This window comes from Falco punctatus (assembly GCF_963210335.1).
Source record: "Falco punctatus genome assembly, chromosome: 2".
Lineage (NCBI taxonomy): Eukaryota > Metazoa > Chordata > Aves > Falconiformes > Falconidae > Falco > Falco punctatus.
In genome coordinates this window covers 86,579,780-86,723,958 of record NC_137581.1, presented here as the reverse complement: position 1 = coordinate 86,723,958, position 144,179 = coordinate 86,579,780, and the positions used below count along the sequence as shown (strand labels likewise).

At 39.1% G+C, this 144,179-nt stretch overlaps 1 protein-coding gene and 1 long non-coding RNA gene across 3 annotated transcripts; one reads left to right on the top strand and one right to left on the bottom strand.

Moving 5' to 3' along the window:
- Positions 1 to 46,116: 46,116 nt before the first annotated feature.
- NR0B1 (nuclear receptor subfamily 0 group B member 1) lies at positions 46,117 to 75,033 on the bottom strand. 2 transcript variants are annotated; one of them, XM_080377632.1, is made up of 3 exons: positions 74,855 to 75,033; positions 73,965 to 74,758; positions 46,117 to 72,532 (listed from the first exon to the last, which is right to left on the bottom strand). In XM_080377632.1, the coding sequence occupies exons 2-3, from the start codon at positions 74,542 to 74,544 to the stop codon at positions 72,288 to 72,290; spliced, it is 825 nt and encodes a 274-aa protein (XP_080233758.1). In that variant the 5' UTR covers positions 74,545 to 74,758; positions 74,855 to 75,033; the 3' UTR covers positions 46,117 to 72,287. The 2 variants fall into 2 exon arrangements, with proteins under 2 accessions (XP_080233758.1, XP_080233759.1); XM_080377633.1 differs by having other exon boundaries at positions 72,394 to 72,873; positions 73,965 to 75,033.
- LOC308059769 lies at positions 72,867 to 116,807 on the top strand. Its single transcript, XR_013926396.1, has 2 exons — positions 72,867 to 73,392; positions 75,679 to 116,807. It is a non-coding gene; the product is annotated as an uncharacterized lncRNA (long non-coding RNA).
- The last annotated feature ends 27,372 nt before the right edge of the window (positions 116,808 to 144,179 follow it).

Genomic DNA, 144,179 nt, shown 5'->3' with positions numbered 1-144,179 from the left:
TTGCATATGCGTCTGCCTCTACATTGCAGTTTCTTCCTTACGTTAATGTAATAAAATTAAAAGAGAAAAGGGAATTGTTACCTAGCTGATACAGGTGCGTTTAGCAGTATCAGAATTACCTGTTAGCATGTCAAGCTCATATTCGTCATTCATGGTACCCTGGAAAAATTCTCTTTTTGCTGCTCTTTAACTTCCCTGAGGAACAGCAAAGAAAGAGTATCTCCTGGAAATACTGGACCAATAATGTAAATGTTATAGCTTGGAAACAAGATCATTTGCGAACTTATGATGTGATATACAATAATATCAAAAAACACATAATGATACGTGATTCAGAGAAAACTAACTAACAAAGCAAATGGTTGCTAGTCCAACACATGGTTTTCCTAGAGTTATATTTCCCTGCTTTCTTATTTTCAGTCCTGTTTTTGAGCTGGAGTAGACAGTTTCACAAATGTTTGTTTCAGGTCCCAATGAGTAATGTAATGGAACATAGTAAGATGATACCTACATTTATACATGTAGACTTCTATCAGAGGTGCTCATTGGATTTGAATTGGGTGTGATTACATTTTTGGGTTAGATACATGTTCTAATTTTTCTTTCTTTCCACAACTATACTAGTCTATAGGGAAAAAAAACCCAGAAGCCTCCATTCAGGTAAGAGTTTTGAAGGTTTCAGCAGAAAATTGATGCCTTGATTGACTATCTCCAGGCATTTCCTTTTTTTTTTTTTTTTTTTTTTTTGGCAACATTATATAAAATGTGACTATTTACATAAGAAGGCCTTCCCATTTTCCTTTGGAATAGCACTGCTGAGACTGCAACTGGGGCTATAGAAAACATTTCAAAAAGCTCAGAATACAGTCTAAAATATAGATATGTATGTCTTCTTTTTTTTTTTTTTCTTCTTTTATACAGTTAACATGATGACAACTTCAGCAATTCAAGATTTTTAAGACAGGTGATAACTGGTTTTGAACTAGATTTGTAGAAAAAATAAGAGGAAAATAAAAGATATTTTTAAGGTCTGAAATAGAAGTAGCAATTTCAAAGCAGTTCTAGACTGGAAATAACTGCACTGGGTTTAATTTAATTATGTTCAATTAGACAATCTGAGAGAAAAATGTGGATGGCACCAGTCATGAAAAATGGGATGCTAGAAAAGAGATGATAAGGTCATCATCTCCTGCGGGACAAAAAGAGAAATTAGTAATTATCACCTATGGAACACTGAGTTATCAGGAAATGGCTTGGGAACAACTGCAGCGTGCCATAAAACCAATATCTCAATTGACTCTATGGCTTTCAGTATTTTTGGAGGTCATTAGATTTTGAAAACTTTATTTTGTGAATTCCTGCTACAAGAGTGACATCAACAGTTCTACACCAAGTTTTATACAAAGATCCAGTCAAGGATGTTAAGTTTAGAAGACTTGATCTTATATCTAGTATCAATTGAAATCAATGGGAAGATTCTTAGTCGCCAAAAACAGAATGCTTCATCGTGATGATGGTTATTATTATTGCTGCTGTTATTGTTATTACTACTACTACTATTACTATTATTATTGTGGGGATCATAAGCTAACAATGAGAGAAGGTTCTATAACTATGATGGGGGCATTTATTTGGTTTAGAGCCTACACTAAAGTACTTGAAACCAGTGAAAGTAATACCAATTCTCTCAGTATGAATTTATTAATCAAAATATGCCTTACAATTATGAATTCAAACCCATGGTTACAATTGTTCACAAGTGCTCTCATTCCAGCTAAATAACACTGTTTAAAAATTAAAAAGGAAAATGGTTTTCAAACTTTAAGTAGGTCACGTCCCACAGTATCTCTAAAGTGCAGGTAAATTAGCACTCCTTTTTTTTTTTTTTCAAATGGCAAACTGAGGCACAAGGAGTCATTAAAACTTCTGATTCCACAGAGCTGCTGACTATTTCCACACATTCTGCTCTAGAGGGATCTTCCCTGGGAAGTATTATAATATTTTAGACTGCTTTCATACCTCTCCAGCACTGCAGACTATGAAAGGGACCAGAGCCCAAAGCACCAATCACGTCCGAGGTATTTTTGTTCCATGAGACTCTAGTTACCCAAACCTAACACAAAGTCCCTCTCAGAAATGCTTCTTGAAGAAAGGCAAATGCCACGCTGAGACATTCCCATATAACTGCTTTCCTCTCCTATCACACAACAGCAGTTCATGCAGGAACAATGGCAGCTGGAAGCCACCAAGGAGCACTTGAAACACAGCAAAACTGAGTCACTAAAAGTGAGTGGCTGACTTTTAGCCAGAAGTTAGATTAAAATGTACTGAAAACAGTGGGAGTTATTTTGAAGTGATTGCTTTCATGACAAGACTGAACTTTCTCAAGTTCAACCTTATGTGATGCTGTTTTCCTTTCATCGATTCACTCAGCTCCCAGGAAGTCACACAGATAAAACCAAAATTAGTCAAGTTACAGTTCTGTTGGTTAATCAGGGAATAAGGCAAAACGCAGGAATGTAGGCATCTAAAATGTTTTGAAGTTGAGGACTTCAGAAGCTAATTACCACAACATCTAGATGATCCTCGGCAAGATGAATCATCCAAGAGACTTCCTTTTCCAGATTTTGCTGATACTTCACATTTTGCTGGAGGTTAACTTGCACGGTTTTCACATAAATCCTCTGCTTTGTCACCACTGGCAACTCGCTCGTCTCCTGTAGTCACCCAGTGTCACAAAGTTGGTGCTGCTTTTTAAACTTCTCTCTTCATTTCTTTTCCTCTCAGTATTGCCATTAAATCCTGCTGCTATTTCTTATATATCTGAGAAATCCATTCATCCTTCTCTGTCCCTACAAGCAAAACATGTGTTCCCACAACATTTTGCTGCTTTGCTGCAGCAGAAATACTTCACTTCATAGTGTTGTTATTAAACCCAGCTCATACTCATTCCTCTCAGCAAAGGAATGTGATCCAAACTTTTCTTTTCTCTGCCTCCTTCTGCAACTCAGGCTCTGCTGCCTTTTCAGATGATGTCCATTGCTTTCCTCCCCACCCAAGGTAATCCTGCAGAACTTTTCCAGTTGTGGTTTTCATGTTTTCCCCAGTGTGGTCAGTTAGCTCTATCGTCTATTACTTTTTGGGGGGTGTCACCCTTTATGAAAGAAATAAAGTAGTTACAGAACAGGAAAAAAGAGGAAACTGTGATTATGAAGAGGTAGAGTCAATGGGAAGGGGAGGACAGAAATTTCATATACATATAAGAAAATACGTGTATATATATATATATATAAACATACAAAATATTAAAATATAGACATATAAACATATATATACAAATGCATCCATGAATCAGTGGGAGGGTTGTGCTGGGGTGCATTTTGAACTCCACCACTGAGTATCAGATATATCCTTTCACATTTTCCCTCTCCTACCCTTACAGTCTCCCCTTCTGTTTGGACCAGTGAGACTTGGAGCGCCCATACCATGACATATGCTATTCTCGACAGCAGCAGTAAAATGCCTTTCCTTCATCGTGCTGCAGTGCTGCATAGAAGGGTAATCATAAAAATAACATTTTCAGGCCCAGAGGCATGTCAGGGACTGATCTTTTATCCAGATTTGCTACAGGGAAGCAGCTTTAGCTGGCACATATTTCTCCTGTGCCCTCTGAGCATACCTTAGGAGTATTAAATGTCACGTACCCTGTTGATCAACGTACCAGATGAATTCTATAGAGTGAGACCCATTTTCAGTTCATCTTATCAGGGAGAGGAGACGGAAAGAGCCAAAAGGCAAAAACCTTAAAAGAGGTACAACTGTACGTTGTGATTCTTTGACTTCAGTGCTTCTTCAGAGATCTTTTTCTGACAGAAAGAGAAACCACTGTGAGTTGTTAATATAGATAGATTCTGTTTCCCAATTTCTGTGAGTTTTACAATTCCCAATAATAATATATATCAGGTTTAGAGTAGTTTTCATCTTCAAAATGTTGAATTAATTCTTTTTTATTTTCCTTAGGATCATTTTCTTGCCTTTCCCTCATCTTCAAGAAAACTTTCTATTTCTCTACTTTCCATTGAGTATTATCATATTCTCATCAAAGTAAATGGAAAAACAGTGCTTGTGTCACAAATGAAGGAACAGGCATTTGTATTTCTGCTTCTCCTCTGGGATTTTTTTACTTAATTGTTTCCTTTTTCTTTCATGTTTCAGTCATCTCTGTTCCCTTATCAGGTTTTTAACTCCTTTGCTTAGCTTGTTTCAGTAAATCACTTGTCCTCTCTCTATTCTGTTCATCCTGCACACCTTTATTTTCTTTAGATATTTTATTAATATACTTGTCTGAGTCTGTCCTGTCTCACTTCTCCTTTTGCTCATCCCTTTTTCCTCTGTTTCTCCATATATCTTCCGTTACAGCAGATATTATGGATTCTTGGCCACATATAGGAAAAGTGTAATTTTCTGGAGTTTTTTGGGTAAATACAGTCAGACACAGAAGGAATCTTCAGACATATGAATAAATCTGTTTTGCCTCCAAACTATTTTTATGAGATATTTTAAAACTATTTTTCTGAAAATATGGACCTTTGTGAAACACAGTGGTCCTAAGAATAAGCATCATGTAACAACAACAACAACAAAAAAAAAAAAAACAACACCCAAAAAACAAAATCCAACCAACATCTCTGAAAATTGCTGAGGGGAAAATAAGTACAATGCAGTGGTTTTGAGAATTACTGTGTTGTGTGGGCACTGTTCGTTTGGCAGGTCAGTTTTGTTTTCTTTAAAAAGCCTATTCTTACATTTTTGTTTTGGTGGCATTATTGCTCTGTGTTGGCAGCTGAATTAAAACTGAATCACATTTCTCACATAACAAAATAAGATGAAATCACTAGCAGCAATTCCTGAATAAAATGTCATCACCTCTTGTGCTGAGATGCACAGCCGAAAGAGTTTTTCCTGTTTTGCTTCCCACATTTCAAGTACATATGCAGTCAGAAGCTGATTTTAAACAACTGGAAGTGATGCTCAACTGCTGTACCAAAGGGCAGGATCAAGCCCTTGATATTTATCTCACATTTTCCATATTGCTGTTATGAATGTCACAGGTGGTTAAGTAAGATAACTGTGTGCCATGGTTTCAAAAGACTCTACAAATTCCTAGTATTTCCCCAGGAAATGCACAGAACAGCTCTTTCAGAAGTTGACACACCAAAGCATGTTTTTTTCTTTTTCTTCTGAATGTCTAAAAGCATCTGGGATTTTTCCTTTATCTACAGTAGTAGTTATGGTTATTTCTCTCTTTCTTTTGTATATATATATATATGTGTGTGTATATATATATGTGTGTGTGTGTGTGTATATATATATGTATATGTACATGTACATGTACATGTACATGTACATGTATACGTATACGTATACGTATACGTATATGTATATGTATATGTATATGTATATGTATATGTATATGTATATGTATATGTATATGTATATGTATATGTATATGTATGTATATATATTATTGTAACTGAAATATTACCTTAGAGCCAGGGACAGGTGAGAAATGAGCAAGGTGCCCTTCTACAGGCTTCTCCGACCCTGCGGTCTGTGATGCTGTTTGACAGAGGAAGAATAAGCCATGAATATAGGTAAGAGCTGCTGAAGCATAACAAGCTCCTTCCCAAAAGAAATGTGTGGACAGTTTCAAGCTAGCTCTAAGCAGGCTTCAGATGAAGAGGATGCAAGTTAGCACCATTCAGCCGTGTAGGTGTGAGGTTGTGCCCCCACTGGTTCGGTGGGGTCTGGAAATGGGGCTACCTCACTGCCCATGCTGCAGCAAAGCTGAGTCATCACTGTTGACACTGAACTGTATAAATAAATACATCTATGTTTCTCAAGCCCTACAGCTGCAAGAATTGGAGGCAATGATTTATAATGTTCTCTATAGGAAGGGTTGATGTTTTTGACTTCACTAAGGTGAGTGGGTGATAGACTTATCTAATAATTAGATGTGAAATCACCAGGAACTCTCAGCCATGGATGGACACCTTGTTAAACACTAGTTCCCAGTGACAGAATGAACCAGAAGAGTTCCATTTGTCTTCATTTTCTTAAAGATATAACAGTGGAGAATAAGAAGGGAGAAAAAACTCATATTCATAGGCAGCTCCATAAATTATGTTTTCCTGTTTGAAGAGTTTCTTCCCTCTGGAGAGTCATGAAGTACACATAACCAGTTTAGTTAAAAGCTAAATTAAATTGATTATGCAAGGAATGAATAAAAATTCCAAGCAGTATCAGAAGACTTTATCTGAATACACAAAGATAGGAATTTTAAGATATAACAACTTTCAAGTTCAATATTCGAAATAATGATCTAAAATTTTAGTAAATTGGTATAAATCAAATTGATATTTTGATTCTCAAATGTAATACCCATTCTACTTTAACTGCAACACTTTGAATTCACAACTGCATCTCATTAAAATTATTTTGCTACATATACAATATAAACAGAAACTTTATGTGCTGTGCAAACTTTTTATGTTTTTTTTATGTTAGGCTGAATTTGCCTCTTTTGGTCCTTCTTACAGTTGGGTAAATTGTCTAATGAGACTGGAGAGTGTGGAAAGCTCAAAATAGAGCTGAAGCCAAGAGATAAGTGGTGCTCTGCCTACCTTAAATCTGCAGATACACAATGTGTAAAGATTTGCAGAGGACTCACAGTCCTGACTGTGGACTGAGATCCCATTCTCATCTGCTTTGCATCCTTTTGTTTAGTTATGTACAGGGAACATTAAGTTCACCATTTCTCAGCAACTGCCTATTCAGTATCTAGCTCCTACCAGTCAGAGCAGAGCAAATGTGAAGTGCTAGCCTGTAGGGTACTTGCACATACATGAAGTGTTAGGCTGTCATGTAGTTGCAGATCTATGTGGCTTAGCATAAACTGTATACCAAGTTCCTGCACTACTGATATGGATACCATATGTTCACAAGAAAACATTTGGCTCACATGTAGCTTACTCTCTCAAAAACTAACCAGAAATTGTCCCTCTGCAAGATGGGATGCACCACAGAGACAAGGTCAAAGATGCTGAAAGGGAGGAGATGGCCCTTACAAGTCAATCTCTAAGGTATTAGTATCCTCAGAATTTATTTATATTAAAATGCACACCCAAAATGTGACAAGTTATATGTTTCCTTCCAGGAAGATGTCAGATTTGTACTTTATCTAGTAAAGTGCACAACAGGGATAGATTACCATTGTATCATCCATCTTGATCTGATGCACCTAAGGCTATGTTGCCAGCAGAGAAGAAAGGTAATTTTTCCTCTCCTCTCCTTCACCTTAGACTGAGTTTACATCTTTCCCTTTTTAGATGATTTTTTTCAGTATTATTCATAATTTCAGCTACTCTGATTGCCGATGAAGACAGCAGAGAGTACTGTCGCCACCAACAGAGTCATGCACTTCATTCGTAGGAGAGAAGCAACAATATATTTTATTGATGTAACAAAGTTCAATGGTAAATGCAACAGTGGTTTAACAAGATTTGATGGCAAGGTACATTTATTTACTGCATTGGGACAGGGTCAGACGAAGCTGTCAGGTAGACTCTCCCTTTAAGTCATGAGGTTCAGAAAGGGCCACCTTGCTTTCTAAACTCATGAGAAAGAAGTCTAGGTGCAGCTGAATCCACTCTGGTCAACAGTTTATGTCTAAAGGATTGCATATGCACAATCAATCCTTTATAGCACTTACCTAAGATTTCAAAGTTTAGCATGCTATTAATCACTCACTGACAATCTCCTGGGACAAAGAATCTCTCAGCCTCAAGCAGTAACCTTAAGATGTGTCCCTACCACTGCTGTGCAGCCTGCTTCCATGTAGGAGAGCTCAATGGGCCCTGAGATGTCCACTATTTATAAAGTAAGATGATTAACTTATAGTCATATTTGCATATAAGGAAGGTGGCTGGGTCACAGTTCCAGACAGCCTTTGGCTACCATGTAGCCATCCATTCCCCCAAAGTCCAGAGCAAGCTGGATGCCACCATCACAATACCCACTGGTGGTTACGGCTTAAGCGATGCGGGAGGGCACGCTGCCACAGCTGTGTACCAGAGCTACTGAAAGAAGTCCTGTGTCTACTCACCAGTGGCACATTTCCTGTTTGGAAGAAGGAACTCCTGTATTTCTCCTCTGTGCAAGAGCTCAGCAGGCCAAAGGAGTAAAAGAGTACAACCCCTGTGATCCCTTGTGTAGCCATGAAAGGATCAAAGCAGTCAACATCATCTAGGATCTAGCTCATCTAACTACTCATCTAGCATAGCTCATATCAAGAGTCACAGAGAAGGTTATTGTAACAACCTTGCACTCCATTTCAATTGAGTGGAGATGAGTCAGTTCAAAGGCAGGTCTTTGTGTTTCTTATACTATGCTGTGATAATTTTTCCAAAAACTTGTTTAAATGCATTATGCCATGGTCTCTAAAGCCCATTTACCTTTTTGCTTTGTTTTGGCAACTCAAAGGAATATAAAGAAGCACAAAGCATGCATGTGCCAAAGTATCTAGCAGGTCATTTCTGTAAGTGTAGAGCTGAAGAGCATAACTTATGCTGATGGTGAGCTGCAGTCAGAACACCTACAGTACCTAAAGTGCTCATCTCCTTTCATTTGCTGAAGAACTGCAGATCATATAACAGCAGAGGCTAGGTAGATACAGCATGACTGTCATTTATCTTTAAATGTCAATATAACGTTACCCTTGATGTCTACATTTTGACCCATCATGCCACATCTTTTTTTTTATGGTGGAACTGAAAGTAAATATGGATATTGAAAGAGAGGTCCTCTTCAGGAATACAGACATGTATGCAAAATGATGGTGGCAGTAATATAATCTCCCTATTCACTTCTTATGGACACTTCCAATACAGCACATTATGCCCAGACTTTTATTCCATTTCACCCTTCTTCCTTACACTTTACAGATATTTCCTTTTTCCCTTCTGCTGAGAACAGCACACTAACAGCACAACTTGTATCATGAGCAACTTGTTTCCTCCCTGCTTTCCCCCTTTAACACCATTTGGCTTAATAATTCCATACTTTATCTGCTTTACATCCTTCTATAATGAGCTAATTAAAAACAAGTGAGGTCTCTTTATTACAGTATATGGAGGCTGCTCTTTTTGCATTACTTTTCTGTTTCTGCTCTGAGTCAGACATTTCTTTCCTTCCACAGTCTCCTCTTAATGGGTTGTGGAGTGGGGTTTTTTTGAGGTGGGGGGCAGAGAAAGTTCCCACTTCTTTTCAGACACTGTACTACAAGGTATCCCAAGTTCCCTAGGGGATTTTTGCCTTCTTAAATAAAGTACACCAACAGCACTTCATTGCTTGGTTCATCAACCTTGCTTACAAAAAAAGAGAAAGCCTATGCTGGTCTGCTGCAGAGCATGAATCTGCTGTGTTTGATTTCAGGAAGAGTAGATAGGGATTTCAGCCTCCTCTGCAGCAACAAGCCCCAGTACCGCCCATTTATTCTTCCTGTGAAAGAGTATCACGAGTTCTGTAGCATGCTGCCTGTGGTATCTCTCATTCCCCTAACAAATCTCGCTGGTCAGCTCTGTATGTACAGAGTGGCAGATGTTTATGGCCAGACTTTTAACTTGAAAGCACTGGTGTTACCATGTAATATGCTCTGGTTTAGTTTGCAACTCTATTTCTTACATAGTATGTTTTAGCTTTGCAACTATATTGTTTGTTTCAGTGTAATCACGATGGAGAGATTGCTAACCAACCCTGGTTGTGTAATTTTATGCTTAGAGGGAAAGAGTCATTTAAAACATAAGATCTCTGAGGGGACCTTTGTATAGGTAATTAATGAACAAACTTGGACTCAACTTGGACTCTCCGTATAAGGGAAGTACGTTAAGGTTCAGTGATCGGTCAGCTGTAGCTATAGGGTTGACTATTGCTTGAGATCTCTTAGAAGACTCTGAGATACTCTAAGGAGCACACACAATGCTTAATTAACATATTACCACCTGTTGAATGAACATGTGGGTTTTTTTCCAAGAAATGTAACGCATAAACATAAGTGTAGACAACATAATTTTGTTTGAATGAATCATATGACATGCACCTTAGGTGGAATGATCCCCTGTGCATCCAGTGCTGCAATTAAGAATGTTTGCTTCTTGATGCTACATTGGTGTTAAGGAGTTTTCTTATTCCCAATTTCAGTAACACCAAGGGTTTGCATTCTACTGTTATATGAAATCACATTTCCCCCTGTATTTGATTAGCATAGTCTCCTAAGGTGAACTGAACAAGCTTGGGAATCCAGTTTTCTTGAAGCAGAGCAGCGTCCTGGTGGGATGCAAGGCAAGTTCAGATCTAGGATATGAACAGTATGATGGTGGGTGTCCTTCTTCGCATGTTTCTGGCAAAGAAAAGATTCAAAATTTGTAAAGTTCCATATTTCAATCCACAGTTTGCTTGAGACCAAGCCATGATCTTCACCTGGGCCTTTAATTCTTGTGGGTCCTGTCTGGCTCTGGAGATAATAGAATAGATCATGCAGCCAAGTTGTGCTAAGGTAGTTTGAAAATTATGTTAAAATCTGCCTGAGCAACATGATTTCCCCTGATGAGTTTCTAAAAAGATGAAGTTGGCAAAAGATGATACTAAATTAGTATTTTTCATTTCCATTTTGCCCTTCTGTTTTCATCAGCTATGTGCGTTTCATACTTCTAAGGCTAAAGTTGTAGGAGGGAGGAAGAGCTGAAGAGATTAGGTGGAAGAAGTTAAAATGGAAATGCTAGCAAGGGAAAACTAGGTCATTAAATCATCCAGACAATGGGGGAGTGAAGGAAGGAGACATGTATAATGGAAAAATCATTCACAACTGACACTGAATTTAGGAAAGGCTCATACCTGGGCTAGTGGCAGAGCCTTGGGAATCCTCGCTAGTGGAAGAGGCACATACCTGAAAGACAGACTGCAGAGAAAGGGAAGCAAACAAACCCACCATGTTACTATGCAGGTCACACTTCATCATTATACGTTCATTCTACCTTTTCCATTAATTGTTTCAAAGTGTATTTGTACAGGATGTGGTACAATACATCTCAGGTCAAAGCTACTACTGGAATGCACATGCTTAGTTGCAAAGTTCAGTCTCAGTGGAACTTAACTCTAAGATGTTGACAGGGCTGTAGGGATTCTTGAGAGATCAAAACCACACAGGAATTGTGGCCATGGATCAGCTATATGAATCTTTTTCCTATTGCTTTGAGAAGTTGTGTGTACTCCTTGTAATGAGAAAATTACATGTAGCAAGACCTATACTTTAATAAGCCTGGATAAATCAATGAATTTCTGCATAATTCTTGCACATCCACTCAAGAAGACTGAAATTTGTAACAAACAAAAAACTAGGGGAAAATGTAACACAATGCCACAGGTATTGGATACACTTAGAAAATTATATTTACTTCTAAAGAATTTCATTTTCTTTCCTTTTTTATTGTATTTAATTTATTTTTATGTTAGGTTTTAAATCCAATATTGGTTAACTGTTTATTAATGCACTAGCTAATATTCCATATTTATCACTGGTTCAAACTGAAGACTGATCAGGCAGTTTCAAACACCAATTTCACTCAAAATACCTGTTTGCAATGGCAATTGGTCAGTGTGCTCTTGAGATTGAGCTGTAAGTTGTCAATGCCTGGTTGTACAGTAATTAGTATTTCTGTCTCAAAAACGGAGTTCATTACCTGGTGTGCAAAAAGCCAATCTCACACACAGAGTCAAGATATCATTTATTGCATGTCTGCACAGAGATGGGTGCTAGATGGTAAATTCACAAAGCTAGCACACTTCTTAACTCATAGTAAAAAACTTTACACGCTTTGAACAGTTTACAATTACGTTTATTCACACTTGATTCTCATAGATTCTTACAAGCCTCATCTCCATTTAAAGGTACAGTGTTGGTTTTTTCACTGCCTTGTTCTGTGGGGAAGGGGCTTTGTTAGTAGGAGGCTTTCTTTGCTCCGGGGTGGATCTTTTAGTATACTAATTAGGATAGTTCACACATAGTTCAAGTCATTTTCTGTTTGGTCTCCTTAACCATTTGGTTCTCCTTGAGCTTATCTTGTTATGCCCCAGCTTTCCCTGTTTATGGTGTCTATCCCTTTCTTCCAAGGCCATATTCTACCAATTGTCTGCAACATCCTCTTTCAGACTCTTTCCTGTTCTTCACTATAGATATTCCAATATTTTGTCTAAATTTCAATTTGAATAACAGACTAGCCTTCTATGAATCACATATCTGCAAGCCACTTGACTGCATTATGGTAAGTAGAAGTACAGAGATACTGGTCAGCACATAGCTATGGAGATGCAGTGGCTTCTAGAGAATTCTTAAGGTGGGACATGCAACTTTCCTTCTGCAGACACACTGTCACTAAGACAGGACAAGTCAGGAAATTGGTAGCTAGCTATTCCCAGCTTGAATAACTCGATCTGCAATGTGGACGAGGAAGGCTCAGACACAACTTACATGACCGATGTGATCAAGTTAGTGCCACTTTATTAATAGACTCACAGCAATTTATACTCTACAGGTGCTATTAATAGACCCATACCAATTTATTCCCCCAGCTAAAAAAACACACGCTACACAGGCTTTGTTATGGAAAAGGTGACAGTTTAAAACTACTCATTCACACCCTTCAACCTCCCATGTGATTGGTCCCGGTGTGGTGCCCACACGCTGCTCCCCCCTTGTGCAGGCATCCTGGTTTTTCTCATCTTTCTGTCCAACTCTCTTATCTCTCTGTGAATACACGGTTTCTTTGTGTCTTTTGGCCTTGCATATGACCTTCACAACACCTGCAGCTTGGTACAGCCGCGGCCTGTTCGGCCTGCTATTACAACAGTTACTTGGTCTGGATTGCTCATAATATGTTCGTTGTCTTCCAGTCATTCCACACTGCAAAGACTGGGGAAGTAGTAGATTTTTCAGCTTTCTTTTCCTCCACCTGCCCTTGAAAGTGAAAAGTCCCCCAGTCAAACTTCCAAGTTGTTACTTTGAACACAACAACTTGGTAGAGCTATTTAGGAAAGAGCAGTTGTATTTGAACCAGTGTTTTGGTCAGCTTTTAACTTGTACGCCTCAGAGTCTTGTCTTTGTATCAACAGGAAGGTATTTTCACCCACGCACACATTTAGTGTGTGGTCATCAAACTAATCAGCCTATATCCAGTCTCTTGTAGTATAGCTACATAAAATCATTTTCTGTTCCATGTTTTCAGCATTTTAGTTGGAGCTAGAGCTACATTGATTGCAGCTATCCTAAAAGCATCTTCCCTATTCGTTCCTGGGACAGCTGTATAGATACATGTGTTCTGAATCCCTGGTGCATTTCATATCTTCTTTGCACGCCTGGAGAAGGAACCTTTATGCCCCAGTAGCCTGATTACTATAACAACTTTATATTCGTTGGTTCAATACCAAGAATTGTATTATGTACTGTATCAACGGTTCTGAGATGAGATAAGACAAGAAATGAGAAAACATGAAAAACAATAGAACTTGACATCTACTAATACTGCTTCCCCAGGTTACCTTAATTACATGTCATTACACATGGACAGCAGCATGGTAGCCAAAGGAGAATTGCCTAAAACCAGTAATTTCACTGGGGAAAGAAATCTTGTTTTTAAAACAGTTCTTCTGTCACAGATCAAAATCAGGGGATTTTAAAGCTCAGTAAGAGAAAAGTGACATTATAGGCTGTCATTATATATAGACATATGTAAGAGAAAAATGGCATTATAGGATACTACATTTATTTTCCTGCCATGATTTCCACACTGCATTTTTGTATTTCACAAGTCAAAAAAAATGAGAGTGTTTACTTGTATAAGACAGTACATTGAAGTCTATGAAAATGCCATATTCATGTTTGCTATATCTGAGTGGTAAATGAATTTAAGAGGATGTATGAAACTGATAGAAGATTTAAACTAATGTAACTTGATTAAATCTGGCATTTTGTGTATGGGATTGTGCTGAGAGGTAAGGTAGCAAGAAAATCAGTTTTTGATGTGGTGACTTGTACATTCCTATTGTTCATTTTTGTGCTGTTGCTTTATTTAATGACCATTCAGTTCTCAGACTGCAACAACTTACAGTACCTGTCTAGTTATGTTTATAGACATTATTATGTCTCTGACATTATGTACAAATCATGTGCAGGATCACCTACCTGTTAAAATTTTACTGCCAAAAAAAATGGGGCCAAATTAATAACCAAGACAAGAAACCTCCAGCTGGTTTCTGAAGCATCTTCAAGGATGCTGTTGCAGTGTTGTGGCAATTGGGACAGGGTGCCCATTAAGTTTTATTTTTCTTGGGTTAATGCATTAACCATCCATCAAAGGATAGAACTTTTCTATGCCTCACCCTCACCTAGAGACAGCTGAGCTAGTTATAAACACACCAGTATGAGTCATAAAATTAGTGTATCTTCAGCAACACACACCTTGAGAAAACCCCAAAGTGTGCTCGGTATCTTAGTACGAGATTGTTTCTGGTGCCTGAGCTAAATATAAAGCTGACTACTCTGAAACATACATATAACCTCTTAGTGCTTGTTGTTGTAATCATGCTTTCTGAGCTTCACAGGTGTCTTTTGAATGTTCTTGTGTTATCCTGGAGATTATTTAATGGCCTTTTTTCTGACCCTAAAATGAATGAAACATTAAAATTCCTGTTTAGGTAAAATAACTGACTCCAAGAAGTTGATTCTATTCTCACTTACACTATTGTATCTCCTCTTGTACATATATATGTTAATTTTTATATAGTTGATTGTTGACATATGTTGATATATATCTGTTTATATATTTTATATCTATAAATATGTATCTTTTATATAACTGTTACATTTATATAAATATTATATACTAAAAAAAAGACAACCAGATACACACCAGTGTCAGTTCAGGTTAGATCTTTTGGAGACAATGCATCCTTTTCTTGACAATTGTTTCTAGGATACAGTATGCCCAATTTCCTTACTGAAATGTTTGCTTCTGACATAGAGTGATAACACAGTTGTTCTGCAAATAGATGGTTTAGAAGTCTGGTCTGAAATGCAGAAAATAATATAGCTCCAGATAACCACTTTCTTGCTGACTCTAAGGAGTCATTTCAATGAGTGACAGCCCTTTTGATTCTGCCCCCACCTCAAAACTTCCCTGAAGAACTGGCTATAACTAAGCACATCATATAATAATGTAAATTATAATACTAATAATTCTCCAGCAAGGAAAAAAAAAAAAAGGAAGAATGTCCTGAAGAGCTCCTCTTTTAAAAAAATAGTCTTCTATGAGATTCAGACCAATAAACAGGGACCAAGGTTCCCAGGGTTTTGTTCCCTGACAATGACAATTTAGGGAAGAGAGAGGCATCTCACTAGATTATTGGTTTCAAACACCTGTTGTTGAAAAAAATTATTTTAAGCATGTAAAACATATGTTTTTACTTGTGCAAAAGAAATTGCATGGATGGTTGTCCACCCATGCATTGATACAATCACCGATGAAGGTGATGGGGGACCTCTTTTTTATTTGCTTTATTTGTGAAGACTTTGCATAAGTTGCTGTGTTCTGACTTTTATAATCTCCAGTATAGAAGGACATATCTTGTGAGGTGACGCATATTGTGGGTGAGTCACTGAACTGGGCCAGGAAACTACCAGAGAACCCTATGCGTAGGGAGGGGTGGGAGAAGCAATGGTCGGATAAGCAGAATGACAGAAATAGTTAACTGGTCTCTGAATGCAAAGTGCCTCAGGGAGGGTGTTCAGAGACCCCGACAGGGAAGGTGGTCTGAGCAGGGGGACAAATGAGACTGTAGGAGGGAGGGATTGCTGGGTGAGGGATCAAAGGCATTTGGGGTAGCACACAGCATCTGTCCACCCTTGCCAACTCCTAGCAAGTGAGTCTTTCAAACAGGGACTCCAGTGTTGGGTAAGCACATGTACCTACCCACTAACCACACACTAAAGAGCCCTTCTTCCTCCCTCTCCCAAAAGCTGCCTTGCTTTTGTGGCCTGCTGTGAGAAACAAGGCAGCGCAGGAAAAGGCTCTGCAGCACAGACCTGCAACCTGGCTCAGGGTCTACACTGCCCTATCTTCCAGGCTGTATTGTCCCTGCAAAAGGCTGCAGCCCTACTGCTGGGTTGCAGCAGCCCAAGTGTGGACTCAGGTCCTGATGATTTCCCTTCAGAGGTGATGATAGCATGTGTAGGGAACTGTGGTTGTGATCCCTGCTGTATGCATGTGTGTCCCATACATTTGCTGGGGGGGTGAGTCCCAGCACTGTGCAGTCTCTGGCTGGACTTTGAAGTGACACCATGCAGTGGATATCAGGCAGGCCAGGTATCTCTGAGTCCCTGCTAAAAGAGCCTGATGTCACCAGCTGCAAAGGGTAGAATTGACAGGGTAGCACAACCAAACCTGAGCTTTGCTGACCAGCTAGCTCAGTTACAGCGCATACATGACCAACATGCACATAACCTAAAAGTAACTCTCAGGCAATCCCCATTTTAACTTAAAAAAAAGACAAACAAAAACAAACAAACAAAAAAAAAAAACTGAACAGAGGACAAACAATAAAAAGAAGGGTTTTTAGTTTTTTCCTGAGGCAGAAACATTGAAATATCCCATCAAGTAGAAACCCTCAGTTTCACCTTAAAGGGTTTTTGTGTAACCCAGCTTTTTTCCCCACAGCTATAAAGAAAGACATCAAATTTGATTCATTTTCACATTAAGTTATGCTAGCATAATTGCATTTCTTCCACCAGATTTACATAAATGCAAATTAGACCCACTCTATCTTGCATGCAAGTAATGACATTTTTCAAGTTCTGTAAGGCATTCATCTCTACCTCTTTAATGAAGTAATTCCCTTCTCTTACTAATTTAGCTGTAAGTAGTAAGAATAAAGCAAGGTGAAATGTGGTAAGTAATCATTTAGAGTCTTGTTTCATTTTTCCACCTGTATTTATAATTCCTGAGGTTCATCTTAAGGATCAGAGAATACAAAATAAAGCTTAGGCAAGTTTTACTGTCTTTCACATTAGAATGGCAAAAACTGTGTCTTTTCAATGCTTTTGCTATAAATACCAATTCATGTCTTCTCAACAAAGACCCATTTTCACTCAAAAGGTTTTTGTGAATCTCAACAAAATGACTATAATGATTTCATTTGCAATGAAACCTAAGAAACAGGCATATTTCATGTCATTTAGAATATTACTGGGAACATTTTGCTAGGCTCTACTTGCAAGCCAAGCAATTAGCAACAGAAGCATGATACATTGTTAGTCCCAGAACTCTTTTGAAGAAGAATTTTGCTGGATCCTTCATATTTCCCCTTTATAAGTAATGTGGTGACTGAACCAGTCCTTTCATAAAACCCACTAATCTGACTTCTACAGGTACAAATCCAAGTATCCTAGGAAGATTTGAAATAAGCCCAAAGAATTTCAACCTACATATTACCCACAAGTTCAGAAATCCTGCTACACAGAGTCAACATCCCTCTTTTTTCCAGGGAGTTAAGTTCCTGAGTCTAGGACTGGCTTCAGCTGCTGCTAAGTGTTGGCAGTAATATTACCTTTTTTCTTGTGTCCTGAAATGAAAACTCAAATTCTCTTATTCAGTTTCTCTTGCAATCATGTAATCCATGCTATACATTTAATAACAAGTGTTTGTATTTAAAGTGAATATAACTTCTGATTTTTAGATAGGCAATTTCCACAATCCACTGCTAGAGAAGCTCAAGCCTTCATGCACTACAGCTGAGTTTAAAAAGAAGTGGATAATCTTATGAGCAACGTCTGCAGTTATGCATGATAAGCTGGGTAATCAAACTTTATGTCACAGGGGATAAAGTAAATCACATTGGGTTCAAGTAAGAATTTATAAGCCATGGACAGTATTGCAAAACGTGACCGGGTACATTGTATTACTTTAGATGTTGCCTTTGCTGAAATATTAGTCAGTGGTCATTGGCAGATGTTGAAACAGCATTCATCTGACCAAGCTTGACATTCTGCTCCAAGAACCAAGCTCTCAGCCAGCTTTAATTGCACCCTACTTTGGATAAATTCCAATGTCAGGGTCTAACAATGACAACAAAGGTATTTAGGAAAAGACACATAAGAGCAAACCGTTGCAAGGCATATGACTCCTCTAATCCATAGGCATTGTTAGTGTGGGCGACATTAAATAGCTTATCACAGTCAAAAACGTTCTATGCAAGCAGATGGTCAGCAATTGCATGATTTTATTTAGGTTTTGATTTACATAGTGGTCTGAAAAGATTTTATCCTATTTCACTTTACATGAAAATGAAAAATAGAGTTTGTTAGCTGCATTCTTGTATAGATCATATCGTATGCTGAATTATCTCAGCAGGATATGTTTTATTAATGCATATGTTTTGCTTTGAAAGTATTTCAATTTGCATTTGTGGCAAGAGGTTTCAGTCTTTCTTCTGCACTCTTCCTTTGCCTACCACCATCACTCTTGGTAGGAGACAAAAGGACATTTAGTCTGGTGCTGACTTTAATGAGTATTTCTGAACCAAGTTTACTGTCAGTGCTCTGAACTCACTAATTGGTCTTCATGGCCCCCACCAGCCCCACCACTGGCCTCCTCTCATGCACCTTCATCTCTCTGCCCAGGAGGTGCCTCTAAACTCAGGCCTTTCGCTGGTCCTGACCTGAGCTATGTCACTGCTAGCCCTCATCCAGCCCAGCTACTTGCTTGCCCCTGCCTCACTTGCCCTGGTCACCACCCTGGTCACAACTCTGACTGCTGCCTCCAGTGGGATGGGGCCACTGCAGGAAGTCCCTGCCCCCCTACCTTGCCACCGCCTGCCCCAGCCATTGCTGACCCTGATAGTCCCTTAAAACTTCCCATTAGAAAGTTACAGGTGTGATGAACGCTTGTCAAAAAAGCCTTCAGGCAGCTACAACCAGGCTGACAAGTGGCTCATTCATGTAAAAGACTGGGGCTGGGGCTGACCCCCTTTTTCTTGTCTGAAGTGCCAATCTGAACCCAGATCATCCACATCCAGGGGTTATTTTGTGTATCAGGATATGCAGTGAGTAAGTGACAGCTGCCCTCAAGCCAAAGAAATAAATATTTATGGAATGGATGGAAAAGTGCCAAAGGGACTTTACAGCCTTCCTGCACAGGGGATCTGAATAAGCACAAAATCCCAGACATGCCCCTCCAATCCCATAGACAGGACTGGGGTGATATTTGAGAGAGAGCTAACATCGTCTGATAGTACCAAGAATGGCACTTCAGCTGGAAGAAGGTTAGAGATCTCATGTCAACTCAGGATGGTGGCTTCCAAGCTGGAGTAAGTGCCCTCATTCTGAGAGCTCACACTTGGCCTTTCTGTAGAATCACACATCCTTTGCCTCCACACAGGCGCATGACGTCCTGAAGCAGTCCCTAAAGGGGATATCAAGAAATATTTCTCTTCAGAAATTTGGACAAAGCCTTCTCATTTCCAAAACTTAAGTAAGGAATAGAAGGCGTTCCTGGCCTTTACCTGGTAATACTGAACCATATCTGCAATTCAAGTATTAGAGTAAGATGGCCAGGTGTTCTGTTTAATGTGCTGATCTTTTTTTGCAGTCAGGTGTTCTGTTGTTTTGATAAGTGAAATACAGAATGCCATTTGTCTTGCATTGTGGCTTTAAGCTAAATATTTTAAATTGTCCATTTAATAATGCAGATGTGAGGTGTTCCTGATTACCATGAAGAAGCTTGCTGAACCATTTTCTTTTAATGTTACAAAAAAAAAAAAAAAAAAAAAAAAAAAAGAGCTGGCAATTATCTTGTTTATCTTGGCATTATACCAAAATCTACAGATTTAAAAAGCAGGATGATTGGGGTTTATGCTTGTATTCAGACTGGGAGTGTTGTAATGAAGGTTTTGCTTTGTTTCACTTGCTCTTTCTTCTGCAGCTCTTTGTAAGTGGTTTTGAGGGAGTGGGCCTTCCTTGGGCTCCTGGTTCTGTTTGTCAGTTTATTATCACTTTTTCAGTACAACACAAATAAACCCTAATGTGATAATTTACTGAAATCTTAATTGCTGAACTTTGTTTTGGTAGTTTTAGACTTAAATAAAATAGGAATATTTTTGTTTTTAATAGGGAAGTCGCTTGGATATGATGCAACATAAATAAACTCAGCAGTCACCATATAATTCATTTTATCCCAAAAATGTGATTGGGATGACTAGAGTCTGGATTGTTAGCTCTAGGTTCCCTTAAAAACAGCTGGTATAGCCTGGAGGGTAGATGAACTCACTCAGGAGAGAAAATGTTCTAGATGCTGCAGAGTGCAGCAGGAGAATAAAATTCTCAGCAAGGAGCAAACAAACCATGTGTCAAGGTGAAATTTCTCTAGGTGTGAGAGGAAGTTCAGCAAGGCAGTGAGCTGACTGAAAATAAGACTAGAAGCAAGGACATAATGGACAGATGTAGAATTGTGTTTAAAACATTTCTTACCAGTTTTCTTACTTTTAGTTTTCTTTGGCCAGAAAGCTGACCATTCCAGTTTAAGCATAAAGGAAAATACCATATTTTGCTAGAACATAAAACAGTGCTTTCTATGGGAAAGATCTACATGGGCTCACCTCAAAACTCTGGCATACTTTAGGTCCTAACACACAAAAAAAATTTTTAAAAAAAGTCGCCTGCATCAGAAGGATGATGAAAGACCTCAGTCTAAAACTGGAAGTGTAGATGTAAGCATACTGATTCTGTATGCTATGAAAGAAGTTTAGGATGATTTGGGTTATGAAATACACTCCACTCCTAGATGTTTCTTCAACTCATGTTTAGGTGTTTTTGTATCATCTTACCTGCCCAGGTGCTATACTTCTGGGAGAGAAGGACATTTGTTTGGTTTTTTTTATTTTTCAGGTCTAAACTGTGAGAATGCAGAAGATGATACGTTACAGAAACTTGGAAAGAAAGATATTTGAAAGATTTTATTGCTGCCTTTTAAGATGTCAGTCTCAACCCAGTTTTCCACAGGTCAAGAAGAACACAACAGTTATATTGGCAAAACTAAACAAGCGCTTGAAAATAAGTCTCCTGGTGTGCATCATTTTCTCATAACTGCCAGGAGAACCAGGACAACTTCGCCTTTCAGTCTAACAGCCCTCTGCCTGCTCTGGACTTGGTCAGTCCATTGCAAGCTGCTCCCCCCTGGCTGGTGGATGCTATAGGCAGAGTCACCTGCTGCATGCCCAGCCAACCACCCACAGCCTGACTAGCTATGCATCTAGCAACATTTGAACCAGCAGCATGGAGTTATGTGGCTTGTCTCACAAAGACTCAGACTCTCAGCTCAGAGGTAGTTATGAGGTTAACTCTTCTAAGGAAAAATTACTGTAATGGGTGTGCTGCCTGCTGTCAGACCATAAATGAATATGCTGGCTCATAATTCTGAATTCACAACCTTTGTGGAATCCAGCCATCAACATCATGCGAAATCCATGACCAGCATGGATGTATTACTTGGGAGATCATGTAACTAGTTTTGCTGTCATGCAGAAATAGTTTCTACCTTAATTATAACATGGGAAATACATCTCAGTCCATTCCCTGGCATGGTGCCGTGCCTCTTGCCACATCCAAGACACCCACAGGTAGGGTAAAAATTGTTTTGAAACTCGTAGTATGTAACAAAATACAGGAAGAGGTATTCCTTAGGAATCTCAGCATACAAGCTATTTTTGCTATAGTCACATATCCATGTGAGATCTATCCTGAGGCAAGCTTTAAGCAGGGTGTTTGGATTAAACAGCCTACAGATGTCCCTACGGCTTGAAAAATAAAAAAAAGGGATGGTTATCTCTGCAACTAAGAGTCAACAAACATGTTGATGTAAATTACTTTTTTTCTTCCTCACAGAATACGTGTCACAGATTTTTGAGTTGTTCAACAATCCTGCTGTGGTTGTACTTTACCTTTCTGAAGTGGATTGAAGATATTTTTCTCAATAATCACAAAAAAATAGAAGATAAAAATTTGGCTTATAAAGTGGAAGAAGAGTGTGATTTTCCTAATTACACAATGTAAAAGTAGGAATAATGAAAAATTTTAAATAATAATGATCAACTTTTTGCAAATGGATCTTGAATTTCTGCAGCAGCATTCAAACAAAAGCAATTCCTCTTCTGTGAATACTTCTGAATTAATTAAAATTTCACTTCTTGGCAAAAAGCTAAAGATGTTGTTAATTGCATTAATGAAGTTAACAATAATGTCCTTAAGCATATAGAAGAACCTAACCTTTTTTATCAGTTCCCTAATGTTTAAAATAAAAAAGGAGTGCCAGGTGAAGGATGAAAATAAATAAAAAGATAATATCAATGCAGATAAAAGATTAAGAAATATCTTCAAATATTTGGATACACAGCATGTACCTTGTAAAAACATGAAAGCACAAACTGGCAGGACTAAGAACTACTGCATAATCAACAAGGTTGCTTTGACCTATAAATTCTTTATGAAGACATGAAAAGATCTGGCTTAGTATTGGAATTATTAATATCGTTATCATAAACCAATATTTTTGAAGATTTTTTCCTACTGAATATTTTATCCTGCTTTTTCAAAATCTTAGAAGATTTTAAGAAGAGATACACTTTTCAAAGGATCATGAGAACTCAGAAGGCTCAGGCTCTCAGTTCTATAGCTGCAGAATATTTAGGTAATTGTAACATTCAGTAAGCAATTCCTTAATGTTACCTATTAAATTTAAGCAAAGAGCTTTCCAAAATATACCACCTGGCACCACTACTCATGTTGTTTCCAACAGTTACAGCTTTATTTATAGATAACTCAACTCTAATTAAGTAAAGGTAATTAGGTTAAAATATTTGAAATATTAACTCTATTTATTCACGATAAGTCATCAAGTTTGGCTAGTTAGAATATGAAGACGTGGGGAGCTGAACATTTAGGAATTCTTTGTATGAACTAGCTGAAAATAGTAGTTGTGTTCTGCAAAGGATAATATTATCTAATGCTGAATATTTAGAATTCTTAGTCATGTTGTCACATTAAAAGGGGGGGGGGGGGGGGTAGGGGTGGTCCTGGAACCCTTTATATTTGATCAGCCTGTCAGTTTCCCAAGAAAGACGAGACCCTTGCATCTGATCAGCCTGTCTGCTACCTGTGTTTTGACAGCCCCCTGTATCGGGGGGTGATTCAACTACCCTGTTCAGGGACCCCTGCTGAAAGCATCGCTGAGTCAAGTCCCTTAGAACGGCTACTGACATCTCCGGAGACTTACACAAAATGAACTTCAGCTGAAGATTTTTATTATACAAAATGCAAGTTTGTGACAGAATAAGGTTCAAAGATTGCCGGCGATAGCCCACTGACTGCAAAGCAAGCTTAAAACAATGCACCTAATAACAGCTAGCGTGAGTTAGTCATCAAATTAAATTAGTCATAGAATAAAGTTCTTACCCAATAGACATCACTATGGGGGAGAAGACAGGTTCAGCCCATTAGCTGATACCAGAAGTTATGACAGTCTTCTCTAAGTTCTCCTCTCCTTTGTTTACTTTTTATGCTTCATAGTACATTGCATATTCATTACCATACATAGAACTGGTTACAAGTTTCTCCCTTCTAATGCAAATTAGTATGCATCCTCCGATAGCACTACTGAAGTTTTCACTAATTATTCAAGCACTTCAAGCAGGGTTTTGCTCTCTTTCAGGGGAGGCTATTTGAGTCAGAGGTCACCATCTCCCACTACCACGGTTACCTTTGTCATACTTCAATGTATGGGGGGTTGAAACACTTAATCTCTTGTGGCTGGAACTTCCTCGCTTGAATGCTTCTTTCCCATCTTCTGTCCTTCCCAAGGCTGAATCCCTTGATTAGAATTCTTCTTGTTCATCAATCTTGACAGCTTTAAAGAGTGGGTCAGCTTGACCTAACCTTGTGATACTGAATCAGAGTGTGGTGATTCTGGAGTTCAGACAACAATTCCCCACCTTTGGACTTGTTTCAGCCCAGGACCAGTCCATTTTCTTTACTTTTAGGTGAAGCTTGAGTGACTCTAGTCATAACGTATTTTTGTTACTGATTGCTATCATGTGCCCAGTGAGGTGTAGTGGTACCTTGAAGATGGGTAAATTTGAGCTGGAGGTGTGCGTTGGTATTACAATGAGATTATTTCATCTGAGGAAAGTCATTTCACCCCAATGGTTGGCTCAGTAGCAGACATCCTCTCATACATTCTTCATGTGACAACTGCTGTGCAGCTTATCAGACCATCAAGTTCCCATTCCCGCAGGGAGCACAATAGAGCCTGGCCATGGTGTCTCCACTCCACCCTCCGTCACTCCTATCAGCATGTGCTGAGCTGGCAGGGCGTGTTGCTTAGGGAGCCCTGGTAGATTCCGAGCATGCCAACCATCCTGAAAGTGACAGATGTATTTTACCCTAAAAGAAGTTTTCTGTAATACTGTGCTTTGCTCAGAAAGAATTTGGAACATCCAAAAGGCGAGCACACTACTCTTTCCACTCAGAATGTTTCCTTGTGCCTTTTTTCTGATCCAGGAATATTTTTCACTCTGTCTTTCTTTTATTTTTCCCAGTGACACAGTCCTGCATTTTCAACAGCTCTAGTCATGAAAACCTCTTTTGTTGAGTTGTTTTGCTGTGTTTAGAATTATGATTTGACTCATTAAATTATCTTTAAAATGCAAACCATGACTATGAGACCTCTATAAAGTATCTTCATATTGAATTATACAACCTGTTGTAAGATAATAAGAAGCATACATAATACACAGATACACACATGCCAGCAAGATACAGATTTTGCTATAATAACATTTAATTTAATTTTATGTATGCTAAATAACACCTGTATTAACAAGTAAGGATCAACACTTGGCCAATCTATGAAAGCAAATCACATCACAATAAAAGCCAAACATCCCAGATTAGTGGGAACCTTGATAGTTATTTTCATAGAAACAAAATGTGCTTGGGAAATAGTTAAAGAATTAGAAGTAACTTATGGAAGATAAACATTTTACGGTGCAGTTTCTTCTCAGCTAGGGAATTCACCATGAAGTATTTATCAGACCTCTCACAAACAAGAAATGCTGAATTTGGGCCATGTCTTTGGGACCTGACACTACAGGGAACTAAACAGGAGGTAGCTTTTAGGGGCTGCTGGAGGCATCACAGGTGTGCAATTTTCATCTGAAAGAACCATGGACTGTTTTCTATGGAGAACCCTTTACATGGGGACCCCATAACATTTCCAGAGCTTCCATGCAAAGCTGACTCATCCTGGTAATTGTACCTGCCTACATCTGAGTGTACCAGAGCAAAGAGCAACCAAAACCGAGCTGCAGCCAGCAGAGCAACCCCCGTGACTGCAGCAAGCCCCTCTCTGTCCTGGGAACTGCTGACAGACACGATGTAGGGAAGACCCAGAATAATTGTTTTAGCAATGGCAGAGGCAGCTCCTTCATAGATTTTGTCTTTCCAAAGGCCCTTTAATCCTTTCTCCTTTTTGACTACCTGTCTGACATGTCATACAGTCAAGAGCCATCACAAGGCCCCCAGGAAAAATTAAAGACAGAGAATGAGATGTCACTGCCAGCAGAGTAGTTTGTCAAGTCTGCAGATGGTTTTTGAGGACCTCTTGGGAAAGATACTCAAGCAAGGAAAGAAGGTTATGAGCTGGATGAACTAAGCAGCAAAATCCACTCTAAAATGCCATTCCTTTGCCATAAATATCCACTAGCATCCATGCCCTCGATGCATTTCTCTTATTTCTGTGTGATATTTATGATCGCTGGCCTGCTTAGATCATCCTGTCACCACAAGAAGCAATTCTCAAAGGAAGGCTAAGACAAAGGAGGTCTATATGACTGTCCCGCAGGGTATCTTCTGATCACCTGTGAACAGAGCCTCATGGCCCATGAGCAGCAGAAAGCTACTCATGTCCATTCTAGATTCCCACCTGCAACCCATGAGGCTTCTGTCAGGGTGCAGCGTGGCCAGGGCAGGAAGCAGCTGGGGGCAGACGGAGGCAGGGACCTTCCCTGGCACCCTTGTCCCTCTGTGAGGAGCAGAGCTAGGCCAGAGATGGTGACAGGGCACACCAAGAGCTATTCCTATGTTTCAGTGCATACAGAAGTGAGTTCTTCCCAGGATTTTTCAAAAACCACTTTGGGAGTCAACGTAAATGACCGTTTACTGGTTGGAGAGTAGAAATGCATTTGGAAAGAAAAAAAGAAGCAGCAAGAAAGCCAAGCTCAGTAAACCTGAGTATCCTGCTCACTGCCCTCTCCCTGCATCCACGGCCTTGCAGCAGTGGGGGACGGTGTGCCGGAGGGCAGCGGGGAGGATGCTCTCGTGCTAAGCTGTACACTGCAACGGCACAGCCACATGAGCTCTGACAGGGCAGGGCTGCCCATATGCATTTCTAGGTGCTGGGTTGAGACGTCCAAAATGGGGTTATATGCAGTGATTTATAAACGGAACAGAGAAAGCCTGTGATAAAGACCCTGTTGCACGGTGAAGAAACACGAGACTGCTGTCAATGTTATGGTAGAGGAGTGATTCACCCAGCAATCATTCAGATATACTGTTGTTGGTTCTGCCTCCTAAGAAAGTTTTCTGTATTTCCTATTAGAACTAAGTGCTTGTGAATAGAAATGTGTTGCCTATTAAAAGGTACCCAACACATATAGTTTAGTCAATTCAGAACTGTTATGTGGAAGGACCAAGCAAGTTATATAGCTATGTTTAGTGTTTTAATAAGTATCCCAGCTATTTAAGCCCAAGTCATATTTCTGTCTACCATATCTCATAGCAAGCTTCTGGTAACATGTCCTGGTTTTGCTGAAAGCCCTCCACAACATCCAGAGAGGTACTGGTGCCACAGTCTGGTGAGCTGTATCTCCGTTATGTGTGGAAGGTAGAGGACTGTAGATAACTGGACTTTCTCAACACAGGGATCAGAAAGCACGTTCAGACCTCAGACACTAGCACATGGCTTCACAACAGGAGAAAGTTCAATAAATGTCACTGGCCAAGTCGTGGCACTGTGTCTCATCTCTCCTGCCTAAAGCATGGAAAGCAGGCAGAAGTTACAGCCACTGAATTAAGGGCAGCGATTTAGTTTTGGCACAGAATAGCTTCATTAGGTATATTTCACTCATGTTTCTGACATTGTTAATCTGTTTTACAGTGCTGTGAAATTTGAAGCCACACATAAAAATAAAATACTACAGAAAACGTGTCCATTAACACAGACCACAATGACACCTCTAAAGCTTTCGCATCATTTCAGCAGTACTGTTTATCACATATGCATACTTAGACAATTTATTTTGCAACCATAGATAGTTAACAGATAATAAAACAGGAATGCTCTTTATAAAGTAACCATCCAGTGCAGCACCCACAAGGTCCCGCGTCAGTTACTATTAGTATAATATTAGACAAATGTGAAATGGAACTAATTTTACCTTGCCTTGCTTTTTCCATGGTGCACAGCACTTCCTCATGCTGAGTTCAGATGCAGAGCTGAGAAGCTCAGAAAATACACAAGGGTCAAGCTTAAGAACAAAAGGGGTGGTATTGCTAATGTTTAATGTCTTCTAAATTGGGAGATGCAAAAAGAACTCCACATGTGTAGGCACTGAACAGTGAAGAGGAGGATAAAAGAACTGATTAAATTTTGGCAGAATAGCAGTAAACTTAAAAATGAAGGAAACTTAGGAACTGATTTTGACGATCTGGATGCAGCTGGTGAGCAGAATGAGATGTGTCAAAGACAGACTGTGAAGCAAGGCACACTGCATCTAAAAAGTTGTACAGAAGGAGTGGGAATACTTTCTCAGTTTCTACAGAAAATCTTCTTCTATTGCTGTGAAGCAGTGTATTTGATAGGCTAGATTAAGTAATAGCATGCCAAAAGTTGTAATTAGCATCTGTTGATGGCACTCCCTGGAGACAGTAACCATTTAAGAGTTTAACAAATGAGCAGAGGCTTTTAAGGTGCTTCAGAAGATCTGTTGGAAACAAGGGAAATGCTGGTCAGCAACCTCTGTTATTGCCTGACCTTCTCCATTACTCTGCTTCCCACATGTCTGGCTGACACTCCCAGGGGTGTATTCCCATCCAGACCTGAGCCTTTCAAGTAGAAAAGGGTGCTGCATAATAATGTGGCTCTCAGGACTTTCTGGCAGCATGGATTCAGAATAAATAACATATTATTTATTATCAAGGTATTATTAAATATAAACATAATTACAAAATTAATTAAATACAAATATATGTTATTAAACACCATAATAACCTGGGAGTGTTTTTGATGGTAAATGTTGCAGGTATCCATGATCTTTAGAATGGAAATTCAGGTTCAGTGGCAGTTATTCCAAGGCAATTACAGAAATTTTGCATCTTTATCTGCTGTATTTAGCTTAATCTCAGTAGATGGCAAGAGCTAGCATCTTAAAATAGAGAAGACACCACTGTTAGAATAGGAGAGCAGAATGTTTTATTTCTGTTATAACATGGATGGATCATCAACTCTTCAGCTGGACTGAAAATAAAGGAGTGTTTTAGAAATTTCCCTCCAGAGGGAGTGCTGTGCGTGTCATTAGTTTGAGCAACACACATGGTTCAGGGTCAAAGGCAGAAGACAGGAAGCTCACTAGCTTCAGGCATGAGAAGAAAAGAGGTCGTGGGCTGATGTCTGCAATACTTCAGCATTCAGCCAAGAAAAGCCAACAAGGTGACTATAGACACCTTGAGATTCAACACCATCAGTGGAGATTCTGCAGTCACAGAGGCAGGCTCCCAGAATTGCTAACAGGCTGCATAACTCCTTTCTGTGTCTCAAAATCTCCCATTGCCACTTCATTATTTTCCATCTTTTGTAACTTGTTCTTTCCACAGCTTCATTGCCTGGTGGTTTTTTTGGTTGGTTTATTTTTTTTTTTTGGTAGTGAATTTACTTTAACATTCCATCTGAGTTTGTCTGTTGTCTACAGTGGGGTTTTGCTTTAGAAAACAATGCATCTCCAGTAAAAGTTATTAATTCTCCATTTAGCCATACAGTTTTGCTCTCGCTTTTATGTTTTCCTGCTCATCGGTATGCACACCATCTGTGCCTCTACTACAATGTTCTTACATGGCCTCCAGACTTAGTTAGTGGTATTAAAGTTTTATTACTTTGCCCTTCAGTCTCATGTTAATCATTTTGCTCACTGTTTTTAAAATCTGCCTTTTCAAACTTTGCTGTTAGCATGTCAACCACAGAGAAATTCAGCCCCCTCACCCCAATACGATATCAAACATCATTGTATAGCGATGGCTGGTAATCAATGGCAATACTGTAATAACATGTACTAAACTCAGCTGTTATATTCCTTAGAATACAAAATTATTAATTACAAAAGAACGTGATAGCTTGCCAAGAACACAGGGAAAGAGCTAGATGAGTGAGTATAAACAAAGAAATGCTTTTAAAGATCAGTCACTTTTTCTAATTTAATGATTGAGAGATCTCAAGACAGTGCCTACAAGTAATGTTTATGATGGCAGCTGTAAATATGTTCTCACAGTTGTACTGAATCCCCTCAGTCTGTAATAATGTTTATTGTGAATTCTGCAAACCAGTCCTTAAATTTCAATTCTGTCCAGTTCAGCTAGGGAGATTTTGGGAACTCATGCAGACACATTGCATGGAACACTAGGGCTCAGAAGAGCTGGACAATACTATTTCCTCAAAAACAAATGTTTTGCAGCAAAGCTGGGTCACTTTCAGGCTGCAGGAGAAATGAAGGTTTTCTGATTAAAACACCGAACACCGAGATGAAAGCGTAAATCCCAGCTCTGCCAAAGGTTGCATGTATATCCCTCAGCAAGTCACATCACCTTTCAGTGATTCGTGTCTGTAGCTACAGAAAGTGAACCATTATTTTTCCTTCCTTAAGCATTTCTGAGTGAGAGCTCCTTTGGAGCTGGACTTTTTTGAACTGTATGTTTGTAGGGGACCTAACACAACAGCATTTTATCTAACTGAGATTTCCAGATGTTACTGGGGAATAGATCATTAAGGCTTCTACTTAATGTGGTATGAAAAAGAAAAACTGTAAATGATCTTTTAAATTTTTCTTCTGTAATGTAAGCTGGGAATAATATGCACTGGAATATCTGGATTTATAAATTTGTTGTTACAAAGGCACAAATGAGAGCACAATCATGACTTAATCATTCTGGAAGACTTTACTATCTAAATATGATTTTGTTTATGGCTGTTTTCAAGTTTGTAGAAAATGAAAAAGAAAACAAGAGATATTTCTTTCTGAGACTGATGAACACATTAACATTTATTGTGGAAATATCAACAAACTTTGCAAGAATACAGACTGCTTCTTTCATACCCTATCTGTATTCTTGAGTGAGAGTGGAGGACTTCCCTACAAAGTTGTTCTCAATGACAACTATGTTACTTCGCAATGCCTTATTCCATATTAAATATGATTAAATTTTATCTCCTGCAAAATCCTCTTCATTGTTTTCATTCAAAGAATAAACAACTATACTTTTTCCATGTAAAAGAAAAAACAAGTAATAAATATGATTAAACAGAATTTTATACCATTTTCATCCAATTCCATCTGTTCAATTTGCATTATCACAGTTCCAGTATATTACTAGCTCTTTTCCATCAGAAATAATGAAAACCTAAATTGAAGCAGTTGTTATTTATAAAAAAGGCATTTTCCAACCCAAGGCCTTCAGCGAGAATTATTTTCAACTCAAATTTGGTTACTTATCAGAACTACAGCAGTTGGCTACAAGGTAGATAAATATATACACAAAAATCTGGAAAAAATCAATTTCAATGTGGCTTTACTGATAGCACTGACAAGACAGCACCATATTTTCAAATATTCAAACACCAATTAGGATGAAGTTATATTTCCAAATATGATGTATTTTGGAAAAATTGTGGCACAATCAACAGTACATTAATTTTAAAATCTTTCCCAAATAAAAAAAAATGGCAATATGCTTAATGTATTTGAAATACATATGGGTCAATGTCATAGAAATTAAACAATGAAACACTGTTAAATATGTTGCTAGATCACAATGACAGAAGGAATTAACAGGAATAATTAGAGAAGTTTTGAGAATATTATCCATCAAGACCTAATTCCTTTCTTTTTCTTAATCCAGAAATTAATATCTGTTCTCTTATATAAAATTATTTACATCAATAATGACTCTACAAAGAAACTGTATTAAAAACTTCCTCATTAGTTAAGTTTGCTAAGCAGTTATCCAAATGAGTTATTTATAACAGAGGGGAGGCCAAGTATTGTCAGCATTTCTTGGTGAAACATGAACCATGTTCAGATCCTGTCCAGTAAGGATTTTTCCTCCAGACTCTTCCATGACATATGCTATCTTACTGACATACAGAGGTATATGTATATATTATTTTTTTTTCAAAACACTGTGATGACATAGTGATTTTGTTCTAGTTATACCTCCCGTTTCACCAGCTCTACTGAAACCTGACTTTAGTCTGGGTTAAAATTCCACTTATGCTATTTGCCGAATATTGGAATTCTTGTTGGTCTTTTTAAGCTTTTCCCTTTCAGACTAATTCAGAATGCTCACTTTGACTATCAGCTCTATGGCATGCTCTCAGGGCATTATTGTGACCTAAATTTCTGAGCCAAATCGGAAGGTTTTCCAATGGGCATGAAGAAATACATTATTTTTAAAATGGTATATGTGCAAAGAGAGTCAGACTGATGGTTATAGATAGAATTATCTTTTCTTGAAAGTGAACCTGGATCTGTTCAGGTGCGAAACCCGTCAGCTATTGCAGAATAACAGCCTGTATAACTCAGTTCTGCATTATAAGCAGCTCTCTCCAGATCCTAAATGACAGCAATCCATTTGCTGAGCTCTATCTGAATTATAGTTGCTTCCAAATGGACAATAATATTTGTTGATTTTTCATTTCTCTCAACTGTGTTTTCTGAAATGACTGCAAGCTGCCAGCATGGTACGCTGCCATTAATTTAGATGAAATGGTTTCCCTGCTTTTCTAAGGACCTGAATCTGGGAAAATTTCAGTCTGGTCCCCCACCCACACATTTTCATCCTGTTTCCCTCATCCACACAGCATATGCTTCAGGTCAGGCCTGCTCCAGTGAGCAGCCAAACAGGCATGTGTCTCCTGAATGAATTGCTTCAGCAGGAAGGAAATGGATCATGTGCTATAATGCCATGCATAGCATTTGCAAATACTATAGTTTAGATTCCAATAAAGAAATCACATATTGTCACATACAGTTGGCACCTTCCAAGGGTTGGGCAGTGTAACTAATACAGTATTAAATGGTCCTGAGATTAAAGCTACAATTTATTTTCTAATAAAGGTATGCAAATTCTTTGAGCTGCAAGACTGACCATGTAATTGCACTGTGCTATAAAAGGTGCCTATTTAAGTTATGTTGTTTAGGGCTTGACTCCAGTGAAAGAAAGACAACGTGGGAGTCTCCATGTGTATTAGCTAAAAAAAAAAAAAAAAAAACAACAAAAAACAAAAAGAACAAAAAAACCCCAACAAACAAAAACCCAAAATACCCAAAACAAAAGCTATTTCCACTGCAAAGATTTTTATGAAAACACAATCTATTTTTTTCAGAATGCAAATTCATAAAATTCAGTCTGACTTTAAGATGTCTTGCTGGTTTTGTTTCTTTAAAATACAAAACACAGTCATTCTTCTGATCAAAGCCATGCAATGAAGCATCCTGGAGCCTGTCACTAGAAGCAAGTTTGGGGCAAAGCTGTGATTAATTTTTCCTATCATTCTTGATCTTGAAATATAAGTAAAAGAAATCTCTGAAGTCTCTTTTACAGACTTCATTGTGATTTATATGAAGTGAAGTAGAATTTAACAAGTGCTCTTTGCAAGGGCATGGTGGCATTTCTGAACTGTCCTAGATGACAAGCCAGATCTCCTGCTATAGCTGAGCTCTGTTCTGCTCCAGCACCAGAATACTTTAAGTACACCAAGGCTCCTTTCTGGCAGTAGACACCAAGATTGTAAGTGGAAGAGGTGTGCACCCAATCTGTCTTTCCTTCTCTATCATAGAGACCTAACTCAGCATGCTCCAGAACCTGGGAACACAAAGTAGATGTAGCCAGTGGTTTCTCCAAATGTCCTCCTAAGCATTGTCCCTAGTCTTATATTTAGGTTATAAACTGTTCAGTGAAGAGAATGTCTTGATGTTGTGTCCAGCAATAACATTAAAGGGCTCCTAACTGTTGCAGCTTTCCTGATCAAACCTTCCCAAGTTCACTCTGGATTATATGAAACTGCTCAAGAAACATTGGAGACAATTGCCTGATCTCTGGAGCCTTCCTGCGTTGCTACGGGCCCTGTCTAAGCTGCTGATGTTCAGACACCTTGTTGGCTAGAGTTCTGGTGTGGTTTCAAAACACAACTACCAGTTTAAAAATATAAAGCAGCTTTCTGAAATTGCCTGCCCAAGGACAAAGTAAGGTCATACATAATGAGATATCAAAGCTTTACTTTTCTATAACTTTTGGGTTTTTTTTAATAGGGACTTATTTAACGTATGACTCCCTCTCAAAATGAAGCAGCATGAAAGATGCTTTCAACACAAACGAGAGCTTCTTCCTCACCGCTGCAGATGCAGTTATCTCTACTGGCACCAGCTGACCTTTCTCACCTGGGAATTTGCTGTCTTCATGTTGAATGTCATCTACAGCCTTCTTAATTCAGAATTTTTTCTTCTTTCCAAGACTATTTGTGTAGTTCAGAATAATTACAAATCCGGCAACGTTCAAGAGATTAAATTAGTTTTTGAATGATTTTGCCAGGACACCAAACAAAAACTTTGTATTAAATGATATATTTACTTTTAAGAAGGTTGTTTATTCAGACTGCTTATTAGATTCATTAACATAAGTTAATTATGCTGGCACAGAACACAGTGATTCAGTACTCATAAAAGTGACTAATTAGAGACATGGTACCTTGATAAACCTTCAAAACTCTTTCTTAAAATGGCTGATACAAAGTGAGCCTCCATGTTTACTTTTCCTTTATTTAGCAGGTTTTATTTTGGTTGTGTATGGTGGACTTCCTGACTATAAAAAGACAGGAATAAATTAAAGTGGCAAGGAATGTAGCAAAAAACAATAAATAGTTTAGCAGGCACAATCTACAAAATAACAGGAAAGAAATGTAACCTGAACAGCTGAAAGAAAAATGGCAAAGAGCAGATATGATAACTGTGTCTAACTACTTCAGGAGAAGTAACGTGAAATATGGGGAGGGATTACTTCAAGTGATTAAGAGCAATATAATGAGTAATAGACTGAAACTTGAAGAAAGAAAATTAATTTACATTAGACATAAGGAATAAAAATGCTAAAAGCAAGGACAATCAGACAATGGAGAGGTTTGCCGAGAGGGGTAATTGGAGGAACACCATTAGGAACACTCCAGAGTAGACTAGATAAAACATGCACAGGTTTAATACTGAGAGCAAATCCTGCCCTGCTGCAGAATGATAAACTAAATAACTCCTGGTAAGCTTTCCTAACCTATTATTTCAGTGATTTCCATGAAAAAGATGAGATATGGATGAACGTGATTTAGTTGAGCTCTGATTTAGCAAGTTTTAGAGAGTGATTTTCAGAGCTGAATTCCTCCCAGTGAGCCTTGGTAGGGAAATGAAGGCTGACAAAGCTAAGTATGGAAACTTGACAGCGAATGCCAGACAGAAATGAGAAGAAACAAAATCCAAAAGAAGCAAATATATCTTCCATAGCCATATGCTCCAGTCGTAGTCACTGCCTTAATCATCCTTCAGACGCAGTTTCACGCACAGACACCTGTCTGATCTTTGAGAGCACATACTGTGACATGTATGTGTATCCCAGTACACAGGCTGCCAGAACAACAGCCCAACAGCTTCACAAGTGTAACAAAACAAAGCCCTGAACAACCCTTCCAAATCTGCATTAATTACTGAATGTGTACTTAGCTAAGGCGAGCTGTAATTCCATCTAATTTTTTTATTATTTTTTTAGCCAAAATCACCCTGGCACTGAGCAGAATGTATTAAGTGCTTTTCTGGGGTGTGGAATATACAGTAGCTCTATTATGAGCCCATGATAATTCATAAGCACTTCTACCCCTCATCTTAATCTGTGATCTAATTTGGGATCTCATTTTCTTCCACCCTCATCCCATCTCCCCCTACATTATCCTCCAAATAAAATACGCTCACAGAATACCAGAATAGAAATAGAAGTCTATAAATCTTTCAGAAGCATTTATAGAGCTGCTTTGCACTGTGGCATGCATTCAACTGACAGCTGCTGCATGCCTTTGTGTTCTCATTCATTAGACATTGCTGTCTGGAATAACACCGGCATAGTGGAATTCTTTATATCCTAATTATCTTTGGCTGTTTCGCTGGCTTCACAAGGTAGATACTTTGTGTGTATATTAGTAAGAATGTCCAAGGTATTGTTCTGGTTGACCAGCAAACATCAAATGTTCTGGAGAACCTTCTCACAATTTAAAATAAATAAATCTGAGCAGTAAGTTGGAATGGGTCCATTTCTTTAGGTAAGGAACAGTAGGTATTCAAAGACACAATTAAGGTAAGTGGAATAATGGCCTTTCTCTGACCTGAAATATTTAAAGAATTTCAGGTCATTCCTAAAAATGAAAAAAGGAGCAAGGAAAACGGGGCAGCATAAAAGGGCTGTGGTTCCAAGACAACACAAGCTGGAGGAACAAATTCACAGAATCATAGAATCATAGAATTATTTAGGTTGGAAAAGACATTTGAGATGACATCAAGTCCACCTGTTAACCCAGGACTGACAGTCTATCACTAAACCATGTCCCTAAGCACCGCATCTACATGTTTTTTAAATACTTCCAGGGATGGTGATTCCACCACCTCCCTGGGCAGCCTGTTCCAATGCTTGACAACCTTTTCAGTGAAGAAAATTTTCTTAAGATCCAGTCTAAACCTCCCCTGATGTAACTTGAGGCCAATTCCTCTTGTCCTGTTGCTTTTTACTTGGGAGAAGAGACTGACATCCACCTCACTACAACCTCCTTTCAGGTAGTTGTAGAGAGCTACAAGGTCTCCCCTCAGCCTCCTCTTCCCCAGACTAAATAGTCCTGGTTCCCTCAGCTGCTGCTCTAGACCCTTCACCAGCTTCACTGCCCTTCTCTGGACACACTCCAGCACCTCAGTGTCCTTCTTGAAGTGAGGGCACCAAAAGTGATCACATTATTCAAGGTGTAGTCTCACCAGTCCCGAGTACAGGGGCACGATCACTTCCCTAGTCCTGCTGGCCACACTATTTCTGATACAAGCCAGGATGCTGTTGGCCTTCTTGGCCACCTGGGCACACTGCTGGCTCATGTTCAGCTGCCTGTCAACCAACACTGCCAGGTCCTTTTCCTCCAGGCACCTTTCCAGCGATAGTCCTCAAGCCTGTAGTGTTGGATTGAGTTGTTGTGACCCAAGTGCGGGACCTAGCCCTAAGCCTTGTTGAACCTCCTACAATTGTCCTCAGATCATTGGTCCAGTTTGTCCAGATCCCTCTGTAAAGCCTTCCTACCCTCAAACAGAGCCACACTGAACCATAACTTGGTGTTATCTGCAAACTTACTGAGGGTGCACTCAATCCCCTTGTCCAGATTGTCGATAAAGATATTAAACAGGACCGGCCCCAATACTGAGCCCTGGGGAACACCACCATTTGTGACTGTCCACCAGCCAGATGTAACTCCATTTATTACCACCCTTTGGGCTCGGCCACACAGCCATCTTTTTACCCAGCACAGAGTACACATGTGCAAGCCGTAAGCAGCCAGTTCCTCCAGGAGAATACCATGAGAGACGGTGTCAAAGGCTTTACTAAAGTCCAGGTAGACAACATCCACAGCCTTTTCCTCATCCACTAGTGGGTCATCTTGTCATAAATGGACATCATGTTTGTCAAGCAGGACCTGTCTGTCTTAAACTCCTGCTGGCTGAATCTAATCCCCCGGTTGTCCTGCACATGCCACATGATGGCACTCAGGTTGATCTGCTCCATAACCTTCCCCAGCAATGAGGTCAGGCTGACAAGCCTGTAGTTCCCCAAATCCTCCTTCTGGAATTTCTTGTAGATGGGTGTCAGACTGGCTAACCTCCAGTCTTCTGGGACCTCTTCATAAGGTAGCTCCACGTTAGCTCCATAAATAGCTTTGTTAGCTTAACAGTGCTGATCTGTCAGATATACCTCAAGTTTTAAAAGTATTGATGAGAATGTCATAGTTTTAAGAAGACCACGTCCATACAAACTTAAATGCTTTGCCTTGACCTAAATACCAAGGAAGTAACGATATCATTCCTGGTGAGGTGTCAGTCATCAAAAACGTCAGCTTCCAAACAATCGGATATGTCTGTGTTGGACAGCAATAGCTGGTGCGCTGCATTTTTAATTTCTCTAATTTCCTATTTAAAAATCCTTCTTAAACAAAATGTCAGTTAATGATATTGAAATAAGACAGAATTTCGCAAGTCATGCCATCTGATTTTTGTACTTGCAGGTCTACTCGGGATCTTAGCAACAATATATATTGTGTTTATTAGCAAATTTCTAATACAACATTTACATTAGCAGTCTTAAAGAGTTGTGACTTCTACAGAAAAGCAAGTAAAACAGTTGTTGCTCTTTGCTGCATGCTAATGGGCACCATTTCCAGCATTGCATATCTTCAGGGCCTGCTGGTCTGGAGGCTGTATCCATACCCTTGGGGAACATAAAACAGAGATGACACAGGGTATCTAATTGTGGCAGTGGACTCTCAAATGGAGGCACTGCAGTGATACAGTCCCTCAGTACATTATGTGAACACTAAAGTTGATGCTTGCAGTCTTTAAAGCAAAAATACAGCCTGACTCTCTTTTTTCAAAGTCTGCCATTTGCCTCAGTAAGGCTTGATTTAGATGCTTGAACTAATGTTTTATTTTAGAGAAAAGGTTTCTAAGATGTGACAGGGAAGGATGAGGCTGAGCTGAAGTTTTGAGTCAGCCATTCCTAAGCAATATGAGCTTAACGCTGTTGAACTTCGTATATGTCATTATATATACACTTAGGTTCATGCATTCCTGGACCAATTTTTTACAGGAGCAGGTGCTGAAGCACTAACAGTGACCACCTGTATCTCACAGTCCAAATCTAAGCTAGATGCACCTTTTATCTCACTTGTCAACAAACGTTAGCATTTTCTCAGCTTTCAATGCCTACAGATTAGGATGTCGCTCCATTACAACCACAAAGGCTGGAAGGCAAAGGCCAGTAGCAGCATAAAAGCCAAGACACTCATTTAATACAGTTGGTGAGCTATACAGACTGACAGCAATCCAGGGCACTTTACTTTCACAACTGTAATTTAACAGAGAACTGGCAAAAAGGAGATGAGACATACACATTAGATGGAAAAGTATTTAAGCCATGTATGCAGTTAACTACTTACAGCTGAGTGACAGAGAAGGGAAGGCACTGACCACAGCAGACTCTTCGGTCTGTACCAACACCGTAAGGATACCTGTAATGTCTTTTTTAAGACACAGAAAGAGTAGTGGTCAAAGGGGCTGGGCAGACGAGGAAATGACAAGTGTGTCATTTAGAGTGACATGGCATGCGCACGACCGAACACATGATATTAGTAGGACTGCATGCTAAGCAAATTACTGAGTAAATACATTGAGAAATACATGACCAATACTTGAGAGGAGGTGATAGCCGTGTACTGAATGCATGTCAGGATTAAATTGAAATAATCAGGTATGCTTCTGCATGCAAACAGAGTTTTTCATCCAAGTGACTGGTTCAGCTGTATATCTGTCTCTTTTTTGGTCACTGGAATGATAACCTCCCTACTCACCATGCTTCCTTCAATAAAACAAGCTTGAGCTTGAATGACACATGCAGTGCTGAGTAAAACTTTGTGGATGGGCATGACTGAACAGGTATGATCTATAGTATGTAGCGACCATGCTTACATTATCAGCTTGCTCAGCCCTACAAGAGCAGATCTAGTGAACAAAAGAGCAAAAACAGTTGGATGGCTAGCTCTACTCCAGCCCTGTGGAATAAATACCCTGTAATGGCTGGAGCACATTAGATGCACTTCTGGAGCACATCTGCCTGTTTAATTTCACCCCAGTGGAACCTAGTTCATGTGATGAGACAACCGCAACATGAACAAAAGCACACTGAGTGGGGATGATCACAATATTCAAGTCAAAAGCACAGTCCCAAACTAAAATTGAACTCCAGTGAGAAGCAACCATCAGTGATTTGAGATGCCTGTGGTGGTAATAGCACCCACTGAGATTCTCCAGCAGTTTCCCAGCACTATTCCTGTTAAGCCCTTTAAGATGTTCTGGCAAAACTTTAACCCCTCTACATGTTATGTACTTTTGTTCTGTTCCTTTGTATTGTGGTGACAAGAGATCCGAGTCACGACCCCACTGTATAGTCTTGTGCCATACTAATTCAATACATTAATTATACATAATATGTGTATATACACATGTATACATTACATATCATTGCACCAATGTACTTGTGGGTGGATTCATCTCACCAAACTTAACTCCTACAAAGTCAGGTAGCTAGACTGGTGAAGTGTCTAATCTCTCCATAACAGTGGAGAGGAAAAGAAGCACTGCCAGACTTCTGTTGAGTCCACTCTCAAATATATGGCAAAGACAGGTATATCGAAACACCCTCCAGAAATATTTTTTTTTCTATCATTAGCCATAGAGGCTAATGATCACTGTCTTCACTATATAAGTTTTCAAAGCTCCTGTATTTCAATTTTCTTGTTTCTAGAAGTACATGATATTTCAGTTCAGTGAAAACTGGTTTATCATTATTAAAAAACTATCACTCTCATAGTTGACTGTCACATGATGGGATTTGCCATAACATTGGGAACAGGCTTAACATTGTGTCAGAGCCTGAGGTTATATTGGACTCTACTAAGAAGTCTAGGTGGTTCTTTTTTACTATAGAAATGGAGAAGATATTATTAAAAACTAAAGTAGTGGGTTTTCTTTCTTTTACCATGATACTAAATCCACCAGGCTTTATAACAACTGAACTGGCTTCTCTTAAAACACACAGTTTCTGCAATGAAAATCGCCTATCTTCAGAATGTTAATATGTGCTTTAGTTGTAGATTATTTTAGCATTCCCCCTCACGCAGTTACCAAACCCTCTGGTCAAAAGCACTGACACATCAAAGGTCATTTGGGCCAATGATTACTTTTGTCAGCTGGATAGTTTCTTTCACTTGGCTAATTAATCATGCTCCGCATATTTCTCAGCCTCAGCCTGTCAAACAGTATGTGTCATTATTGGCACTGGGCTTATTAAAGGCACAGCAAAGAAAGTAATTTGCAGTTAATACAGAGATACAACTATAAAGGACAATATCACAGTATTGGACATTGTATAATTGAATAGACTATAGAAATGTCTTGCTTTTCTTGGAACTCAGATATTACCTAGTGCAGCACCAGAAGGACAGGTAGATAAACACAGAAATCCGGTAGTTTAAATCCTACAGTCTTGTCAGATTGTAATTTGATCATAATAATTTTGCAAAATTAACCTCTTAATTGGTATGCTGTACAGCTGGCTTTCATACTGTAATTTAAGACAGGAAAGCATGATATTTTGAAACATGGAAGAATGAAAGACCTAAGATACTGAGGACATAACTGCAAGCAGAATGTCTAAAATTGTGACAGCATTATGAAGATATACATATTTTTGTGAGAAAATATACATTCTCATTTTTAGGCAGATTTTATATAAGCATACATCAAACTGTCCATTTGCACGTACAAGTTGTCTATTGTTTATTTTGCAATAGTGGTCAGTCTAAGCTTAGCTTAGCATTTCTCTACTACTGTGAATGCAAAAGTAGCAGAGAATAAAACCAAATAAACAAATAAAAAAAATACAAAAAATTACTACTCCTGCTAAAAGCTTGCAAGTTAGATGTCTAAGTTCAAAAGGAGCCTAAAGGAACAAGGTGCCGAACATCTAACTATGGCTAGTAAGCTCAGTTTGCAATGACTTATCTTTTCTTTCCTTTATCAGTGGGGACCTTTATTTTAGAAGAATAGCATAGCCTGTAAATATTAGAATGTTTGTATTTTGGCAAATAAAGATTGCAAAGATTAGAGGACATCCTTAGGTTTATATTTGTGGGAGTTGCAAAAACTTAATTTCCTGGGCTCCTTTCTAGTTCTTTACCTACAAAGCTATCCTTTTCTTTCCGTGGGAGAGCCCCAGTAACTTTAAAGCTGTGCTTAGAAATATGTCTTCCAAATCCAAAGAAAATGTTAAAGGATATGCAGGTAAATATAATCAATATATATTGTAATTTAATTAACAAACATAAAAGAGGTGGAAACCTCTACTGTTTGACTCATCTTGTTTTTCCTATAACAAGGCCCTTTTTCAGGTGTTTGTAATATTCTTTCTAAACTTGATCTGTTCCCATATAGGGCAAATATATTATTTAGCACATGTTAAAAAACACAGAAATATTTTATTTGCAATTCTGTGGCTAAGCTGTGATTTCATATTTGGCAATATCAGGGGTGGCTTTGTGATTTGTATGAGCCTTCTGAACATATACTGACATCTGAACTAATATAAGCTTTTGAAAATATGAAGAATTACTCAGGTTGTTCAGCTGGGAATAACTTCGTCCCCTCTCAGCCCACACAGATGAGGAGGCAGTGAGTGCAGGAAGAGAAGCAGCTAGCAGCAACGGGCTGTGAGGATCTGAGGACGTCTTTCCTGCAGGGACTGTTCCCAGGTATACTGGAGGAAACTCCGGTAATGAAATTAAAGGTGGAAAACTTACCTTCTTGTCTTTCTCTCAAACTTTGTGAGAGTGATTTAAAAACCTGTACTTTCTTGCCCTAAACCTTCTCTTGCCTGACAAGGACTGTGGCAAACTCAAATGCAGAATGGTCTCATGCAGGAAGGAGGAAGCATTCCAGGGCTGGACCACAGGATGTGGGGCTGTGGGGAGCCCATGGCAGCAGGGGGAAGGTGAGCACTGCTTGGAAGAGGAGGCTGCGGCATGTCAGGAGACAGGACTGGGGGAGGAAAATTTTGAAGAAGGCAGAGGAGAGGCGATGATATTAGAGAAAAACAAGCAGAGGAACACATACCCAGCAGAACACATGCCCAGAGTTTGGAACAGAAAACAGGACTCCAGCTTTAGTTTTCTCTGGTATCAGCTGATAACTGTGAAACCCACTGCAAAACACCTTGCCCCTGAGTGCTGGTCTGCCGAGGAAGGGATAACTCTTCTATCCAAAATTCTGTCAGCTCAGAGGGCCTAGACTGCACTAGCCAGATGATTATTTTTCTTTCTTGTTTCTTTATTAAAAACAACAACTTCAACTCAGGAAACTGAAAAATCCAAAAGATCATTGTTAGTGATTGGGTAAGAATTGGGTGCCATGTATGATTTTAATTTGCTGCTGATAGTTGTGGATGTTGTAGATATGGTTATCTTTATTTACATGTTGCACACTATTTCTTTTTTCCCACAGGAATCCAGCTTCTCTTACAGCTATAGATGAGGCTTTAACTGAACCAACTATTTTATAGATGTATTTATGTATTTATTTATGTGTGCTGTGTGTGCATTTGTAGATATTAATACATTTATCTTTGCTGTTTAACAATGGCCCTGTGTCTTGTTTACTCTACGTTATTAAATCCTTGCTATGAAAATAAAGCATTATTAATTTCCTCACAGGGTTTTCTATAGCTATCTGCATTATAGTATCTCAGTGCTTGAGAGTTGTGTTCACATTATTGCGGTGGTGGCTGAGATGAGAAGGAACCAAACACCATTCTACAGAAAGCTCTGGACTTTAACATAAGAACCATTCATGCAAAAAATTACCAATAATTTCCATTGTGTCATTTAGACAGCCTTTGACTTGGTAGTTTTGATGATCTATTTCTATATAGAGTGCAATGCATTCACAGCAGTTGCAAAGATATAAATCCAGAGTCAAGTTGGATTGGTGGTCTGCTTCTGCAGGCAGTGGAGACAAGACAGGTTTGCTTTGCCATTGGCACAGAAGAAGCCAGAGGAAGGGGCAGAGCTATGAGGGTGATCTCAGAAAAAAACTTATTCCTTTGTGGAAGCATCAGATTTGAATGGGTCCAGGAGAACCAGGTTTGCTGCTCCTGCTGCAACCAGAAATAGGGCAGGAGAGATGGAATGAACTACTGATATCCAAGAGGAATTTTACTTCTTCACAGCCACACTTGCTGTCCTTCAACCCCCAAACTTTTCCACAGTCACAGAAGTCAGCTTGTCTTTGCAGGACCTTACCAAGGCAGAGTAGTCAGTGGGGCACGGCCACTTTGTAACTCTTTTTTTTTTTCCATGCTCCTATAGTGCTGACCCACTCTACTGCCTTTTTTCTGTATGCTTGAAGCCAACTCTAGATACAGCATTGACAAAACAATGTACATAGATCTGTGTGTGTCACAGTTTGACAAGTCATCTGTAAACTTTGTTTTGCTCAGTAGTAAAACCTCCTCATTTTAAAAGGCAATTAGCATTTACTTTTGTTAGTGCATCAGTAAGTTAAACTTTTCTCTTCCTTATTACTATTAGCTCATACAATAGTTGTTCCCAATACCTCAGTCCAATTGTTCCTTTTAAAAGACAACAGTCACTGTCAATCAGCTTTCATTACCTGAAGTGCTTACCTTCAGCCCTGACAAACATTTTCCTTCTCCTTCTTGTTTAAAAAGCTTGGTTTGGAACATCATATAAATTGGTTTGTTGTTTTTTCTGGTTTTGAATAATCCAGTTAAAAGCCATTTTGCCCAGAGATTAATGCTCTTCAGAACCACAGGGTGGCTATAAAAAAAGCTGCCAGAGGTACAAAGAAAACTGTTTGTGTACCATATATAAAGACATGAAATGGAAAAGTCAAGAGAGGGTGGTAAGGAAAGGTCAAGGAAACTTCAGAAGAGTCAGATTAAAATGAGCCATAGGGAGATGAAGTGGGGTGGGTGAGATTAGGACAGTTTTTCAAAGGAGAATGCATAGAGAATGTCTTCATACATCTAACAGACATATTTTTGTTCTTCCTCTTATGCGCATGGGGTACTGGCTTTTTCCAAGAGTGCCTCAAGCACAGGATATTAAAATCTTTTTCTTTCCAAAGTAACACATTTGGAACAGTGAATTCTGTAGAGACAATAGAACAAAGAATCATCATCTGAACCTCATTTTAGAGTATTTGTGTTTAAATCGGCAAGACTCACAGTTGGAGTAGATAGCAAAATAACACTTCTATCATCCTGGTGAATTTACACAGAGATAATTCAAATAAGAACATTAAAGAAAGTGGTAAGCTTGCTTGTTGTGGTGAGGAGGAAATGGCAGCCATCATTAAACAAACACAAGGAAAAAGGAAATCAAGCTGAGAGCAGCAAAAGAGTAGCAGGAGTGTGAGGAGAAAAGACAAAAGATGGAAATATTCAGCAGTCCCTCAGGAATGAATTTTGGATTCAATCTGCTTCCAGCTTCAGTCTGCTAGTTAACTTCAATGAAACCTGTGGCGAGCTAAGGTCTGGGCAAAGTAATCACTGGAGTTTCTGTCTTCAACGGGAGACACGCCCCACAATGTATCAGTGGTTTACAATTTACTGGACATGAAAGAAATTTGACAAACCAGGAATGTGGAGTCCCCCTTCTTCTTCTGGGTGTCTGAAGGAGCCGAAGTGGTGATGGATTTTCTTGGATGTGCCAAACTCCTCGTGATAAGTAGCATGGTAAAGTGGCTACAGCCGCAGCGCTGAGTACCATATATATGGGGACAAGAAAGAGTACAAATCTGTCCAGTTACGTCTCCTTATAAAATGGGTTATCTGTCACTGCCTTATTAGCAGCCTTTGAATGCAACTACTCACACCAAACCCTTGAGATCTGGATGTGGTGCAGAAATCCCCTGCTGGTATGCTGCCCCGTGCATGTTCACTTAAGGCAGGCAGAGTGTGCAGTTTTGTCCATGCAGCATGAGGAGCGGCCAGCTGCAGTCCTGGTTTCTAAGCTGTGCTCAAGACGAATGACCTACAGAGCCTGCTGTAGAGTTGAGTGCATGCTTAGAGCAAATTGAATGCTGCAAGATTTTTACAGCAAGTCTCTAAAGAGTTCTGTTAAGCATGTAAGAACACGGTTTTTGAAAGGCTTTATAAGCTGGTCAAATCAGTGTAAATAATCAAGCAAAAGTAATGGCCACTTTTATGACCTCAAGATTAGTCATCTGCCAAAATTGAAACCAGTGTCTAAAAAACAGAGACAATAGGGCTCTTTGAAGAAACAACTGGAGATGCTGTAACTTAGGTAAACCATCTCTTCATCTAATTTTAGTCTTGAAAATGCCAAGAAACATTAACTGCAAGCATTACTGCTGTCTCTGCTTAAAAGAAATAAGAGCATGCAACCACCAAATTGCTAGAGTATGCTGCTTCCCTTGCCACAGCCTGCTGTTAAATCCCACCCAGCATTGTTTACTAAGGTGTCACACTGCAGAGAACAGAGAAAACTCCTCCTTGTCCAATTCACTTGCTAGCTTTGCATCTCCAGTGAAAGCCCGATCAAACATATGCTGCTGCTTGAAGTAGGACACTTTTGTTTACTTTTCTTTCCTTTTTTGTATGTGTAAATGTATTCCTTCATTAATTCGTTTGTTCATCAATTGAAAGTTTATTTTTATTTTTCTTAAAGAAACAAGTTTTCATGTTACTGCTAGGTCTGTAAGTTTCTTAAGTGGGCTCCTGCAAGCCTTTTCTTTTTCTTTTTTTTTTCTTTTTTTTTCTTTTTTTTTGGTCTAGAAACAAAGGAATCCCACACTAAATTGAACAGAAAGCAAGAGCTTTAGTCCATTGAAGCAGGAAGAGCAATTTTATTAAAACTGTATGAGCAGTCTGATGCAAAAAGGTAAGTGAAACATGGCCCATACGGGTCTTTAAAGGTTTAACAGGATTTTCATTTCTAATATCACATTGAAGGAGAACTCATTTTTCTGTTTGTGGCTCAGGATGCACAAAGTAAACATGTCCCCAGGAGAAAAAAATAATGTCTTCAGTAGAGTCACGGCTCACTTGAAAGAGCAGTCGTGAGGGAGCAGTGCCATCTGCAGGCTGTGTCCCCGCATCCCTGCAGCGGGCTAGTGACCGTGGTCGTCTCCTTCAGGCAAATTCGTGTAGAACTAAAACAGTGCCTCAGCAGTCTGCAGTATGTATCTGAGCACCTGGTAGGGATGAACAGAATAAATTTTGTATTTTCCATTATTTCTTTTGGCCAGGGGCTCTTTCTAGCATGCCCAACAATTTGAGGGTTTCTCTGAAGAAGGAAGAGTATTTTATTTTGCATTTTAAAATTTAAATCTGAAAGGCTTCAGTGTCTTCAGAGCAAGTGTTTTCAATACTGAAAGCAAAATAATTCTTTCCATAACACAGATTTAAAAGAAAAAAAATATATCTCCCATGGTGAGGAGATGTCAAATCAATATCTGTGATTTCCTACCAGGAGACAGAACGTCCCTGGTAAGCACCAAGGCAATTATTATGAAGAATATTTAAACAACCAGTTTGATTTGCAGAACTTACTGCCAGAGGTTACTGTGGAGCCAGGGTTTCATGGGTTCAGAAAAGAGTTAGACCACTGCACAGATGGGAGCAGCTGGTCCTTGAATGCTATTAAAAACAGTACTTCGGGTACAATTTTTTTTCAGGGAAATCCTTACATTTCTGAGCACCTTTGTGAGTCCTTGTGCACTTTTGCTTCATTCTCTAGACACCTGCATTTGCTGCTAATAGGGACATGACAACCAAGTGCAGTGGTCTTTCTCCTGACTCGGTGCATTCATTACATTTGTTTGTAGGAAAAGCCAAACAGGCTTGCAGGAACTAATCCTAATACAATACTATAATCTCAAATTCAAAGGAATAGAAAAAGGCCAATAAAAGTCTAGTAAATCATAATTAATGTTAAGCAAAATAATGGGCTATGCATGGAACGTTCTCAACTGTAACATGCAGAAAGAATCAGCTGATCTTGCTGGTTGTTTCCTGAAAAAAAAACAAAAGACAGGCATGCAGGCTTGGAGGCTGAGAAGACTGCCACAGCAGAAGATATCAGAACATGAGTAAAGAAATTTTGTCCCTCTGCATTTATATGGCATAGTGATAAAAGGAACGAATAGAAGTAATTGCATCAATTAGTCTGTTACCTCTTTTTTCAGGAATCCAAATAGATGCTTTCCTCCATTTTCCCCAGCTCTTTATAAAGTTGTGACTAGTTTGTAATTGGCTTTATAAAAGACAGAAATGTAGCCACACCCTCTCATCAAAAGTTGTTGAGTAGGATTTATGTATTTTCTTTCACTTTGTTTTATGCCTAAAAGTGAGTTCTCATTGTTAACTCATGAAATATATCAGCACAACTAGACATAAAAGCAACTTTGTATTTCTCTGTTATTCAGTTCAGGATTCTTCCACATTCTGAGCAGACACAGGTTTGCTGCCTACCACCAGTGTTTTCCACTTTCTCTTGCTTCTTACTATCACATTTTCCTTTGGCCTTCAGAATGGCAGCAGCCCTGAAGTGGTTAGTGAACATCAGATAAGCAGCGTGAGGTTTGCTGGTACTAGTCTGAAGCTATTCTTTTTTCTGCCTTCAAAGGAACACGAGACCTGATAGCTTCCATTTAAAATGTGTTCATTTAAAGGCTAGCACATTCCCTTTGGACTTCTCATACACATCCCTTCTTCTCAGATATAATCAGAGGAGACTTCCAATGTTAATCTCAGTTCTCTTAATCAAAAGAATGCAAATTGTACTGCCCTATCTTAGTTTGACATCAGCAGGACTGATTACTACTTAGGGACAAGGGTTACGCTAAGCTTGTTCTTCCAAGGTAGAAATACTGCATGGCTTTATGCTGTTTATAAGATGCCACCTTATTTCCCTTCCTCATTATCATCATCACTGATGAAGTTCATGTTTGAGTCAACATTATCATTACATCACTCAGTTGTAGCACTGAATGACCATTTTTATTACAAAGACTATATATATCCTTCTCCCTAACTGTCCCTGCTACAAACTTTAGGAACAAATTGAAATTTAATGTTTTGTATTGTGAACTACATATATCTGGTCTGGAAGTGATAGTCAGTAAGGATGATGTGCCACACTGTTTGCTGTATATGAACTTGTTTGACTCTTGATGCGTGTTTCTGGTTACTTAAAAAATAACATTGCTTTTTGAGGAAGATGTTCTGCCTATATTCTGTTCAGGACCATTTCTGCATTTCCTGATCCTTAATATTGTTCACATATTCCCTAGCTGCTATGAATGAGAGCATGGCAACCATTCTGGATGGGAATACTAACAGCTAACACATGAAATACGCAAGAAAATCAACTAATCAGAAATCAGAAGGGGGGGGGGGGGGGGCAAAGTAGATGATTAATAGTCTACTAAATTTGACCACAGTAAAGCTCAGTGTTTTTCTTCAGTATTACTTCAACCCTTCCATGTTTGTAGTACCATTTGTACCACTATAAGTAATGAGTATTATGCCAAGGTAAATCCCTAATATTAGAAGATTTAAAATATTTTCCTATCAAATTAACTGTAATACTATTTTGCTTTATGTAAAATTTGCATGAGTGAACTGAGACACTGGAGTACAGCAGAAGAGAAAAATAATGGAGGAGAAAAAAAAAAAAAAAAAAGAAAATTTACAAAGTTTATATTCATCCTGCTGCACTTTTTAGACAAACTAACACTAGCCAAAATTACCCTACACATAAATATTTAAATTTATACTCTCTATGAGGCTACAGATAATCTCTGTATGTAACATATGCCTCAGAAAATATGAAAACTTAGAAGTTGATTCTGCCCCTTTTGAGCCTTAGCAGCACAAGGTGTCATTCAGGGAAGCCTGGATTGAACGAAAAAACAAGCATATGGAAGCTCCCTACAGTCAACTGAAAAAGCCTTGCACAGCCTTCTCTTGAACCTCCCTGGGAATGAGTGGAGGAGTGGGGGAAGAGTGAGAAGATTCACACCAAGTGTTGCAGGACAATCTAAGCTGTTTTGAGGCCTGATTTCTGTCCTGAAATACTTGCTTGGTGCTGTAATTTAGTCAGATGCTTTGTCAGAGCAAGAAGCAGAACCTGAAATCCATTAATTTTATATACTCTTTTATGCTGACAGATCCAGTATGAACTTTTTCAATAAAATATTTCTAAAAATGTACTTTTACATTATCGTAAACCATTATTTTTAGTCTTTCTGTCATTCCTCTTAATCTGGGCATGTTTATCAGCATCATTCCTCCTGGGCTGCCTCTGTAGGGATATAATGTATTCTGATCGCATGGTGTCTGTTCATCTATAATGCTGTTGAGTTAGCTGCAGACAAATTTGAACATTTGATAGTTTAACCTCGAAATAAATGGTATTTGAATAACTTTTCACCACACCCAAATATGTCCCTGACTAGGGGATCAATGTCTACTTCCATTCCCCTGTCATTATTATAATTCTATTTTTACAGCAGAAAATCTCCCTCTTTAAAATATTGTTCATTATCCAGAAATAAATGACACCACCATCATGCTTAATATACACTAGTTTATTGTGTAATTCACCCATTGTATGCATGGATGAATCCCTGTTCCTTCTGAAATTTTATCTCAAATTTAAGCTGAAAATCTGCACTTTGGTTCCAGTCAGGAATGCAGCTGCATTCCTAAGGGAAATAAGGAGCCTAACAGCTGGTCCTCTTGAAGCAATAGGAAAACAGCTATTTGGCTTCATCATTGTCAGGATTTTGCCCTCATCAGCAAAAAAATATTCCTTTATGGAAGCATAAAGTTATGAAAGACGGAACAAAGAACTATTTGCATTTTACAAGGCAAATTACCGTGCATTCTGGGTTATACAAGTTGATGTTATCCATCAGTAATTACCTACACCTAGTAGGAACTAGGTGCCATTTTTAGGAACAACATCTGGTATGAACTACCGGGGACTACAACTAGTACCAACCTGTTTTGGAACACGTTCAGAAACATATGATGACTATCCTTACCATCCTTTCTTCTCATATGGATGCAGCAGTGCATCATGTAACCCATGCCTGCACTAATAAAGTTCAGGAGAGGAGGTGGTTCAAAACATAGTTTTTAGGCAACACCTGAGCAATAGATATTTATTCTTTGGCATGTGTCTATACATCCCTTGAAAGTTGGAACTACGGAGGGGTTAAAGGGTGCAGTTTCATAAGCTAATTCACAGGCTAGAAGCTGACCACTCTGAATCAGGGAGTAATGTGAACCCTTACCAGCCCTGAAGAGGTTTTGAATGCGCTAAGGGGATGTGCATAAAGAATGACTGAAGATGAAATTTTAAAAGTACAGGGTCATAGAGAGAGCACTTCCCCTTATTATTGCATATCCTTATTTTTGCCTATCTTTATTTTTAAATTACATATTCCTACACAGCAATCTTTCTGGATAGCTTAGTAGGCTATAGTTTATATCTTTTTCAATTTATAATAGATTTGCATTGCTGATTTTTTATTTTATTGTATTTTTGTAATTTACTGTATGAGAAGACTTACCAATGAATCTTGTAAGCCTGTGTAATATGTCAACTGGCAAATAGAAGTCTTGTGATAATGATATATACTGTGCGGGCTGTTTATGTTTTTCTCCAGAAGATTAGGTATTCAATGGTAATTTGCCAAAATGTACTGGACCTATAAAACTGAAAAGCTATAGGGTCTATAGCTACCAAAAATCGGGAATTCATTATATATGTGGAGTAAAAGGTAACAAAAAACTTTTGTGCACTACAGTCTATAAAAACCATACAGTCATAATTACCAATACTGAAATATTCAGGAATAAAAGTTCAAAGTTCAGATGACGAAAGAAAATTTAATTTTGTTTACACTTCTGTTGTTACGGGGGAGAAAGTAAAATTGCTATGACAAGATTCAGTTTTATTTATCTTCCTTGTTTACTGTAATATTTCTTAAAATATGCTCCTAATTTTTTAGACTTATCTGTGTAGATTCCCAGGATCATGCCTACAATTGATGAAATCAGGTTTTTAAGTCTTAATCAAAGTAAACTGGGGGGGGGGGGAGGAGATAGATTATTTTTAATTATAAAATTTTAATTCATTAGAATGGTGTAAATTATTTTGTTAAGTTTTTTTAATAGCCTTTTAAGATTCTTGCAGAAACAAGAAAACAAATCCAATTTTATGATGTATTTGAGTAGATACATTATCTAAGTAAGTATTTTTATGCTATCTTACATTGTGGAGTTGGTAAGGACTTTAATATGTTCTGTGTTTGAATGAAAGTTTCATATACTAGAGCAAGAGGCTTACTATGCTACTAAATTTTAAGTACAAAAATGTTTTTTAAAATAATCTAGATTTTATTACCACACAAATATAATAGTACCTAGAAGCACAGTGACATAATCATCTCAATTTTTTCAGTTTGTCAGAATTAGATTGTCTCTGTCCCAGCAACATCTCTTTTCTTAGTTTTCCCTGTGGGTATCACTGAATGTTTCAGCATGGCTTTGTATTCTGACAGGGATTTTCCCAGCATGCTTTTCTCATTAGTGTCTTTAAATCTAGCAGCCAGCAAGATGATTACCTTGTGTGGTTGCTGTAGGTTGGGTTGTTTCTCTTTCCTTCTAAATGATAAACTATTTTTAAGTTTCTGTTACATTTTGACATTTTTCCTCACAGCTCTGAAGTGCTTGCTTACTGCATTCTGAAAATGTTCCTCCTATGTGCAAATTCTGGTGTTTTTTTTTTTTAAATAAAAAATGTTGACTTAGAAAGTAGATATGAAAACAATATTATCTCAGGCAAAGGAGGACTTACTAGTATAAACAGGGTGGCTTTGAGGTAAAGTAATAAAAGTATTCAGCTACCCTAAAAACATAATACAAGGAAGACAATAAAATAACCTGTAATAATTTGTAACAACTGTTTCTTAGAAAATCTGTAAACATATGAGAATAATTAACCAAATGGAAAAAAAATTAGGAAGCAATACAAGGCAAAAATTGTCCTGCCTACCCTACAAAACAGATTAACGGTAATGAGCACAAAATATGGAGAGTTACCTGTGAGGAGTCACATATTCTACTGATGCTTGACAAATAATAGCACCTGAATATTATTGTATATACTAAATAACATCCTTGAGATTGGGAAGTCAAAGAGACATTTTATATCCTTCTGAGCACACAAAACTCTTATTTATCACTGTGGTAAGCCATGTAAAATGTTGAGGAAGGTGAATAGGAGATGAGTTGATGGATAAACAATCCATTTAATCCCATTTACTGCTGCTGTTGTTCCCATGTGTCTGCAAAATTCTCATTTCCATATGCTAATGAGCATTTCTTGTCAGTCCCCAGTAAATTTCATGTTTCAGGATATGTTTGTTTGTTTGTTTGTTTATCTGAAAATTTTACTCACAGGGACTTCAAGTACAGTCACAAGTTGATACTGCAAATCTTGCCACTTCTTGCCCTGCATTCCAGTATTTTAGCAGCATGCCATTGGCACTTTCACCTGCTCAGTTTTCAAAGCTCTGCCTAAGGTACAAAACCTGCTTTTTACCAATTTCACATTTCATATCAGCCACACCAAAGCAGAAGAGAAGAAAACATGTTTAATTGTGGTTCCCAAAAGCAGTGATCTGTTCTCTCCCCTGCCACATTCTTGATGTATTTTTATTTTCTTTGCTACAAGTGCAGCAAAGATCATTGTACTTTCTCAGTAGGCTACATATAGCTTACAAGAAAATTAGTGTCTTAAATGTGGCTTAGTGGTATATTAGTGTTTGAAATCTGGCAAAAGGACAAGGCAATGAATTTAGATCTGGGACTTGAGAGCACAATGTCTCATAAGCAGGAAGGCTTTGGTAATGATAATAAATGCATGCCAAACAAGAGTGAGTCCTCAGACAATTTAGATGTAGATGTCAAAAGTACCCTCCAACCACCTCCTCTAACCCCTCCCCATGCATGCACACTGAAGTACCATGCCCCTCAGCAGCTTGTCTGCAGGGAGGTGCCATTTGACAGATCCTTGCTAGAACTAGGTAGTAAAATTGTGTTATAAAGCTGTGGTATTCTACACTTCGGGTAAACTTAAATAGCAAACACCTGTATACAGTCAGCTCACTTCTACGTTTTTGTGGGACTCAGAGGGTTGTGTAAGGTAATTCCTTTATTCAGAGCAAGACATGAATCAAAATTTCAGATGTGGGTGTACAAAATGTGGGGCTTCAGTTTGCCAAAGCAGCAGGTAAGGTTTGTTCAAGTTTTACTTGCAGCATAAGTGTTCGATGACATTATCCTGCATCACTGTTTCATGGAGCTAAAATATATATGATGCTCCAGTAAGAAATCAAAACCAAATTTACACTGCACCTAAAATAGAGGTTTCAGACCTTAAAGACACTGATTGGACAGGACCTGCCATATCCTCAGCAATTAAAAGAGGCATGTGGGATGTGCTGCAGCTATACTACTGCAAGGGACCAGACCTTCTCATCACAGGGCAGCAGCATGTGGTCAGGGTTGCAAAGGCGAAAACAAGAAGCTCAGCTATTTTACTTTTCCTGCCAGTTACTATTTATACAGCATCATGGTCCAAAACGAGTCTGGTATAAAAAGTAACTAAGAGAGTATCATGTAAATGTAAACTTATGCAAACATGTAACTTTATATAAATTTGTTTTAATACAGCTATATTTACATAAATGCATTATATATTTGTATTTATAAAAAGTAAATATAAGCATACAATATAAATGCTTATCTTGAAATAACTGATTGAAATTTCAGAGCTATGTTTTCCGAATACTTCAAAAAAACATACTCCATAGGACATTCATCCAATGAACTGTACTTGAGGTATTTCCCTGTATAAGAAGCAGCTATGACCAAACTATTTCAGGTTTGATCATATGGGCGATTTACAATAGGATACAGAATTAAAACTAAGTATTCCTACTTCAGGTATGTGGTTTGATTCACTGTGCTGCATGCTGTTCATGATTCCCATTTGCATTAACATTACTGGAATAAAAAGGAACATTTCAAGGAGATTTTTTTCTCACAACAGAAAATACAGACACTTTATTTCTTTACAAATTAAAAATAGAAGTTTTACTTAAAAAAATGGAAAGTGCTATATTTAAAAAAAATATATTGTGAGCTTTTTGGTTAGCTTATTTTTCTGAAACAGACTGTAATGCACATTGCTTAATATTTTAACTGGAAAGGAAAAGGCACACTTGCATGAAATCTAGTGTTTCACTGAAGTAAGGGGAAAAGCAGCCATGAAATACTGTTTGAGAAAACAAAATAAAAAGTTAAACTCCCTTGTGACAAATCATACTGCTTCAGGAGAAGCCATGTTCTTATTGGTTTAAACCCTGACAGTAAAATACCACAAATTTCCTCTGAGGGTAGTGATTATTTTTAACAAGATGTTCCTCATTTCTTCTGTATCTTTTCATGGCAGCAGCACATCTTCTTTCACCTACAGGAATATGCCTGATATTCTAAGAGAAGTATATGCAATACAGGGAACTGATCGTTTTATGCATAACTATCAAAACAAAGCAGTTTTCAAAAGGATATTTTGTTTGTTTGCTTGTTTACTTCTCCTAGGACCTTTAGCCTCAGTGTGCCGTACAGAAGTCATTTTCTGTTGGTCTGGGAGCTTGTGTGACCTTCAGCAGACCTCCTGGGGAGGGAACCACTGTGACCCAGCCATTCTGGCCAACGTGGAGTGACCTGCAGGTGACCACTGACCTGGTCCACATCCAGACCTGCCCTGTCACCCCCAGAACTGGTGGTGCTCAATTGCCAAGAGCTGTGTTCCCTTTCCTCCTTTCCCCAGGACATCTCAGCTTTCCAGGTTACATACCTTATTTATGTATTTTCCATGGCCGGTAGTTATCTCTCTTAATTTCTTATGGCAATCATGCAAATGTAGATGTCATCTCATTATGCAGACTTTATAATTGCATTTCCCTGTGGAAGTGTAGGTTTGTTAGTTGGAACTGTCAGTTTCCATCCATCAGGCTAAGGAGATGACAAACCAGAGGAGATCATACTCACATTAAAGAAGCAAATTTGCAAGTGCTTTGACCCAGTCTGTTTATAAAGCCAAACAGACCATAATGTCATGATGATTATTCAAGATATCAACTGCAAGGACTGTTCAGTACACGCCCTCCGAGAAGGCGATATGGAAAGACAGAGGCAAAGAGTGTCGTCACTGTCTCACAAAATGTGCATGGCAAAGATAAAAGGATCTTTCATTCTCCTTTTCCCTGGTATAGCATCAAAATCAGAGCTGAGAGAGGGAAATAATCTCTACGACCAATGAATACATGAAACCTTTGCTTTTCCAAAACAGATTCAGTCAAGCATTAACCTAACCAGTTATCTCCAGGTTTGGTTTTGTTTGGTTTTTTCTACCAGCTGTCTAGGATTATTGTTGGGGATGGCTCACAAGAGTGTGCCAGGAGAGAATAAAGGCTCCAGGACTGCATCAAAACTTGCTTGTGGTAGAAGCTAAGACAAGCAGGGCCAAAGACCAAGCCTGCACCAGAAGTAAAACAGCACAGGAAGACCTGTAGAATGAAACACTGTGCTGAAGACCTATTCTTCACACTATAGGTCTTAAGAATATTTTACTTTGAACTAACTCTAGCCTAGTCCCATGAACTGGATGCCGACAAGCAGCTGCAGCTCACCTCCCAGCTCAGTTTCGTCTGATGGGAACATAGCTCCTGTTCTTCAAGACCTATCCACAGTGTGAGCCAAGGCATGGTAAATGGGGGTGACTGGAAAATTCACTTCAACAGTACCAAGAAACTTTTAGATGCAAAGCAAAATTACCAGTTTCTTGCAATATCACTTTGAAAAATACAGATACTTTAAACTAGTCAGAGGGTGGATTGGGGGTGGATTTTGTTTCAGTAAGGTATGTCTATATATATGAATTCCAAATATCTAATTTAATTCTCCTTTAGGCCTAAAAAAAACAGGAGTTCTGAGTGAAATATTTATGTCATCTGTCTACGTGTTGCCTGGCTCAATCAATACTGCTGGTTCCCAACTTCCCCATTACCTCCCATGTTTAAAAAGAAATATTCAGAACATAATCTAAGAAGGAGATCCTTGATTTTTTCCATTGTTGATTTTTAAATTAATCTTTAAAAAATTGGAAGAGAAAAAAACCAACATGCCTGCATAATCACAAAAGTTACAGCACTGTAGTCATTATCTTCTTGTATTTAATTTTGTAGGAAATAAATTTTACACAGGTTACAGTGTCAAAGGGGAAAAGAATATGTGCATATAACAACAACTTTTATTTCTGTTGTGAAGTAATATACCTTAAGCAGCAGTAAACATTCTAATGAAATAGCAGTTGAAGCAGTAGAGCATAAAATTAATATGCATCAAATGACAAAAAGGAGATGATCAGTCGATAGGCTGTTCCATAAAGTTTGCATGCATAATTCAAATGATATTTAGCAATTCATGGATCTCAGTTATAGCCTTTTTTTATTGCCAAGTCACAAAGTGTATTTGTTCAAGTAATAATACCACTTTTTGTCATGGCAAAGTTTAAACAATTCAGATGTCAAGTCTTCGATCTGCCAATGAGAGCTTTACAAATGGGGGGCAAGGCTGGGAGGAAATGAATACAGCAAAAAATTAATGAACACAAGACAACAGAGCAACTTTTCACTGTTTGTTTGGCAATATAACTTCAGCATAACTTCAGCTCCTAGAGGAAGACTTACACTAAAACTGAGAAGTATTCTAGTTTTCAAGTTGATTACTTGAATATTATTGAGACATAAATGATTGCAATTTAATCTATGAAAAACAATACCATACAGATTGCCTATAGAGAAAGAGTTGGAAAGGGTTGAGATATGCAACAGTTTGTATATGACATAGAAAGATTTTATATTTAGTAATCAGGAAAGAGCCTGATGTATTTTGCTGTTTGCATTTGATATCCAGATAGGAGCCAAATGTTCTTCTTAATACGCAAAATCTTGAGCTTTAGTCCTTTCAGCCTAAGCATTATAATACATGCACAAAACAATTCTGGCCTTTGAGTCTTCAAGAAAAGCCAGCAATGAAAATGGCATGGAAATGTAATAGTGACAAAGTTATCAAGAAAGTAATATGTTCTTCTTATATGTCTGAGAATATGGATGGATTCCTAAAACAGGGGGATGAATGTAGCAAAGGAACAATGGTACAGCAGGTTATTACACAGCTGTGCAGTTCTCTGTGAGTCAGATATTTAGATAATTTAGATTTAACTAGCAATTTTTTTAATAAATCATATTATTAATTTGGGTTAATTTTAAATAATAATTTTTGAGTAACTAGAAAATAGCACAGTCAGATGTACTGTGAAGACACAGTATAAAGATGGCTATTATTATTTAAGTATTTGCGTGCCATCGGAAACCTTATCATCACAGATTTTAAACCACATGATTTCTCTTGCTGTGGGACTTTGAGAAGCCTCTTCCAAGATCAGAATGCCTGATAAAGGCCAAGTTAATGTAATATATTGGCTAACTGAAGAATATCATTAGCCAGGAAAGAAGATCCAATGAGAAATACTTTCCAAATGTGTCCAAACATTTCACCTGCCATTAGGGAAAGGGAAGTCTAATGATAAAGCTGTACAAAATACAGAAATTCTGTTTCACAGAGCATTTCAAAATTATCTTTGTTTTGAATTGAAATGAAACACATCAATTTTTTTTAGACAATCTACAAAAGAGCCTGTAGAAGGGGGAGAGGAAAAATGCTGTCTGTCAATCAAACCTACTTCTTCCTACTTCATATTGGTGTTCATCAAAGTTAAAATATAAAGACAAAACTAGACAAGTGATTCAAAAACAAAAATGGATCTCTTGTTTCAGTGATATTGAGAAGGATGTTTGACTATCAAAACAATCCACGGGTTTTCTTTTTTCAAATGAAATTACTGTCAAATGCACAAAATTCTTGAAGCTTTGATATTGATAGAACTGCACATTCTCAGAGGATTTAACTCTTCTGACTGAGAAGCTCCATCTTAAGAAATGTAGCCACTAGGGCCCAGATACTAGGAAAAAATAAAAGTATTGCTTGAGTCACAGGCCTGTGCCACCTATAGATGCAGAAGACATCATGCAGCCGGATTGCTGAATGGGCTCCCTAGAGACATTTTACTCTGCGTAGCCTTGAAGAATGCATTATATTTTTGAATTTATTCTCCCTCTCTAGAGGCAGGGTATGATTTACATAGTGTCCCAAGTTATGAGTAAGAAAATGTATTGAACATATCTGGGATTCTTTTTAGACACTTTTAGTCATGTCGGATGAAATCCTAGATATGCTGAATTTGCTGGGAGGCTCCGTCATGATTTCTTTCACCTGTTAGTGTCTATTTCAGCATTGCAAACTTGCATTTAGCTTTCTTAGTCATTCGATTCTCCCCCTACTGACTAGAAGAGAATGATTTAATGTCATAAGGATAAAAGTGAAAATCCCAAAGCATTGTATATATTTTTTCTTCAATTATGTGCTCTCATTTTGTTGCAATTTTATCCCTTTGTCCTCTCTTACTGGATTTTCTTGCTAAGCATCCATTGTAATAAAATGCCATGTTCAATGGAGTTGCAGTGAGCAATTTAAATAATAGCAGGTGTAGATGTGTAGGAATTTTGATTGTAATGCACTACTGTGAAGAACTCATGCATTTATAGTGCACTGTATTTCTGAAACCATTATGGCAATAAGCCAATCAGCTTGAGTGCGCCAGGGGCACTGCTGCAAATGTATAGAGTTGATGGAATTAATTTCAGTCACTTACTCTTGAGGTAGGATTAGAGGAAATTTTGATCAGTTCATGCATCTCTGATTTGGCCTGCAGCTTTGAGCTCTGGCTACAGCAGAGCTCTCAAGCTGAGCACAGATGGGGCTGGATGGTATCTGGGTGAGAAGCTTCCAAAAAAATCTAAATGTTGCAATGTGTAGGTGTTGGTAACTCACCAGGCCGTATGCTTCCCTCAGGCCTACTCCTTGCAACCCTGCCTTTCACCATAGCAGCAAACACCAGCTTGCTAGAGGTATTTCCTTTGAAGATAAGAGATAAGATCAAGTCCCTTATCAGTTGAAAATCCTATTATATGTTCTCCAGTACTGGCCTTGATATCATGTCTAGCTTCCAGCTCAAGCAATTCCATTACATTGTTTGCTTTTTCCCATTTCATTTTCAAAAAAGGCAAATCAGAACTGCTGTCAATATAAAACAGCTATGACTGCATTTTGCAGAGAATTAGTTGAAGCTGTCTGTATTGGAAGAGAGGGGATTCTGTTCTGGGTGCTAGTTACGACCAACTGCAAAAGCTCACTTTTATACATATCTGTTCAAGAAACCCTTAACTTTGGGACAGTCACTTTGTTACTACAATCTCTATAATATCTTCAAATTATCCCGAGTCTTGCAGTTCAAGTCAAGCTTTATTTTTCAAATGATGACCAGCTGTGCTAGAGGACCTTAATTACAAATGCAAGCTGCACTGCAGCTGGGAATGCTTCCAGCACGCTATGTAGGTAAATATACCATGACTTACAGCTTACTATTATATGAAGCATTTGCACACCCACTAGACACAACGCTGAACAAGAACTAATACGGACTGCTCTGGGGAAGAGTAGAAAAGGCCGTTTTTCAGGTGCTTGACGGCATGTCTTACCCATGGGTTTTAACACTACTTTGCATTCTGGGATAGTCGTCTCTCAGATCCATTTCTAACACAGTTGTCACTTCAGAAACTCTGTTCAACTTTTTAAACATGAAGGAGGTTTTTACTGAGTTATCTCACACCACAACTGTGCATGGAAGCTGGAAAGTGAGTTTGGTACTCAGACGCTATGCTGAAATACTGCTGGTGATGGAGGTGGGCGATGTGGCACCATGGTGGTGTGAAATGTCGGTCATGCTGTGGGCCAAGTTCTGCTCAAGTTACTTCTCTTGTCTGTGGAAAAATCAGTGGAGTTTCTTGAATGTATACTAACCGAGGGTGTCGTCTTAGCCTGAACTTGCCAACCTGCTTACATTGCCTTGATATTATACAGTGGTTCATTGACTTTTTTTTCTGCTTCACATTGTTTGCCAGTAAAATGAGTTGGGCAAAGTATAATGGAGGGGGCAAGAATGACACTGTGCAGTTACATGGAGGAACATTACTTTTATGAAATGCTTAGGAATCAAAAGCTGCCTTTGCACACATTGACACACCATCATCACATCTCCCCAGTAACTCGCCCCCAAAACTAACAAATGTAGACAGGATGATAACTGATGTAATTTCGGTGATGAAATTATCTATGATCTACCAAAATTTATTCAAAAGATGTTGTCATCCTGCGCTCTTTCAAAGAAATATAGAAAAAATATTTTCTGTAGTGATGGGAGTGCATTCCCTTTTGAAAGACAGGAGATAAAGCAGCCTAACATGTAAGTGGTATCTGTAATAGAATGGCTATAGCTACATATATCATTACAACAAAAGCACACAGGTTATCAAATTTGTCTCAGAAGGCAGGTTGTTAAGATGGGCTATCTCTTATTCTTTTGCAGCTGAGCTATTTTTTCAGTCTTACTGAATTTTTGGTCACTGCAGTTACAAGACAAAATTAATGTGTTAGGTTACCTGATAAAATCTCATCTGCACACCCACAAAGGGGCTCAGAGACACAATGTAAGGGAGACCCCAAATAATACCTTGCCCAGCCACTGCCAGGCCCATCCCAGGAGCCACAAGCCCATCAAAGCCCAGAGGAGCACAAGGACAAAACAGAGGGCAGGTGGGAACCCAAACTGAAGACTAGAAGGGAAGGACACCCTGCCTGGGCACCTCCCAGGGCTGCCCCAGCAGAGACTCAGCCCCAGTGTCCAAGTGTGAAACCTGTCACTGTGAGTCACTGGGAGCAGCTCTGTGCATCACCTTTTGGACTAAGGGTGGTTGCTGTCTAGGGGCCGGGCACATTATGGGATACAGGGGAAGATGATTTCAGGATTGCACAGGATTTATTATGGAATGTTTAAGAGAGGAATCAAAGGTCAGAAAAAGGAAGGGATTTAGGCAATTTTGGGAGGAGCAAATAGAGGGATAAGAGAGTAAAAGTGTTAATTTGCACATAAGCACGGGCTGGTCAGTGCCATTGTCTGGTGCTGTCCTGCACTTGATCATCACAGTCTGCCTGTAACTGTTTTCCAGTAGGACTTTTTACTCTGTGTGTGTCTTTACCGGTCTGTCGAACTGTGCTGCCAGTAACTGGAGTGGGGCTGCAGCCTTGGGAGCTCATATGTCCAGGTGCCATCAGCTGGGGTGACTGAGTAAGCCTAGTTGTTGGATGGATCTACCTTGTGTATATGTATATATACTGCCACTAACAGTCCTCTGACCTGTCCAGCCAGAAAGGGGAGCAGGACGAGGCCATTAGTGCTGTCCGCGTTTTGTGAATGCCATGGGTGTCTGTCTGCCTCTGATGTGCACAACCAGCCGTCTGTCTGTATATGTTTATGGCGGTGCATCATGTGCTCTGTGCGCGGGTGCCTGCTGGGAATACGTTTTCAGCCTCACTACCAGTTGGACCTGGGGTGACAGAGTACCAGCAGCCTTGCTTCCTTTAAGCTATCTGATCCAGCATGATTTACTTCATCACCATATTATTTTTTTAAAAAATTTCCAATTCCAAATTCCTCTAACAGAATTTTTTAACAAGTCTGAGCAGATTGCTGCTTAGCTTCCTGAATGCAGTTCTTTCCTTTGACAGGACCGATTTATTCCACTTGTCAGAAGTAATGTCTGCCCCAAGAGTCCACTGGTCACCATGATAGCCATGAGAACCTCAATCAGTGCCGGCAACCACAATGTGCAGATTTAAAATTCCCCATTAAAACTACCCAAATACAACAGTACATCTTAATACGTCCTGCCATTTAAGTGTTAGATGATGAAAGCTCAGACAAGAGCTGAGTTACAAATGGAGGAAGGTTCTTCAAGGGACAAAGACTGCCTTGTATGTCTAACTTTCAAAACTCCACGTGTAAGCAGTGATTGCTCATCTAATGAATAAATAGGCACATTAATGAGAACTTGCTTAGACTCACAAAATTTGAGTGATTTCATGCGTTTATTATAGTATTTGAAAATGTTACTCAACAGGAATCATTGTTATACCAATATTCACAGGCAAACTATTCTGAGGGAGAAACCGATTTAAACGAAGGAAAAAATAATACTTCAATACAGATTAAAAAAAAAGAATCAGATTTCAAGGAAAACTGAAGGATGTCACAGACCATAACTAAAAATGCTGACGTTCATGAAGCAGCACTGTAAGATATAGAAGATGATTAATATTCGCGCTGCAGATTACTGGAAAAATCCATGGATGTTTAAAAACCTTAATTGGCTATTCCAGTCTCAAGAGAGAGGGGAAATAAGCCTGTTATTGAAAATTACATGAGCAAGAAAGAAAGCTGTTGATAATGTCAGCATGGACCCAAATCCCTCTTTCACGGGTATAAGGTGAATATTGATTAGTGTAATTCCCTTGCCTTCTGGGCTGTGCTTTACATTTCTGTAAGTGCTGAAACAGGCTTCACTTGGGGTTTTTTCTTCTCATTTCTTTGGATGCATATGTACAGTATCTGCTTTCTTCCACAGCAATAACAATGATATGTTACTACTGCCTTAGTTTTAACCAGTTTAATGTGCAGAAAAGCACAGTGTCGCATGATGTCAGCAATTCTGCAGAGAAAAATGTTGATGGAAATGGCAGGCTGCTGTTAGAGGCAGTGTTAGGGCTATGGAAAGCCCACACTCTGTGAAGGGACTGGGTGAGGGTCTCTGGGAAAATATGGCGCAGCAACAATTGCATTTCACTGAGCTTTCACAAAAGAAAGCTTTCTGAATGCTTTTTATTACAGCCTTTTGATGAAACTGAGATAGCACCATTGAACGTTTCCAAGATTAGAAATGTTAGCGTTTCCTTCACCACATAGCTTTTGACAGAATATGGCATAACGGACACAGAGACCTGCTGTGTTGCAGATTTTGCCAGGCTCTATAGCAGCCGTTATATACTCCTTTAATCATTCTGCTTTCTTTTTATTTTATTTCTTTTTTCCTCTTCTCTAGCAAAATTTCTGATGTGTAAAAACCTGCGTTATTTATGAAGTAAAACGTCTGCAGTAATGATAGCATTTAACTTCTGACATAGAGCATTCTTTGAGCATGTTGCAAACAAGATTAGCTGTTTTCTTTTTGTATTCTCTGCATAATAATTCCAGCAGAACCACTATGTTAAGCAAGCACTTTGTTCCTTTTCTTCTTTTCTTTTGCTTCTATCGTTTAAGGCAATTTAAAGAAGTAAATTAAAATCCACTGTTATGCAGAACCTGTTTCTCTCAGGAAAACATAATAATGGTCATTGAGACAATGGCACATGCTGATAGTGTAATGAACTGGTGAAATGCACTGCATTTCATAGACTCAAGGCAATCAGGCACTGAAAATTACATATCCAGTGAGTTTACCCACCCACACTAACAGTTTAAGAACAGTCCCTCAAGGTTATTTCTAAGCATTTGGGCCAGTCTAGTTTTTTGATTTCACAAGTGTCAAGACCATCTTGAAAAAGGAAAATCCAAGAAATATTTCAAACATGTCTGCATTTAACATCACATACTAGAACCATGAGGTTAGAAAAGTGTTCTGATTTACCAAAATGTGATTTATATCTATGCAGAATGTTTAGAACTACAGATGGAAAATATGTTTTAACCATGGTCATTGACTTTCAGAAAGTGCTAGACTGATACAAAAGAAATACATATGAAATATTTCTATAAAGGATTCACTTTGCTCCTTAAGAAAAAATGAAAAATAGTGTAAATAGATTATAGGTTGTAGAGGACTATAATTAATAAGTTGGGGGCAGGGTGTGTGTGTATCACATTCCAATAGAAAATCTGGGAGCTGCAGTTCAGGAAAGATGTTGGCCAAGTGGGCGTCCAGAAGAGGTAAGACATCTAAGAAACATGGGTGCTTGAAAGAATCCAGGCAAGTAGTTTTCCACAAAACTTAAGATTAATAGCCTTCAAATATGCAAGGGTCTTCTGTCACAAAGTTTATCCATGTGGCTGGTGAGTAGATTAAAAAAACAGGGGATTGTGTTACAATACAGAAGGATCAGCTTAGATGCCAGGACAACTTCTGAATGTTAAGGGTAGTGACACAAAAATAGACTGAGTGGGGGTATCTTAGAGACCCCAACACTTAAACTTGTAAAGACAAGTTAGATAAGCTATTGTCAGGTATGACATGGTATATAATTCACCCTGTTAGGAGAGGAGGATGGATTAGATGATCACCCGAAATCCCTCCCAGTCATATGACTATTTAGGAGAACAGAATATACACCCACTATAATTTATAACCTGTTTCAACTTTACTGCTTCTCTTCATATTTTTTTTCTTGTCATCTTTACTGTTCTGTAATAAAATAACTGATGGAAAAAGGGCTTCTTTGTTGAATTACTCTATGGTTTACATTAAGGAAACATTGAGACCATAGCATGTCCAAGTGTACTGGATAGTTTGGGAGTCAGGCAAAACCAAGTAAGCAGCGCCTAGTTTGTGCTATCAGTTTACGTTTATAAAGGCTCCAGGTCTGTCCTATAAATAAGGTAGCAAATACTTTCAAAAGTTTTTCCCAGCTGCAAGGAAGTGACAAAAAGTGAAAGGTATGCATAACAGAAGTATTTATTGCTCAATACTGAGAAGAGCAGTCATCTGCCCCTTCCACAATGCATCTTGCGTAAGCAGGGCAGGCAGCACTGTGTCCCAAGGGTTTGGTTTCCTGGTTGTCCAGCTCAACAACCTAACTGGAAGGGGTCACATCCTACTTTCAGCCTACATATCTGATGTCCTTCCTCAAAAACCACAGGACTGTGAGGTAGGGAGGGAGAGAGCTGAGAGAGGAAACTGCTGGTACACACAGTGTAGTTTCACCCCAGAGCAGAGCTGGGCTATATCTAGGACGTGCAGTCAGGCACTGGAGGGCACAGTTCTTCTAACTGAGCTGGACTCTTAATGTCTGAGCTGTTTCTGAGCAGAATTTCTAGATAAAATAACGAGTTCCAACTGATTCCCATTAAATGTTCAGCTGTATGATCCACTTTCCTTAATGTAAAGAGTTACTGCATGTCAACTGAGCTGTGATATTTTGTCCATAGCAAATGTCAGTGAAAGTTCTCTATTCACAACAAATATCACAAAAGTGATAGAAATAAACTGTTGCAAATCAGTTTAGAAGTGGCAGTTTCTGGAGCTTTGGGACTTTTTTATCACCACTCAATCAACCATCATTCTTATATTCCTCATTTATGTGCAGTTTAGCTTGTTGAAATTAGATAGAAAAAACTTACAGGTCATAAATGCTTCCTTGTTCATTTCACCTTGTTTGGGAGCAGTTAATGTTCCCAGCTCAGATGCTCAGATGCCACCTGCAACAGGATTTTTCTCTCTTTACCTTATTTGAGAGTCACCTGATTTAGAACCAGGGCTTCCATCTAATCATTCCAGACATTAGAAATGCAACACTGCTCCTCAGCTTCCCAGAAGTTCTCCCTAAAGATCATCTCCAGCTCTGGTTCATCAGGTCACCAAAGTCCTTGACAAAGGAGTAGTAGCACACTGGATAACCGCTGCCTGCTAAGGTGCAACACTTTGAACAGAGCATCGTATCTATTCCTATGGGTTCCCAATTTGGTAAATATGGGAAAAGAAAAGAAAAGAAAAGAAAAGAAAAGAAAAGAAAAGAAAAGAAAAGAAAAGAAAAGAAAAGAAAAGAAAAGAAAAGAAAAGAAAAGAAAAGAAAAGAAAAGAAAAGAAAAGAAAAGAAAAGAGAAGAGAAGAGAAGAGAAGAGAAGAGAAGAGAAGAGAAGAGAAGAGAAGAGAAGAGAGGAGAGGAGAGGAGAGGAGAGGAGAGGAGAGAAGAGAAGAGAAGAGAAGAGAAGAGAAGAGAAAAGAAAAGAAAAGAAAAGAAAAGAAAAGAAAAGAAAAGAAAAGAAAAGAAAAGAAAAGAAAAGAAAAGAAAAGAAAAGAAAAGAAAAGAAAAGAAAAGAAAAGAAAAGAAAAGAAAAAAGAAAAGAAAAGAAAAGAAAAGGCATCCTCATTTCAGTGCTTATTATATTGACCATTTGGTCACTCAGTCTTAACCATTCATTTCACTTTCAAAAATAAGAAAAAGATCTGTCACCTGAGACAAAATAAACTGGATTTTCTCTTTCTTTGTGAAATGGATTAATTTTCTTTAGCTATTCTTATTTAAAGATGGCAGATATTAGTTGTGTACCTAAAACCTGGAGCAGCAGGCCTGCTAGCTCCTAGCATGAATGTTGTTACATTATACAAGTCTCCTTTCTAAATACCCTTCTTCGGCTACTGCAGGCTTTACTGACTTTTTTGCTATTTCTTTTAACCCAGCCCCACTAGAGAAAGAAGATATGAATTGTCCTGATATATTTCACTATCTATGTGTATGTGTGTATGGACACGTGTATATATGAGAAGCTGGACTACAGTCTCAGCTGAGAGAAGATGGCTAATGCTTTGCCAGAAGTGAGGGTGGCTCCAAAGGCTCCAATTTTCACAAGCTCGACTTTGCCAAACTGTACTGATTGACAGTTCAGTGTATAACCTGAATTTAGCCATATTTTGCAAAGTACAAGAAATAGGTATGCGGGGATCAAACACCATCTGGAGGGCTCAGTGCCTCTCCATCCACTCCAGGCAGAGCTAGATGCCCTGACTAGACTGGATGTCAAATTTTCAGACAGCTCAGTTTAAGCAAGGTGAAATTTATCCTATGTAACAAAATCGTGATTGGTTATATAAAATGAATGAACAAGTTCTTTTTCTGAATGTGAAACTAGTGTAATTTTCCTTATAGAAAATAAATGACATAAGTATACATAGAAGAAAAGGTGTCTGTATGTCATGTGTGCTTGTATAAACACTTGTGTGGTTACTTACCTACACCTGCCACGGTATGAAAGAAGCTGGGCCAGTTTCATTGCTGGCACAAGCAGTGAAATGACCACTGATTTATAGCAACAATGTGAACGATTTGTGGATTTGTATACAGTGCCAGCTAACAAGTTATAGCCCTGTGACCTCACAGCGCCTGCTGATTTAAGGACTTTTTGTCAAAGTTCCTCTGTCAGTCTCTACATTTTAGATACTGAATCTTACTTGTGTACATTTCAGATTTAAAATACTAGACATCCGTAATTTAAACAAATTTTAACAATGTTAAGGCAATATGTGTGTGCAGATCTCAAGCTGCATCTCAAAATTTCAAAATGTCTTGAGATAATATTTGCTTAAGCTATTCAGGACTTATTTTCAGTGAAGGAAAAACAGATCACCAGCTGGCTTTCTGAAATTTTATTTTATTTTATTTTATTTTATTTTTTGCCATATATGGCAATGCCCAGAAGGTCCACTAGAAGAATAAATTCTGTCTTTTGAAAAGAGATGAAAATGACTGACAGTATATTAGATTCAAGTCAGTATATGAGGACTATTCAAAACAAGAAAATTTAAGTTGCAGAACCCCACCTTTGGGAGCACAGTTACAGCTTATTAAGCATTAACAGCATTCATAGCCTACCCACAATAGCAAAAGGCTGCAAGATTTAAAGCAAACTATTAGAAAGACTACCATAACAACGATTACATACTAAACTTAGAAAAGCAAGATTATAAATAAATGTCATGGTTTTCCTTATCTAAAAGAAACACTCATAACTGTATTAACTAAAAATGCAAGTTGGTTTCTAAAGTATCCTCTCCCCGATCTGTTCAGAGAAAAGGCCATCACGCAGCAGTAACCCCTGCAGAATGGTGCTTTGTGATTAGAAGCCGGTGTCTGGACTGCTGGTGTCGCAGTCCTGACCACAAGCGATGGGCATCTAACTGAGGCGGGTGGGGATGGCTTTTTGTACAGCGCTGCTTCTATCTGAGACAGTCGCTGTGGGGACTGCAGGATTCAATTGCTTAGGAGGCTGCTCTTAGTTAAAACGCCTCTAACATCCTGGAGGGCTGAAAAAAATGTGCTCATGAGAAGATTCATGCCCAGAATGCCAGGGATAGAGAGCAGACAGATAAATTGTTTTAAAATCCTCAGAAATCATGTTGATATCTGAAGTGGAAAGCGGTCTTTACTGCTACATGTCAGAGCTCAAGGAGAAATGTTACGCTGCGTCTAACAGCGCAGAGCTCACAGCACAGCGCAGCACTGCTCAGCGGAAGACGGGGCTGGAGGCAGGCTCTCACCTCCGCAGGAGTCCCAGATAGCTGACAAGCAGAGGTCTTGTCCACTAGCCCTTTGGGCACCTGAAGCTGTGGGAGGGTCTTGACCCCCACCCCTTCTAGTAAAGGCGACAGTACCATGGCAGCACCCTTCTCCTATGCCCAGCCTTCCATTCTGCCCTACCTGCCTGAGGCCTCCAGCAGGCTGTCCTACCCCTGTTGCTAGGGTTATCCAGAGAGATCATCTCTTGTGTCACAGCCATGGCCACATAGACTATCCAATTCAGAGTTCACTCACCCTGCACAGGACAAAGTTGGGGCAGGAAAGGATCTAGCCCAGTCCTTCTACCCAGTAGAAAAACTGTGCTGTAGAGCACCCGAGGTCAAAGGTCTGGGGCAACAGAGCAGTTTGCTTATGTCTGCAAGCACCATATGCTCACAAAGGTTGAGCAGCTTGCGCTTCACACCTGCATAGCTGCCACTATGGCCTCTTCTTCAGCGGTGGCACCAGTGGAGAAGAGAACAGGCCACCCAGTCCCAGCAGACTGATGAGGATGCCTGTGTCGTCCTCTTGTGTGAGCTTCTGGGTTAGGTTCTTCCCTGCTCTGCAATATTTTCTGGACTTGACACAGAGTCCTCCCACAGGCACCCTTTTGTTCAAGTTCTGGCTTTCCTTGAGTTACAATGTCTCTCTACCTACTTCCAGTCAGCTCTTGGCACATTGTCCCCACACTAACATCATTACCCACTCTGATCCAGAACTATAGTCTCTTCTCTCCCATTCCTGCATGGTTCTCTAAGTCTTCAGCTTGATTCCTCCTACGAGTCTTTTTTTAATTTCTTGCTTCATCATTCCTGTTCCTCTGACCTGTGAAGAGACACATTCTGCCTGTTCTTTGCAGAAAGCCTTGATAAACTGTTTTTCCCATGCAGATTTCCTACTTACTGTTCCAGGTGCTTCCACTTGAATAGACAACACTGAAATGACTAACAGTATTGCTGATCCAAGAGAAATATGATAAAGTACAGTGAGTTCAAGGTGGATTAATTGTGCACAGAAGCAATATTTCTCCTGACAACTTCAGAAAATCGAGCAGAATACAGAATTTGTTCAGATACCAAACCTGGAGATGTAAGCAGGTCTACCCAAGTCGTTAAAACTTTTTGTATTTAGTGGCACAATAGATCCAAACTGTCTCAAGGTGACCGTTAGCTGAAAAATCCTTGCTGGTGACCAAGGTTCAGCTATTACAATTAATCCTTAGGAACACTGCCAACAAATCTCTTCTGCCACTCAGCAGAAAAATCTGAACACTAGTGTGTGCATTAACAAATTCTCAGTGTTAATGAAGTTGTTTTGATCTAAGGCTGTTGAAATTTTGAGTTCTTACCCAAGATTCATCATCTGCCACTAACCACTAATTAAATGTTTGATTATCACGCTTTGCATTTTTGTGGAAATTTCTTTGTCAGGCATCCTTGAAAGTTAACTATTGTAAGCTTATATGTTGTTTACAGAGAAAAAGGGAAACATACACATATATTTATGTTACAGAGTTGTTAGATGAGCTCAGCTGTTATCAACTCAAAGTACATTTATACATACACAGTAAATATTCTCCATATGCATATGTATATGTTTGTATTGCTATATATGTGTACATGCATGTGTGTACTTATAAAAGCATCAACTTAACACAAAGATGGTCTGCTCTATTATGGTCCGATCTGGTCTGAAGTCTGGACTGGTAGTGAAGAGTGTTTTATTTATACACCTTTTGCTCTTTGGAATTTTTGGGGAGCTCCTCAGGGCACACAACCCTACCTGGTTAAATAAGCACCAGAATAGTGTGTATTTAGGCTACACCATTGCTTTTCAGAATGGGGGCTGTGTTTCTTGCTTTGTTTTGTTTGTTCAGTGACAGTATCCTAGTCCATGATGCGATGGTTATTACCACAGCAATACAAACCTCAGTGATATCAGTTATGGGTGAACTTGTCCCCCTAGGAACCTTTGGCTACCTCTCCAACCATTTCCATTTTCTACAAGGTTTATCCACATAGGTACAAGACAACCAGAGACCCCCCTCCTCCTTACCTGAGTGTAGGGGCTGTGATTATCCTTTGCGCAAGGTGGCAGCAAAAGAAAGCTCTTCAAACTCGTTTCTTTCTCCCCTGCAGACCTCCTATTAAGGAGAGGAACTGCTTCAACTTTATTAATTGTGTTTTAAAAAACACCTCTTACTGGTAATCATCAATATATATGTGAATGACACATGGAGTTACTAATATCTTTTACTTTGGGAATGCATTCATACTTCTCTCTCCATTTTCTACCAGTATTCCCCACGAGAAAGGCTAGAAGGTTACATGCTGAGAAAGGAAAACCATGAAAAAATCCTCATTAAATCGTTGATTTTCCCTTTCTGATTTTTTTTTAAAGAATTTTTTTTTCAGCAAAAACGCAACTTGGATCAAGTCCAAGACAAAAAAATAAATATGTAAGCTCAATGTTTAATTAAGACATCTTCATGTCAGCTGACAAATTCTGGATGTACCAGTGGTATCCCACATTTCAGCATTGTATTTCTATAGGAATAAGTGGTCTGATGAATCTGGCTATGGAAATCCAACTAGCAATTACCTAGAGGAAAAGCAAAGAAAAGAGTGGAGTCTGCACCAGTAGTTGTCCTTCCCCTGTTCAGCATTTGCTGTTTGGATATTTTTAGAGGTGTTTTTGTTTGCTTGTTGTTTGGGGGAATAGAGTTAATTTTCTTCTCCTGGAGCGCAGCATGTGTTGAACTGAATGTATTACAGTAGATCAAGCTACTTTAAGGTTCATTAAGCCTCAAAATATCCCTTACACATCTTACCCATATGGTAGAAAACCGTAGGTCATTATTTTCTTTAATATTCTTTATAGATTTCAACTCTGTTAAAGTCAATAGAGGTAGTTCACTGAATGCAGTAACCTTTGATAGAGCGAGTATTTCAAGTATGAGCAGAATTGTGGCTACTGTACCCTATTCTAATATATCTGAAATATGCAAAATAAATAGCTTGCTCATTCCCCCTTTCTGTATGGCAGCTATGTTTAAAATGTAAACCTCGACTGCTGCTTATTTTGAAAAAGCAGGGAGTACTCACCTTGAAAGTACAACATAGCGTGATCTTTATTCAAAGACATGGTAAAAGAATAGCCAGTTGACTTTGAATATGAACATTCTCCACAACCTTAAAGCTTGTTTTGATGACTGTAATCTTATTCCAAACCCACTGTGTTTAATAAAAATTAATTTCAGAACTTGAAGAATATTTATTATGGAATACAAAAATACTATCTATGTAAAAACAATAAGTTAGTTTATTTACAGTACTTTACACTACTCTGCTCTAGGGCTTCCTTTGCATTGGACTTATTTTCATTATTTTACATGCCTTTATAATTTTGCACAAAGCATTTCCAAAAGCATGTCATCCATGTTCACTGCTCCAATGATGGGCTTAAAGAATAATTCAGCAATCACATTAGCATTAATAGATCTTAACAAGGATAGAACAACATTCAGCTTGGCAAATCTGGCTTCATCACCTCTGTGAATGAGTCTGACATGTTCATTTAAAGCTTGTTGTGCTTCCCTCTGCAGTCCTTCAATGTACTGTGTACACTGCAGTCCAGGTAGGTCTGAAAAGAAAAATAAATTATTTTGTTTATGTAGGTATTGATTATAAAACAATATTTTTCTTACAGAACAACTACTAACAGATTACAGGTTGTATTTATCACACAAGGAATGAAGCAAACAAAATTGCTAGAGGACTTCTCGCATGCAGAATCAACATGCCAAATTTTAAACTGCAGCTCAAAATCTCATCATGTTGGTGTTCTGGAAATTCAATACTCTTCTTCACTACACAGACTTGAAATACGTTTGCCAACATTCACTTCAGTGTTAAATAAATTAGCTGATAAAAACTTTGATTGAAGAATGCTCTCCAAAACACCTTTAAAGTGGCAAATGCAACCTGTAAACAGCGAGTAAGACAATAAAAATAACTCGTTAACTTGTTCGTTTCCACAAAATGTAGTATTCACATTTCAGGCATCTTTTGGCAACAGTTTCTGAGTAGCTCCAGATTACAAGTGGCAAGAAGCATGAACTCCAGAGTACAACACAAAAGTTTCCTGGTGAACCACCTAGAGAGGACACTGAAGGACAGCGAGCGCGGTTTCCCCTCGCCAGGCCAGCCGGCCGTTCGGCGGGGGGGGCGGGCCGGGCCGGGCCGGGCCGGGCCGGGCCGGGCCCCCCGGTCGCAGGGCAGCGCCGGGCGCCGTGTGCAGCCCACCCGCTGCCCCCGGGTGAGGCACGGGCGTGAGCACCACCCGCGGCACCTGCGGCTGCCTCGGCAACGCGAGGTGGCAAGTCAACCCCAGCAAACGCTACACGCACAGCCGAAACAGCACGTTGCTGCCGGAAGCCCTGAGCCCTCTCCTGCTTGCCTTCCACGGCGTGCAGACCCCCCGGGAAAGCGCACCTACACCCGGTAAGCACGCTTACCCCGCAGCGGCGGTGGGGGGTCCCCCCGCTCCAGCCGCCCCCCTCTGAGGAGGCGCTGCCAGGCGCCCCGCTCGGAAACCAGCAGGGAGGCGCTGCTGCCGCCCAGCTTCCCACAAGCGACTGCCTCGGGTTTGGTTTGTCGGCCGAAAGCCTCCGCGGAGGGCGGCCGCCGCCGGGGCCCCCGACCCAGCTGCAGCTGTACCGCCTCCAGCCGGCGACGGCTCCCGGCCCGCAGCCGGGGCCCCCGACCCAGCTGCAGCTGTACCGCCTCCAGCCGGCGACGGCTCCCGGCCCGCAGCCGGGGCCCCCGACCCAGCTGCAGCTGTACCGCCTCCAGCCGGCGACGGCTCCCGGCCCGCAGCCGGGGCCGTGAGGCGGGGACAGCGGGGTGAAACCTTGCGCTGCGTCCCCCTCCTCCACCACCTCTTTCCCCCTGAGGAAGAGCCCCGGGTCCGCCCCGCCTGGCCGGGGGTACGAGCAGGCTCCCCCCGTTAGCCCGCTGCCCGCCCGCCCGCGCCTCCCCGTGAGGCGGACCCCGCCGCCCCCCCGGGCACTCACCCGGGTTGAAGAGCACCGTCCCCTTGAGGTACGCGTACTCCTTGGTGCTGATATCCAGGCTCCAGCACTTGGCCAGGAAGCCCTTGATGGCCTGAATCTCGCCGGCCGAGGGCAGGTGCGGGCCGTCGGGGCCGCGGTGCGGCCGGCCCGGCGCCGGTCCCCGCGGCGGGGGCTGCTCGCCCTGCCGCCGGGTGGTGAGGATCCTCTGCAGCATGCTGGGCTCCGCGCACTCCACCGTCTCGAAGTGCACCCGGTCCTGCGCCAGCCCCAGCACCAGCAGGGGCGCCCAGCAGCTGCGGACCAGCAGGAGCTGCTCCTCCAGTGGCAGCTCCTGGAAGCAGGGCACGTTCTGGACGAAGCGCAGCGTCTTCACCAGCACGGCCGAGGCCGCCTTGCATGCCACCTGCGGGCTCCTCAGGGCCACCCGCCGCCTTGTCCCGCACGGGCAGCCGCGGGACGCCAGCCCCTGCCTCGGCCCCGCCGGCGACGCCTCCCGTTCCTCGCTCCGGAGGATGTTGTAGAGGATGCTGCTGTGCCGCCTGCTGTCCGCGCAGCAGCGGCAGCGCTCCAGGCACGCCATGGCGCCCGGGGGTACGGCGCCCCGGGGGTACGGCGCCCCGGGGGTACGGCGGGGCGGCAGCAGTGCCTGCAGCTGCGGGCCGCCGGGAGACGCGCACTACTCGCCCTCTGCCCGGCTCCTAAGTTATTTATAGCCGGCGGGCGAGTGTGTGCGTGTGCGTGTGTGCAGCCGCAGGCGCTGTACCAGCGGATCAAAGGGGCACACACTTCACTGGCTGGAAAAGAGAGAGAGGAGGGGGAAAAAAATCGAAAATACAGCCAGCCCTCCTCCCCCTCCCCTCCCCTCCCCTCCCCTCCTGAGACAGCGATACCTAGAGGGAGCCGGGGAGCGGGCCGCCCCCTACGTGGTTTGCGGCGCGGTGAGCGGCCGAGCGCCCGCCTCCTCCTCCGGTGCGGGGCCGCGGGGCGTCCCCTCGCTCCCCATCCTTCCGGGGCCCCGTCCCGGTGTCTGTTATCCATCCCAGGCTCCTCTGAGCGGGGCAGGGCGGGGAGAGGGGGGAAGGGGAAGGGGAAGGGGAAGGGGAAGGGGAAGGGGAAGGGGAAGGGGAAGGGGAAGGGGAAGGGGAAGGGGAAGGGAGCTCACACCGCTGTCGCTTTGCCCCCGCCACGCGCCGCCACCCTGCGGGGCAGCTCCCGCTGCCGCTGTCCCCGAGACCCCCGCGGGGTCTCACTGCTACGTGGCGATTTGGCGACCGTCCCAGCCGCCCTCCCAACATGCAGCCGAGCGGCCTGGAACAGGAGAAAGGTCGTATTCGGGGGGGAGGGGGGCACAACTGATCCTAATAATAATTCCTGCAGGAGGCGAAAAAGAAGATGCTACTAATGATACCAAGGGCTTTTGCATATGCCTGTCCTAAGGAGTGATGCCCCATGTGCCTAATTAACACCTTAGTGCTGCTCCGCAGGGAGGGAGAAGCAGACATGTTCCTGCTCAGGTGGCTCTGTGAGGTTGGGGTGCAAAGAAGGCTCCGTTATGGTGCCCTGGGGCTGGCACCCACTGCAGCATCTATGTTGATCCCCTGTGAAACAATCCTCCATTAATAATTCCCTTCCTCTGCTTTGCAATGCATGGCTTATCTTTCTGATCTCACCTTGTTCCATCCATCGATTTAAAACATTTCCATTTTCCTTTCAGGTTCCACTTGTCCTGAAATGAATCTTTCCTCCTAGACTTAGGTATCCATTTTCAGGGACCCATCTCCTTCAAGTGGCATATGGACTCCAAAGCAAGGAAACAACCCTTCCAGGCCTTGATATTTACACAACAGAGATAAGGGAATAGCAGTTGTCCAAATGTGGGTTTACTCTTGAGTGAAAAATAAGCACATTTACTTTCTCCGTAAAAGTGCATGCAACAGAGAGGGGTACTTAATCGCTACAGAAAGTAGGGTTACTTTTGTCTGCTGTATATGGACTACAATGGAAACATTTTATGTTTTGTGCAAACTGGAAGAACCTGGGCACAGATTTAGAAAAAGGAGCCAGTTGCAAGAAACCTGCTCCATCACTGCCTGCTACCAAGGGATGTCTAAATCACCCCTGGAAATCTGCATTTTCTTTCAATAAAAGTATACATGTTTTTTAAGCAAATACCGTTGAATGCTTTGGCTTTCTTAGAAACAGTATAATTTTAGGCTGGATCTCAGCAATTTCTTTTCACTGTAAAGTCAGTTCTACTCAATCCGCTTACATGGCTATACAGTCGTATAGTCATTTATAAGTACTTCACAACTCAGAAGCAATATTCTTTACAAATGACACAAAAGGCACTTTTATGTAAAGCTATATAAAGCACTGGTGGGTTATCTGCCTCAAGTAAATGCAGGTTGTCCAAAAATTAATTGCCTGTGATTTTACCTGTGGAATGCATTTTTTTTTCCACAGACCCAAGTATTGTAAAGCTTTTTTTTGGCTTTGCAGAAGTGAAGAACTGTTATATTGCACCAATGGCATGATGTCTACAGTTTGCAGACAGGTCAGTCGGTTCCCTGGAGTACAATGCCATTTCACCAAACATCCTTTCAGAAAAAAAAAAATTGCTTAGAATTCCAAAACAAATTTAATAATATCAAATGTTAACTATTTTTTTCATTTGAAAAGTATCACTGATAATAGGAAAACATTAATTTCTCTAGAACACTTTCTTGCCATGCTGAATTGTTTCTTCTTATATTCATCAGTATTTTCTCAACATGTCAGGATTTTAGAGGGTTTCTTTCTGCCTTTTTAGTCTGTTTTTGTTCTTATTTTTTTGGTAGGTTTGGTAGGATTTTTTGGGGGGAGGAGGGGTCCACAAACTTCAGAGATAAATCTTGCCAAGTTTTAGAAAATAAGCATCCCAAAGCTTTTAGTTGGCTTCAGTAGCACTTTTCCCATGAAGAACATATGACTGGACTGACTGGAATCTAACTGTGGTTTTTATGAGTTTGCAACTTGGAAAGTATCTATGGGAAAGCATGGTATAGTTGAGACACGGATCATTGGCTTTGCAGTTTTGAACTTGGACTCCAGTTGTGGGATCGTTCTGCTTCTTATGAGAGGATGCTACTGACATAGGGCCATAGAAAAAGGCAATATTTAACTTTTATACCAGGTCTACAATAATATTTTTTTTTCTGATGTAACAATACTGGTTGCAGGTATTTAATTTTTCAAGCCATTTCTTTTTCAACCACACCTCAAATGTAGATGCAGTTCTACTGTCATATGACTTTGCTGACACAGTTCATTTTCTAAACCAACTTCTACAGAAAGTCTTTATCTTTGATAACTATGTCAAAATGGGTATCCAGTACTGAAACAGAAATTATTTATTATGCAATGCCAAAAATTACATTACAGTAGTTATAAGTGTATCTCTTTCTCTCACAAGTGCATGTAAGCACTCATGTTCTCTCTTTCTAACTCTTAATGTTACCTAATGTACATGGCATTTTATTCAGGGTAGGTCACCTCTTTTCCAGCTAAAACACTAAGAATGTCCTAGAAATATTTATTAGTGTTTTTCAAGCTGATATTTAACAATTTGAACAGTCTTTACTTTCAAGTCTGAGTTCTGCCTCTCCATAGCATTCAAGCTAAATTAAAGGCAACAAAGCTTTCTGTTTCTAACCAAAAAGAAAACAAAATCCCTCACAGACAGGTAATTGTGCTTTGATGGAAAATGCATGAAAACACTTTTAGCAAAAAGTGGATGTGTTTGGTTTCTGCTGAAAGATATAATGTTACATGAGTATTACCAAGCTCCTTGTGGTACAGTCATGAATAGATTTACATGCTGTCAGACAAAGGATTACTTGTTTCTGGCTTTTTTGATTGTTTTTGTTTTGGGCTGGGTTTTTTTTTTTTGTGTTTTGCCATTTAGGTTTTTTTGTTTGGTTGTTTGTTTGGTTTTTTTTCTAACTCAGACAAAAGCCTTGGATATGAAGGTGATACAGTGCAGTCTTGGCAGTCTTACTCTTTCATGTTGCTTTTCAATGTCTCTGTATCACTCATCTGGTAGCACATTTGGTTCTTGGCCAGAGGGCAAGACTTTGGTTTCAGAACAAGACCAAACAAGCATTTGTTTTTATGCTGTCAGTGCTTTAGTGTACCATTAGCTTGAGAGAGACCTTTTCCAGTGGGGAATTGGATCCTGATATCCTCTAAATACCTACTATTCTTTCCACTATAAATGCTGAAAAATAAAATTTGATCTTAAGATCAGATGTAAAACTGAGGCTTGATTTGGTGATTAGGACAAAAGAAGTTAATTTTTTCTTTAAAAAAAAAGGTTGCATGTGGAATATTGTTATAAGGATATGAATAGCAAGATGCCTTTTGTAAAAGATAAATACTCTATTAAAACAAGGTTTTGGAATTAAAATATATTGTTGTTTTTATGCATTACTATTATGACTGTCCGTTTGTTAGATTGACCACCATTCATAGTTCTATTTTCCTGGGACGTTTACTTGAAAATAAGTGGGGATTAAGGAAAAAGTATCACCATGAGTAATTTTCTGCCCATATGCTGTACCATGTATTCCTGATGGCACTGTTGTCTCCTTCCTTGATGGGCAATGGATTCCCCAGGAGGACCATGTTGAGAGCCTGTTGGTGCTGCCTGAGCCAAAGACAGATGAAGTGTACCCGGTCAAGAGATGCCAACCTGAATTTACAGAACTTTTGCAGCTGCCCTAAGGCTGTGATTTGACTGTGTTACTGTATCCCACCACCAGCTCACCTAGCAGTATGTGTTCTGGATCAGGACGAGCATATAATGACATTTTTATGGAGTTTGCCAGAGCATATAAAAAAGAGTTTATACCAGATTTAGACCTTTCTGCCAGCTAATTGAAAGTAGGTGATCTAATCTGGTATAAACAGTAATGGTGCAAAGTCAACCCTTCAATATATCTTAAACAGACCTAAACATGCCAAAGGGTTGGTTTTTTGTTTGTTGGGTTTTTTTGTTGTTTTTTTTTTTTTTTTGGTTTGCTGGTTAGGGTTTTTTGTGTGTCAGATCAATGCTTTGCATCGTGTGGCAATGGCATTCACATATCCCAGACCTTTTTTGCTTGCACCCATATACTAATTCATCTGAGCTAATGCAACTAGGTTTCAGGGAAGAAAGATTAGGGGAAAAGAAGCAATACTTCAGTTTACAGGAAGGCACTCAGCTGCCTCCCATTTAAAAAAAAAAAAAAAAGATTAATTGATCTTTGGGCTCTGTAAAGATCTGTGGATCTCAGCAATTTAAAACTGTACCTTTAGGTATGTTGTTGGGGTCGGCCATTTCAGTTTATTTTTTTGTCCCAAGTGAGTTTGTACAGCTCCCAGACATCTGCCAGTGTGGCATGCTTAAAGGTCCAGTCCCATAAGGCCAGCTGAGCTAATCTAGTAGCTCATTGGAGCTGAAAAAGGTAACTCCCAAAGCCGTGCTTGCTGCCACTGCTTTCCTTGTGCCAGCTCTAGCACTCACCTGGATACCTAGGTGAGCCAAATACTTTTACTAAGCTGGCAGCATTTTTATAACAGTCATTACAAGAAAGGTAGCAGAGATATGAGATACCTTGAAATGTGCCCTCCTTTCTTTCTTTTCCCCAGTGATACTTTTGAAGTTTCTGCCCAACCTGGTAAGTTGTGCCACTCGTGTGATACAGCAGAATTCTGCTCGGCTGATTCAGCAAATACCTAACCTGTCAAGAAAAAACTTATAGTTTTCTGCCAGTTTACTGAACTCAGTCAGGTAGGGATGAGATGAGTGCCAGAGCACGTGGAAAGGAGTGGCCTGGCCTCCCTTCCAGGAGTGGGAGGAGAAAGGGGAAGGAGCAGGACCACTGCTGCAAGCCATTGATCCACTCAGCCACCGTGTGGAACTGCTCCCTCAGGGAGGTAAAACCCTAAAGCCTGAGAGAAACACTAGGGGTAGGAGAAAGGGCTTGTAGCAAGTTTTGTTTTTAAATTAGTCTTTTAAATACCATCTGAAATTGATCTGTACTCTTGCTAATGACACTTGGATAGGGGAATTTAGTTATAAAATATTAGTGTAGAAATAACTTTCAATTACTGAGCTTATTACATTTATTTGCCTTGAAGCATGCATTGCTGATACAGAACAACAGATGAACAACAGGCTAAAAGCTGGCAAATTAAGCTCTTTAATACACTGTTCAAGGCTGTGGTGTAAAGGATAAAGCACATTCTAGCACTACAGTGTCAATAGAACGCTATGTATCTATTACCCTGATTCTTAAGTTGAAATTTCTGTGTAAATACATATGTTATTGCAGCTGATTGTCTGAGACTGACAAGTTCACAAATACATTTGTGAGTAATATCAGAGGATATACTGCTAATAAAAAATTACATTCAAATAGGCTTATAAGTTAACACGCATTTTATGTGAAAATCAATGTGATGGCTTTTAAAATCCATACATCTTTCCATAGGTTTTCATTCAGACATATTTCACCCAAATTAGATATTTAAAAATACTGCCCTTCTGGTGAATTGGTGATACCATTTCCCATTAAATCTAGTTGATGTTATGGTGTTAGAAAATGTATTCATTTCCTTTTTAGTATTCTTCATACATGTGTTTGAAAGATGCATAGATGATTTATAGGTTCACCCTAAAATCTGTATCTCAAATATATATGATCTTTAAATAACTTCTGCAGTTCCTTGGCTACATTCTTTGCTTCAATCACAGTCCACCAGGTTTCTTAATCTACACACATTCTATAGCTAACAGGAAAATCATATGGCATTCTGCTCTGCTAGCAGATGAGATAGACTACCTCTTCAGTTTTGTCAAAATAATGAGGTTAGCTCACCCTCTTTAAAGAAGGGATTTTGCTAACCTAGATCAAATTGGATTAGTGAGTCACCCAGCAGTTATGTTGGTATCACTAGTGTTCTTGCAGTCATTGATAGCCCAAAGTATAGTGAGAAGTGCTAACATCTTAATCTATCTCAGCTGCAGCCAGACAACATCGCTGGCTGGTCTGGCATTTGGAGAATTTAAGGCTGACTGGAACCATCACCTCCCCTTGTTGGACTTCCTAAAGGCACTGTTAAACACCCGAGCTTTTGCTGACTGAAGTGCAATTTCTGCTGCTCTATGCCTCTGCAGGAAACCATTCAATCTCGATTTGGAAACTCAGTCCAAGAGATAAAAACCCACAGCTCTACTGGTTGTTTATTCAGGTTTTTATCAGTCTTACTACATAGCATTAACACTTGTGCTTCTACTTTCCAGATCTAGCTTGTAACTTCTAGGCTCCTGGTACATCTTTTCCTATCAATTTAAGAACACAGGAATTATCCCTGTCAATAGTAACTTTTTTTTTTTTTTTTTTTTAAATAAGTAAACCAGATTTCAGCTTATAGACAGAGCTTGCAAACTAACACTTTGGAGGGTTTTTTCTCTCCTCAGACCGCTTCCACTGATATAATTTGTGGCCATTGCAACACTTTTGCCAATTTCCAACACTCTTTCAAGTGTGGAAATCAGAATGGCATGGAGTAGTCCAATTATACTGTTCTCACCAGTGCTATATAGAGAGATATAGTAATTGCCCAACTCTCATTACTCTAAACCTCACACATTAAAGGATCATATTAGCCTTTTTGAGTCATTATTGCATATTACAATGGTGCCCAGGTTTCGGCTGTGATGGAGCTGATCACTGCTCGGGGACTGAGTGGGCATCAGTCAGCGGGTGGTGAGCAGTAGGATTCACCAAGCGGAAATCATGCCTGACTGACCCGACAGCCTTCTATGATGGAATGGCTGGCTGAGTAGGTGAGGGGAGAGTGGTGGATGTTGTCTGCTTGTACCTCAGCAAGGCTTTCAGCACTGTCTCCCATAACATCCTCACAGGTAAGCTCAGGGAGTGTGGGTTAGGTGAGGGGACAATGAGGTGGGTTGAGAGCTGGCTGAATGGCAGAGCTCAGAGGGCTGTGATCAGTGGCACAGAGTCCAGCTGGAGGCCTGTAGCTGACGGTGCTCCCCAGGGGTCCGTACTGCACCCAGACTTGTTCAACTTACTCATCAGTGACCTGGATGAAGGAACAGAGTGTACCCGCAGCAAGTTTGCTGATGATACCAAACTGGGAGGAGTGGTGGATTCACCAGGAGGCTGTGCTGCCATTCAGCGAGACCTGGACAGGCTGGAGATGTGGGCAGAGGGGAACCTCATGGAGTTCAACATAGGCAAGTGTGAGGTAAGAACAAGCCCCGATGCACCAGTACAGGCTGGGGTTTGACCTGCTGGATGGAAGGCAGATCTGCAAAGGACGTGGGAGTTCTGCTCAACACCAAGTTGCCCATGAGCCAGCAGTGTGCCCTGGTGGCCAAGGTGGCCAGTGGGATCCTGGGGTGCATTAGGAGGAGCACGGCCAGCAGGTCGAGGGAGATGATCCTGCCCCTCTGCTCTGCCCTGGTGAGGCCCCATCTGGAGTGCTGTGTCCAGTGCTGGGCTCCCCAGTTCAGGAGAGACAGGGAACTGCTGGAGGGTCCAGCAGAGAGCTACAAAGATGATGAGGGGCCTGAAGCATCTCCTTTATGAGGAAAGGCTGAGACAGCTGGGCCTGTTTAGCCTGGAGGAGACTGAGAGGGGATCTTATCAGTGTCTACAAATATCTTAAGGGCAAGTGTGTCACCGAGGATGGGACCAGGCTTTTTTCAGCTGGGCCCAGAGACATGACAAGGGGCAATGGGCACAAACCGCAACTCAGGCAGTTCTGTCTGAGTATGAGGAAGAACTTCTTTACTTTGGGGGTGACAGAAAAGTGGAACAGGCTGCCCAGAGTTGTGGAGTCTCCTCTGGAGGCTTTCAAAACCCACCTGGATGTGATTCCATGCAACCTGCTCCAGGTGAACTTGCTTTAGCAGGGGTTTAGACTAGATCTCCAGAGGTCCCTTCCTACCCTGACCATTCTGTGATACTGTGAATTGTGCTGTGCATCACTTGGGTTTTTTTTCCCTTGGGTTTTATTCCTTTCTTTCCATATCCTCTTCATTACAATTATTTGTTTTATTCCTTTCCCTATCCTCTTCATTACAGTTGTTATTTTTAGGTTAGGTATGTGTGTGTGTTTGTTGTTTTTTTTTTGTTTGTTTGTTTTGATTTGGGTTTTTTTTTCCCACTTTTTTTTCAGCTATTAAGCTATTATTATCTCAGGCCATGTGTTTTGCCTTTTTCTGATTCTCCTCCCCATCCCACTGGGAAGCAGGGGGGTAGTGAGCAAGCGGCTCCATGGTACTGAGTTGCTGTTTAGGATTAAACCATGACAACAGGGAACTCACTTTAGATTGTCTGCTGCAACTCCCTAAATAATTTTTTTATCTTCTTTCCACAACAGAGGTGTTTATTAACAGAGGTAGGATGCCTCCTATTTCAATTTTGCATTTGGCTGCATTGTAATGCATTACATATAAACAGGTTGAGCAACCCAAAGGAGGAGGAATTCTGGCCTAAGATTACTTCTCCTCATCACTACTGACCATTATCCAAGAATGCCTAGGTATCCTTTGAGTTAGAGATGGAAATATTCTTCTCAGTAAGTGTGTTTTGTTAATTTAATCTTTAAATTAAGTTCTTTATTGGTATTGCATAGTGGGGATGTTTTAAATGGCATGTCATGTGACTCGGGAAAATGCCCTACCAGAAATCTAAAGAATGTTTTATCTGAGTGGTTACTTTTGGCTGGACCTCGACAGAGTGGTGTATTATAGTGTATTGCACTTGTTCACATGGTCCAGATCAAGGACTTTGCCACAACACCCTGTTGTTTCAATCCATGCAGCCATGATGTCATGGCCCTAAGTGAGGTGCAGAGGTTCTGCAGCATCTTGTCCTCCACCCTTACGGTTTAGCTGGCTGTGCTCAAAGCCAGCTCTGATATGTGCAGTTGCGTAGCATTAGATCAGAGCTATGTGAGAAAAAGCTGTGAGAAGCTTTGCTGGAGGTCTCCCCCACTTTGTTCAGGAGTTGCTTTTATGCTCAGACCTTTGCTCTTGGTCCGAGCTATGTTGTAGATACGCCTGTGCCAGCTCTGCACCTTGTTGATCCTGACTTTGACCCCTCTGCCTTGACTTCCTGACTTGACCTTGCACCTGCTACAGGCTTTCCTGCTTACCACTGTGTTCTGTGCCTGACCCTGGTCATTTTCACTGGACTTGCTTCACTCTACTTGTGGAGCTACTGTGGAAATGCACACCTTGTCAATGAGGAAACAGCCCCTGTCTGTTTTGCTGTGATCCCCAGCCTCTGGCTCACCTTCTTTTGCAGAGAAAGCCACTCCTGCTGCTTCCTGAAACAAGGCTACTTCCCATGGACACCAAGGTGCAGCAATAAGAGGAAGAAGCGCTGCATGCTTGGGTTTCACCCAAATCAAGATCTGGACATTGTTGGTCAAAGAGCTCAGAAGTACTCCATGGCTTGGACAATTTAGATATTCTCAGAATCAGATAAACAAAGATGCAATTGGGTAGGTTTGCAGGTAGAGTGTAACTAAGCAATGAGGAGCAGAATTGCAAGCTTATAGTGAAGCACTTGAATTGTAAATCAGCCTTGACTGATAAAGAATGCAGGCAAAGCTAGCAAACTTCTTCCAACTTCATGCTGGGCATTAAGATGTGGATACTCAAGCCATTTCAGAACCTTAAAGCTGTAATCAACAGTTAAAAAGGCAGATAAGTATTAAGGTTCTGTGGCTAGCATTGCAAAACTATTGATATTGATTCAACACTTGCCAATTATTTTTTAAAATACCTTTATGGTGTTGCTAGGACACAGTGACTCACTACAGCAGTCAAATGTATGTCTTCTTTTACTGTAACTTTCATTATCTGAAATACTTTGTTTTGTACATTTTTTTTTTTTTTTTTTTTTAGCTATTACCACCACCTTCATAATACTTCTTGGCAATAACTCTAGATGTGCTTTTTCTCAGGTGCCCTCTTTCACTTTTCCAGCAGTACATTGATTTTAGTATAATTCCTCTTGCATCTCCAGAGCTGTTAAGATACATTGTATGTCTCTACTGTGCAGCTTCTAGTATGTGTGGTTGTAGATGTTATTACACCAGGCACTTTCATCTCAGATGTGCATCCCAAGCTTTGCACTGACACTACCTTGCAATGCTTACTCTGTGACCTTGCATCATTAGAGAATATCATAAGTAGTATTTCTGAGGAAAAAAATATTACCCAGCTCAGAAAGAGTCATATGGAAAGATAATTTCCCTTCTCATTATCCTTAGAAGCAAAAACAAGGCAGAAGAAAATGACAATACTTAGAAGTCTTTATTTATATTCTGTTTGCACATTGGACTGCATATACCCTCTTTACTGTTTGGTATTAATTAAACATTGGGAGTAATGCACTGATAGTTAAAAATCTTTTCATTTTGTTTTCTTTTTACTCTTTCAAAAGCTTTGCCATTTTTAAATATACTGCAGTATCTCCTTGAAGAATGGTAGATACATGAATAAGCTGTGGCTTGTTCATGATACTTTCTGTTAATTACAAGGATTACATTTTTGAGTGTTTGAGACTGGTTGTGGAGTACAGGGGAGAGATCTGTGCCTGGCTGTTACCTTGTAGCCTACTGAGTTCAGACTTCTTAAACAGTCAAAGAAGGGGGTGTGCTGAAGATACTTGATTCTATAAACAACTTCTGATGAAGGGTTAGTACTGAAGTATTGTACTTACGTAAGTGTGCATTTCTTTAGTGTATCTTTCCCTCATGTCAAGTCCCTGTTGGGTCTCTTTACCCACATAATTGACTTAGCTGAGCAATAAGTATGAACTCACCTAAACAGCCAGTGGTTTACACTTCTAGAAGACAGAGAAGTATAAACTGTCTCAGTTTATGAAGATGAAGATGAAAGCACAGCTGTTTAGCACTAATTCTGTAGTTCCTTCTGATAATGAGTTCAGCATGGCAAAGCAGAAAATGCTTTCATTATTTTTTTTGTAGCAAGGCAAATTTGTTCATTGTTGAATCTTTGCTACAAGTTCTCGTATCTGCCATCCCATCCTGCAAAAAAACATTCCAGTGGAGAGGGTTTACCCTCATTGTATCTCTATGCCATTGTTTTTACAGAAAGGTTGCAATTAATTTGCTGTAGAGGAAGAAAATTTATTTAAGCTCCTCATAACTGAAAAGTTTCAAGCAATGCATTGTGTTAGATGCGTACAGTACTATGCAAAAAACAAAACAACAGAAAAAATGGTGAATATTCTGATGTTTCAAATATCTACAGACTTGAGTGGATAGACTTGCATTTCTTAGGTCCACTTCTCAGAACATTCTGAAACTTCTAAATACTGGGATAGTGACACTGAAATCAATAGCATACATTTCACTTAACCCCCCCCCCCCCCCCCCCCCCCCCCCCCCACACACACACACACAAATCAAGGATCATATTCTATTTCAGAGTTAATTGTTCAATAAGGGTATAATAGGCAATTAATTTAATAACATTTATATTGTTCTGCTATGAATACTAACCAAGCAATAAGGGAACTTCATTTAGAATTAGAAATTAGTGTGTTTCCATGAGAGAATTCCACTTATGTTAACTTTTCGATAACGCATGTTATGTGTTATCTTTTTTGGATTCCCTTAGAAGCAAAAGTGAAAAAGAGCCTACAGCACTGAGGTATAGATATACCTTTCTCATTTCATTTTAGTTCAGGGAACTGGAATAAAAACCTAAAATGTTCTCATGATTTGATTATCTTTAAAATAATATTATTGGTTAGTGTTACACTCCTACATTTGGTAAATATGAAGGATTTGTCATTTTTTCAGTGACCATTAAAAGGGGAAGGTAGAGACACTGAATGCTGAATTAAAAAAGGGGGAAGTTTGTTTACCTTTACTGAATTGTCTGCTGAGGGTTTTCTTCTGGATATCCAGGAAAATGCAAAGCATTGAACAGAAAAGTTACTGAGCAAAAAATTTGCTAATCTCCAATGTCCATACTAGCGGCTTCAGTTCAGAGGGGCAAGGTACAGTGAAACACATTCATGTTGCTGTCTGAGTGACAGGCACCCACCATGGAGGAGAAATGTGTGAATGAGCGAAATAACAGGTCACTGCAAAGAAGAATGAAAGGCACTGCCACTGGATGGTGATAGAGTAGCCACAAGATGTACATGTGACATAGAAAATGAAGGATAGTAAGTGGCATATTGAGGAAAATTTTAATTTTGAAAACTGGAAGTGGAAAATTTTGAAGTGGTGAGAAATAGAGAAAGGCAAAGGAAAAAGAACTGAAAATACAGTGGAGCTTGCAAGAGGAGAGAGACCTTTCAAGGACAGACAGAATGAAGATAGTTGGCCTATAGAAACAGGAAAAATTGATAAATATATTGCCTTTTATTCTCCTTCTTGGTAACCTGTTGTTAAGGAGTTGGTTAGTTTGGGTTTGGAAACAGAATAGGGAGTTGGGTTTAGAGAAGGAAGGCATCCTCTTTTTCTCCTTCCAACATGCGGAAAACATACTTCACGTAGCTCTCTTTAGTGAAATTTCACTAGAAAGTGACTATTTTGCTATTTCACTGATTTCACTGTCATCTCAAGGCATTTCTTTCCAGGTTTTGGCTTTGAAAATGTGGTACCCTTAGAAAAGAAAGATTGGGAATTCCTTCTTTCACACTTTCATCATTTATTTTGCTTACCAGTATGCACCATGCAGAGGGTTTGTGCCAGAAAAAAAAATCGAAAAAAAAAATCAACAAACCACAACTAAAATGTCATCATTGACACTTCATTTTTTCTTTCTTGCATCCAGTAACATACTCAGTTTAAATCTTTCACTCTTTTCAAGGACAAGTTTTCTCTGTACGCCTGTAACACAATAAATCACATAATTACTTGAACTTTTAATTTCAGAACTTCAGGAGCATGGTCTGAGAATGAGGAATGACAGCATTGCTGATTGTAGATGTTAATATCTAAAACTTTTAGCAATTACATGAAGGATAGTTTGGAGTAAAACAGCCACATTTACTTTTGATTTGAAGTACTTTTAATTAGCTGTGTTCTGGTCTTACAATAATAGTTCTCACATAAAACATAGAAAAGTTAATCTGATATTTTGTAGCTTCTTTTTATGTCTCTTAAAGCAGACTTGACAAGGGTTAACCCTTTACACACACAAATCCCAGAAGTCCCTGGAGACCTCCTTTTCCTCTCAATAGTCTTCTTTTCTACCTCCAAATCCCATAACAGTTCAGTTATAAAAGTTTCTATGTCACAGCTAGTCTGAATCTTTGCCAGTCTTTCCTGGTAAGCAAAGAACAGTTCACTTTGAAGCAGGTTAGACTATAAAAAAAGTGGAAAGAGGAGACGGAAAAATTACCTTACTAGAACTAGGTGAGTGTTTGTTTGGTTTTTTCCGAGGTCTTGATTACCAAAGGATATGAAGAGTCTGATTCCATGTCGTGGTAGATGTTGAACTCCTCCCTGATTCACGGCATTCTTCTCTGATCACTGGAATTACACCAGTGTTAGGGCTGATGTAAAATTGCGGTGCCTTGAGCTGTTCAAAGGAAGTCCTCTGAGGTTTTACCCACCCCACAAAATTAAACAGGAATAGGGTTAGTAAGTCTAGAAGGAGTAGTGTTAGTAAGTCTAGAAGGAGTAGCAATGACATGATGGAAATGACAGTCACCGTCCAAGTCCTCCAGGCCGTCAGCTATATCACCTTCATTTCTATGGCTAAATTAAAGCTACAGTGGTTTTGCATTCTTCATTTTGATAAGTATACATACTCCTAATAACTTTGATTTGTTCCAAGTAATATCTATAGCTCCCTAATGTTATGAAGCAATATAAAAAGGAAATCCCATGTGTTCTTGGCATATGGTGTCTACACTGTGCTATGAGACTGTAATTTGGGAAGGATGATACACTGCTAAAAGAAAATTAACAGTGTTTTTCCAAAACATTTAAAAGCTGAGGTGATATTGCTGAAACACCATCATTTCATGTCTTTGTTGCTGACACAGCTTATGTTGAAACAGTTTCATTAAAGTCATTACAGGGTCAATGGAAAATCTCCGTGCGTATCTGAAGTATTTTGAGTGATTTATGTGAGTCCATGGATATTCATTATGATGATACTCTTTCATGTTTCCATTGACAGGCAGAACAATGTCACCTGTAATGTCCAAAATAAATTATATCATCGTAAAGCTGGACTTTAAATGCAACAAAATTAAATTTAAGATAACTCTTAAAGTTTGACAATTAAGGAAAGTTAAAGGACATTTTTCAAGTAGCACTTGTCACCCTAAATTGCCCTGCTCTGGGTAAGTGTTAGCATTCAATAGGCTTTGTGACACAGAAACAGACATATCAGCTGTAATCTGTGTTATAAGTGCAAGTAAAAGAATGTAGTGATAGAACCTATTCTAAATTCTCCCACCTTTTCTGGCTTATAGGTACTGTGTATCAATATACTCTTTTCAATGCCATGCATCTCAGATGCTGCGGTTTTCTCTATTATGTGTTTGCTGTTGTCTGTAGCTATCAAAAGCTCTTCAGTGAGGGTTCATGTGTAAGTACGGATCATTATCCCCAGTAATTCTGTAACCTGGCCCAGTGAAAATAGGGAGTGCTCGTGGAGCTCGTGGATTTCCTGTGATGGTCTGCCTTTATATTGTTATTTATGTAGGGTGATGATAACTGAAGACTGAGATAAAAGTGCCATTGTGCTTAGGAGCTCTGTAGCTGGTAATAAGAGACTGTCAACAGTTTAGCACAGGGACTATCACAATTGACTAAAGAGGTTCAAAGCCAGAGAGCACAATAAACAAAGATTAAATTATTTGCATGAGGTTATTTAGCAAATCAAAACCAGAATTGGAACTATGGCTTTGTTTCAATTTTCCCCTAGATTCAATGAGGCTAAGATTCATCCCACATATTATGGCTTTCATGCATTATTCCCCATTCCACATCAGGCCTAGCATACACCTTAATTTTAAAATATGGCAGGCCATATTCAATACAGTATGTTCATTTTGCTGAACATACAAAACCAAACTGGAAACTGATTTATTTGATCAACTGAAACAGAGGTCAGCCAATTTCCTCATCAATGAAGCACTGAGGATTGTGAGCAGTATTCACAAAGGTCTGAATCATGCTGGCTATTAAATGTTCTGGATCAAAGTGCCACTTTCAGAGAAATAGTGGAAGTTAACATTAATGGAGTAGTCAGCATTTCTAGTACTGTTGCTAACAACATTGGCCTATTTGTCCTTTGATGATGATGTGCCAGAGCCCTTTCCACCCAGTAATTACACCAGGGCAGATTAAATACTACAACATTTCCCCTTCTGCTTTTTTTAATCTTCTTTGTTTCTTGTATAATGTTTTCATGCAGCTGTTCGTTCTCTAAAGCCTGAGTTTTTCTCTGAAAATGCTTTTATATCCATTACACTGTCCCTAACTTCAGGATCCAGTCATACTATAGTAGTTTTCTCTAAAACATGAAAGATACTATCTCACATCTGCGTCACATTTCTTGAAAACATGCACTGTTCCTGGGGAAAAGAAAATATCGTTATAAAAGCTGGATGTTCTTTCATAATCATATAAAGCAATCAGAGTGGTATTTTAGTTCTTTGTGTTAAATTGGTCAGGTTAAACAAAAACAAACAGGAAGGAGATCAAGTGAAAGAGACAGATCTAACTAACTTCCCAATGTAGAAACCTAGTATAATGCTGAAATTAAGCATAAGCTTAATATCCTCAAGGACACTATCTGGGAAAAAAACATGACATTGTGAGAATCCAACTTAACACACATAATTTGCAGGCTGTTTTCTTAGATTTGACTGTTAAAAAAGAGTGAAAACTTCAGTAATTTTATTCAGTGATAAATAGTTAGTTAATGAAGAAAATATACTTTATTTTCCCAATTTAAAGCTGTACCTGCATGATAATCTTGTTGCATACCGCCTATCTACTGTCAGGGCATCTAACTCTGCTCAGGCCAGCAATTTTGGTCTGTGAAACAGTTCATCTTAACAGTCCCATAATGAACTGGTGAAAACAGGCATAAAAGTAATGAACCCTGGAGTTATGTGTAGAGAAAACATTGCGCTCTGCTTTAGCAACTTTACATTTGTTTAGCTTCTTCATTGCAGACCAAGAGCCACGCAGTAAGGAATGGAAACAAGATGGGTAGAATACATGCACAGAGCAAAATTTGTAAAGTCAAAGCATGTCTAAAGTTTCCCAGTAGCTAAGACTGCTGAATATCAGAAGATTTGGTACTTAATTGTAGAAGATTTGGTACTTAATTGTATGTAAGAGATATGTGATTTTTTTAAATTAAACAACAAATAGAAAAATGTATGTGATTTTTTATTTCCATTAAATTCACTTTAAATGAGTGATTCTGACTGAATGTTGTTGACTTTTTTCAGCAAATTGGTACACGTAAGCTCTGCTTCAAGTAGCTTTATTACCTTATGCTTAGCCCTTTTTTCCAGTGCTGAGAATTAAGTGTTTAACTCAGGGCAATGGAGAAAATCTAGTTCAAGAAGCAAAACAACTGTTTTAGTTTGAGGTTTTTGCTTGTTCCAAGAGAAGTAATTTCCATAAATTTCATATTTATATGCCAGGGATGCTATTAGATTTGCCTTAGAAATATGTATTCATACATATCACCATATGGATGTACTTTATCAATTCTGAAACAATCAGGAGTTTCTGAAGCAGTTCATGACTGGATTAATGAATTGACAAGTTCAAGATCTGATGAGTGCTGAAAAGTTGACTGCTTTCTTAAAACACACTAATCAATTAGAGGCAAGATCACAGAGCAATACAGAATCATTTGATTCACTATCAGATTTATAGATTTTCATAGAACCTTCTTTTCTTTGGTTTTCATTTTTATTTAGATTATACAAGTGTGTAACAAGAATACAGATCCATTTCCCAGTGGTTACAGGAGTAGTAATTTTTTTAAATGGATAGGTAAATGGTTTGAACCTGTAGCTGAATGTTCAATTTACCAGTCTGGGGATGCTCTAATTCTTTTGGTTAAAAAATAAGAACACAGAATCAAATCCACTCATTTGGAAATTAACTGGGGAAAGAAAAAGAAAAAAACCCACAAGGCCAAAACAAATGAATAAAAAAAACCAAAAAAACCCCAACCAACCCCCTTCACCTCACCACCCCCCATCCCACCCCCAAAAAGAAACCAACCCAAAGAAGCCCCCAGATTCTTTTAGGAAGTGATGGAAAAAACCGTAAAAACATCAGGATAACAAGAATAGCTGAAAAACAATTCACGACCTGTAGTGTGATTCAGACAAGTAATTATATCAGAAAGTTGTTCTGAGAAGTTGTGAACACCTTGATTTGCCTTCTAGCTCATTTTATTTTGACTCGCAGAGCAATTCCATTATCCATCCATCCATCCATGTGTCCATCTGTCCGTTCCTTTCCCTCAATAACTAGTAGTTTCTTCTACAGCTAATATTTTTGATGTCTTTGAATTAGTTTCTACTTAATCCTCTACTTGTGAGGTTTTTAGTCATTAACTCAGGGTCTGTGCAGTATAAAGAGGTCATAGATGAGCCAAGTCCTAAAAGGTACTCATCCAGTAATCAGGGGGAACAAAAACTTGACCAGTCTTCATATAAATTGCATCCTACCTTTCTGGCATCAAGTTAGTCCCTAGTTTTCCACTGCACACTCTATGTATTATCACGATTGTGAACTTCATTACTTAAGGCCTAAACCTGTGGAAAGTTCTGTCAGTGCTTAACTTTAGGCATATGACTTGAACAAATCTGGTCTGAGCATAATGTTTGCAAGCTTCAAAAGCTGGAGAATGTGCCTTTGTGACTCTTAATTGAATTAAATTAAACCTCTCCCTCTCAGTTAACCTCTTTATCACAGCTTTGCAATTTAGTCCTGTAACACCTAAGTTCAGACCAAATTAGTCAAATAGATTTGGATATTTGGCTTGGCTTAGTCTTAATTTCTTCACTGCACTTCTGCTATCAGCCATTTTCACCATAAAATAAAGAAAACCTTCCTGTCTTATTGGGCTCTTTCTGTCCTGACTTCATTCATTGGGTACAGGTGGAAATGACACAAATTGGACCTTAGAGCAAAAGAAGCTCTAGCAAAAGAATGCAAAAGATGCATTCTGCTTAGCTTGCATATTCATTACAGCATTGGACCTTTCTGTTACTTAGAATTCAGAACTGTAGAAACACTACTATATGTTATGTATGGAAAAAAATCAAAGATCACTAATAGATAAGCTAGAGACCTAATCAGTTTTGCTTCCTTTCCCACCCCCCACCCCATACCTCTGTGGCACTAGGCTGTGTCCAGCCAGGCCTAACACAACCTAACTCAAAACCATTTGTCTTACCACAATACAGAGAAGGGGTTTTATTCCTTCAAAAAATTTTCATCAGTAAACACAAATGCCTGAGCCATTTTTCAGTTAGTAGACAGTAATATGTTCCTGTCGTTACTGGATAGAAAGAAATGTGGGCTATATCATGCATCATGTTGAAGCGGGCTACAGTGTGTTTCACCTACCGTCTCAAACAACTTAGTGTTTGAGGTAAAGAGGTAAAGAATATCCACATGTTATTTCAGCAAGGCTTCTAGTGCCCATTTGTCGCTGACTTTTTTATTTTTATTATCCCCTTACTAAATAACAAGCAGGAGAGGCCTTTTCTCCAGAAAATGCGTGATAAGAGACAGTGCAGATGTGGCTTGAATGTGCCATTTTAAAATAAACAGGAGGCAATTTTTCCTGATCTACAGCAGCTGACTGATACCGGTTCTATTTGCTATCATTACTATTAGAAGAATGATCTGTTAGGACTTTACTTTCCCCCAGAGAAGCTTAAGTTAAAGCTCCAAGGACATTTCAAATAGATTGTAATAGTTCAGACATTCTTATCAGCAGCACGCTATGAAACTGTGCTGGCTTTCCCTTTCTTTTCCTACAAGCCTATGAGGCTTTTCTCATAACAAAGGAAGGGTAAAACCTACGCACCTAAGTGTAAAAGCAACACTATCAAACTGCAAGGTGCTAGCATATAAACAGCTGTAGATGACTTTGCACCTTTTCTGACTACGCAGCCTTCTATACCTGTTGTCTGTAAGGTACCTGTTGACATTCCATTTGCAGAGAAGAATTTGTCCATACTCCAATGAAAGCTGCAGCTGATTAATTAGAGAATATGCCCCCTAAAATGCAATGAGTAACTTTTGGTCTTAGCGATGAGGCTAGTAATATTAATAAAAAATAGTCGGCATAGCCAGTAGGGGGTAAATAGCTTAGTGTCTGCATAAGATACTTTATATATATATGCTTTTTTTATAAGATGAAATAAAATCAATCTGTCAAACCAACATATCCTGTAATTCTACCACCTCTGTTTTTCTGTTTGGTTTTGTTTGGTTGCTGTTGGGCAGGGGGTGGGGTGGGGGGGCGGTTCATTGTAAATCAGAGCCTCATTTTGCTAATTGCTCGTAATTCCTTATCTACTTGCTGTGAATTAGGGACAGACAAAGTCCTTGTCTTTATTGTTTAGAACAAATTACAGAAAGAGAAATAGGTATGTATGGTTTATCTACTTTTCCGAGCAAGTTAACAACAGAATTAAGGATACAGCAGTTTCATGCTTCTCAGTACATAAACACTCCAGATACTCACAAATACTGTTTTAGAGCAGATTATTAAAGTCTTAAGTATTCCAAATCCTGCACTGCTAAGACTATAGTCTCTTTGGGCTTTGGAAAATAAGATCAGATAGTTTAAACTGTATCTGCTATAGAATGGCATTAAAACCAAATTTATCCACCAGCTCAGGAATCAAAATTTAAGCCAAAAAAAAAAAAAAAAAAGGCAAGTAAACTCTTCTTACATGTTAGAGCTAATACGCCCATCAATACTGCATGACCTGTGATAAAATCACTGTTTTTTTCTGATTAGCTTGCACAACTCCTTGTAGATTAACATAAATGTCTATTGCAACACATCCATATTTTTTATGACACAGTACTTTGAATTTTTTATTTGTTTACTTGAAATTCCCCTTTTTGTGTACCTGCTTTTGTGATGACCATTGAACAACAGAATTATAGTGCTTGAGAACTGCACCACAGAGCGCAGAAGTGAAGGGACATGTGTTATAGCTCTAAATTACCTCAACAAGATAATGTTTCAGCACATTAACAATGGTATTTTTAGACTGCAGTTTATAGTATGCAGTTATTAGTCTAATGGTTTCAAGTATACCACACAGACACATATTGTCATATGCAATTATACTGTGATGTATCTCATATCCACTTCTTTTATTGTTCAGTTTCCTTGATTACCTTGACTTAGTGATTGTATTGAGGGTTTCAAGTTTATTTTTCTGAGATTCAAAATGATTATGATCAGCTGGAAAACATAAGCAGAACAGCTCTGCTTCTATCTCAGTGTCTATGCTTTGACGGCCTGGTAAACAAAAATTAAATCCAGAAATTTTTATGACTTTGTACACCTAAGTAAAGGGATTTTCTCTAAAGAAAAGTTTGTTTATTAAAAGTTTCATCTATGACCTTTAAAAACATGATGCACATTATTCAGAAAGCAAAGAACAGTGAAAGCCAAGTGTTCTTTTCACTAGAAACACTCTTCTAAAATGATTTCATAACAAAATCTGAAGAGATACCAAGGACAATAGAAATATAATGTTCCTTGGAGAGAAAAAAAAAGGTGTTGTTTAACAAAAATGCTGGCAGTGCATTGAAGGAACTCAATAAATCCACAATAATATAATAATGAATTAAATTTGCCTATTGTGCTTTCCTAACAGTGCCTTTATTTATTTCTATTTACTACCTGTTTCATCTTTCTGCTTGTCATTAGATGCTCTATTTTTTTCCCACGTGTTAATGGTTCTTTAGATAATTACCATCTTAAAGCATAAAATAAGAGAGTTTCTCTATTTTTGTTTCTTCATACAAAAAAAATGAAAAATATGGATATACAAACTGAAAGTGCTATAATGATTACCTTGATTATAAAGGTCTGTATAGTTGGCCTAATTATATGAATATGTTGCTATAAATTTCAGATTTTAGGTCTAACACATGCTATTGTGCTATAGGAATCATGAAGCCTGCGGTATTCTGTGATTTAACAGCAATGGAAGATGTGATGTTACAGAGCTCATACTAGAATTGCTAAGAACTGAAAAGAAATAAAGTGAAACACTGTTCCATTTCCATATTAGCACTTCATTTAAAAGTATAGTCTGGAGCACAACAAAATAAGATTATTCTCCTGGTGCTTTAAATATTAACTTTTATTAACTTTGTGTTGCTGTACCACTTAATCCTTGATACTGACCTACTTTTCTCTTTAATTATTTGAAAAAATTATTGTGTAGAGACTTATGTCCTTGTTTGGAGAAAAAAAACCAACATACTGTTGTGGGCTGTAATTAAAATAACTCACATTGACTGAAAGTTTTAGCTTTAACCTTGTTAACTCCTTACAAGTTCCCAGGGAGGCTTGCAAGCAGTTTATTTTAAGCTGATATAAAGTCTAAATTAAGATCATATTCAATTTAAACATAATGGTAGAATTAGATGGGATGTTGGCAGAGTACTGTTGTAGGACAGTGGAGATCTCTGTTCATTTCCCAGTTTGGACAGCAGATACTGTGACTGACCTTGGATAAAACAGTCTGTCTCAGACTCTAATTTCCCATCTGTGAAAGGGGACTAATATCTTCCTAGCGCAGATGCATGTTTTGAAAATAATGTCTATTCATGACAGTGAGACAATTACTCAGTGAGGTTTATAAAGCTACTTGATAGTTTTACCAGCTGTAATGCTAGGCGGTGACACGCGTTATGAACAGTGTGCCTAGAAAGGATATATTCAACCTACTAGAACCAGTTGCTCCTGTACAGCTCCTCAGAGTATGGCTAAATTCCAGCTTTATCATCTTTATATTCATACTTCCCCCGCCCCCCACCCCCCACCCCGTATCCACTGACTCTAGCACTTTCTGTTCCATGCATTTTGGTTGTATTTGAATTTACTCTTTCTGATAATTTTTTTTTAAGTCTACAAATTAAGACTAATTGTGACTGACTAACAAACCCCTACAATGGAAGAAGGCTCAGAGGACATGGGCAAGGAGATGTGCCCATGAAGCTCAGGGCATAATGCATGGTTGGACTGACCACAGTTGTTTCAACGAAGTTGATTTATCTCAACACCACGGGGACCAGAGCATGGCTTTTGTTTTAGGTAAGTAGCTATGAGTGCATCAAGTGGTAGTAGAAATGCTTCACCCTCAGCTCACTGGAAGAGTGTGAATGTCCTCCAAGGTAGCCAGACCAGCATAGGGGGAGAGAATACCTGGCTCAGCCCAACATGGAGCATAAAACCTGAACAACTAACAAAAGAATTTCAAAAAGAGCACTAGGCTTGAGCTGAATTCAACCAGTCTACACTTTCCTGTTGACTGGGGGTCATGATGGTATTACTAGAGACCAGTAATGAGAATCATATTGGTACTGTGATGGAACTGTGTATTGCAATTGCAATATATGCATTTTGCTAAGTGTAAATTACATTTGTAATGTGTTTTTTGTATCTATTTTGTATCACTCTGCTAAATAAGAAATCCCATGTAACATAATCTTTAAATAGGTAAATCTGATATTAAACATTATACCCTCTGTGTGTGGAATATCTAAAAGAACCCAGTCAGACAGTATTGGGCTTGGACGCTAATTCACACCCAGCTTCTGAAATATGTAAATGACATGGTGGCTGATGCAACTGACTAAAAATAAATCTTGAAGCAGGTATTCCTCTGCCTTTTAATAGGCATCAGTCAACAATTTTGATCTCTGAACACAACAGTTTCTTTAAAATGCAGGATTTCTCTTCTATTTGCAGAGCAGTTCTCTATGCATCCTGAAGTTTTAGCTGCTATGCAGGGTCCATCTTCAGGCCGCTCTATTTGCTTTCCTCATGTTTTGGGTAGCCAGCATCATGTAGAACAAGAGCTGCAAGAGGATAAGAGGTAATAAGCATGGTGTGGTGGTGTATAAAATGTAAATGGTATGAAATGGTCATGCTAATATAGGCCTCAGCTGGCACCACACCATCTTAAACAGATGTTCCATACAAAGACTAGTTATAAAAATTAATTTAAACCCAAATATTACCACACTGCAGAATTAGATTATACTTCAAAAGTTTATTTTCAGGCTGTGTTACTAGCTCCTGATGACCAAAATAATCTCAGATAGGGTAAGGATTTGCATTATGTTTTGAAGAACATAAAAGGGCAACTATTAACAGCCTCTTGTGATAACAATTCATAAATGGACTTCAAAATATAAAAATATGTTTTTGTAGAGTACATTCCAGTCAGGAACTACAAAGTGTTATACTTTGTGATTGTTTAAGGATTGCTGAAGAACAGTGCTGAAGAATCATTTCTTACTCCTAAAAGTACATGCTGGTCTGCCAGTATGAGTCAGAAATGACCTCCAGTGGAAAGAAGGCAGGAGAGAAGGAAGGAAATGCGTCTTTTTCAACATATTTTCCACTTTGTTGACATTATATATGAACAGTTACAGTCTTTTCTGTCAAATGTTTCAGACTAAGAAATAAAGTTTGTTTCCAGCTGAGACTGTGTGAAAACTAAAATTCACAGGTTTCATAATGGGTTTCTAACTGGAACTATGATTCCAAACTATGCACTACTAATCACTAAAGAAAAAGATACATTAATTATACAAAATTCAGTTACTGATTTCTACAAATCTTTGGTTTTCATTAACCTTTCTATTTAAGCATTATAAGCAAATCTAGATGGAGTTCATACCTTGTGATAGACAAAGGTAAAAGATAATGTGCCCATACACTTAAGATGGCTTCCAAACACAGCTGACAATAGATAACCTCACCAGATCTCTCTCTTCAATTTTTTATTATTGAAAATTTTTCTTCTACTTGTAAGACATAATTTTCTTTCATCTATAGCTAAGAGAAAGATGTCATGGGTCACTGTGATATCCGTGGTTTGTATTGCTCCTGAGCTGCCAGTAGGACATAGGAAGAGGTTGGACTGAAATATTTCAAGTGGTTGTGTTAAGAATTTCTGTTGTTTAGTATTTGCATACCATGACTGGACAGAACTTGTGGGTATTTTCCCCTTAGACTGTGTGCTTATAATGGGAAAAACATTCAGCAGACTTTCTGGAGGAGGCATTGTTCAAGGTGAAAGTCTACTATAAGGAAAGGCTACATTAAATGTAAGTGCACTCAGCTCAATTCTATGTGCTTTTAATCACAGCTGCAGAGCTGAGTACTAACCTTAATCCAGTGCTGCCTTTAGCTCCGCTAGTGCTTTCAGAATTGCATACTTGTCAGAGAATAAGAGATCTACTGCTATTTTAATAGCCCTAGGCATTCCCTTAATTCTTGCTATCAGTCTTATAATTCACACCTTTTGACTCTCATCAAAATATGTTAAAAGATGGCAGTATTTGCATAGCAAATTGTTATGTGGCAGTGTCAAAAATATTGTTTCATTTAAAAAAAGGTATAGATCTCAGTAAAAAAGAAAAAAAATATATATAAAAAAAGAAACAAAAAAAGATTAGCAGGGAGTACCAGGCTTTAAGCAAAATACAAAACAATTAAAAACAATGAAGTGAATAAGATTTTACTGAAAATCCAGATGAAGTCTCCCTGAATCCACCTTGGTTTCAGAATTCACTTTGGAAATTCCCCAGTACTGAATAAGATTTGAATCTGGGGTCCCAGCTACTTCCCATAATAGAGTTAAAGTTCTCAATGTGAAATAGTCTACTTAGCACAACTTAACACAGGCAGAGCTAGTCTGGGAACTGACTTGATTATCTCTGAGAGCACTACACTGAGCTGTATGATTGCATTGGTATGGGTCAGCCAAGCAGCAGATTGGAAAGGCACACTATCAAAACTATTAACAATTTCACTGTATAAAGTAGTTCATTTAAAGTTATTTGGGGTATATCTCCACACAGCATTTCATTCTACTGCGCCCTAGCACTTGTAAAGAATTTGACCACATTTTTCCTCAAAATACAAGGACATATAGATTAAGGTCTGCACTAGTGAAAATGTCTAAAAACTGCTGAGGGAAATTCTTTTTAGTTGATTAAATTAGTAAATAGTCCAAGTCTTCTGTAAATAAGGAGCTGTGTTTTCCAATTTATTTTTTTTTTTTTTTTTTTTTTTTTTTTTTGGTTCTGGTTAGTTCAATTCTCTCTATTTCAAAAGTAAATACAATGAAAGATTAGGAATATGAAATCTTAGATTAGGGAATTTACAGAGCAAACTGACATACACAGAAAGAACTTGACATTATTTGGGCCAAATGCATTCGTAGGATTTTTTGGTTTTAACTATGAAATTTTATGCAGACAAAAAAAAATCATTACAGGGAGGCCTAGGTCTTGGAATTACACAGCCAGTTTCCTAGCAGTCAATATTATTTTTTTTTTCCCCAAGAACTGTTACTATGTTTGCTTCACAAAGATACTATAATAGCATGCCTGTCCAACCTTCATTTGGCTGTAGATGAGTGAAAACTGCTAGATAATTGCTTCTTTCTGTCAAAGCCAGGAAAATCTTAATTTGGATCCATCAGGGGGAAAAATTTTTTCAACCAGCAGACTCAACCTATTAGAGTAATCTTAGCCTTACATGACTGAGAGCTTTCAATAGCACACAAGGGCAAGCTGACCTCATCTTTCTTATGAAAACTGGTTGCCAATTTTTACTTTTTATTTGAGAAGTGCATATGTACTGATTAATTGTGAATCTGATTTTGCTTTTTTTCCAATGTCCGTGTTTTGAATCTCTAATTCCTTAGCACAACCTGTCATTAGTGTGCTGATCTCAGGCTATATATATGCACACAAAAAAGCACAGCAGTAAACATGCATGTGCAGCTTCATTAAAGCTTTTCATTAAAGGTTTTCAAAATTTTGAAATCTGAATTATCTTTTACATGTTTAAACTATGATACCATGTGATTTTTATATTCCAAACTTTTGCTTGGAAATTGTGGATTTTTTATGGATTTTAAAAAGGAAAGGTAAAAGGTGGGCAGAAAAATCAAAAGGGAAGTATCAAATCTTCTGAACTGTGAAGCGATACTGGCTTCGTAAGGTTTAGCTAGCATGCTTACATACCTATATACAATACATACATACCAATAATGTATCTCTTCTGAAGCACCTTCTACATGACAAAGGAGGTCTAGCACTGAACATCCATGCTTTTTTTTAGAGAGAGGAGTAAGAGGCAGGGAGCTGCAAATTTAATAACCAGGACAAGGCAGTTTGCTGCAGTACAGCCTCATGTTGTGTTATTTCCCCCATAAAATACAAATGCGTGATCCTTAGAACTTCAGCTCAGCTTGACCAAAACCACAGAAGGGGAGCTTGGGCAAGCAGCTGAGCCTTCAGGCTACTGGGGGCAATAACCTCTGAAAGAAGAGGCAGGCAGCAGCAGGCAGCTGACGTGGTTGCAACTAGATGTATGAAAAGGGTTCTTTTTCCTTATGGGAAATGCTTCTGCTTTTTTGATCTCCTGCAGCAGCAGACTCTTTATGGGCATTATAAAGCCTATCTCTTTAATGACTAGCTAGTAGAGTTGGCCAGAGTGCAGGCTGTCTTGGTTTAGTTTTGATATTTTTTTTTCCACAAAGACATTCTCAAATAAGTTACTTTTTTTTTTTTTTAATTTAAAAAAAGTAACATTGTAATAAAGCCAGTGACATTTAGGAGGGAATAAAGTCACTAACTTAATTTTAATTGATTGGTTGGTTTAGAATTTCTTGCAGTGACCTGAGGTGAAAAATTGCCACTTTATCTATAGTGTGTCCTCGGATTTTCTTGTGACATTCTTCCTCTTGGGTTCATCGGTGTTTGAATACAGGTGAGATGAAAAGTAAAAGCAGTAGTTCCAGCAAGAACAGCAGACCCCTTTCAGGGGCCAGCATTGAGGCCCCTCTTTGAGGCTACAGATCAGTCTATTTGTAATGGGAATATATTTTCCTACATGTCTACAGACTGCTATTTCAAAAATCACATTTGTCCTTATATTAATTGACATACTTAGTTTCTGGAACTTCTGAGTGATAAGTCTGAAGTCACACTCTCACTTTTCTACTTTCTTCTTACCATGTGTGTCAGCTAAAATGCAAATTTTGATTCATTTGCCTTGCTCAGCATGGCAAACAGGTATGAATATATATTTACTATATTTGGCTTGCTTGCTTTCTTAAAAAAGTCTAGCTTCATTTAATATCTGATGCTATTCCATTCCTGCCTAATTAATTTTGGTGACAGTTATGGGTTCACTATTGTCCTTTCTTTAAAACTTAGACAGCTCTGCCAGTTTACTTGAATTTATTGATCACATTTCTTAAGAAACAGCTAATTCTCTGACACCAATGAACAAGCGATCCCTAACGGTTCAGAAATATTCAAAATAGTATATAGGCATAATAAATGTCAAACTTAAAGACAGTATTTGAAATATATTTTGCTTTCCTCTATGTACATTCTTTCACAATGGTTTAGCTGTTTTCTTCTAGTCTTTTGTGATATGTGTCTTCGCATGATACTTTTTTAAAAAATGTTCTTCATAACAATGCTGTGCTATGTGCTTCTGCAAATATTAAGCAGCAAATCAAGAGAAGAAAAGTATAATAGAGCTAAAATAATATTACCTCAGCTGGTTCTTCCACCATCACAGGTGCTATTGTTAAAGAGAACACTTATATTTATTCCTTTTAAAGAGCTTGCTTCCCACCCAGTTCTGAAGGATAAAAAGAAGGGGGGAAAGGAAGAAGAAAGGTTCAAGGAAGTAATTTAATACAGTAGTGCAGCCAGTATTTTAGTTCAGATCAGAAGGGCTTTTTCAAAATGCACCACCTCAAACACCCCCCAGACTGTGCTTTGGATGCATTGCAAAGTGGTTTTGGATTGCACAAGCTAGATACTTTTGGGTGAAGATAAACTGAAAAATTCTCTCCAGAAATGTACCTGATGCTCTCCAACTGCTAATAGAATTGGTTCTACAGACCACAGTGGAGCTAACGCAAAGTAAAACCCCTGAATGCATATAGTATCAACATTGAATCCTCAGCACTAACCTTCATTCAATGCATTAGCTCCCACTGTGCTGCACTGCAGTACTTGCTAATGTAAGTAGTAAATTAATATTAATCTATTATATACATTCTATATAAGTAATATTATATAAAGATACTGCTTCATATAATATGATCTATCCCTCCCTCCCACAGCTGTTGCTTGAGAGCTGTTGTAGCAGGTCCTAATATGAGGTAGATGAAAAACAGAATTCTTCCCAGGGAAAGAAATTTAAGGCTACTTTTCAACAACAAAAATTGCTTAAAGTAGAGGATGCTCTTGGAACTCTTATACAGAGAACCCAGGGAGAAAAAGAGAATAAACTGGATGTCTGTAAGAGACATGAATCACCAGTAGGAGACAACTCTTCAGAAAAGGAACATTTTTATATGACTAGGCCAGGGTTCAGGAACAGATTGAACAGAAATAGCATAGATGCAGACGGAAGGCAGCAATGTCTTTGCTTTATCTGGTATTTTCTGTTTTGGGAAAGACAAAATTTTCTTTCCCAAAGAATAAAGTTCTTAGAGGAAAAAGACAGTCAAAGAAGGGCACTGCTTCTTCCTCTGCATGCAGTTTTTCTCATCAGCATCCATCATCTCGTATAGTTTCTTGTATACTTCTTCACTGGGTATTAAAAATAACTTACTTGGTGTTGGGCAAGATTTTGAATTGAAGGCTGGAACATAAGTATCACCATTTGCAGACATGAAGTCAGTCTGTGTGGTGATCTGCCACGCCACAGATATCACATATGTTGAAATGCTTGTAGTTCAGTCACAGAGGACTTGTACTACACTCAAGAACCTCACAACAAAAACAAAAACGGAACAGTTCTCCAAGAGAGCAACGGTGACGCCATTAAGACCTTCACAATATCATAAACCAACTGCAGTGTGAAACCTAACACTTCTCTTTGGGTGTTTCTGCATTAAGTGCAGTAAATTTTGAAGATATGGAATGATCAATATGAAGATTACTCTTTTTGATAGTGTTCCTATTCATAGATTAAGTTGATTTTTTGAAACTATGTGAATAAAGCATTTCTGGTTAAATCACCTTTGGTCTGCCACAACATTCTTACCTCTAATATGGAGATGGACTTCATGGACGGACTATTAAATGGATAGGGAGTTGGCTAGGTGACTGCACCCAGAGAATCAACAGTTCCATGTCCAAGTGGAAATCAGTAATGAGTGGTGTCCCTCAAGGATCCATAGTGGGACCAATACTGTTTAGCAACTTCTTCAATGACACAGACAGTGGGATTGAGTGTCTCCTTAGCAAGTTTACAGATGACACCAAAATGAGCGGTGCAGTTAATACACTAGTGGGAAGAGAAAATGCGAAGGAAGTTGGCTGGCTTCAATGAAAAGAATTAGGTTTCACTTAACACTGTGGTGAAAACCAAAGTTATGTTGAAGTATGTGGAAAAGATTCCTCCCTAGGATTCTCTGTGGCAGGTAACTTGCTCCTCACCCAAACATCCATCATGTTCCCTAGAACCCACTTCTTGTCATCCCAGATGTTGCTGTTTCTGTCATGTTCAACTCCTGCCTTAAGGTTTTCCTGCTGCTTAAGTTAGGAGGTAAATAAGACCTCTCTTGGGGGCCAGATGAAAAAGAGTTTGCCTGCTTTGTGATGCATTTGTATCTTACCAGAGGGTAATAAGAGCTCCACATATAATGCTAGAAAACCCTTCTTTCCTGAAAGGGCATGATGTCGAGCCTTTTGGTACCCCTTTCTTGAGAGGGTCTTTTTAAGATAAATTTACACCTACAGGTTTCCTTTCATTTAGATCTGATAACTGATTTCATCAGGTCATCAACTCATATCTCGGTTCCTTTGTCCTGTAATACTGGGGATGTCCGTTATATTAAAAAAACAAAAAAGCTCTTTGAAAATCACAACAAATTAAATTGGTATTACAGCACGTTGAAGTACTTTGGTTAAACTTGTAATCCATTAAAAGTTTTTCCATGCATCATTTTAGCAGAGCTTAATTTTAAAAGTTAATAAGAAAGTTAACACTCCAAGTCACCCTTACACTACCCACACCATTATTTCTTTGAAACTTCTGATATACAACACTGTGCATGTGCTCATGCATTCTCAGCTGTCCTGTTAATCTTTTTATATTTCTTATTGATGCTGTAGAGATCTCTGATGGATGCAACACCAACTTCTAATTTCTATTTAAGTACAATTCTTCCTCTTAGCTATTATACTTCATTGCAAGATGAACATATGTATGATATTTCAAAAACTCTTCATGGTGTGAAAAATACAGAGGTACTTAGCTTTCTTGAATTATCTGGGAAATGTAGTCATTGAACAGGTAATACAAGGAAATGAAAGAATAAGACTATTAGATTTACAGTAAATACTGTAACTTGATCTAATTATGCTTAGAATCTACTGTTTGTAAGGAATTTGCCTTTGTGATAGGACTTTATGGCTCATGTGGCTTTTGAAGAATCCCTCACAGCTGACTGAGTTTCCAATTCCTTCACTTCGTTTGTCCAAATGCTGATGGGTTTCTATCGATTTTTTAATGAATTTTTATGTGACCAAAATGAATGCTACTCCCTCTCAAAAGCCTTTAAAGCCAACAGTGAAATCTTAACAAGAATTGTGATCTTTGTACTGAAGGCAAGAAACGTTTTAACTGTGGTCAAGGATCCAAACAAGTATTCTATAGTAAAAAAACTTTTGAATTCCGTACACGGTTGATCTTTGTATAAGTGTTGTACAGTGCAAATAACTTTTCAGGGGCTTGTGATGATGGAGTTCCAAAAGTGCTACTCTGGTCTTGTCGTACTTCTGAGGATGAAGTTACAGTGTTGCCTCTTAGCTTCTCTAATGCGGTGGGTACAGTTCTGAAATTGCTGTTCTTGGAAATCGCTATATTAATGCATTAAAAAATGTATTCAATAGCATAATGAATCCATCTTGCAAAATGAAATTCTGGATTACTTTCTTCAAAGACTGCCTGAAGATTTTTTTGGAGGCATCCAAACATCCCAAAAGCATTTTCAGGGCTATCAGAGAGTGAGGTATTCCTGAAATGTTCAGAAAGGCAAAAGTCTCAAGTGTGTTTAAATACTTCTTGTTTGTGGCGCAAGCATGCATTCCACACAGCATTCTCCATGTGAGCTAAATATAGAACAAGGTTTGCCTTTGGGTCTCAGGAGTAGGTACTAGTACATATTTTTCTGATGTCTAAAGAGAAGAATATGTAAACTAGCCTTTTCTAAAGCAGGACCATTAACAGAGTTCCTTCCCACTGATCCCACTTACTTAGTTCACATATTGTAGGAATGTACCATTTATGTGTCTTGGGTCAACTTTGGTTAAAAGCAGACAAACAGTTAGAAGTGACTGAGATGGGGAAATGCTAAGCAGACTGGTGATCAAATTTAGGGTGATTGCTTAATTTTTACTTTTATGTTCTCAAGGAAACAGGTTAAAATGCAGGTGGAGTGACAGTTGATAATGGAATATCAAATTATAGCCAAATTTATTCTACTATAATGCATGTTACTGTATAAGCTCACGGAGCTAACTCATGATGTCCAAGTCCTAAATTCCTCAAAAAATTTGTGTGCTGCCAAGCTGGTTTGGATCATCCACTCTAGAAACTGATCATGACAGCTTTAATGTGGAAAGTGCTGTTATATCAACATGCCTCCAGTAGAAATAGCCTTGACTGCTTTCTGTGCTACATAGTAGTGATACAAACAGTAGTACTCCTTTTAGAAGAAAGAAGTGTTGAGAGTCCTTTGGTCACAGCTTGCAGTACTTCTGAAGGACAGCAGAGATGAATTAGAATTCTTTTCATTCTCATGAATTAATTGAAATAATTGCTTGTTAGCCTGCTGACCATTTGGTATAGGAGTGTGATAGTTTTAAAACATTTTGCTAAAAACAAAATGACCTGTTTGTCTTTTACAAGGTCTGAATGCTTATTTACTTACTGTTGTAATTGCTTACTGTTGTTGATAGGCTATGCATCCATGCAGGTTTTGTCATTAGGATTATGTTACAGCAATTTATTTTCTTTCAATGTGTAAAAAATGAAGTAATTTTACTGTGTGCAGGCCTTGATCAAGTATAGCCTCTGTATTTTGCTGTGAGGCTGCATATCCTTATCTTTCAATTGGTTATATGTTCACTGATAAACTATTCCTGCAAGTAGCACTGTCCTTCACAACTCACCTGTTCCTATTTCTGTTACTCACATATATAACATCAACAAACACTCTTTTGCCAGGGTCGTACCATTCTCATGGTGCTAGCCTCATTAGTTTCTGTTATATCAGGTACTGCCTGTTGTTAATCACCTTAGAATAGGTCTTTCTCTGCTGTGGTAGGGTATAAAAGCAGATTACCTTTCATTTTAAGGACAGGTAATGCTATTTATTTGAAATAAATAGAGTCACATTATTTTTTCCAATTTGTATGTAATGTCATTTCATTCTAAGTTATTTTCAGTTGAAAACTTTAGGATCAACAGGAAGTTAACATAGCTTTGTTGATTTCAGTGGAAGTACATCAGTTTGCAAACAAATGAGGATCTTTTTGTTACACTGCCATATCTCAATACTAAAACTCTTGTATTCTCAATACAATACCTATTTTATTGTCAGAACCAGCCCTAATGACGGTGGTGGAGGAAGTCAAATGTAAGTAAAAATCTAGTGGTTCCTGAAGGGTTGTTTAAATATATATATATATTACAAACAAGACAGGAAATCATAAATAGATTGTAAGTATCCTCTTTGGTCTTTGAAAATGAATGCTGAACACTGTTTCAGTAATGTGTGAAACAAAAATTGTGTCTCAGTTTTAAAAAAAGTTTTTCTTAAATTTCTTTGTGTAGCTTCCTCTGAGAAGGCAACTGAGCAGCTGCTGAACCAAACTTCTGAAAAGGAGGGAAAAAATAGGTGAGGACATATATCAACCTATTTAAAATAAAGGGATTGGATGTGTGTTCTTCAATATGCTGAGAAGGGTGACTGACAAAGATATGTAGGTATCAAAATGTTTTGAGAGTTATTCTACAGCTAAAGTTGCATTTCAGAATAGGCTTTTTGTGAAGCAAAAAACTAGTTCTTGAAAATCCTTTATTGTGAATTTTCATGCAGAACTATGGCATTAGAAAGGAATAGCAAAACAGCTTTTTCATTACCTCAGGGAGACTTTACATGCAACTCTTGTTGGTCCATACATTTCCAGACAGTCATTGGGGTTTTTTTCCAAGCTAGTCACAACATCTGCTTTATCCATTCCCATCAGTAGGTCTGAAGTCTTCACTAAGCATTAAAAATGTCTAAAAATTAATATATAAAATATTCTATTTCTAAGCTTTCAAAGTTACTGGCACAGAATCTACCTGCAAAGAGCAGTAATGTCAAAGTCTCATAACAGCATGTTTCCTTCACACTGCAAAGCAATCTTAATATGACCATTACATTTTAGGCATTTCCTCTCCCATTCAGTCTTCTCAACATGCTATGGTGCCAGATTCCTCAGCAGCTGGTGAAAATAGCTTGCTAAGGATAGCATGATGATAAGACTGAGTAAGGAGAGATAAGACTATATGTAGATTTTTTTCTAAGATAAATCATGTGTTGTGGTCAGAAGAAAGGATATGTTTAACCAGGTGGTTTAACTTCATTGCTTTGCTTTTGCAAGTCTGAATAAATACTCTCAACTTCAAAACTATGTGTATAGACTCTCAGCCATTGGAGAGAAAGAAGAGAGCAGCTGCCAAGAAAATTTCCATTAATCTGCAGGTAAATAAAATTCCTTTGTTTAAAAACCTTTTCTGAGATTTTTAATAATAGCCTTGCAATCAGGAAAGATCACTGACCTAATGCTTTTATCCAAGTGAAAGCAGAAGCTGAGCTTCAGCAGTTCTGCATTTTGCAAGAATTCTCTCAAAGCAGAGAAAATCAAAATTAGCATTGTTCAGCTTCTGCTGTAGCTGCGATCCTGTGAGCAAGAAGGAAGATTTTATTAGACATTTTAAGGGTGAGTGAAATCACAGTTTGAGCAATGAGTAGGGCAGGTGCAAGAAAGGATTGGAATCCTATGGAGAACGATTATTGAGCATCCCTCTGTTCTGAAAATTAGGAAGAGAAAACTGAGGCTAGACCAGAGAATATATGGGTTTTCTGGGGGTGAAAACGTGAGAAAAGTTGCAGTGCCTGAGACTGACAAACTGTGAGTTGCAAAAATAAATTTAGACCTGTTACCTACACCTTTCCTCCATTATTTGTTCTCCTATAAATTAAAGATTTTATTCTATGTGGAACTGACAGGTATTGTAAAACAAATTACCTGAAGCACATAGACTGAGAAAATGAAACATTCATTTACCCTTAATAATCACATTGTAAATGAATGGAAATCTCATTTAATGAATCTATTTCCTGTCAAATCTACTGTGGAAGATCCCTGGGCAAGGTGAACTAAATAAATGTGTTTGCATAAGCCATACCAGGGTTTTCTATGAATTCCATGTGATGTTTATTCAGCAAACAGGCCAAGTAGCTTTTCTGCATTATCAGTGCACCCAGTCTGTGTAGCTCACTTTCATCAGTATGCAGTTCCAAGATTCCTGTGACTTTGGACAGATTTTTATGCCTGCTTCAAGCTTTGGCCTTCCAACCGTTGCCCGTTCATAAGCCTAGTTAAACACAAAAGGTTCTGGCAAAAAGGCAAAAATTCCATAACAAAATTTATTGCCAAAGTGTAAAGTATGAGAGTGAAGCTTCAGTCATCAATGAATGGGTCACAGCTGGAACTGTTCACTCAAGGAACTGAGGCCAAGGAGGTTTAAACTTTTTACAGTTGTCTGAGAGGGGGTAATATTGCAGAGGAGAGAAACTTGTGGAACAGAACTAGGCAGCAGAATATTTCCTGGTTTTATGGGCTACATGTCATCAGAGATCCAACAATAATGAAGATAAAACCAATAGTCACATCAGTAAAGTCACAGATGTCTTACACCGGTGAAAACTGTATCATCTATTTTGATCTATCCACTGAGATTTATTAATTTTTAAGTTCAGTATGAGCTCTGAAGCTTTTTGTGGGCTCCGGCTCAGAGACTTGCAATACTTTTCTTTGTGTGACAGTTTATTTTTATATTGGTGGCTGTTGCTGATTTTCTTTTTGATTTGTCAGTCTTTGTTTTACGTTATTTAATCCATGAGGTCATTGAATTGGAGTCCAGAGTTTGTGTGAGAACCGAAGATCCTCAGATGCATGCAGCTGTAATGGAAATCATTTTGAGTTAAAGGAATTGAAACATAGGTTGCTTAATTGAGTGGGAGTGAAAAATAATATAAACAGAATTACAACAGTCAGGAACCAGGAACAACTGCTGGTCTGGAGAGCTGCCCAGCCCTTTCCTTAGGTGTTCCCATCTTTAGGTGAGGATACCCAAAATAGCTGTGACAGTCAGTACCTAAGTGGAAGAAAATTACTTAAAATCTTATTTCTTAATGTCTTCTTTAAATAACTTTTTTTTTTTTCCCATTGAAAATACTTAGGCTTACCTTTTCAACTTTGTCATTAAAACCAAAGACCTGATATCTGATTAAGAACTATAATTTCTCTCTTAACAGAAAATTCTGGGGAAAGAATATGTTGAGTTCTCCTCTCCAAATGCTATTACTGCTCTTCTTCAACCTTGGAATTTGAGATCCAGGGGGGATGAATTTTGAGAAGAAAAAGGGAGAAGGAAAGCATAATGTTTCAATACACTTAAAAACGTTTTATTTATCATGATAAAAGCACTCTATAAACTTGAGACTTTCTTGACTCACTCACACATCTCCAGTTAATACAATTTATTGCTGTGTTGTCTCTCATTCAGACCAGGTGCTGGCACAATACCACGCACTCAGAATCTAACAAACCGGTCATGAAAACAGTAGGTCAAATTTTTCAAAGTTTCTCTTACCCTGGAATGAGTGTATAAACTTCCTTTTTCCTCAGTGCCTGATAATAGCAGTCAAGTGAATATAATTTTTCTTGTATTTATTCTTTTCTGAAAACCATAATTGGCATAAAGGCAGTTAAAGTGCTTCTTTCTGAGCAGTACAGTCATTACCACTTTTAAAGGAATGTTATGTTTAACTTCTAATTGTTCCATTCTGATATAATTATTCTCAAGGTAGTAAAATCCCCTGCTTGTGAAGACAAAGTTCAATGTTAACAGCTGTCTTAATATGATGGAAAATTCAGGTTTTATTACAACATAAGCCTAGTGTTCTGAAGCGTAGGCAATCCACAGAAGAGTAATCCTGCCACACAAGCTCCAGGAGAGGGAAGTTTCCAAAATATGAGCTAGAATCATAGGGAGCTGATTGTAATAGGGCGGGCCTGCCCATTTCTCCTTATAAGCAAATGTGGTATAGATTTGAAGGCTTTATTTGGCAGGATGCTCAGGCCTCGCATTCCTGTTGATTTCAGCAGAACTAGTAGATCTTCCACACTGTGTACAGTTGAGATAGTATCACTTAAAAGGCTGAAATTCTATGGAGATTTTTATTGCTTAGTGTGATACTCTACAGATCCCTTGCCCAGTCTTCATAGTAGCTCTAGCAACTATATGAAATGATACAGTTGATAAATTATATCCTCAAAATAATATTTTCTGATTTTTTTTCAATGTTCACTTTAGATTTTTGGAATTAACATTACACAGTCATTCCTTCTTATTATCTGTGAAGTATTAGAAATATATAAATCCAAGAATGCTGAAAATCTGAAGATTCCTATCACAAGAGCTTTTATGGTTTTCTTGTCACGTGCTAGGTGATGAAAATCTTTGACCTTCCTGTCATGGAGAAGTCAGCTTGCCAAAAAAACAATAATACCTTTACAACAGCACCTTTAGCAGTGTTGTAATGATGTTCTTTTGACTTTGGTGTGGGGAATTCTTTTTGTTGATGTAAGTGAAGTTTGTGAAGATTATGTGATGAATGTATGTTAATAATCCACGCTAATAATAGCATGATTTATTGTTTAGACAGTATCCTCACCTTTCTATGTATAATAACAATCAAACAACTGAGCCCCAAACATCATTTGGCCTTGATTGATGTTAACGGTTCCTTTTCTTAATTTAATTATTCTTAATATATTTTCTTAATATAATTTTAATTGTGCTAACAGTCTAAGAAATATGAAAATCAAAACTAACAACTTGCATTACGACTACATTTATGTCTTTTAATGAAATATAAAATCAGTGTGTGAAAAGTGCAAGAAAACTTGTAAAGCATCCTATTTACATTACCATATATGTTATCCAATTTTCAGAAAAGTTCATAAATGCAGTTAAGTGCAACCATTTGACAGCTGCGAACAGCATAGAGTTGCAAATGTTTATGGCTGACTATTACATTGTCAGTCAGAGAATAGGCATGACAAAGTTCTTCTGCTACTTATAGAAATTAATACAAAAACAGTAGAAATTCCCTTTAGTTGCTAATAACACAGGTAATTAAGATTCTGTATGATGTCCCAGAGTCTTGGCCAGAACAGACTTTTTGTGGTAGTATAACAGTGGTATAACAGTGAACTCCTGAACAGCTTACTCGTCAAGTGAGCTGCTACGTAATAAGTAAATGGCATCACTCAGAAAGTAATTCAACTAAATTGTGTTAGCTTTCTGGAACCGTCTTGCACATTTCCACATAGGGTTTCTTGTAACCAGTGAAACTAAGAGGGGAGCAGTCTGCCAAGGAAGCACTATAAGTAAGAATTTCATAGTAATAGTACAATCTTCATATTCAAGAGAGATACAGAGAGAAGAAAACACAAAAGATAAAGTCTAAAGGAGTAAAAAAAATTGTTTAAGCTTGTTCCTGTTTTCAATTAACTTCTTAAAAACTATAAGTAAAACTGACAAAAGATGCTGGAGGTATTTAACTAAAAACTGTAAAGATACTGAAATGGAAAATGATAGGAGTCCTTTTATATGTATACAATTAATCTTCATTTTTCAATCAAGTACGTGGGGAAAAAATATTGCCTATGATTAAAACAAACTTTCTGGTGAGATTTTCCGTCTTCTCTGAACCCCACTGAATGATTTAACTATGGGATCCAAACTGGGTCAAACTCTTCCCACAGTTGTGGGATTTTCTGGAGCTTTCCAAAGATACTGCATACTGCTGCCAAGAAAAGGATAAATGATATTATTAAAGATCTTCTTCTGGTTTTAGATCACAAATATAATTTTGAAGCTCTTCATTATCTATTTTGCTAGTACGCTGAATGAATTACGGCTGAAAGTGCTATGTATAAAGAACTCCTGCTCTTGAAGGTAAGATGACACAGCAGGCAAAGGTCCAAATTAATCTCAAAGGGTTCTAGAACTTCATTTTGTGGGGATCTGACAGTCAGATTGTAGCTTGCTATTATATTACTGCTCATCATCTGGGTCAATGTAACTGCATGATACCCTTTGATACCCTTTCTTTATTTAGGACAAACCTCTGATACTTAAGTTGAGTGGTACAATTGGGATGAGCTCACACCTCACGTAAGCATGAAGTGAAATTCATCTCAAATAAAAGGTAGACAATCAGAGTAATTTAGGCTACCCTCAAAGAGAGCCAGCGCAGAGAGGCACCCTTGCCATGATTCATCTCGTCCTAGACTGCTGTCCCAGGATAAGCATGATGAACTCAATCTGAAAAACTTCATGGTGAGCTACTGTAAGTCATTCATGTGCCTGAGCCCTCAAACAGTTCTTCAAACTGGTCTGCAGCTGGCAGGATGAGTAAATTCCACCAGAAGAACTCATCTGTCATACAATTGGTATCATGCTCTGTTCTCCAAGTGTCCCTTCAACATTGTATTGGAGTGGACAGAGGTGGCTTAATGAGTTATTTCTGGCATCTGAAGTTACTTCTGTCATATGGTAGATGTAGCCAGACATTTGTAGGAGGATGTCCACCTACCCAATACGCATGTACTGTCTCATCATGTATTGAACTTCTGTCTCTTGATGCAACTGTTCTCCTTTGTCTTTGTCCAATTACAATAAGGAAAACAATGTTTTGCCTACCGACCTTACGCCTAAAGTATTTAATCTTTGTCTGTGGCCTTTCTTTTTTCTTAATATATTAGCAGGATCATTCTGAAAGTCATAGGACAAGTTCTGACAATTATCAGCTACCCTTTTAAAGTGAAGATGACTAGCTATTCACACAAAGAAGAGATGTTGCCATATTAGAAAAGCTAACTAGAGAGAAAACTCTTCACTCAGTAACACATGACTACAGTGAGAGATTTAAAGCTTGATGAAGAACCTGATGCAGCAATTATGTTTTATGTTGTGCAGCAGGTCAAACTACATGATCATCACGGTCCCCTCAGGTCTCAAAATCTATACGTCTTTATTCTGCTTATTATTCTCTATCGGAAGTGGATTTCTCTAAAAGTTATTAAGCTGCCAAACTAATTGATGAGGTTTAGGTTAATCAAGGAGTTTGAGCTGTTACAGGAAATGGAAGTAGCCTGCATTAGATCAAACAGATTGTGGCAGCTTGGAGGAATTTACTCAGAAAGAAAAAGAAGAAACCTATGAAAAACAGTGAGCCACCAGGAATATGTGAAGGAGAGGGAATAGAAGCCTGACAAAGAGAAATGGGAAAGGAAGAGAGCAGATATTTATTTAGCTGTGGTACAGAGCTTTCTGTGTCAGTTAGACACAACCATGGCTGCACGAGCCTAAATTAAGCTGACATTGCATGTGCTGGGCTATTATTTGGTCTTTAATTAATACTATTTCTATAATTATTATAGTTCTGGTATTTATGGAAAGAAGCTAGATTTTTTCCAAACCTAGAAATGTTAGAAATTTTTAGCATCATATATTTTGGTTTACTTTATGAAGATCTACAAGGCATATGGTAAGAAAAGCATGTAATCTATCCTCTGAATTTATCTCTGGTTCCCTGTGAAGAAGGTTAGAAATATCTGATAATCTAAGAGTCTAGTTTGTGTTTAATTTCTTTCTGCCACACTGACTGCAAGAGTCAACTTAGCCTTGAGAAGCAGATTTACACATCTCTAAGCCAGTAATTGGCTAATGATAGTCTAAACACTGATACCTGTGGAGCACAGGAGTGCCAAGAAGGGGTCTTACATTCTCCACTTGAAAAGGGAACATATACCCGCAGTTTTCCAGGGATGGGACTCTGAAGAATACATGGTAGCCGCAGAGCAATCACCTGATCATGAGCTAGCAACCTCCCTTGTGAGGTTTTCAGCAATTTCAAACCTTAGCTTCAGGGTGAATTCATCTAGAAACCATTCTTCCTTATCTTCTATGCTCAAGCCTCTCATGTCCTTGCTCACCTGAATCTGCAATATATTCTCCCTATTAGCCTTTCCTGCATTTATTTCATCCTAATAAACTTGTGGAAAATAGGTTTCTAATGTGCACTGAATCAACAAAAATAGAAGGCCTATCCAGCCTGTTACCAGTTTTTTCATAGTTGGGATCCCAGAGCAGCACAGGATTTAAGAACACACTTGCAATGCACCTGCTTCTACTATCTTTTCTAACCAAAGAACTGAATTATGGATGAACAGAGTCTGAAGCATTTAAGGTTAAAATATGTACTATAAATCATACACCAACCAATGACCCCAAACTGAATACATAGCTGAATTAATTTTGGCTTCATGTGACGTCAGCATGGCATGCTGGATGACTTACAGCCTTGCATTCACTCTGGGGCTATCTGTTATCTAGTATGTCTTACTCCATTTTCAGTTTCAGGCAGGCAAATTGACCATGTATACTTGCTTGTGTCAGTAGCTAATTTTAGGTAGCTAGTCTAATTGACGATGTTATGGTCCTTTAGCTTGTCAAATAGAAATTCACATTTTTTGATTAATGTGATTCATTTATATTAAATTTTACTTGACAGGATGACAATGTGTAATATAGAATACAAGGATGACAGGGTTCTCCATCTCCTCCGTCACATTTCATTATGAATGGTCTAGTCAAGGCTGTGGCCTACAATATCTTACCTGCAATATGATAAGATCTGAACAGTATTTCAGCCATATATGGTCTATACAGTATGTTCTCACAGGTGGCTATATGCTTTCAGAAGAGTGACAAGTTAAAACAGGTTTCTTACATTTGTAACCCTTATAAATAACTGGCTTTGTGACATTCTGATATGATTGAAAAATTACTGAGAAAATGTAGAAGAAAAAGAGAAAATCCTTGAAGGAAAGCTAAACAAACTTTAGCTGTTACAAAATAACAAAAATATTTTGGATGGGGAAAATATACAAGGAAGGATAATACTAACACATTAGTTGGTGGAGGAGAGAATCAGTTAGGTGGGAAAAATGGAACGGTAGCCAGAAGCTGAAAAATGTGTCAAGAAATAAAAACATGACATCAAATAAAAGAGCATGTGTAGCTTTGGCACAAATTAAAAAAAAGCAAAAAAAAAAAAACAACCAACCAACTGGGAAAAGCAATAGATAATAAAAAAGTGGTCCACAGCTGTGTCCATGGAGCAGTAGCATACATAAGCTTGTCAGCAAGAAGTGGCTGTATGCCAGAGGTGCAGAGGGTGTGCTGTCGCTGCAGCACCTCTCAAACTCAGGCGTCAGAGGGAGACAGGAGATGAAGGGTAGAATCTCTCCAAGATCACACTTCATATTAAATATGTGTTTCTAAGTGGAAAACTGTATATTCCATTGCTTCTATAGGTCAAATGCCTTCTATACATACAGTACATGCTGGATACTCGGTTTCCTGTGCCATAGCAGTCTCCTTTTTGTGTAGGCAGTCTCACGACCGACTTGATAATCTGCTTTAAGACCCCATCTACTTTAAGAGATTAATCTGCACAGTCAGTCCAGCCTGTCCAGGCCCATCGGTGCTTCTGCACTCCCACTACAGATCTGCACATTTACAGCTGTCATTGACTCACAGCAGCATTCATTTTGGAAGGAACCTTGAGACATCTCTAGTCCAATCACCTGCTCAAATTAGGTTCAACCCTGAGTTCAGATCAGGTTTTTCAGGGTTTTGTGAAGTCAGGTCTTTAAAGGACAAACTGTGTCTCTGAGGACAGAGATCCACAACCTCTGAGATGTCCCGGTTAAAGCCCCTATCTCCCCTCTGTTGTAAGAACTCACTTCAAGCCCCTTCCCTATCCCCACCACACTGGATGTGCTTCCTAGTCCCACACTTACCCAGCCCTCTTTCTCATATCAGGAGCTTGTATTCTCACTTTCTGTTCTGCTGTCCATTCCCTCATTTCATAAGTATTTTTATTCCCTACATTTTGTACTGCCTCTGAGAAGGACAGGATGGCCAGGGGAGTAATGCCTGTTCTTTCATAGAAGCAACTGAGCTGGTATAGCTGCTACTGCATTTTCCAGCCTCACTCATGCAGATCTCACCTGACAGTGACAGGGCATGACTGATTGCTTTATGTGTCTCACCAAGAAGAAGAGATTATTAAGTTTCCAGTGTGGCAATTTAATAAATGTTCTTATTGTCCAACACAGACTTAAACTGTTTTTAAAAACAGGTTAAAAGATGCTTTTTCTGGTAGAGGAGATTCACAGAACCTGTTCTGGAAAAAGATTTTGGCTAAACTGTCCTTTTACAGAGCATCTGGAGCAGCACCTCTCTCAGTGTGGTATCCACAGAGGCTTTGCACAAACTCAGTTTGCTGCTGATGCTAACAGAGGCGTTAGCTGCTGATGTTAACAGACTGGCAGCTCTAGGGGCTTGGTGAGCACCTTATTAAAACTCCAGAGCCAGATGAAAATTCTGGTCAGTACAAAAGTGTTGCAATGGCTGACATTTCAGTGATTTCAGCGAACATGGAAAAATAAAACACAAACCAGAAGCCTACAGGGGGTGGAAGCAAGGACAGGTAGCCTGGGAAGAATAGAAAGAAACTGTTTGAGCAGCCAGGGATCGGGTTATGAAAGCTAAAGGCCTGAGAGAATTCAATCTGGCCAGGGACATAAAGGGCAATGAAAAAAGCTTCTATAGATATTTCAGTGATAAAAGGAAGACTAGGAAAACATGACCCTCTGCAGAAGGAAACAGAGACCTGGTTACCTGGGATATGAAAAATGTTGAGGTACTCAATAACATTTTTGCCTCAGTCTTCACTGGCAAGTGCTCCAGCCACACCACCCAAGTCACAGAAGGCAAAGGCAGGGACAGGGAAAATGAAAAACCACCCACTGCAGGAGAAGGTCAGGTCTGAGACCATCTAAGGAACCTGAAGATGCTCAGGTCCATGGGACCTGATGAGGTGAATCCATGGATCTTGAGGGAGCTGGCAGATGAAATGGCTAAGCCACTATCCATCATATGTGAGAAGCTGCAGCAGTCCAGTGAAGTTCCCACAAAATGGAAAAGGGGAAACATAACTCCATTTTTAAAAAAGGAAATAAGGAAGACCTGGGGAACTACAGGCTGGTCAGTCACACCTCAGTGCCTGGCGAGATCATGGAGCAGACCCTCCTGGAAACTATGTTAAGGCACATGGAAAATCAGGAGGTGATTGGTGATAGCCAACATGGCTTCACTGAGGGCAAACAGTGCCTGACAAATCTGGTGACCTTCTATGAGTTACAGTGCTGAAAGATGAGGGAAGAGTGATGTCATCTACCTGGAATTGTACAAAGCTTCTGACACTGTCCTGCATGACATCCTCGTCTCTAAACTGGAGAGACCTGGATCTCATGGGTGGGCCCCTTGGTGGATAAGGAATTGGCTGGGTGGTTGCACTCACAGAGTTGTGGTGGACAGCTCAATGTCCAAGTGGAGACCAGTGCCAAGTAGCATTCCGCAGGGGTCTGTACTGGGACCAGTGCTGTTCAACATCTTTGGCAGCGACATGGACAGTGGGATCGAGTGCACCCTCAGCACATTTGCTGACAACACCAAGCTGAGTGGTGCGGGTGACATGCTGGAGGGAAGAGATGCCATCCAGAGGGACCTTGACAGATTTGAGAGGTGGGCCTGAGCGAACCTCCTGAAGTTTAACAAGACCAAGTGCAAGGTCCTGCACCTGGGCTGGGGCAACCCCTGGTATCAATACAAGTTGGGCAGAGAATGGTTTGAAGGCCGCCCTGAGGAGAAGGACTTGGGGGTGCTGGTGGATGACAAGCTCAACATGGTTCAACAATGTGCACTTGCAACCCAGAAATTCAACCAAATCCTGGGCTGCATCAAAAGAAGCATGACCAGGAGATCGAGGGAGATGATTCTTCCCCTCTACTCTGCTCTCATGAGACCCCACCTGGAGTACGGTGTTCAGCTCTGGAGCCCCTAACATAAGAAGGACATGGACCTGTTGGAAGGAGTCCAGAGGAGGGCCACGAAGATGATCAGAGGGCTGGAGCACCTCTCCTATGAAAAGAAGTTGAGAGCTGGGGTTATTCAGCCTAGACAAGACAAGGCTCCAGGGAGACCTTCTAGTACCCTTCCAGTACCTAATGGGAGCCTACAAGAGAGCTGGAGCAGGATGTAGTGGTAGCACAAGGGGTAATGGCTTTAAACTGAAAGAGGGTAGATTTATATTAGCTGTAAGGAAAAGATTCTTTAACGTGAGGGTGGTGAGACACTGGAACAGGTTGCCCAGAGGAGCTGTGGATGTCCCATCCCTGGCAGTGTTCAAAGCCAGGTTGGATGAGGCTTTGAGCAATCTGGTCTAAGGGAAGGTGTCCCTGCCCGTGGCAGTGGGGTTGGAACTAGATAATCTTTAAGGTCCCTTCCAACTCAAACCATTCCATGATTCTATGATTTTATGTTGCATGCAGAGACAAAAGTTACTGCTTGGAGTTGTTTGACATGAAATGGCAGATAGAACACAAATATGCATCTGTCTCTTCTTCCTTGTTTGTTTCTATGACCCTCAATAAGTCATCTTAACATAAGCAGAATAATAGGCTTAATGCTTCTTTTTATTTTAAATCAGACTTTTAACACATTTTATGAGGTCAAATAGATCTAAAATAGGAAAGTGATGTCCCTAGTCCCTCCTCTCCAAGGTGCAAGGTGAGTGAGACTGCTGAATGGAGCTTTTAAAAATTTCAAAGTGTTTAATGGAATGAATGGAGCTTTTGAATATTTCAGAATGTTTATGATGTTCAAAATCACTCTTGGACATTCATCTTTTGTAGTGATCTGCAGAGATTTTGGTGTATTTGTGGATAAATAGGAAGTATTACAGCAATAATATAGTTGCATATGACTATAGCTAAGTTATACTTGTCTATTAAAAGGTCACTGTACCAAACTGTACCAGAATTCAAGCTTCAGCGTTTATACATTCAAGTGCTGGATGGCTTAAAGGAAAGGGGAAAAAAAATCCTGTAAAAGCTTTAGCAAGATGAAATAGCAATACTACATTACAAAGTTACTGGTATAGTAAGAGATACAGAATATAGAAAACAGGAGGAACAATGAAATGAAGCTCAGTCAAGGTGAAGGTTATATTCAAAAAGTAGTAGCATTGTTACAGCCACAGTGAGTAAAAGCAAGGCATAATATAAGTACTAAAGGAAAATTTTTACCTAAAACCAACTGGGACATCTGGAAAAATAAACAAGCTTTTAGGTACACATTCCTGTCAACCAGTATGTCATAAATACAAAATACGTCCTTCAGAAATAAGATACTTGATTCAGATTCTTTTTTCTTTATGAATATTCTTGTATTATCACGTTTGCAATTTTGCAGTTGTAATGTTGTTGCACCTGCAATGATCTAAGGAAATTTTATGCAATTATGTTAGATTTGAGAATTGCACTTTTTAAAATCCATACACTTTTTCCAGCTGTTCTAGTAAAAGATATCCCCTCTCCCTGTAAACCTTGCCCTTTTTCTACCACTAGAGTACAGAGGAACACGTTGTACCTGAAATGTTAAGACTCATAGCTATCAACTGCAGAAAAAGAAATGGACACAAAGCAAGCCATTTTCTTTTACATGGTGCAGGGGACAGAACCCCGGTGTTCCGTGGCCAGGGAAAGTATAAATGAGAACTAAAAAAAAATAAATAAAAATATGAAGGACACTTCAAATAGATGAATATGTGAAAGCAACGGACAGCTACACCACATGCAATGTGGAGATTGCAGAGGAAGCAAGAGGCTGGTGTGGAGATTTTTTTAAAAGACAACTTTTTTTGTATTATAATTTTTTCCAAATAGTAAGATTTACTATCCCCTCTCCCCATGCTTCATTTTTAAAGAAAATTTAGAAGAAAAGAGAAAAAAGATGTAGGCATGTTTAAAACCAAATATTTCATATTTTGTTCATGCTATTTTTCAAAGAAAAATTGCCTGCATTTTAGACGATATTTCAGTTAGCCTGTACTGATATTTGTGAATGGTAATAAAGATCTACAGTTGGCTTAAATACAATTGGCATTAAACTTTAGCTGTGCTTCTATTTATTCAGAAATGAAGGAAAATGTTGGCTCTTTTGTGAGTAATATATGTGACAGCACACATCGAACTATAGATATGAATACAAGAAAAATGCAGGTATGAAAACCTCATAATGATGAGTGGAATCCACTGTTCAGGAATCCATGGATGAGGATCAGGGTAGGTTTGACACTCAGTGTTTTGCTGTTGCCAAACAAAAAATGCTCCTCTTTTATAAATCCTGCTGCATATTCTCTGATGTTAAAAGTGCTTTTTCCAAAGAGCTATGATTCAGCCATATCTTAAGAGCACTTCTCCTGTTACCTGCTCTCAGGTTGCTAATCAGAGTCCTTGTAACTTGAGTGGCAAGGCCAGTCCAATTTTATCCCTCCATAAAGCTATAGCACAGGTATAATTATCCCAATTTCATCCTTGATGTTAACCTTTCATTAATTACTGGTGCTTGTATCTGTTTTGACCATTAACTAAAGACTGGTATCTCACTACATATTGTAGCTTTAGCACAGATTGTATTTATTGCAGAATTCCTGCAACAACCTTGTGTACATCTATCATATTCCTTCCATAGATATCACTATGGTAGTTGATACAGATTTGCAGGTGAAGATAATGGAACCAGAAAGAGTTTATTGTAATAAAAGATTTCTTTCTTTGTTACATGAGGCATTCTGATTCATGTAATGTTCTTTCTCCAGTGGAGGACTATAGCAGATTGCCCATTCTTGAGCTCAGTATTAATTATGCTTACTAGTGCTTCTGTAGCTGAAGGTCCATGATAAACCCCTATTTTATTTTTAGGGGTTTATAATTCATCTTTAAAAGCCCACTTTGGACTGAAATATGTCACCATCATCTAACATCAACTTATCTGACCCAGCAGTAATATATGATAGATATGGAAGGAAGAAGCTGCACTTTGAATAATTCAAGGTGATTACCTCATGTGAAAAATCATTCCTTCCATGTGCATGTCATCAGAATGGCCATGTGAGTATGCACCTAACATTGACAGGCTATATCTCATCATAGGACTATGTCAATAAACACAGGCCAGTCCCCTTCCCTACTTTTTCTTCCTGATAAAATTTGCATTACAAGAACTGAATTAGGTATTTTTAGAAGTCAACAGAAAATGTGGAAGAAGCTAAATTTATCAGTCTTTTGACATGCCCAGTGCTAGGATACACGGTGGCATGATTTTTAATAGAATACCTTAATTTGTATGTCACCAAGGAAGAAATCATCTCCATCAATACTTGTATTAGTGGCTTTTCATGAATTATGTGGTTATTCAGTTTGAGAGTTACACCTTTAGAGGACAGGGGTGTGTATCACAAGAACCCGGACACCAGTGAATTTCCAGCTAAACAAAATCATCAGACTTAGCTCAGCACTCTTTTTCTGAACTATAGACTTAATTCAGAATTGAGTATTAAATTCTTTCTGCCAAAGAACACAAGTAAAATATGAATCAATGGAGCATGTAGCTGTCAAAGTAAAGTCATCAGAACAATGATTAAACTACCCTTTGTATAAAGGAAATTAAGCTCCTACTTAATCTCCATCCCAAGGGATTATGAAGTAATGCCCTCTGGTTTTTTTCCAAAGCCCACTAGTGACGGGAGCAGACCAGGTGCTTACTGAGAGTCAAGAGCCATCGACCCAACCTAAGATCTACCGTATAACAGACTCACCTCGCTGGTGTACATCCTCTATGCTTATCTGCTAACCTTCCCATAAATTCATACTGTACACCAGGAAAATGTCAGCCCTTCAAAAATGAAAGAAAGGAAATGTGAATGTGGTCATAACAATGCAAATAACCATTCTACAGAGAAGTAGAGAGCTTTTCTCTCTTAGAAACTCTTGCAACGCATTTTTGCTGCTCCATTTCCTAGCTTTTACTTCACTGAAAATAAGGTAAGTTTTGAGAATAGTTTAAATTCAGAACTGAAGTAGTTGCAAACACTGCTGCAATATCCATCTCTTTCCTGCCTCTTCCTATTATAATCTTCACTTCCAATATTTTTTCTGGTATTGGTGGACAGAAATACTTCAGTTAAATATGACTTTCTATGTATTTGATGACCATTTAATATTGATCCCCCTTTTACAGTGTACAAGGTACTTTGCTCATTTCAGAGTACAGCTGTTAGCACCTAACCTTAACCTGTACATATAGCATACCCTTCCTATGCAATTTGGTTTTCAGCCATTCATTGTTCTTATTAACTAGACCATGAATTCATCTGGACCCTCTTAGAATTTTGGTGTAGAAATACTGTGTAGCTCTGTCACAGATCTGACACAGCTTCACTTCCAAATCCTCCTGTAATATAGCTATTGGAACTATAGCACTAATGTTCTAAATGTAGCCCTGTAGTATCAGCCTTCAAATAGATGTGTTATGAGGAGGGTCTTCCAAAGAAACAGTAACAGCAGAAATTTTGTCTGTCCAAAAGAACAGTAGGCGTGCATTAATACCTTTCTGATCAATAGATAGTAATGTATTTCCATTTTAAACTGTAGCTTAAGCTGCTGTTGCTCAAAAGTACAACTCCAGTTTCTCAAACCTAGTTGGGAAGAAACACCAGAGAAGGAACTATGTATCACAGCCTGGCACAATTGCTTAAAATATTTTTAAAGTATGTGGAAAAAATTATCTTAAATGGAGATGTTTCAGGATTCTGCACTTTACTGGGGTCATATGCAATGTGTACTATTCCGAGGCTTCTACTTGAGCCAGTATGGCCCTCATAAATTCTTTAGAATTTAACTTGAAATGGTTAAAGGGTATTGAAGAACATTTAAAGAAAAGAAGCTTTAATCTGTATGGAATTGAGGATGAAAGGTCCTTCTTTATAATGAGTTAATTATGTATTGTCAGCAAAATGTGTTTGATTTTTCGATAATATCTTCCCTTTAATACGTAATTCCTAATTGGTCTTCAAAATGTAAATTTAGGAACATACAGACTAATATGCTCTAATGATATCTTTCTGAAATTATTTCATTACCTCTCTTTACAAAGCTCATTTTTAAATCTTTCCCTGTTTTTTAGGGGTTTTGTGACATCTTTTCACCTCCTGTTCTCATGAAAATGAAGGCGCAGGAAAATAAGAAAAATGAGGAAAGAAGTTTATCTGCAAAAACTTGTACCTACAGTGCACAGCGGAGATGACTCACGTCAAAATATATATTGCTTTTTGTTGTGATCTATCCTGTTATTTTTACAACAGCAGATTCTCAAAACTGAATAACAACACATATCAGACATATACATTCAATTCTGTCTCATATCTAGAGATTTTCAGCATTTCTTCATGGTTTGTATTTATAAACATGATTTGTTGTTTGTTTGGGTTTTTTTTAATTCTGTTAGTGAACAGTCCAAACTGTATTTCAGTCCTTTGGTCTCATCCTTCAGCCTGATCTACAATGAGGAAAACGTAACTGTTAATGAAAAGTAGCAACTTCACTTTTCCTATCATTTTTAAATTATAGTTTACCAAGCAGTTTGAAATACCTTGGTTATCCCCTACCGTTGTTGGATGATGTACAGAATACAGTTTCAAAAGCTGACAAGATGTGTTTAACAGTCTGAATTGGTGCAATTCCCTCAGTAATAAAAACAGTAGCAATCATTATAATCATATTTGAAAACATCAGTGTAAATTATAGTCTAAACATATTAAAAATATTTAAAATAATTCCAGGATCCTAAGTGAACTTAAGAAACACAAAATAATTAACATTTTAAGCTCCCCTCCCCACATAAATCTGAAAGCTGTGCTTCATGTACTCATTCTTGAAAGTGTGAATTTATACTTCTGGGTAAAAAAAAAAAAATCAGAACCACTGAACAGTACTGAAAAATTATCTTCAAGAAAGCCCATCATCTCTCTTTGAGATAGCACTGCAGATTCATTTATCCTTTGAAGCTGATCTGTGCTGTTTTAAAGTCAGACTAAATATATGAAAAGTCACCCTGTTAAAATACAGCTAGATTAGCTGTAAAAAGAACAAATGTATTGAGACATCTGTAAGAACTAGTTGGTAGTGTTATTATTGCTACTATATATTCCTTTGATCTTTTCTCTCTCTTCTAGCAGTTTGAAAAATACTATGCAAAAAAAGAAAAAAGCAATAGCAAGGAAACCCACCACTGCTCTCATAAGACAGCTCCTGTTTCTTCAACTCTTCTGTACATAGAATGAAGAATTACTACTTTAGTGTAGTGGGTGTTCTGGCTTAACGAAGCTGATAAGGGGAAAGCATTCAAAGGGAAAGAGGTTCAGTTAATTAAGAAGCTTACATCAACAGTGCATGTGTTCTAGCTGTCCATGTCTCTTATATGTTTGCTTTTAGAGAAATCACATACATCTAATGTTGTTCAACATCATTTTCCTGAAACTGGTATTTGAGAAACTTGTTGAGAAAATTAGAAGTGATGAAGTAGCCCAAGGAGGTAATGTCAGAGCACACAGGAGATTCTGATGTGAAGACCCGGCTTCCTAATTGTTATTATGCTTACAAGGACACTCTTAAAAGAAAAATGAATGCCTTGCTTCACACCTGCTGTAAAAGGTGCTGCAACTCTGGAGCTTGCTTAAATCATTCTTCCTGAAACAAACTACCGAATGAAACTCAGGCCATTTAATTTCCAAATACTGGTAATTAAAATGAGTCACATCATCAGAGTTTGGCAGGGCTACAGCCTTCTTTTATTTTTTCATTTTCACATAAATTTCAGTGAAGGTCAGATTTGTTGGGGGGAGGAGAAGAACCTGACTGCTTTTGTGCTCATGGGAGGTTAAAATATGACTTGTTCACAGTGTCCCTCATAGTTCAGGACTTAATGGTCCTTGACGGGGATAACCTAGAAGTTAATTTTACTTTGTGTCCCAAAAGCAGTCATCGTCACTGTAATCCTTCTTGCAGGCTGAAGGGTATCTTCACCACCTGATCAGACTTTCAACAGCGATTGATGAGCAATATCACCAAACAAGAAGCACTTTGCTAGTGCTTTCTGGTAAAAGACAGGAAGAAAAAGAAGGAATGGTGGTAGCTTACCTTTTCATAACTTTAAGCCTTTCCAGTGTGCATTTCTTTAAATGTCTACTTTTGCTGTTTTTAGAATTCAAGGGCAAACACTGCAAAATGAGGAACTGCTGCTTCTTTCTTTTCTTCCATGTTGCTTGAGTCTCACCAGGAAAAAGGATGAGCACATAATGGAGATATACACCCTCTCTCCAGTTTTGTTACCCAGGGCAGAGGGATGCTTGAACCAGAGGTAAGTACTATCAGGAAGGCATGTGCTCTAATCTCTGGGCAAGAGAGTGTCCTATGTGCAAAGAAACCACCAAAAAAAAAAAAAAAAAAAAAAAAAATTTCCAGACTCTGGTAATCTGTAATGAAGTCAGTCAGGCTAACACATCTTTGAATCACATACACATGCAATTTCTTTTTTGTTTAAACTTACCCAGATTGGGGAATGCTATACATGCTTGGCAGAGCTTTGACAGCAGAGCTGCCATCTATGCCTGTTTAAAGTCACTGTTCTAAGACCCAAACAATAAATCTTCTCAAGTAAACAGCTTTAAAAGTATTTTAGTATAGGCATAACAGTACACTTTTTCTCTTTCCTGACTTTTGTGCTGAGACTGAAAAATCTCATGGTTAGTTCTTCAGGATGCTAAAATCCATCATGAAACAATTGATATTTATTGAAAAACAGCTAATGAGAGAAAATAGAAGGCTGTCTTGCCAAGTACTACAACTGTAAGTAATAGCTTTGTATGTTCACAGAAGCTAAAATAAACCATTGCCGTCTCGTCGAGTAAGCTTTTACACAACATGTGCCATAGATTTTCTTTCCCTATACTGAGCACCCTTGATTTCCCTTTGGCAAATTGTGTGAAGCAAGATATAGGTAGACAAAAAAAAAATAGTATCCCTTTGAGTGTAACCACAGCTGAATTTCAACAAATTCTACATTAAAATAATAACACATTATTACACATAAATATAATAACACATAAACACATAAAATATTACATCAAAAATTAGAAGTAATTGTGGTCACAAAAGCAGTAAGAGTGGAAATAATTTCTGGATGAGCTCAAGCTCTCCAGAGAAAACCTGGGGTTTTTTAGCTCATGAAAGCATTGCTTGAAGACCAGATTCCAGATACGAGTTGTGAGCTTTAGTTCTTCATGCAGCACACCCATCACCCAAAACTGTTCCTGAGGACAGGCAGGAAGGAGACCATATTCACTGGCATGTAGGACACCAGAGCTGTTTGTTTTACACTAACAATTCCCGGAGAACAGAGAGCAGTCAGTATGCTCTGAAACCCTCCTGCAGGCCTTCGCTAGCGGAGTCATGGGTGTGAGCACTCTAGCTGTTCGTCTTCCTCATGGTGAAAGATGTTTCTGTCCCCTAAGGCAAAGTGTCTGAATTCAATGCCTGCGGGTGGGCACACACCATGCCATCTGTTGTAGGTGTGTCAGAAGCGTCAGATCAAGTGTCAGAAGCAGGATGGGTAACACCACATCTCAATTTACCCTTCCACTTCAGGAACCACCCATGACACACCTGGGACCATGCCAGGTGGGTGGTGGAGGGCTGAGGCTGTGAACATTTCACAGATATTTGATAACTGTGACTCATTCTCCACAAATGCTTCAGGATGCTCTGGAGCTCCAGTCACTGCCCTCACGGGAAGCCCTGAGAGGTAGGAATCATTGTGTGGCTCTGTGAATCACCGGTGTTTCTTTTCATCCTTTTAAAAATACAGTTCATACAGGCACTGAATCAGGAATACCTATTTACTCTGAGCAACATATGTATTTAGCCTGTCCCTTGACAGCGCCCCAGCTGGGTGTGATTCACAACATATCTTGTCCTACAGTATTCCCAACAGTGTCAAATTATGAACTTCAGAGGGAAAAATCACATACTCCGTTAAATAACCATATCCTACACTAACAGTAGTTTTCAAGCACTGCTGAACACAACGTCTGAGCATTGGTCCGTGGAGCATCCCAGATTTTGCCTCCCTTCATAAACATTTTCTAATGACCACAGATACCTAAAGGCAGAGTCTTACTAGCCATAGGACCAAGACTGCATGTCTAGGTATTTCATCTTGTTGCTTCTGCAGCTTGTCTGGTGACTTGGCTAAGCTTCCCCATAGTAATAGAAGAGTCTTGCAGATGTGATTGTCGGGGCCATGTTGCTTCTGGTAGGCCTAGACCTTGTTCTGTGGGAAGGAGGCTCATAGCCCCAGTCCATTTGGCAGGCCAGCTGCAGCCTCACTGGAGTTTCTCCCAGATGACCCATTCACATTGTTGCTTCATCAGTGACATTCTGAATAGGATCGCCACTCCACTGTTCCGCCTTGCTCTGCTTCCCTAGATCTTTGACTAATTCAAAAACTTCTAACTTTCCAAGAGAAAAGTTGACCCAACGACCAGATGAACATTACCACTGAGTCTCCAGAAAGGGACGGTCTGTCTGTTACAGCAACTTTTAAAACTTTTGTTATTTTAGAAGCAAAGTTTATAGAATATAATTAATTAAATCATTATAACATAAAATTATGCTAAATTCATACATTTCAAAAAAAAGCACATAGCCATATTTTGAAATATGAACTCTTCCTAATAGATCTGAATTTGTCTGTTTCATTTAGTACTGGCTTCAGACAGATGGTTTTCCTATTCACAGGAAAGCTGCAGGACTGCATGCTTCTCCATATAGATAGCTACTACCTGTGTATGGAATATGCTCAGAATCTTATTTTTAAAATTTTATTATTTATATTATTTTGTATTCTATTCTATTCTATTTTTTATATTATTTTATTATTATTTATGTTACAAAGCGTGTACTTGGTGGGAGTCAAGTGCAGAAGCACTGGCTTTAGGAGAGCTATGACATTTTAGCAGCAGGGCAATTGTCTCTACAAAACTACATTGAATGAAGACAAGTTATAGAAACAGGTCCAAAGAAATCTGTTGCTGTATGATGGGTTTTGGATGCAACTCTCCTCTAAATTCCGTGGAGGTAAGACAAAATCACTTAAATTGAGTTATAGAAAAAAAGCCTATATTCAAATTTCTCCACTTGTGAAAATGATTGCATAGATGACTCTAATGTTATTTTCCAAAGAAAATGCCTTTGATATGTGGAGCTCTGTAAATATGTTGTCATCATAATTACATTTATTCCTATGAATGTTGCTCTCTGTTGGGAAGATTTACACAGTAGTCTGATGGGTATAGTCATTCTAATGGTTCTTCAAGGGAATGATGTTCCAGAAGCATCTCTGTGAGCAAGGTAAAACATTTATTGGAGTTGTCAAAATAAAAAATTACATTGAAAATTGTTTCAGTTCTGCTGCTAGAGAAGTCAAACCTGTCTTCTTTTCCCTAGCAGGGCCGGTCTTACCTACTTTAGGAATTCATCAGAGCCCCTGCAGATAGCAGATCATCTGCACAAAGGGTAGGTTGGTGCCCTGGCTGACAGCTCCACACTACCCATTTGCAGGGCCTGTCAGACCAGTCCTAAAGCTCCTGTAGCATTTGGGGAGGGGCCCATCTGGCAATTTTTGCACAATAGGGACTGATTGCGCACCAGAATTATGTGGTTTTAAAAGATGTTTAATGTTACAGAAAAATCAATGACGAATATATATAAATGAGTGGAATAGTTTTAGATAGAGCCTATGCTACAAGTCCTCATCACAGCTGATGTGACTAGAATAAAAGCTGTACTGTTATGTGCAATTTATAGTAAACATTCAAAACATAATTCAGATTGTTTTCTGTTACACACAGCAGAAGTTTTTGGTTAATGTAACATTGTCTCCTAACTACGATAAAACCTTTTGGCCATGAAAGATAAATAAATGGGTTTCCTGATCCATGTTACCTTAGTACTGATAACATTCCCTTATGAGTAGTGACTGGAAAGGTGAAAGCAGTTTGTGTGCTTCAGGTGGAAATACCTTTTTTCCCCCCCAATTATATGAAAATGGCATCTTCTTAACTATGATCAGCTGTATTGTGGGGATTAGGCTCTCTCAATAAGCATCAATTTACTTGTCAAACAGCACATGCAGTTAGTACAGGGTTTGTATGAAAAAACAGTAAGCAAACAAAATAATTTATTTTCACACAAAGCAAAAAGTTCTTGAATAGTCAGCTGTTAGAAAAATTCTCTTCACTAAGGCTGCTCACATAAGTAAGGATTATTGGGTTTCACAGTCCCTGTCCTTGCATTATTTTTCACTAGTCATCTCTTGCAGAAGGTTAACACAAAGGAGCATGTAGCAGTACCAGAAATAATCAAGTATATTTCCTAAGCTGAAATTTCATAGTAGTAAGAATAACAAACAAAAAGCGAAAAGAATTTTTAAAAAGTGCAAATATTCCTTAAGAATGCATATAAGCAACACAGTAGACCATTATCATCCTCTTTGATGTCCTCTGGTATTTCGGGTTTGCCTGTTGAACAACATAGATGTCTCCAATTTGGACCCTTCTTACTCTCCTGCACACACAGCATAGAATTAATATTATTATTACAGAGTTAACAGAAAAGAATATATTGAGTTTAAAAATGAAAGCTGTGATCTGGTTTGATCTAAAATAAGAATATGCTTATGAGGTAGTACTCATTTCTAGAGGTTTAACACCTCCTAACACACATTAAGCACACACTCATTTCATAACACAGTGCTTCTGCTCCACTGACACTGTCCCCATTGCAGCTGCAAGGTTTTATATGACTGCTAGCACATTCCTGATTCTGGCACTGACACCGAGCAAATTCAGTAGCAGACACAACAAGGAAGGGTGCCTGCACCGCTGTGAATTCCTTGTGGCTGTCACCATTACTGTGCTGGGCTGCAGAGGTATCCAGTGCCCCTGAGAGCTGCTCTGGTCTCACTTTCTGCTCGAGGCAAGGAGGTTGGCCATGTGGGGCTGGTGCAGCTGGGGCATCTTGTTAAAGAAATTCACAAGGACCTGGACAATAGGTGGATTTGGCCCCTCACTGCACAGCAGAGAGCTGAAAGACAAAAGTTCAAAAGGTATTTAAGGCAAAGAAGAGCAAAACCACAAATATTTCTCCAGTACATCTGGCAGCTCCTTATTCTTTCTTAGTTAATCCCCTCATTAAAAACAGTGCTTCCATGAGGTCCTGGTAATTGTCTGCAGGTGAGCATCCGAGATCCTTTGAATGTGACTTTCCCCTGGAGGACACTCAAGCCCTGTGAGGTGTGAATTCTCTGATGTCCACTTAAGTGAGGTCACACTGTTACCTTTTCTTAACCGTTTGTTTAAAAGTTATTTATAGGAAACTAATTGTCTTTGAGACCTCTGTCCCATGACAAATTTAGATAAAATTGATCAGTGAATTGAATACAGTTATAAATTGACATATAAGGGTATATAGACATCTACAGAGAAGGAGAGTGCACATGCAAGCCTTAAGAAACCAAGGTAAAAAAATTTAAAAAAAGGCAAAATGAGACTGCAGAATGATGAAAAGAAATGCAGGAGGCATGTTTTCCCATTTAAAACAAGATTTAAAAGATTAATTATTCCATTTGGGAAAAGAAAGCACAAAAAAGATACGAGCCAGTTATACAACAGAATGAAAAGAACAGAAAGGGCCAACCAAGCCTTCCTGTTTTGAAGGACAAGAGGGCACTTTATGAAAACACAAGGTAACAAACAGAAAATAGCAAATACTTGAGGCAAATTACTTAGATTTTTAAAAGGCTCCAACATACAAAGAAAAGCATCTGCAGTTGCCATAGCTGAGACAGCAATTACAGTAACTATTCATCTCAATAATTTGGAGAATAAACGAATTGCCATGATCCAAAAGGTCAGTCTTCTCACTAGGATATACTGTAGGCTAACGTTAGCCATGTTACTGAATAAAGCACTGGACCTCCCCCTGCAGCGCTTGGTGGAGTGAGCTGTCACCACAGCCGGCATGCTGGTAACACTGGAGGGCTGCGCCTTGTCCCGCTTCACAGCTCCTGTAGATCAGCTGCCACCCTCATGGTCAGCAGTACTCAACAGTAAATTTTAGGAAACACCATCTCCTTTTTGATTTTGTTTGTTAATAACAGTAGGCACACCTTGCAACAGTATCAACAGCAGCATTGCTTAGTAAAGAATTTGAAGGGTTTGAAATAAACAGCACTTCTCCTTTCCAAGGAAGGGAAGCTAGGTCTGATTGCTTAAAAAATAAATATGGATCGTTCTAAATTAGAACTACAGTTTCCCAGGTTTATTATGGACAATTTCTTGCTTTATTGTGGATAACACATACCCTTAAAAATAGCTGAGAAATCATATTCAAACCTCTCATAGAGAGGTGTGTTTTGGAAAAGTCATTACAGTATTTTAACTAGCCTCTAAAGTGTTCTACACTAGGATTGGTATTACCACGTTTCATGCTTTGGTTTGACCTTGTTCACCTCGATACCATGAAAACAAGCTTATTATTTTTTCCTCCTGACAAATATGTTAAGGTCATACTTAAGCAATTACAAGTACTAACAGAATTCCTTCAAATGAAATTGTCTCTAAAACAAATGGTGGTTCTCCTGTATATTGTGTCATTTGTTTTATGCTTCTGCATTGAGCTCTCATTTTTATGTAATATACTGTTCATTAGACTCTTGTGATACTCCAAAATCTGCTGTTTAGTACTTGAAGGAACAAATAAACTGACTTTTGTGTTCTATTCTGTACATTCATTGAACCCAGGGTTTACCTTCTAATATGCATGAGTCTATTTTATCAGGACACAAGTCCAAACACATTTTAAGTTACCTGTGGTGTCACAGAAAATCTTACTTGAGAAAAATGGAATTGTACTAATCTCCTTTTAGATCTTGATAATTATTTTTACATTGCAATAAAGCCACTTTCACATTTTATAGGGGCAAGGGAAAGAAAAAAGGTATATTTTTGCAAAGGTTTCAGAACTTAAACTTGTCTTTTCATACAATTTGTGCTCCCAAATTCTTTACGTGAACTTGAAATGGTGAAACTGAGTTTACTGATTTATTGGGTAATCACCTCTGCTTTAAAAGAGTTCATTTCCTCCTTAGAAAACAAGATGTAAATTCACCTGCTGGTTTACCTTCCTTACCCATCTAATCCCCATCCATTTGAAACATCTCAAAATATTCAGTGTATTCATTCTCACAACATTCTGTGGGCTACAGAGTGCTATTATCTTCATTTTACAAGAGCCTAAGGTCATACAAGAAGTGCATTTCAGAGAAGCAGCTGAATGAGTCTCCAAATCACAGGCTAGTCTAGTGCCTTAAGCATTTGTATCCATATGATTTTTCATCCTCTCTTAAGAATAAAAGTTGTAAAGCGGAACAAATAAAAAAGTCAGCTGATTAACACTGTTATCTATTCAGCTTTGGTATTTCTATTCATTCATTTCTGGGTAATCTTGTAAGAAGCAGGAGATAATTAAAACTGAAAAGCCTAGAATAAGCAGTAGAATGAGCTGATAATGCATTAACCTTTTACTTTTTACTCACAATTTAAACAAAACCAAATGTTATTCTGAATAATTTTTAAGGTCACTACATAAAAAATCATTTAAAAAAGAGGAAAATCAAATTACCATCAATCTAATTGTGCTTCCAGTACTAAGACGCTATGAAGCTGCTGTTAACCTGCCACAAGGCGAGGGGAGCTACGCGTATATATAGCTACTGACATGAAGAACACTGATACTCTTCTGTTCAGCTTCTTTCAGCATTGAATTGTGAGATGTAGGATTTCTTTGCATCTCACAAAATCACTGTTAGTGTTAATAGACAAGAAACTAAAGAAATTTGTGGTGCAAATAGTCAGTACCTTTCTACTCTTTAAAATTTCTACTCACAGAAAGCAAAATAAACACAAGCCACCAAATATCAATCTGCATTTGAAGATGCAATATGACAGATTTCAGCATGGGATCAAGGTCTTCAGATAGTATAAGGTAGCTTTTCTCACCTCAACTCCATCCTTTGCAATATCAGTGGTGTGCAATATTTTTGAGGTTTTGTAAAAATAAGGATTGATTATCATTCTTAGATACAGCTTTGATTTTAAACATGCACAAAATTCAGGAGTTTTGAACCTGGGAAAAGAAGAAAGAGTTTCAGGTCCATCTCTGTCTATACCTCTTTATAAAAAGACATAAGTAGAAGTGCAAAACAGGAAAAAAAAAATCCCAACTTAACTCATTACTGTATTTCCATCACCAGAGAAAGACTGGACACACTGAAAAAATAGAAAGAACATTTTGTTATTATCTAACCATACACTTAGCCTCCCACCTGCCTCTGCTGGCCTACATGGTAATCAGAGCGACAAGGGACAAGATACGATATTACAGCTTATATCGAAAAAAGGAGAACACACGTCTATGAGAGTGTAAGAGTGCAGCATGACCCACAGCATGTTATCTCAGAAAAATGCATCCCACTTGTGCAGTGACATCATGGGCACTTTCAACACCTTTTATAATTACACAGATCCCCTGACCTTTGACTATGTGTGCTGCCATGAAGGAGACTTAACTCAGCAGACAGACAGATATAAATATGTGCCACCTCCTTGGGTACTTCGCTGTTGTAGTACACCTTGAAGCATGGAAGCACTTCAGAGACATTTCCAGAAGGCTGCAGGAAAGACCTTCAGATCCAGAACTAAAATAGTCTTTACACTGAAGCATGTTAAAGATTTCTCGGGGAGGGCAAAAGGGAAGTAAACCAACCTTAAGTTATGCCTCAGACTCAGTCATAACTGCCAAAGATATCTTAATACCTTACACAAAGTTAGAGGACCTATTTCATTTCCTAGGGACTTGAAAAAAAGCAGAAGAGCACAATACTATTTCCTAACTTGCCCTGGAAGGTCACTTGAATATTGCATTTTCAAACCCTGCTCCCACAAAACTGAGATGAGATGAAATCATATTGTTCCATTCCTTTATCTCCCTGACAGGAAAAAGCAGTCATTCCCAGCAGCCAAGCCTGCTGCCAAATCCCCTCAAGAAATCTTTCCCAGGCAAATGACTCCCAACAAAAACAGGGGAAAAAAAGTAAGAATGAAATGCCAAAAAAGCTTCAAATCAGCAGTGCAGAGAAAAACGTTTCTGGGACAGGCTGACCCAACTACCACCTTTATCTATAACTCCATAGATTAGGCTAAATTATGATTATTTATATTGCTTATTGCTAGGCTTTGCAAACACTGGACTCCAAAACAGTTCTCATCCCAAAGTTTGCAAGCTAAGAGCGAATCAAAAAAACACAAGAAGATTATTTGGTCAAGCCTATATGTGTCACATCCCTATAATTAAAATTAATAATTCTCACAAAAGTTGTGCCTCTCTTAGGCGTAATCACTTAAAGGGTTTAAACATTTAAACATATATATATGTGTGTGTTTGTGTGTATGAAGATCTGAAATTAAGAAATTATGCTGAGAGCCTTAGAGAACAGCATACATGTGAGACTTTTTTTTTTTCCCCTGGCTCATTCTGGGAAGAAATGTTATAGAAATGCTACTTCTTATGGAATTTCTGCTCTTCCATTTCTTGCCCCAGGAAACATATCCTGCATAAGATAATCAGAAACAATTGCTTGGAACAATAAGATATGTAGGCCAGAGACAGAAACACAACATCTCTATCACTGTTGTTGAAATTGTCCAACATTTAAAAAATGTGTAAAGGGCACTAACAGACAGATGTCAAACTCACAAAAGCTTCATTTTTCTGGGAAATTATGCTGGAGAAATTAAAAAATGTACCAAACTCTAGTGTCATGAATGATGGTTATTTTTATTTTGGTTTGAGTTTTGAATTAAGATGTGACAGGAGCTCAGATCTCACCTGAGTTTGTTAGCTTATTCCTAATCAGTTTATAAGCCCTGCATGTGATGGACCCTAGTTTGGTTCTCCCAGCTGTTTGGCTCTATAGTGCGTATATGAGGAAGTTACCTTTGCTGATCAGGTCGTGACATGTCTCCTATGTCCAGCTGCAAATGAATCAGTCTAGTTCAAAAACTTTTTAAAAGACTATTTAAAGAATCTTTTTTCATTCATAACCATGTGCCAGGCACAGCCTTATGGCTGATAGGCATGAACTTCAAATAAAGCACCAGCTCATCTGAATAATACTAAGTGCTGTGGAATTGTCTACTGAAATTTTAGCAGCACACTTGAAATGCCTAAAGCGTATGATATACATAATTGGATAAGCTGGTAGCATTGTAGAGCTTGAATTGGAAAGTGATTCACTCCTGGATACCCTTAACGTGTAGCACAGTGCTTATAAATCAAACCTGAAAGAATTTTTGATCCAAATTAAAAATTGTTTCAGGTAAAAGATGCACTTCATTGTTGCTGACTCCTGAAGGCTGGTAGTCTAGCTATGACAAGCCAGCCAGCTTGTTTTGTGAAACATATGTAATAATGTTACATAAATTACTGATTCATTCTGTGTATTTCTGGTTCTATAATATAGGGGAGGGAAGGAAGGGAGGCAGCAGACCAGATACATATTTAGCCGGCATATATTGCCTCCTGCCAAACAGGACACACACCAACATACTCTCAGGATAGAAAAGGCTAAGAATTTCAAGCATGCCTAAAGGAAAACATCTAATCTTCTCTCCTTGCACCTCTTAGGTGAACAGCTAGGGAGCAGATATGAGGGTGAAATGTCATTAAGATTGATGCACCACCAGGGTTTGCTGGTAAGTTCTCTGCTCACTCATACCACAAGATAGCAGCCTCAACACTGGAAAAGCATCTTAATCCCCAAGTGCCTGACCATTTAATTTTAATTTAAATACTAGTTTCAAACAGAAGAATTATATGGATATTGATGTTCATTACTCACCTTAATCTACAAAGCAAAATCCTGTGTCAAGTAAACTCTTTAAGGAAACTCCAGTTCAGTGTTTTTTATAGAATCACAGGATGTTGTGGGCTGGAAGGGACCACTGGAGACCATCTGGCCTAACCTGCTGCTGGAAGCAGGTCTGGTTAGAGCAGGTGGCTCAGGGTTGTGTCCTGTCATGTTTTGAATATCTCTGAGGATGGCGATTTCAGAACCTGCCTGGGCCCCTGTTTCACTGTCCGACTGCCTTTATAATGAAAACATTCTTCCTTATGTCACATCAGAATTTCCCTTTTTGCCATTGCCTCTTATGCTCCCACTGTGCATGTCTGAGAAGAATCCGGCTCCATCTTTTCTCATCAAGTAGTGGCAGGTAGTGGTGAGATATCCCTGAGCCATCTCTTCTACAGACTGAACAAACGTGCCTCTCTCAGCCATTCCTCACACTCTTGTGTGCTTCAGCCCCCTGTATGCTATGGTAGCTCTGAGCTGGACTCATGCCAGTGTCTTCCTTGTACTGGGGCCTTCCTGTACTTGTACATCAAAAAACTGTCCACAGGGATTCAGTTGTGATCTCAGCAGTGTGCAGAGAGAGGAGAAGAGAGGAGCAGAAGAGGGGAGAAAGTCCCTAGAGCTGCTTGCTGCACCCCAGGATGCTGTTGGTCTTCTTTGCTTCAGAGCCCTGCTGCTGGTTCATGCTCAACTTGTCTTCTGGGTCCTTTCCTGACAAGCTTTTCTTCAGTCAGTCAGCCCACAGCATGTATTGCTGCACAGGGCTATTCCAAGCCAGGCACAGCACATTCTTTTTGCCTTTGCTGAACTTCACGAAGTTCATCAACCTGTCTGGGTTCCTCTGAATGAACCCGCCCTCCTCCTTTGCACTGACTGCTCCCCCGATCAGATGTCCCGATCATTAATAAAGATGTTGAACAGTATTGGCTCTATTATGAACCCTGAGGGTCACAACTATTAATCTGCTATCAGATGGGCTTCGTACTGCTGATTACCATCTTTTTAGCCCAACAGAGCAGACAATTTGCAACTCACTTAACATCCAGTCTATAACTCAACGATTTAAAGATACTGTAGAAGACCCTGTCAAAGGTCTTGCTAAAGGCTAGGTAAACAGCCACTCCTCATCCATGTTGTCAGTCATCCCCTCAGAGAAGGCAATCAGGTTGGTCAAGCAGAATCTGCCCTTAGTAAATCCATACTGGCTGCTCCCTATCACCTTCTTGTCTTTCATGTGGCTGGAAGTGACTTCCAAGAAGACTGGTTCCCCAAGGACTAAGGTCAGGCTGAGCAGCCTATAGTTCCCTGAATCTTCCTGCTTGCCCACAGTCTTTCCAAGACAGTTTTTGTTCTAAAGGATGCAGGGAGACCACAAGCTATTACTTATCCACATCCAAAACCCAGATCTCCAAAATTACTGCTTGCTTTCAATCTGAGGACATCTAAAACTACCAGCTTTCATGAATACTTATTCACAGAAACACAGAAGCTACTTCAGGATGTGCTGAAAAAAAAACCTAGGCTGGACAATGCCAAACAGAAAACTGAAAACTCCCTTCAACAAAAAATCGATGTCCCAGTTCTCTCCTTTTCCAGACCCAATTATACATTTGAAGCAGATTTCACAAAACACAGCTCACTCCCTTTCACTTGGAAGTTCAGTGATTAAAAGTCTCATGCAAAATGGTAATTACACATATTAGTTTTCTGCCTGAGGAAACCAAAGCTGTATATGTTACTCCTACCAGAGGTGTGTCTATCTTGTTCTTAGAAACCTGCATGGACAGAATTCCCTCAGCTTCCCAAAGCAACTTGCTTCACTGCTGCACAGTTCTCCATCTTGTCTTTTCACCTTTTTTTGCAACAATTTAAACTTGTCACTTCTTGTCATTTCCAGAGTGGAGAACAGTGCACCCACTTGCTCTGTTTTTCCTTTTTACTTACCGGCAAGGTAAGAACCACTTTGATCATCCTATTACTCTTCTGTGCACACTCTGTGCTTTTAGCACAGTGTCCACAGCTGGATACAGCCAAGTCCCTACTAGGCTGAGCAAAGAGGAAAAAGTCTGTGACGTGCCTCGAAAACTATAACTTTGTTTATGCACCCTAATTTGTAGTATAATTTTTTCATGACAGCAGGACATTGCTGACACATGTAATTTGTCACCCACTGTAGTCCCCAGATAATTTTTGAAGGACTGCTACTAGTCAGGTGTTCCCCATGTGAAACATGGCCTTCTCCCTCTATCTTCTTCTCTGTCTCGCTCCTTTTTGGGGTAGGGGAGGGGTGGGTGCATGGTGTTGGTGTCTCGTGGCTTGTTGTAGGGGATGCCATAGTGTTTGATTTGAAAAGTTAGAAGTGCAGTTCTTCAAGCAGGATTTCGGGCTGTGGAACCCAAATGACTAAGAAGTCTTTGCACTCTACAGTCATGAATTACTCACCCAGGTCCCTCATTGAAATGTGTCTCTCACACCACAATTTTCCTGTGTTTTGAAAATAAAGTCTTCAAAGGGTGTGAAGACTCAAAGGCTCTGCTGAAGTCCTTTGTGTGGATCACCATTTCCTGGATCACAAAGACTGCACTCCATTATCTGCTCCCATAGGGATAAGACATTTTGGTGAAGTCCCCACGTGACTTGTTTTCAACTCTGTTCACTGAAACTTTACTGGCACAAAGAGAATTGCCAAAAGTGAAGGTCAGATGAAAACCAGCTTTTAAAGGAAAAATACCTGCACAAAACCTTCTGGATCCTCTGACATTTCCCTTTGAGAGAGTCGCATTTGAGTCACTATGAATGCTAGTAATACATGCCTAGCTGTAGTGAATAGTAAGTGCCCTGTTTGTATTTGACCCGAAAGTAAAGTAGATTTTGAAGTGTTAGGAAGCCAGCAACATCAAACAGCCTGAGAATTAAATACCTTGCAATGGCCTGAAACCAATGTGACCCAGGAAGGCTTTGTCAGGAGCCAGAAGCTTTTTTTGTAATTATAGAGCTATTCTTGTGCATGGTATGCACACAGTATGAGAACCTTGCTACCCAAAAAAAAAAAAAACTAGTCTGGAAGCGCCCTCACTGACATTTTACAGCAGGCTATTTTAAAATACTAGCTGGAGTCCTAGCTCTTGTCCTAACAAGGGGCATACCTGGGTGCGGACACGGACCATTCCAGCACAGCTGACTCTTTCCCAGGCCAGAGAGAAAAGTGCATGGGCAGGAGACAGGTCCTGCTTGGGGGAGGCCAAGTACCACCCGAGCAGGGCTCCCTGCAGCTGGAGAGATGGCAGGAACCAGCCATCCTTCCCCTTGGCTTCTCTTTGCCTTCAGCCTCCAATGTTAGCACGCAACAGAAGAGCGGACAGGGTGCAGAGTATACCGGTCTGCCCCTGGTTTTGAAGGCGCCTGACTGATTTATTTAGGTACAGCAGCATTCTTGAATTTGGGTGCCCTGACAGCATCTCTGGGGCATGCTGGCACACACAGATGCCTGTGGGCAGCACGCAGCAGGGCTGTCCCGTGCTCCCCACTGCTCCCAGGTTACTGTCCCCTGAAGGCACCCAACTAAAATAAAACAGCAAATTTTTATTTGTTGGTTGGGGTGGCTTTTTTTGGTAAATGAAGCTAAGAGCTACAGCAATGTGAGAGACTGAGTGGGCTCTGAGCCACAGTTTAATTGAAAGACTGAGGAGCAGTGTCCGCAGTGGGTGTAAATACTTGAGCAGTTGCAAGCTCAAACTGAGGCAGTGTCCCCTGGAAAAAGCACTTACAAAAGGGATAGAGATCATTTACAAAGTGAGGCCAGTGAAGAAACATGCTGGTAACTCACGGGAAATCAGCACATACCTAAGAAAGTGGAAAGAGGGGCTAAAAGACTAAGGCACAAGGTGCAGTTTACACATGCCCGTGGGGCAGCAGGGCCGGGTGGGGGGCGGCGGGGTACCCAGGCAGGAGGAGGCTGAGAGCTGCCCTGTGCTGGTTACAGCCAGCACCGGGACCCGCAGGGGCAACTGGTGCCCACTACAGAGCACCGACAGGGGCAGGCACCACTGGGGGTGAGTGGCAGCTGCGGGGGGAGCAGAAACAGGGAGACAGATGGAGGGTACAGCGCTGGGGACACAGCTGGAGGTACACAGCTTTACGGGACAAGGCGCTGGGGCCAGGCACTGTCTTCACACCTGCTAAAATCCTGCCAAAGGTAGTTGCTTCGCACACAGTTCAAGTGATGGTGCTGTTGGTCTTAGTCCACATACATTTTTCCCACAGGCAGCAATACAATTTTTGAACAATCCTGTCCAGAAGCAGGATGCTGGCCACAGCTTAATTGTCAGTGTAGAGCTGAACACAGTGAGTATTCTTATCATCCAGTCATAAAACGTCCAAAGAAACATGCCAAATTTTAGCATTTACAGGTGTTGAATAAAACCAGTAAAACTTTTCAAAGTCTCTTACCCCTATTTGATACCTGCGAAGCGACCCACTGGACTCTTCAACTAATCACTCCTTATTGGTGAGAATGTGAACAGTAACATTAGCTACTTGAAAGCTGCTGGGAGCCAGAAGGAGAAGAGGATCAAGCGTTTCCATGATGTCTCCTGTACTTCCATGTACAGCATTCCAGAAAAAAATAAATACTGAATTTTGCTGCAAATCCAGCCATAGTCCTGTGATTGGGGACTATAACTCGGGATTGGCGGAGGCCGAGTTGGGGGACTCAGATCTCGGCAGTGGTGGCCCCCACCTCCAGCACATCAGTGACCAGGAGTTCTCAGATGATTTAGCCTTGGAATCTAATACATCTGATCATCCCAGAGCAAGCACAGTTTTCCTGAGCAAGTCCTGATATCTCCTGTTACTTCCATATTACCAACTGGTACTGTAGAAAGAGTTAATATTTTTCCTATTTCTCAAAGTATAGTGACAGTCCAAAAAGTGACTATTACTAGCCAACTGGCACGATGCTGATGCGATCTCTCCAACTGTGCAGCTGCTGCCCTGGCATCCTCTGTTATTTAGATAGCAACAGTTGCATATAGTAATTATGCCAGCAGGAAGACAGCAACTTTATGACAGTGCTTAGAGGAAATCTGAACGCGCATGGCATTTACACAGCAGAGCAGAAAAGGTAAAGTGCAATGATGTTTCTTTTCTACTGGTAATTTAAACAGTAACTCTTGTAACTTGGGCACTCTGGCATATGATGAGGTGAGTGTACATGTATTTTTAAATTAAACCATAGGTTTAATGCTTTTAAACACCTTTAATTACCTCCCTTTAAAGCTTTTTGGCGTGTGTCATCTTGGATAAATAATATCTGCAATGTATTGCTTGCTTGCGTCCCTGTTATCCTGCGAGGATGTTTTGCAGATTCCCAGACCTGTCTCCTTGGCTGTCACGGACCGGCAGTGACTACTTAGAGCACATGTAGCAAGAGACTGATTAATTTGACCACAGGTAGCGCTCCCCGCCACACCACCACTGTGGAGGCCTTGACAGCTCCGTGACCCTAGTCCCTGCACTGTTCCCTCCTGCCGGCTCCCTCCAGTTCTGCTACTTGAACAAAGCATCACATCAGCATTGTTTACTGCAGGAACTCAGCCAAGAAAGTCATAACAAGACAATAGACATATAATCTGATAACCTTGTTAGCTTGGTTGAATCAGAGCTCCTAACAAGTAGAAGAGTTCAGTAAAGTGGAATAAAAATATTACAATATTTGTTGTCAATGGCTTTTCAGCTCCATCTTTGAAAATGTAGCATTTCTTGTGCTTTTATTTAAGATTAAAGCTAAGCTCAAGGACAGTAAACAAAACAGCATGAACAAGGTCAGAAATTACTTTTAAAAAAGACCCACAACAAATGCTAACTAGAACAGGCAGACAGACTTCTTCATTGTGTTCAGACAGCAGCAAGTAAAACTACGTAAAAAGATACAAACGTACCATCCAAAAATCTCCATGCAGTAACAACATACAAAGCACTGTTCGAGATTTTATTAGGACTAGGCTGTAACAGTGCCAAAAATCCTAAATGAAGGGCAACATGTACTTTCACTGTCACATTAGGAACGGAAGATCCAGTCAGTGATCCCAACCAGGCCAAAGCAGCCATGGCGTCACCCCCTGGTCCTCTGGGAAAACACTCCAAACCTACCAAATACCTCCCTTCCCACAGCAGTTTCCCTGATCCGACCAGTGCCCCACAGGAGGAAAGAAGCCAGAAAGCAGCACTTCCCACACCACTGCCATTCCTGGGCCATGCTTCCCAAGGGACAGTGTGTGTGTGCACACATGCATGAGTACTGGTTAGCTAACAACCAGCAACTCATAAATCATATTTTTCTTCATCTGTGACTATTTTCTCTCCATCACCTAACTATGACTGTCTCTTTCTTTTTAAAGCATTCTGGGTTAAAGTTCACTGAAGACGTTTATAAA

Coding starts and splice junctions, on each gene's coding strand:
- NR0B1 (XM_080377632.1), bottom strand. CDS start 74,544: ATGGCGTGCCTGGAGCGCTGCCGCTGCTGCGCGGACAGCAGGCGGCAC. Junction 72,533..73,964: donor GACGGTGCTCTTCAACCCGG/GTGAGTGCCCGG, acceptor TTTTCTTTTCAG/ACCTACCTGGACTGCAGTGT.